Source organism: Haemaphysalis longicornis, unplaced genomic scaffold (assembly GCF_048455015.1).
Source record: "Haemaphysalis longicornis isolate Haplotype H1 unplaced genomic scaffold, Haemaphysalis longicornis Haplotype H1 scaffold_5, whole genome shotgun sequence".
In the NCBI taxonomy this organism is placed as follows: Eukaryota; Metazoa; Arthropoda; class Arachnida; order Ixodida; family Ixodidae; genus Haemaphysalis; species Haemaphysalis longicornis.
In genome coordinates this window covers 163726276-163849124 of record NW_027526385.1, presented here as the reverse complement: position 1 = coordinate 163849124, position 122849 = coordinate 163726276, and the positions used below count along the sequence as shown (strand labels likewise).

At 47.2% G+C, this 122849-nt stretch overlaps 1 protein-coding gene across 1 annotated transcript; it reads right to left on the bottom strand.

The window, feature by feature from the left end:
- Positions 1 to 6750: 6750 nt before the first annotated feature.
- LOC144139987 (transmembrane channel-like protein 1) lies at positions 6751 to 112273 on the bottom strand. The gene is made up of 24 exons (XM_077672203.1): positions 112077 to 112273; positions 81031 to 81174; positions 77960 to 78056; positions 76417 to 76498; positions 71511 to 71617; positions 69286 to 69384; positions 66309 to 66448; positions 63633 to 63780; positions 62811 to 62854; positions 62585 to 62723; positions 61427 to 61536; positions 58945 to 59014; positions 56121 to 57107; positions 55489 to 55617; positions 53814 to 53881; positions 51254 to 51490; positions 49219 to 49344; positions 47033 to 47111; positions 44235 to 44346; positions 38626 to 38814; positions 17643 to 17775; positions 8540 to 8619; positions 8060 to 8291; positions 6751 to 6964 (listed from the first exon to the last, which is right to left on the bottom strand). Exons 1-24 carry the CDS (start codon positions 112265 to 112267, stop codon positions 6925 to 6927), a joined length of 3783 nt encoding a protein of 1260 aa, XP_077528329.1. The 5' UTR covers positions 112268 to 112273; the 3' UTR covers positions 6751 to 6924.
- Positions 112274 to 122849: the final 10576 nt, after the last annotated feature.

Here is a 122849-nt window from a genome sequence, read left to right as displayed (position 1 = left end):
AACGTGGTCCGAGTGGTAGTGTGTAGTTAAACACACACAACTGTTTTTTTTTTAAAGACGATAGTCTTTCTTGGGCTGCTTAAACCCAGAAATTTTGGTCTGTCTGTCTGTGACTCGATTCAGCCACCCGGCCAAAGTAATGCATGGCCTGCGCAATAGTCGTATATATAGTCACAGCTAAATCTACCCGTCTATGTCCGGTGTAATGTTCATACTTGTCAACATTGTTGAAGAAGAAAAGACGTTACGCAAATATAAGACAACAAATTAATACAGAAGTGTTATTTGCAGTGTTCCTTTATAAAAAAATCCTACATGCTTCACTTTTGCGAAATTGAATACTCCATCAACTGCAGAAAAAAATTCACTCCATCGTCGCCTGCTGTCGCCCGCGCCACTACAGCTTCTGGCGCCATTTTAAGAAATCAACCGGCAACAGTTACGAAAGGTTCCACTAAATAGGTTCCACGTTCAGCTTGCAACGCATGTGGAGTAGGGAAACGCGGTTCTATAAACGTTGAAGTAGGGCCCCTCGATTCACGCGCGTCTTCGCCGTACGGCAGCGTTGGCACCGAGACACCCGGTTTGGAGCCGTGGAACGCGGGAAATTTAAAGGATTACTGACACGAAATTTCAAAGCTGAGATAACTATGTGAAACGCTTCCTCTTTAGCAGGAGATATCTCCCAGCAAGTTACAACAGCAAGCGTTCAGCGAAACATATTTAAAATCCATTTTAATCTTCGCCTTCAAGAGAAAGCCCAGAGCGGACCGGCATCACATCATCTGCTACTTGCCCCAAACTGCCGACGTCGGGGCTCCCGTGACGAAGCCGACGCGCTGGCTGTGGTTGACGCGCGCTGCTCGGGCGTGTGTACACGTCATGGTTTTGGGACTGACGCCATGCTGCCCGGGCCTGTGGGGACGGCAAAGATCTCGGCCGCTCTGGGCGCGCGCGTGCGCTCGCTCGCGCGCGCTTCCAGAGCGGCAGCGATACGGCAAGAATGGTGACGTCACGTGATACCTGCTGTCATGGCGACCGCTCGGCGTTCGTTTTGTCGAAAGCGAAACTGACACGAATAAACGACGCCGTAAATGAATGTTTACGCTGCCCTCGACCGTCTAATATGTCATTCTATGATTAGTGGGCTGGTAGGCACGCATAGCAGCGAAAAAACGTAACACGAAACTTTCGTGTCAGTACTCTTTTAAAATGATTTAAGTAAACATTTGGCGTCTTTACCTTGAGAGGAGCGCGACGCGAGAGGAACAACATGAGAGGTGAGCGGGAAAGCGAAGCATTTACTTGGCAAAGGTCGATAAAGACTATCGTATTGCTACAAAAGGAGCAGATACGCGGCCAATTTTTAGTCTTGCCTTTATTATATCAACTGTGATGTGTAGCGTGAAATTGAAGTTTTCCCATATTTTGGTTAAACAAAACGTCCTTCGGTGATAGAATAACGTTGGGGGTATTAGGGGGTCATGAATACAAAAAGTAATTTATTCAGCTTATATGAACTAGCCTTGATAGCTTCATTGGCCTCATGCCAGCCACGAAAGAGGATTTTTAATCAAAAAGAAAAGACCAGAAATATTGAAAATTTTTCAAATTTTGCACTGCATAACGTCAGCAGTGATGCAACAGAGTTATCAATGTGTTAACAGGACGTTAGCATTCAAGTGATACAGTCAAACGGAACCAGCAGCCCCACTATACAATTGCCAAGACGTTTTCTTGGAGCTGAACTTGGTTAGTAGCCACCAATCGCAAAATTCTGGGATGTCTTAGAGCAGAGGTAGGCAGCCCGCGACCCTCGGGACACAATTATGTGCACCCCTGCGCGACCTCAGAACACCCCCCCCCCCCCCCCCCCTTCCCATTGTGCCTTCCTATATATATCTTAAGGCCGCCATAACAGGTTTGTCCTAAAATTGGGTTTTGGTGGCAGTTCTGGCCACGAATAAAATTACGCCCATCTTCCCGCGAGGGAACCCTGATGTGATGCGACGCATCAGGGGAGATCCGTTTGGACTGACGCTGGTATTGGATTGCGTCAGTCCACTCGCTGAAGGGACTGTCGCTTCCATCACGTCTTCATCGCCCAGGCGAAAAAAACAATTGGAGGACCATTTGGACTAGCCGAAAACACGATTGGGCCAAATGGAACCATTTGTGTTTTCAAATGGTTCCATTTGGCCCAATCGTGTTTTCGACAGGTCCAATTGGACCTCCAATTGTTTTTTTCACCTGGGCGGAAGAATCAAGCCAAGCAGGAAGTCGTCAAGCAAGTCACGCGGAGTCGAACGAGAGCGAGTGCTGACTGAACCGCCGCAGCGCGCTACCCGCTTTATATTCACAGCGCCTGAAGGAGAGGAAACAGCGCAGGAGAGTCGCGCATGCGCGCACTTGCGCGACGGGAGCGGAGCGAAGCGCGCGCACGCAGCTGTTGTTTATGATTTTTTATTTATTTATTTACAATACTGCCACTCTCATTCGAGAGCATAGCAGGAGGGCGTACAAAATGTGCGTACATGAAACATGTGAATCGGCGGCTTGCTTCATGAGAAAGAAGAAAAAAGAACATATGCACTCAAAGACAGAAATAATTACACAACTTTACGCATACACACGCCTATATTACAAGCTGTAGTAACAAGAAGAAAAATCAACCAAGAAACAAGTCCATCAAAAAGGTAAGAATAGTGCCACTACAAAGCTGGAGCAACAAAATACACAAGAAATTAAAAGATTTGAAAGCTGGAAATGCTGCACGTGTTTTGTTTGGTTCGCGCAACAATAAGTGTTATTTCTGCACTGAATAATCTAGCATTTCGACGAACTTGCATTTCGACGATAATGAGGCGGAGTGAGAGTGTTGCGCAGCACAGCTGTCGGAGAGAAGAGCGGAGGAGAGTCGCGCATGCGCAGGTGGCGTGCAGGCGCCGCCGACGCCGACGCAGGAGGGACATGCCTCAGAGCAAGAGATGCGTCGCATCTAAAAATAACCACGACTTCTATTCCAATTTCGATTCGCTGAATATTTTTGCTTTGCTGTTGTTGATGATTGCTATTGGTCTCCCCTTTGCAGCGGGGTGATGACGTGTCACCTTTCCAGAAAAAAACTAATATGCCTGTTTTATACTCTTCGTTTGATACTAGCACTGCTTAGGGCAGGCACAAAAAGCTTATTAGGCACAAAATACTTTTTTTCCTGTTAAAGGTGGTAACTGTCCTAAGTAATATTCCCCTTTCTGATTTTCGTCCACCAGCATTATAATCTTCTTTTCGTCGCCTCGACAGCCTCGAAGTTAACTTCCTCTGTGCTACACTTAAATCCCAGGGCTTCTGGAAGCCCAGTATTTCCCCCGTGTAGATTTGGATGGATACCCTCGCACTCTAACGCTATGTGCCGCATAGTTTCTGTTTCTTAGCCGCAGACCACGCATACCCCATCACTTTGTGAATACTTCCCCCAAAGCTCTTAGTTTGCAAGCAACCTGCTCTGCCTAAAAAGCCCCCCCCCCCTTGCTTCATTATGCCTTCCGGCCCTCGCTGTGTGGCCTTCCTGCACCTCGGCCATCTGCCTCAAAAGGTTTCCGGCCCCTGTCTTTAGAAATCACAGGAAAGTGGTCACTGCTCCACTTATTTTTGTTAATACTTAAATTATCTGTTCGAAGTTTGCAATGAAACTAGCACCAGTTATTGGGACAAGGCAGGCTTTTAAACGAACCAAACGGACATTTTGTCTTTGTGGCCCGCTGAAAAACGATGCGGCAGAATATGGCTGAGCGATCGAGGCGCTCCAGTGCTTAGCCACGTGTTTCATTCCCAGCTATGCTGGCCACCTTACAAATAGTGGTGTAAAGTTTAAACAGCTGTATTTCCAAAACTTCGGGGCATTCTAAGTAGCTTTCCTTGATGGTCCGGACTGGTACATAGCCATCCACTACAGCACGCCTTATATCGCCCTTTGGCACATAAAACCCCCATTTTCTTTTGGGGTCTAACAAGTGGATAATTGCGGTGTGCTTTGCAGCTGGCTGTGCCATTGAGGTATGATTTGAAGTTGTCTTTTTGCCATGCACAGTGCATTGTACTGTGAGGATGACATACTGATTGCATCCACAACGCAACTTGGAATGCTGCAAGACTGAAGATGCGCTCTTCAGAGCCCAGTTTCGACCAGTGAAAGAAAAGAAAAAATGTTCCGTGAATTCTCGCTGCAGCGTTAGACCAGCCATGCCTACCACTGCACAGTGCTGCTTTTGCTGAAGCAAGGTGTTTGTGATTGACGCCACGTAAATGTGCATTTTTATTTTGTTCTGCTCAACTTTTACGGCACGCAAGTGTGAGTGGTAGCTGGGAGCTTGTGTCATCAAACGGAACACGAAGAAGATCTTGTACATCTTCACACCATTCACTGGATAAAATTCCGTTGCAGTATGCACGGTGGGCAGTTTGCGATGGCACAAATTTTATGGCAGTTTAGAGGGGCGGAACGGGGGAGGGGGCACAAGCACAGCTTAAATTAGTATATTGAAGCTTAAAAATGGAATAATCGTGAAAGGGGTAGAACAATGTTAGCGAAATTTGTATCTTCAAAGAAAGGAAGAGATAAAAAATCGTTTTTCATCTCCATGCTTGAGTAAATATGCAAACGCAATATGCTGAAAAATACTGTTTGCAGCCTTACTCCGATGTCAAACCACAAAAAGAAGAAAATAAGTTGCACCTCCTGTAGTGCTTCGGGTTGCCTTCGTTTTTTTAGTGTAGCCTAAAACAAGTTATTAACACTAAAATTAAGGAATTGTGCGTGCTTTTTTTCCCCTAATGCTATTCAGTTCTGTGGCATGCAGAGAGGCTTCAAAACACAAACCTTTTCTTGGCCAGCTGTCTTCAGCTGACATTTGGGCATTGGCAGTGGGAGCACATCTTGCTGTGCAATGTGTGTGCTCTATTGTGGCTACGAAGAAACGGCGAACGACAGAAGACTTTATGGTAGAGCAAAATACAAAAATTTGAGGGCAAGAAAAGCACTCAAGGAAACCAACGACAGTAATGTTGGAAATCTTTTGGAAAGTCTTCGTCCTGCAGTACTGAACATGAAAGGGCTGTAAATGATGTATGCGTGTGTTGATAGTAATTTGTAAAATTTTAGTGAAACAAAGTTGGCGTTAAGAGAAGCAGGCCAATTAGTGCTAGCCTGCCCTTAGTAATTAAAGTATAAAAAGGGAGTACGTGTAGAGCTCTCACAAAAGCGATTGATTTCTTTAGCTGTTCATTTAACCATTTTCAATTTGGACCACTCCAGCCTTCGGGCAGACTGGTAAGCTACACTAGCAGGGATTTATACACACCCCCTAACAACCCCCCCTCCCCACCCCCAGAAGGACTTCGACACCCCCCCCCCAAAAGATTCCACAACCACAAGCACCTTGCCTAGGGATTTATACAACACCCCCCCCCTCCCCAAAATCGAAATTCTGCATAAACCCCTGTACACTAGGACGCTTCCTGTGGAAGTGATCAAGTTCAAGCAGATACGTCACCGCACGGCAACGGTGAGCCTTCAGTTGGTGTCACATCAGCAAAAAGCTTTCCACGCTAATCTCGCGGTGAGGTGTAGAGATCCAGCTTCTACTAGAGCCTGTGGATGCAGAAATTGAATGCTGCGTGCATATGAATATTGGCTGTGCGTAGCTAAGCGCCGGCAAGAAAGCATAAAATATCTAAGACAAAATACAAGTTTGCTTCATTAAAAAGACTGCTTTATCTATATTACATGGTACTACCAACTTCATCGCAAACTTGAAACAGGTGATTGAGATATGCAAGGAAAACGTATGAAGTAATGGGGACACCCACCTCCCTTTTCTAGCAACTTCTGTGTGACATGGCGGAATAGTGTTTGTTGGCGGCCCCCGACCACAGCGCCATCGCCAAGAGACATGTCTGGGTTATTGCAGTGGGGCCTTTAGTTGCCTTTGGTCGTGCCACTCGAATGCACATGTTCTGTTAAAACAGAGTTTTTAGTGCTCACCCATATTGCGTATATCACGTCACTGTAGCGCGAGATTTGAAAGTTCATCGGCATTTCTTGTGGTTTTTTTTTGGTTAAAAAGTATCTCGTGTCTGGAAATGAGTGGTCACTAAAGGCTAGTTTTTCGAATTAAACAAAGTTGTAATTTTTAATCGTGGCCCCTCTAACCGCTATAGCGTGCTTTGTGACGCTGTAGTAGAAAACTATCCTCAAAGGCAAGTTGTAAGGGATACCAAAACCTCATATGATGCCAAGGCATCAAATATCGTCATAACTCATAAATATCCTTAGGATATCCTTGGGATATTTATCCTCCTAAATAGCCTCATAACCTCATAAACTATCCTCAAAGGAAAGTTGTAAGGGATGCCAAGCCCTGATATGATGCCAAGGCATCAAATATCGTCATAACTCATAAATATCCGTAGGATATCCTTAGGATATCCTCTTAAATAGTCTCATAACCTCATAAACTATCCTCAAAAGCAAGTTGTAAGGGATGCCAAGCCCTGATATGATGCCAAGGCATCAAATATCGTCATAACTCATAAATATCCGTAGGATATCCTTAGAATATTTATCCTCTTAAATAGCCTCATAACCTCGTAAACTATCCTCAAAGGCAAGTTGTAAGGGATGCCAAGGCCTCAATGATGATAAATAAATATCATGCAAGACCACAGTAAATACAAGCAGCACCTTGTTTTATTGGCACGCATTGTAAGGTTCAACAGCCCCTGTGCGTAGTTCCGCTGGGGGCATCATCGTCTTGAAAGTGGTGGAACAATGATAGCGAAATTGGGGAGCGCACTCGATAAAAACACCAAAATTGGCCTCGACAGCCTGACGACACATTGAGGTTATGATAGGGTTGGTCTCCTTCATAGCGAATCCGTGTCCTCGCGTTCAACGTGGAATTTCCTGGAAAAAGAAATGTATGAAAATGCGTTCACAGTTTCTTCGGAAAAATCATTCGTCAGGTTTTGTTTGTTAAACAGCAGACACTATTCGCTGTCAGCTTTCAGCTGCATAGCTGGCTACCACTCTCCAATTCTGGGGAATCACAATTTACAAGATTTTTAACAGCGCATGTCTGGGTCTACATAGAAAAGGGTGCATTTAGTCACTATAATAGTATTGTTACGGTGCAGAGGGTTTATTTACAGCCGTAAATAGGAATAAGAGGGTTGAAGGAGGCGGCCACCGATCCTGCGGTCAGTGCGAGTGCAGTTCGTCCTCCACTTCCTCTTCTGCTCCACCCTTTGACGCATACCCCGCTTGGGGATTGGTTGCGACCAGTTTAACGCTGTACAGTTTCGAGCGTGACAGTATTGTAAATTAAGGTTTTTGATAAAGTGTTTAGCAAAAAGCGAGGTACATGATGTTTCAATATTAATAACCGCAAAAAAATAAACGCCCCCCCCCCCTTTTTTCCCCCTAACATAACATTAAAAAGGTGTTTTAGAAACTAATTGGGGAATAAGCCTTGGCACTCACGTTCCGGCTTAAGCCATGTATTGAGGCTTTGCCGTCGCATTTTAATTTGGTAACGTCGAGGGCCTAGTGCTGCGAGTTGTCAGGAAAACCTACCAAAGCAGCGGATTTCTACGAGTTCACTCGAGCCCCTCATACTGCAGAATGGGAGAAGCCTTCTGTTGGCATTCTTAAGGTCGCTCCTTAGAGGGGCGGCACAAACTGAGGGCTAGGAAAATAACCAACAAATTTTGCCAAGCATATTATTATTCCAGAAAAAGCTGTCAGCGAACAGGCTAAATTAATACTACTTTATATTTTATATAAAGTAGTATTTTATAGCATTCTCCGCTCCATTCCTGCTTCGACCACCTGGCGATCTTTAAACGTGCACGGAAACCTCGACTCACGGGCGTTTTAGTTTTTTGCCTCCATCAGAAAAGCAGCCACCGTGGGCGAGATCGAACCCGCGTCCTCGGGCTCAGCAGCATTTGGAAGCACGCCACGCGGAAGAGTAAAGTGCTCGCGCAGTGTCCCGCCTACCGCTCTTCGTGCTCCGTGTGCAGGGGCGTCGGGGGACAGACGTTGACGCGGGGCGGCTCGGAGTGCTGTCGGCTGAACTCGCGCACCAGCGCCGGCCGGGGCACCACGGGGTAGGGCAGCGCCACGTCCAGCAGCGGAAGGTTCTCACGCGGGCACCGGTCGTCCGTCTCCTCCGCGCCGCCCGCACGACCGCCTTCCGTCCGCGCCTCATCGCCGGCCTCTTTCTTCTCCCCTGGGAAACAACACAGATGGGACGTTCACACGTGTCGCTAATTTTATTTTCTGCAGAGGTGCCGTGTAATGAAACTTCACTTATCTCCCCGAGATGCTAAAGGTGTAAGCCGACAGGCTGCGTGAATTCTTGCACTGACTCAAAGTACTATTTGCTAATGACTGCTGCCGCCATCTTGTTCTTGACCTCAGGATTTTTATCTGCGGAGATCTTTTCACTTAAAGCACCGTGGCCAACAGTTCTTTTACCGTTTTCTCTTCTCTTCTTGGTGCCCTGCGCCTCCACGTGGCGTAGCTTCTCGACGGACTTCAGGAGAGGCTTTGGCGTCCTGCAGCGGAAGGCAAATGAACGCGGCTAAAATGAAAAGTACTTGCCTCCTACGCGGCTTATGCGCGGCAAAAGTGATGCGAGAGATTTGCTCCCAGTAGAATTCCTTCATTCCGTTTTTTAGAGTTCAGAAGACCAAGGGACGTAGCCCATGTGGTAAAACGCGAACAGGGCAAGACAAACCATGCAGCCCTCGGTCTAACGGTGACGATGGTCGAACGCTAAGCGTTCTCCCAAGCAGCAGAAATTGCCAAGCCCAAGCATGGCAAAACATCAGTGGCCAATGTGTCCGAGCTTGGCAATACCTCGGCCGCCAATATTGGCTGGTGTTTGGGAAAGGTGACAAGCCAACAATTGGCCAAGCCCTGGAAGGCCAATATTGGACAACGCTTGGCAAAGTACCTTGCCATGATAATGCCAATTGGTGGACCCCACGCTATTTTCATGCACATTTTTGGCTTTGTGGCCAGTCCTTATGGCCAATGCTTATTTTACGAGTTGCCTCGCGGCCCGATTTCTGCTTTATACATGCCAGTATGGGCCTCGTGCACTGCAGTTTCAAATAAACATGTGGCGCCACCTGGGAGCGGCGGCGGAATTTTTTCTTAAGAAAAAAATAAACATATACAGCAGTTCGCTACGCGGCTTAGTTTAAGCAACAACCGTAAAATAAGTATACAACAATTACCACGTTTTTTTTAAATTCACAATTGTTATAATAATAGAAATATTACGCTGACGAGTTGTGCGGGAATACAAGCCGAAATAATTTAGAAAGCGCCCCTTCTCCAATAAAATCAGACGACAGTACACGGATCAGCTGCCTGCGACGCCGACGTTCCCGAAGCACATGGTACCCGAAAAGAAATAAAAAGAACAGATCCATAAATGCATTTGCGTATGTGCACGCTACTGGCCGTAAGACCGCTGCAAAAAAAAAATGCCGTGTATCCAGTGCATATTTTTGTAGCGCCTCAATTAGCCTTTGGTGTGCACGCATCAGAAAATACATGGAGCAACCCACGGATATGCATGCTTGAATTGTACGTAGTCATACCAGCAAAATATGAAGCTTTAAAATGAAAACAGAAACGTAAATATTCACGCTACACTGCGACACAACCATAAACAGATGGACACACACCAGCCACAATTCGGAGACTCGCATCTACACTTTTATTTAAAGGACTCTCAAATATCTCAAACATGTACAACTTGTAGTTTGCGTTTGAAAAACGAGTTGAAGTGGGGCTTGTTGCGCAAAATATTTTTGCTGACAAAGATAACTTGCAGCGTAGTCACACAAACATCACGTACAACTGTCAGCTTTGAAACAATCTCCATTATTCAAAATGGTCTTATTTTATCAAGGTCACTCCGAATGCGAGAGGAATCATTCGTGCACAATTAAAGCTCCTGTTGTGCGATCTACCATATCTGTGCCTGTGTCTATGTCGAGCGATAAACAAGGTAAATAAACGTTCAGAGGCTTTCATGAAAGCCTCGTCTCGCGCATCTACGTCCAAAATTATTCGCATATTAAGTATGCATATATAAACCTATGAAAGCACTTCAAAAAGCATTGTAATATTTTTATGAGCGCATCCAACGAACTCATCGTAGTTTCAGCAGTTTGAGGTAGAGTTTACTCAATCAGTTGGCATTTTCAAATACCTGCCTCTACAAACCTGAATCTTCGGGCTCTTGAAGCCGCTTATCCTTGGTGTCGCAATTTATACACACAAACCTTTCGCCGCGATTTCACACACACAACACATCAAATCACTTCCTGACATGTACAAGGCACAGGGGAGTGTACACACGGGAGAAATTCGCTTCTGCAAGCACCATGAAGTCGCGTAGTCGGTCTTCTCCTCACAATAAGCTTTCCGCCAACTGCTTGGTTATGCCAGCAGTTCTAACCCAGCCGTTCTGATCTACGGCTAAATAAATCAAATCCACCAAAGCCACCAAAGCGACCACAGCAACGAAGGCGTTGCTGGCGTCGTTTGGACGTTATGCCGTTATTTCATGCTGTTCGGGGGCCGGCGGCCCCACAAAAAATTTTCCACTGGTGGAGCCAGCGATCACACCCTCCCTCACACATACATTATCGCTTCCGGGAGGCGATGCACACACAGACGCACACTCCTGCACTCCTCTCGTTCTCTTGGCAACATCGCGGGCTCCCGTCTTTTTATTTTTATCTTTTATTTGGGCGGCGCTGCTGGTGTTCAGTGGAAGCCGTTGCGAAATGACAGCGTGACCGCGCGCTGCGCGGAGACAAAACCGCGCTTGTTTAAAACTTTTTTTTTTTTTGTGTGATGCATCGCTTTCCTGTCGCCTTTGCGAACCATATACCATATTCTATTTAATAAAGTACCGTTTGGCTGTTCGTATCGCATGGCAACAGAATAGCGGTCATTCCTTCTTTCTCTTCTAATAATCGTACTGCGCGGAATACTATCCTCCGGACGTCGTTTGCTCACGGACTTCAGAAATTATGCCTCCGTTGTCCGCAAGATGGCGCTGAACACAGCGCATCAGTGGCGCCACCATACAAGCGCACGAGGCCCATACAGGAAATTATTAAACGGGTGCGCATTATTTATTTAATGCGCACTCGTTAAATAATTTCCTGTACAATGGCATGTATAAAACAGAAATGGGACCGCGAGGCACAATAAGCAAACTGCATCAACTTTGCGAACCAATTATACATACGTGACTTGCCAAAAACAATGAAGCAACACACCGGGTCTCTCTGAGTAGCTTTTTTATTATTCTCATCAAATATACGAGAAACCTCGCTTAACAGTGGCAAGAATACGAACACAAACATGAAAGCAAACACAAATAACAGTCGAGAAAAAATTTTAAAAAGCGCTGCTCATGAAGCGCGAACCGATTATCATTCGTTTAACTGCTTGAGATGCCTACAAAACAGAAGCATTCAGGTAAATGAAAACAGGACCCTCATTCCCGGTAATTCGCCGACCTGCCAAGACGACAATTGTTTTTGAACAGCACTATTGTAGAATAGCCCAGCTTGGAAAGCTTGTCACTGCTGCATCCGCCACTTGTCCACGGGAAACACCTGTGCGTCGTAGCGCCTGTAATAAGTAAAAAAAAAAAAATAGTTCACTATAATGCTAAATTCACGCTGGTTACTAAATACAGCACCTATACAAGCCTTACCACATATCCGTGTGAAAATATTCAGCCTAACGTTCTAGCTTGTTAACACTCGCTATGAAACATAAAACGTACTGCACTATTCATTTTTCAATACTGCGTTTTACGGTGGCAGTTACTTGGCTCGTTCTTGAGAAAACAGTCCGGAATTTCACCGAAAATGGGCTTCACTCTTATTGCAGTAGCGCAAAGTAATATAAAAAGTCCAATAGACAAAGCGACACGCCAGCGGTTCCGTGAAATTTTGTTGTGCCTTCGCTCACTTCTGCCCCGTCAGACGCGGAATTCAGACGCGAAAGGAACCGACGGAGAAGCCCAGCGGTAGTGTAATTACTTTGTCGCTCGACAATACCTTTACGTTGCTCAAGAAAATAATGAAACGAAAGCTTCATTAATAGGTAGAGTTTAATTAAGCCAGCGTAATACATCCGCAACTCTTATACTGCACACGAGTCTTGCTTCAACGCATGCTGAACGTCGTGAACCTGCAGTGGGAGCACGGCTGCTTATTCGGAAAACACAAAGCCGGAAAAAGGATAGCTAGAACTGGCGTCACACAATTGGAAGCACATGTATGTGACCACTTTTTTCTTCGCAAGAACCAACAACACTAAGCAGCACTCGCGAGCGCCAGTTATAAACGACAGCTGAAGTTTTGGCGGGAACGAGCGCGAGCACTCCCGCACCGCGAAAAAATGAAATGGTGACTTACGTTTTCAGCGGCGGCCGTAGCAGGCAAACGATGTTATTACACCAGTCAGGTATACTTCACACAGCCACCGAAACCAAAACGCACCCCACAGACACGTACAGGATTACTACCCCAGTTTCAATGCCACAAAAGAGACGGAGCCGTCGGTGCAACGCGCCCGTGCACCGGCCCCGCCGCGGGTTCAAAGAACGCGCAAAGGCACAACGCTGAAGTAGATCGACGTTCACCGTTGCGTTAGGACACACAAATGACCAATTCCTACTGAACGTTTAACACTCTCTCTCACGCTGTTTTGAATAAGCTGCACTTTAGTTTAAGTACGCTTTGTTTCGTGGCACGGTGCTGTGGCTCTTTAGGTAACTACTTTTTGCTGCGTTTTGGCCTGTGCACCGCGCTCTAACCGTTTGGGGAACCGCCGCACTCTACCGCGGGCAACGACCGCAGTGCTGCCCTCGAGTGGTGCTGCTTGCGCGCCGGGTGCGCATGTACACACGCAAAATAACGCACACGAGTGCTCTACAGTGAGACTTCATGTAACAATATGCAAAAACAGGCAAGGCTGTCGGCATTTACACCTGCCAATACTTTTTATTTAAATGTGCTACTTGACACAAGCTTGAAAATGATTTGGAACTACTTTTTTTGTTGTGCGCTGCGCGTGAAAACAAATTCAAAAACACGCAAACTTCAGTAATATTTTGAGTGAACTTGAGTGGTCATTCAACTAACAAGAACATGCCAAGACGTGCGGAAAGGCACTCATAAATACCTGCGTCACATATAGGCTACTACTCTTCATAAAATTTAATGATAAAAAATTACGTCTGAATGAGCGCGCTGTCCAGTGTGATTTTTTGCGCACCGGCCAATACGTGTCCTCAAGGCCGGTCGTATAGCGCTCGTTGTCCACGAATGGCTTTTGCGTACAGGCCGGCGTCTGGCCAAGCTATCGGCTGTCCAGTGTGTTTTTTTGCGCACCGGCCAATGTGTGTCCTCAAGGCCGGTCGTATAGCGCTCGTTGTCCACGAATGGCTTTTGCGTACAGGCCGGCGTCTGGCCAAGCTATCGGAAGCCAAAGGGAAGCCAAGAGGCGTCCAATGATTGGCTATCGGCCAATGCTGCTTGGGCTCGTGTTGTGTTGTCCAATCCCACACTGCGGCAGGTGCTACTCTGGAGCATGGGCGTCGACAGGGGGGTGTAAAAGGGGCACTTGCCCCAACACCCGCACCCCGAGCCACATCGGCCTAATTGCCCCTTCCCCTTCAATACAATGGGTTTTGCTCCCTCAAGACAAAATCCTGACGACGCTCATGCTCCGAATGTATGCACAAAATTTCTAGAATAACCGCAGAACCTGTTTGGGTTCGCAGCACCTGCACGCTTAACGTTTGGGTTTGGGGTGTACACGGCGTGAATCGGTTCCTGCTGCTTGGTGAGTACACAATGAGTACACTTTCGAGTGAGTACACAGTGGGTACAGTATACGTACACTTTCGAGTTGGTCCCTGTTCAAGGTTTTAAACCTCAAAATGGGACGTTAGGCCTACGTCCTGAACCTCAGAATACGACGTTAGGTATAGCATCATGCGGCTAACAGCCTCACGGCATGCAAGGTAACGTCATCGTACGTCGACCTGTGGGTAACGGCTGTCGACGTCCACATTACAGCATGAAGTTAGGCCTATATACGTCGGGACGTCGTACGCCTGCCTGATCCTCCCTCTGTTCCACACCAACCTTTAGCGGGGGGGTCTAACGGAGCTCTCACAGAGCCTCGCAGGGAAGCGTTTTAATTTTTCTATACTCCCCCCGATCATCATTATCGTCAGAGAAAGTTGGCTTTTCCGCAGTGCGTTTTTGCGTACCGACACCATCAGTAGCCCCGGACACATGAACTCGACGAGGGAAGGTCGAGTCGACTCGCGGGTTTACCTTTCCTCGACCCCTCCAGCGTTTATGTGAACTACAACCGGAGGGGTTCCTAGAAAAAGGAGCTGTTCAGCTCCTCAGGGCCCACCGATTCAGCCCGACGAGAGGGTCAACATACCCCCTGCCTTCGGGTCAAACGAATTCGCCCCGACGGCCTTTCTACTCGGGTGTAGGGCAATATGGTCCCAAGAGGAAACGCGGACAAAGTGGTCCCTTGTCAATCCTTCGACTTCGTGAAAAGTCGTCGATATCTGTAGCGATTACTTTAAGTGATGAAAATAGCGGGGTCTTGCGAATGTTTTAGCGTTATTTTTGAAGATTCAAGGCGTAATATGAAGCTGCAGCAAGATAGGAAGACATTCATCATGCACATACTGCGTGTCCTCAAACGGGTGTAGGTCACATGGCGTTTCGTCATCGGCCAATTTATTACAGGTCATTTGGTCACATGGGATCGTTTACATAGAGTGTACGCATAACCCTGACCTCCCACCCTTTCCTTCCCCCCTCCCCCTCCATGAGCTGTGGGAGAACCTGATCACCAGCGACCACCTGGACGTCCAGCAACTACTGGCATCTAGGGCGTCGGTCGCCCGGTCGTCACTTGGATTCCCGGACTAGGGAACCACTCCTACTTTATAAGGCTCATTAAAGTTTCATACTACTACTACTACTACTACCATAGAAAACTTAGTCATGGGAAGCGAAAACAAATTAGGTTCTTATTTGCTGTTTATTTTTATTTGCTATGTTTTCAGAAGTCAGGATATACCCATCAGTGACCAATGAGCCGCGATCCGACGTCGCACGTATTCGGTTACGCCCTGCTGGCATGTACTATTGCCGTGGAAATTTTTTTTCTTCTTTTAATAGCCGCTATCGCAGTCTTGTTAATGCGAACACCTATCATAAATGAAACGAACGCGGAATGCCTCATGATTGCACTTCGAGACACCTTTATTAGTCAAAATTGTAACTTCCGTCTAGCGAACTTCTCTTTGCCTGCAACCTCAATTCAGCGTCTATTTGTTAACGTTGATGCAACTGTTGGAATATCCGTTGTGCAAAAGCGCAGCACCACCTATGTTGGTGACTAATAAGTCGAAGTCAGAATCAAGAGCAAAATCGTGCACAAAAATGGCCCCTTTTTTATACAACGCAGACCTTTGTCACGCTAAAGTAAAATGAGCTTTCCTTCAAACGAGGATGAAAGAAATCGCCCGGCACTAAACAGGGCGGCAGGGGGATTAATCCATATTCCTCTTCCAGGACGCTTACTCTGAAAATATAATTTTTTCTATCTGGATTATTGAACCAAAAATTTCTTCTAGCTAGAAATAGGTAGAATTTCTAGCTATAAATTCAGTTAACAGCTCATTTCTAGCTGGCTTGAGATTTTGTTCCGGCTGACAGCTATTACTTCCAGCTTGCATTTGCCAGTCCAGCTGGAATGAAAAAAATCCTGCAAGCTGGAAATAATCATCTCTAACTAGACTAAAAAAATTTCTAGTTAGAAGCTGTTGATTCCTGCTAGAATCTGTAAATCTAAACAGGAATGAAGCTCGAATTTATGATTTCTTGCTAGAAATGCTCTTTCCATTTTCACGGGGTACTAGCTAGCACCCCCCTCTGCGACCTCACCTGCCTCGCTTCCCCCTACCCTCTCTTGCTGGGGCCCGGCCTAGACCCGCAGTGTTCGAACAAGGCCTTCAAGGCAGTGGAGGCTTCCTTCCCCTTTCAGCCTCCCTCACACAGAGTAACAGGCCAGGACCCATACAATCAGGCCGACCTCTCTGTGTTTTCGCCCCACTCAGTCTCTCTCTCTCTCTCTCTCTCTTGCTGGACCTTTCTTCGCTCCCGTCTTCACATCAACAAGCCTATGGCAAAACGCCATGCGACGAACGGGCCGCATCCCAGCAAGTCGGCTATAGCACGAAAAAATAAAACGAATAAAAGAATAAATACAAGGAAACATGCCATTATTTCCCAGCTAATTTGGGCGGACTGATTAACCGCGATAATTGCACCACAACATGTCTCCCATGCTTCCAACTGGCTTGGCACCATATTGTCACGTGGATACCGGTCTAGCCGCGGTCCCCTGCTTGCGGTGTGTGCGATCGCCGTGCAGTGTGCAATGCCCAGTGAGGGATACGTGCCGTGCTTCTTGGCCAGCCAGTTGTTGGAAGACGACGGCGTAAATGTGTGGGTCCTGCACTCGCGTGCCAGACAGGTTCAGCCATCTTCGCCGAGGCTCGCCGTCAGAACACCCTTGGTGCCTGTACTCTTCGGTGTAGCGCTACGCCTAATAAATACGTATATCGCCATCATGCTGTCTACACCTCTGTCTACTAAGACGCAACAATATTGTCCGGGTTTCCACGGGACCAAATTGTCCGGGACCATATTGTCCGGATCCCTTTCGATTCACCCTGCCCGCTTATACAAGGATATGAGTCGGGTCGAAGAAAGCCGTTTTTCTCTGCTCAACTCTCCCACGTGAAGTCGATCTATACGAGTCTAGTGAGGGGCTGAAAGCTTCGCTTTAACAACAACAAACGTTACCAGGACACCTAAGCATTTCTGATGCGGTGATTGCGAAAGCATGAGTGTCCAATTTGCAGATAACGCGCACATGTCATCCCATTATCGCCACCGTCGTTTACCTTTCGTGTCTTTTTCTTCATTCGCTAACAATTGTTCAGCCCACAATTGGCATCGTCAATCAAAGATGACATTCGCCGGGGACATACTTAGCTACTCGCCCGTTCCTAATTGCGCAACTATGTAGCAAGCTCGTGTGATTTTACGCCACGTGGCATGCCGCACCCTGTCCATTTCATCCACAAGCCACGCACAGGGCCTTCGAATGTCGCTAAGCGCGCAAAGCGTATTTATAAGCGTATTAAGTCCGAAAAATCGCGGTAACGACTCGTGTCACGTTCACAATACCAGCAGTACAGGACACCTTATTGCGCCTCGCGTAGCAGCGGCCGGCTGCGGTAATGCGGCGCATGGGGGGGAACTTCCGTTGTCATTCTGAAGTTGTACAAGAGTATAGTGCTTTAGCACTAAAACCACCAAAGAACGCCCCCAAGAAGGCCTGGGAGGGAAGCGTGCGAGGTTCGCCATATTTCAAGGGTGCGTGTGTGTAGGGTATACGTGGGGGGGCGGTCAGCGTAACTTGCCTCGGGGAGCCGTGCTTTCTTCGTTCCGCTTGCGGAGTCCGGGTCCCCGATGGTGCGTCCAAGCCGGCCCCTTCAACCAAGGGCTCTTCGTCGGAACTCTGCACCTTGTACTGTATTTTTCGGCCCCGTGCTTCTGCGTACACAGGGTCGTTGAAAGCGCACGAAATTAGACTCTCTCAAAGGCTACCATCAATAACTAAATGCAACTTTGTTCAATCTACAAGAAGTATACCTCTCGTAACTAGCTCAACGCCATTCCTGTTGTGCAAGAAGTTTTTTAAACTGAAAAACAGGAGAAATATTTAAAATCTTTCAAATTTCGGGCTGCAGTGATGCAATATGGATAAGCATTAAAAGCACGGCTATCGGCGTGTTAAACTTCACGTTGGAATGAAGTGATACGATCAAACGGGAACCAGATGTCCCTTATTGTTTAGGTCGGTAGTCGCCAATCACACAAATAAGATTTTGTGACGTCACAAAGAAATTGCCGGAAAGTGACTGGGGAGTCGCCACTGCATCGTCTGCTTCCCTTAAAGGGACACTGAAGTGAATTTGTCAAGCTCCCGTTTTTGCTTGCACTGCGTAGACTGGCTCAAATTAGCGCACTTTTCATCGTTTATCCGGTTGACAAATCGGTAATTATTTTACAAAGCGCGAAAGAAGAAAAACTACCATGCGCGGTTTGCGGCGGCCGCACCAACTAAAGCTGTGACGTTGGGAGGAGGGAGCACCGTGATTGGACGTTGCCCAAGGTTAGCAATCAAACAAGTTTCGGTTTCGGTTCCGTAAAACACAACCGATGGCGTTGTTGGATGGGCATTCTCAATATCTCAGTAATCATCGTACCGCGCTTCTGCCATGTTGTCGGCTGTAAAATGCGTAAGATAGGCCTCCCAGGACAGCTTGGAATCGTAGCATTCACTAGCCGAGGCCTACGCAGGGCATGAACGCCCTCCGCGTCCCCGCGGACGCTCAAATGCCATGCGCTTTCCCCCTATATTTGGAGCTTGCCTCACTCATGCCTGTATCGTAAAAAGCGTGTTCGCACCAGGCCAAGGGTCTGTTGATTCTGGCCTGTGCCCACTGCCCGCAAGCAGTCGGTGCTTATGGCAACAGCACGCCAACGAGAACTCGCTAGCGCGCCGGTGCCAGCCTGCGCGTGTTCTGTGAACTACTTCGTGGAGCAATGAACGTTGCGGTCCAAAAAAAGGTGAACTCAGTATAGAAAACATCGGCGGAAAACGAAAAAGTTAACTTATAAAAAATAAAAGCACGCACCTGCGGGGATTGGAACTCGCGACTTGCCAAACACTTGCAATAATTACCCAGCGATCTAAACCACTCGTCCACAGGGCGGGCTCTGCGAACCTTGGTAATATAAGGTATATATTGTATAACCAGTTTACACTTTTATTTAGTTTTGGCATTTCAAGCCGCTTAGGTGACTATTTGTTGTTTTGCGCTCGTGCAGTAAGCATCCCCCAAGTTTCCACAATATGTCACGTCTAGCAATTGCATTTCTTAGACAGAAAAGCGTTCGCAGATGCGTAGTCGAGCTGCTGACCGCTGTGCTTGTTCGCCCAGCGCAAAAAAGTGCTTCGCGCACCCTAGTTTTAAGCTGTACGGTAAAAATATCAGTTGATTTTATTTCCTTAGTACCTATATTGACTTCGCTGACTCTTCTCCCGCCTTCAAGAGGCCTTATATTTTCCTACTGGCGTACCAGTCAGCGAAGCGTCGCATGTGCGCTTGTGCAGCGCATGTGTGAAGCGACCTTGACTTGGAGCTAGATACAGTGTACAAACTAACCAAGTAAAGAAAGGCACATTCTTCCATTCACAAACGTGTCCCGGCTTCGTTTCAACTGAGCGAACGAATTGCGACGACCCTTCGGCGGCCGGCGGACGAAACGCTGGGCCGACTGAAGCCCGTACTACATGGAGCGATTTCGCCTGCGAATTTGCTGATGCGGCGCCGCTCGTGCGGCAAAACCACCTTTTTTCGTTGCTGCGGCAAAGTGCCAAACATTGGAAGCGGTCGAGCAAACGCCGCTCGTGCGGCGTGTGTGGCGTAGAGGGGCCTTGGGCCGGACCTGCGGCCAATAGGAGCACAGCTCGGCACCACTTGCACGCTTGGAAACCAGATGGCGTTGCTTGTATGAGCGCGACAAAAGCACGGGCACACCAAAACGTTTGTCTTCTCTGCTGTGTGTGCGTATATTAATAAAGAATTGGCGATTCTTATATAAAACTGCAAATAAACTTATATTTACCGCAAACCAGGCAGAAACAACTTGCCAAGAGAGTAAAATAAAACCACCCTTGTTAAAATCACAACAACCTTTGCTGGTGGCAAACTTAAAGGGACACTGAAGTGATATGTAAACATTGCGGGATTACTAGCGCTAATTGTAGTCCGGAGTCCCCAGGCCATGTTTCGACCACTCTAGGCGCGTTTACGCGATTTTATTTAGTAGAAAAACTAATTCGAAAACGCTGTCCTCCTCTCTTTACGCTCGCCCATTTTCTGTGGCGTTGTCGTGTGACGTCAGGAGGGGATGAGCTGGCAATTGGCTGCGCCACGGCTGCGCTACTGCACGGCTCCCCGGCCGACAGAGCCAGTCGGCCCAGCGTTTCGTCCGCCGGCCGCCGGCGGGTCGTCGCAATCAAGGAGGTTAAAAAAAATTGCTTGGTCGCAATTCGTTCGCTTAGTTGAAACGAAGCCAGGACACGTTTGTGAATGGAAGAATGTGCCTTTCTTTACTTGGTTTGTTTGTACACTGTATCTAGCTCCAAGTCAAGGTCGCTTCACACAAGCGCTGCACATGCGACGCTTCGCTGACTGGTACGCCAGTAGGAAAATATAAGGCCTCTTGAAGGCGGGAGAAGAGTCAGCGAAGTCAATATAGGTACTAAGCAAATAAAATGAACTGATATTTTTACCGTACAGCGTAAAACTAGGGCGCGGGAAGCACTTTTTTGCGCTGGGCGAACAAGCACAGCGGTCAGCAGCACGACTACGCATCTGCGAACGCTTTTCCGTCTACGAAATGCAATTGCTAGACGTGAGCTACTGTGGAAACTCGGGCGACGCCTACTGCACGATCGCAGTACAACAAATAGTCACCTAAGCGGCTTGAAATGCCAAAACTAAATAAAAGTGTAAACCGGTTGTACAATAAATACTCTATATTAGCAAGGCAATGGCGTCCCGCGCCGTGGCCTAGCGGTCTGGGGCGCTAGGAATTCACCGCAAATGTTTTGCGAGTCACGAGTTCCAATCCCCGCGGGTACGTGCTTTTTTTTTTTTTTTTTGTAAGTTAACTTTTTTGTTTTCCGCCGATGTTTTCTATATTGAGTTCACCTTTTTTTGGGCCGCAACGTTCATGGCTACACGAACTAGTTCACAAAACGCGCGCAGGCTGACACTGGCGCGCTAGCGAGTTCTCGTTGGCGTGCTGTTGCCATAAGCACTGACTGCTTGCAGGCAGTGGGCACAGGCCAGAATGAACAGACCCTTGGCCTGGTGCGAACACGCTTTTTACGATACAGGCATGAGGGAGGCAAGCTCCAAATATGGGGGAAAAGCGCATGGCATTTGGGCGTCTGCGGGTACGCGGAGGGCGTTCATGCACTGCGTAGGTCTCGGCTAGTGAATGCTACGACTACAAGCCGTCCTGGGAGGCTTATCTTGTGCATTTTACAGCCGACAACATGGCAGAAGCGCGGTACGATGATTACTGAGATATTGAGAATGCCCATCCAACAAAGCCATTGGTTATGTTTTGCAGAACCGAAACCGAAACTTGTTTGATTGCTAACCTTGGGCATCGTCCAATCACGGCGCCCCTCCTCCCAACGTCACAGCCTTAGTTGGTGCGGCCGCCGCAAACCGCGCATGGTAGTTTTTCTTCTTTCGCGCTTTGTAAAATAATTACCGATTTGTCAACCGGATAAACGATGAAAGGTGTGCTAATTTGAGCCAGTCTACGCAGTGCAAGCAAAAACGGGAGCTTGACAAATTCACTTCAGTGTCCCTTTAATTCAGTCTGCAAACAAGGCGCATCTGAAATGCGAAAATCGCGGCGTTCGCAGGCCCCATGTAGACGACAATTCCAGGCATTGCGAACTTCGCTAGTGCGAATGTTCGTTCCAGCGGATTCGCAGGCGGAATTCGCACCATGTAGAACGGGCTTGACTTGGCCTGAAGGCCGGGGAGCCGTGCAGTAGCGCAGCCAATTGCGAGCTCGGCTCCTCCCGACGTCACACGAAAACGCCACAGAAAATGGGCGAGCGTAAAGAGAGGAGGACAGCATTTTCGGATTAATTTTTCTACTAAATAAAATCGCGTAAACGCGCCCAGAGTGGTCGAAACATGGCCTGGGGACTTCGGACTACAATTTGCGCTAGTAATCCCGCAATGTTTACATATCACTTCAGTGTCCCTTTAATACCTCAATTATTTGTTCGAAGTTTGCGATAAAACTGCCGTCATTTTTATAGGGACAACGCAGTCTTTCAGTTTGCCATAATGATATTTTTGTCTTCAGGCCCCCTAAAAATTTCCAGTTATCAGGGGCGTCGTGTAACGGAGGCCTATGAGTTAATTTGAACTGGTCTCTTAACGTGCGCCAGAAACACTCGCTCGTGGACGTTATTACATTCCCCTTACACCAGTTGATTTTAAAGAACCTTCCCAGGGTTAATGCACCGACACTTTCCATCCCCGCCCCCACGCTAATCACGCCCTTCACCCACGAGTCTGCGTGCTTTCTGGAACAGCGAATTGAAAATAAAAATGTGAAGGACGCTCACACCAACGCGTAAGTGTTGAAGGTAGCGCAACGTCTACGACCATCACGAAGGTTTAAGTCCACGATTGCAGCCGATTTGCTCCTTCTTCGCTGCCACAACGACCTATACTCCACCATTGTTGCTATACGTGTGCACCTCATTCATTTTTTTGGTTCATTTTTTTTAACTTACAAAGAAAACACTAGCGCCAAAGAAGCAGTGAGTGAAGTGACGTGCACATGCAGTGTCGGCGGAAGCGAATGCCGCACCGTTTGCCCTGCGAGAATTTATCTCTTGGCGCCATTTTTTCTGGAGTCATCAAATCACATCGGGAACACTGCAGCGATCAGACGAACATCTCAGTCTAGCGATGAAAGGGCAAAACACACTATCAAATGAGAGACTGTGCGGCGTACAAAGGAAAGAAAAAAAATTTCACCATCTTCCCGTAGGGGAACCCTGCGTAGTATACGAAGCAACCATGGGGTCGACTCAAGTTCCCATTAGTTTTCAGTTCGATCGCGGCGTTGCGGGAGGAGAATGAGGGGAGCGGAGTGCGCGCGCGCGTCATTTATACCGCGGAGCTACAGCGGCGCCCCCAGCGGAGTATGCAGCGGCTACCGTCGCTCCTCTAACCCTAAGCTTCTTCGCATTATCGCGCGCGGAGCCGCAGGTGTTGCCATTCGTTGCGCTATCCCCGAGAAAGAGAAGATTCGGAGAGGAGAGGAGGAATGCCGGAGAGGAGAGGAGGAATGCCTCGCATACTACTCAGGGTTCCCCTTCGGGAAGATGACGACGGTGGTTGAACGCGAAGCTATCTCGTGATGGATTGTTTGGTTGGCCAAACCCTAAGGGCATCCTGCCACAATCATTACCAGCGGTGCCCGGCCAGGCATGCGCAGTGGGGGTGTGGACGCCGCACAACGGCGCCCACACAACGGCGGAGGGAACAGGCTCGACCATAAGCTGCTTCGCATCTAAAAAAAAATTCCCCGCATTTCCCCGAGGGGAAGAATGTGAAAGTGCGAATGCACGAGTTAATTTTCGCGGTTCGGTAATGTTCGCGAAAGAGAGATCACACACACACACACACACAACTACAAAGAAAGAAAGATGCATTTATTCACAGACACCTATTTGTGTTGTCGTTGTACTTGATTGCTAGAGCGGATCTCAGCTTTGAAATTTCGTGTCAGTACTCCTTTAAGCGGGTGCATTAGCCCTTCTCACGCCCGATTCCTGGCCAATCTCCCACGTGGGTATGTGCCCTGTCAGCGGCCAGGCAGCGCGCGCCCATCTCCCCCCGTTGCCAAGGAAGACGAGGAGCGCGCGCACCCGCTGCTGTTGCTATGTGGACAGCGGCGGACGCTTCAGGCACTTAAAACAAGCCCTTCGTTTCTAACGTAGATAAACCAGCCGGGAGCGACCAGACGCTGACAAAAACAAAACAAAACAAAAAAACAAAACACAGGAGTAAACAAAACAGGCATTGTTCGCGGCATGGTTACAATCTTTCCTGCACCCGTCCACCGCATCCGGCCTCGACCAGGACGGTCGGACTGTGCCACGTGAAAGTGAAAGAAGCAGGGTGTCGGAACGGAACCAAAAACCGGAACCAAAAAACGAAAAAAAAAAACGGTATTTTTGGCCGCAACGAAAACATAACCGAAACGATTTCGTTCCGGAAATAAACCGAAAAAATTACATTTCAGTTTTTGGTTCGAGTGGAAAGTTCAGGTATTTCAGCATTCATTCCAACTTACATGCAGCGAGGTAAGAGATTGGCGCCGGTTCCCTGGTATAGAAAGCCGCCTTCTGTTAGCTGACTGGCGCCACCTTTGCTTCGGCAGGCTTGCTGCCTGCTTCCCTACTCTCCCCGTCCGTTACCGTGTTTTGGAACTCTCTAGAACGCTCTCTCACTATCCCCCCTCCTCTCTTCCGTTCGGTCGGTTGAGGTGTCGGCGTAACGCCAGACAGTTACCGGCCTCAATCTCCTCTTCCCCCCACCCCCCACAATCACTTTCTTCTTCTTTAGTAGGTCTCGACGGCTATTGCCTAGCTCTCCGCGAGATCGCTGCCCACAGTGGACTGCGAAGCAGACGTCGGACCGTGTTTATTTATTATGAAATTTCTTTAAACTTTACTTGTTTATTTGTTCGTTCGTTCGTTCATTCATTCATTCATTCATTCATTCATTCATTCATTCATTCATTCATTCATTCATTCATTATTTATGTATTTATTGACATACCCGCATTGTCCTCAGGCATTGTTTTACGGAGGGGGCTATAAATGGATATAAACACGAAAATTAAGAAACACGGCACAATAATAACGAAAGAAAAAGAAAATGCAATGCTTGGCGTGAAAACAGCAGCATAGACAGATTGCAGCCAAAATGGCAGATTGGAGCGACACACTCAATGAAAGCAGCTACAAGACATGATACGCCTGTACGCCAGTGGTTCCAGGGCTCAGCGAAACTTAATTCTCAATTTTTCCGCTACCACGAACCGTTACGAACCATATATGTACCGTTATGAACCATTATTTTTTTTCGTTCCGCAGCTGAATCGCAACGGAACGTTTACTTATGGAATGAAACATACACCGAAACGGAAGACAGTTTTGACACCCTGGAAAGAACACGGGCGCAGCACCAGATGGGATCCTCAACGAACACGACGCAGTGCGTCGCACGTATAGCGGGCGCCGGTGCTGCAATGCTGTGGCCGACATAATCTGAGTGGGACACCGCACTATCACCCATAGTTCGTCTCATTTGTCCTGCCGCTACGCAACAATCACCATCGTCATCAGTATATCTACGCCCTCTGCAGGGCAAAGGCCTCTCCCATGGATCTCCACTTATTACGGTCCTGTGCTAACTGCGACAAATCTATCCCAGCCAACCTTTTGGTCTTATCAGCCCAAACTCCCCTGCCACGCTTGCCTTCTCTATAGGAATCCACTCTGTTACCCTTAATGGCCAACGCTTATCTTGCCTTCGCATTACATGCCCTGCCCACGTCCATTTCTTCTTTTTAATTTCTACTAATATGCATGTCCTTGAAACGCGTTTGTTCCCTGACCCACTCCGCTCTCTTCTTGTCCCTTAATGTTGCACCTATAGTTTTCCGCTCCATTGCCCGCTGAGTCGTCCTCAATTTTAGTTGAACCTGTTTGGTGAGCCTCCAAGTTTCTGCCCCGTAGGTGAGTACCAGTAAGATGCAGCTGTCATACATTTTCTTCTTCAGGGACAATGGTAGGCTAAGTTCATTACCTGAGAAGGCCAGCCGAATGCACTTTACCCTATTCTTGTCCTTCTAATTATCTCTGCCTCACGTTTCGGATCCGGGGTCACAACTTGGCCTAAAGTTGACATATCCGCTTACCACTTCCACTGGCTCGCCACCTATTTCAAACCGCTGTGCTGTCCCGAGGTTATTGATCATTACTTTGGTTTTCCGCATATTAACTTTAAGGCCCACGGTTCTACTCTGTTTGTCCAGTGCGGAAAGCGTGCTTTGCAATTGGTCCCCCGAGTTACTTAGCAAGGCAACGTCATCAGCAAATCTGAGGTTACTGAGGTATTCTCCATTAACCCTTACTCCCACCTGTTCCCAATCCAACGTTCTGAATACTTCTTGCAAACGTAACACTATTCTTTCATTAACGTCTCGATTATTTGTGTGAAGTTCACGATAAAACTGGCGTCATTGCTATCCTCTTCGGGAGACGTACGAGTTTCCTTTTGCCACGCCTCGTGGTCACAACTACATCTATGTATTTGTGTCCGAAATAAATTGAAATCGAAAACTGAAATTGAAATTTTTAGTAAACCATACGTGCACTATTTGTCTTCATGGCACCTCTAAACAAGAGTGCGCGGCAAACGCGCACAGCACGAACAACGTATTACTGGGGTGCGTCTCCAAAAGACGCGGAATGCGTGGAGTTTCATACTATAGTGATGCCACTCTCTAGGGGAGCAGCGCTTGAGCGAGCGTGTTGCCATACACGGAGCCGGTAGATGTAATGGCTCATGAACAGGCTAAAAAGTTGCTTATGGCTGCGAAGAAACGGCAAAAATAATACTGTGAAAGAATATTTAACGTTGTTTTACTTATAGAAGAGTGGAGCTTTGACAGAGTTGCTTGTCAGGAAATATTTAGAAGCTTTTTGCAAGACGAATAAAAGAAAACCCCATTTTGTTGATTTTTGCTTTACGAGGGAAAAGCATCCATGCAACAAGTCGAGCCAGCCAGGCGAAAAACCTTCCTAGCTGCTATGGCATCGTGACTACGATGACACAAGGTTGGAGCGACATATTTCCATTAGTATGAAGCTCCATGGCGCAACGCCCTAAATATGCGCAGACACGTCAAACTTATGGGAAGCTGGACTTCGATCCCGGTGTGATATACGGGGGCTAGGCAAAACAGCGGAAAACATGGGTGTAAGCCGCGAAAAATATTAAAAAATGGGAGAAGCTTGCACTCAGTTGCGCAAGGCAAGCCATAGCGGATTTGGGTGATTTCTTTCTATGTAAGTATTAAAGGACACACCCGCATGCATTCCATTAGGTCTGAACTTGTTTATTTACACGTTCCGTCGTCGCGTTTTACTGTGCTAGTAGTAGTCATCGTCATATCCATCTCTATCGTCGTCTTCCTTATCCATGACTGGCGGGCCCGGATCGTTCTGTCCGCAGGCTTTCACACTTCTCCCATAGTTGACCGCGTCAACACGCGCTACAACCGGCGGCAACTGGCTTCGCAAACTGGGCGTCTGTAGCGCGAGCTGTCTTGCGCTCCCCCATTGAGGCGCGGACGCACGTGAACTGTTTTCTTGGTATTTTTTACGAGGGTTATGCGCAAGCCTGGACTACTCCTGGCGCTCCTCGTAAGGCGCGTGCTCAAGTGCACGATAAACGGCGGGGGTAACTATGACCCGGTATTTTCTGATGACCTCGCAAACATTACGGCCAGCAACAACAGCTCCGCTGTTAAAGACTTCACCATTCCTTCCGAAGGAAAGCAGAGAAAATCGCGAAAGCTTTCTCATACCGAAACTGCGTCAAAAGGGCGTCAAAACCTTCCCTTAAAGTGCGCCCAACTGATCGTCAAACTTTCAAAGAACGAAATTCGCAAACGAACAAAGAACCCATTCGACAATTTCTGTGCACTAGGTAAACGCACCGCGGCATGAGCCGCTTCATTGCCGGGTATGGCGGCGTGTCCAGGAGGCCAGACGATGCAGATATCGGGTATTGTCGAGCAGTTTTGGAGGATTAGTAGGGCTGATAATGAAATGCGGCCAATCTGGTAGTTTCGGCAGGCTGTCTGTGAATCGGTGAGGATAGTAACTGGTTGAGAGCGGGAAGTGGCGGCCAGGGCAATGGCTATTTCTTCATCGACATCGATTGAGGTTGCTCGAGTAGTAGCGGCATTGATGCATTGGCCAGTATGGGTCACTACACAGGCTACGTGGCCGGCGCGCGAAGGGTAGGGGGTAGCTTCGGTGTACATGGCGCTGGGGTCGTTCCCGTATCGCGCAGTAAGGGCTCGAGCCCGAGAAGCCCGGCGGCCAATTTGGTACACCGAGCTATTGCCGACGGTGGCCAATGTCTACCCACTCAAGATAAACCCCACCCACTGAGCTGCTACACAGAGATTCTCTCACATTACAAGCAAACTCGCCGCAGTCTCCCACCACCGCACTGGCGCGTTTCCAGAGAGGAAGCTACGACTTGGCGGCGTCTCCAGAGAAATACCTACCCACATCCCACCCGCCTCCACCTCATCTTCCCCACCCAACAAGCTTCCCTCTGCGCTTACTGTCCCCAGCCTGGCACCCTCTACCACGTCATATGGGAGTGCCAACGAACTCCAGACTTTCCCCCCCTTTCCAACCCAACCTTCGAGCAGTGGAGGGCTTCCCTGGCCAGCCCGGACCCGGATATCCAGGGGGTTCAGCAGTGCCGGCCTCCCGTAGACAATACATGGTCACTTTCAGAAGCCATAGCGCGCCTAATATTTGGCTTAACCCTATGGGGTTAGTGTCAACTTTTTTCGCTTTCTAAAACGGGGGGAATGTTGCGGACAGATTTTTAAACTGGGATCTCGTTTTTTTACAAAAGAGTGAGAAATATGAGCAAAAACATGGGTTTTCGGGGTGCTTGTGTTTCTGCACGCCGTATTGAAAAAAATCTCCCAATATCTAAATTCTGTTCGCAACATTCCCTCCCTTTGGCTCTTCTGATTGCATACATGCCGGTAGAATTCTTCTGAGGCGAATAGTTTTAGCGCTAGGCTTTCTGAAAGTTCCGCATCTCGAGGCTGAAGAGATGCGGAAATCAAATTTCCCACTCTTGTTGGTGGCTCCGTCTTTCGTAATCAGGAGGAAACATTGTTAGGCTCTACCACTCACCGCGTATACGCTGCGGTCTTGCTATGTTACTGCGCGGATAGCCGGACTTTTGGGCTTATGCGGCATGCGTGCGGAAGAGCGAAGAAAAGTTTGCCGTCACTCATGCGAGTGGCACCACCGCTTTGATTGCAACCATGCATTGCAGCGTCATCTCTTCCGAGCCGGGTTCCACGCTTATCAGCGCGCGGGGAAGAGCACGGTTAGACCGATAACGTTGGTCGAAGCGGTGAATATTTTGCTTTTTCACCGAACGACGGCTGGATTCCGCAGTAATGCTTTTTAGTTTTTTATTATTAAACTCTGAGCCGTAGCAAAGTCGCGAAGCGCTTGCTCGAAGTGACGCGACCTCAAATCTTGCCGGTAAAGCTGTTGCTTGTGTCAATTGCATAACGGCGGTGTCACGGTGAAAAAATGCAAGAATATTATTTTTCTTGTAGGCTCGGATGGGGGAAGAGGGCAAGGGGGTGGTTTCGCACTTAAGCGGCTAAAAAAACTTTAGTGGGGCTTCCTGAACGGAAAACGCCACCTGACTTCTTTATTTTTCTGTTTGCTCATTAAAACGTTTTGCCTCTCTCTCTCTCTCTCTCTCTCTCTCTCTCTCTCTCTCTCTCTCTCTCTCTCTCTCTCTCTCTCTCTCTCTCTCCTTCGCGTGGCATGAGCATTAGACATTCAGGAGCACCCCCGTTATTGAGATTACAGGGACAGCTTCTTTTTAATCTTCAACTTCGGCATTCCTGCGAACGGAGACTTAGCTGACGCAGCTACTTGCATCTGCGTACGCGTGCGTAAATCCGCTAACTCGTGCGCTAATATGAAGCAGGTGTACCACATTATTGTATTGTTCAATTAGCGTAGCAATCTTGCTAAATGTCAGGGTGCCTTTATAAAAATCGTAAAATGCAACGTTTTTATTACTTGATTCCTTGTTTATATCCATTCAAGGCGGAAATTGCTGAAAGTTGCAGACGGAGGTAACTGTGCGAGCGCACAGAATGTTCACGTTACTTGAAATTAAGTATATTGAATCAAAAGTATCACTCTCCTTGTACTGCAATTAATGGAAATTCTTCAGGATGACCAATGAGTTACTTTTACTGTCGGTATGAAGGCTAATTTTTCTGCAGTTTAAACATGCCCTTTCAAAATTGCTTCCAAAATCCTCCTTCACACCGTTCGATTTTCCGTCCCCAAGGCAAAGAAATGCACGGTGTGCTGTAAGATGCACTGATACAGCGTAGAGGTAAGAAAGCCACGCTCGGAAGCTTAGCTTAGTCTTTGAAAGAACGAAATTTGATTTTTCTGTTTTTTCCCCCGTTTGTTTCTTTCAACTTCTTTTCTATCCCTGCGAGCGCGGTCTTTGTTTAATAGTGAGTGTTTTTATTTCCGTTCTTTTTATTATGTTTAGGGTTCATCGCTCATTTTGAACCCTTTAAAGCATGGATAAACGATTGGTCGTCAATAACCGTTCACCGGTGTTCGCCTTCCTTTATTTTGTTTTATTTTTTTGTGTCAGTCCACGCACATACATCTTTTATTTATTCTCGCAGTCTGGTCAGTTTGTGTAATGAGACACGAACGTTGCACTGTGTTTTCTAGTATCAGCGCATAATACGCATTTTAAAGCGAAGGTGCCACTTGTATGTAATTGTAACTTGTATCAACCTGTTGAAGCGCAGCACAAGACGAGGGACAAAAACGCAGAAGACGCAGATCGCACAGTGTGTCTTCTCGTGTGTTCTTTTCCCTCGTCTTGTGCTGCGCTTCCACATGTCGTTATGTACCAACTCGTCAAAACCACTACTCTGCTGTAACTCGTATGCATTCATATGTCTAGTGGGTTGGCTACAACAGCACTTGCCTTGTTTATGCGGCCCTTTTGTCGTCAAACCGATCAACGGCTTTGTGATTTTAACCGCCCCTCCACCCCCCCCCCCAACATCCAGAATTCCTGTTGTTGATGCTGAATTAAAGATTTGAATGAATCGTATTTGTTAAAATGCTCTTTGGCGGGTACTTGGTTCATTTGCTTTCATTTATATTCTATTGGAGCATGCTCGGCGCATTTTTGTTACAGACGACCGATCCAGACCAACCACCGGCAGGCCACGACGGTGACTTGCTTGATCTTGTCCCCTCCATCATGCTGGCGCCATGGCTTCTAATAACTCAGCGAGGTTCTGTCATTTTATAGCTACATAAATGATACCATCGTGGTCTTAACACTTTTAGCAGAAAAATCCTTAAATTGTATTTTTGATGAAACAGGTTGGAGCTATTCCATATTATATTTCCCTTTTTTCCTTTTTTTCAATCTATTTCTGGTCGCACACATGGAGGTGTAATTTACGCTGTATGTTAACCTAGGGATTTGGGAAGCCAGACATGTCCTGCTCAGAGAGATGATTTCGCCTTCACACGCACTTATTAGTGGACTTGTTTGTTTCTTTTCGAGATATCACACATTGCTTCTTATTTTGTGTATGCCCCCATGCACAGCTCTTTGATGTTTTTTTTTATCGCTTACTCTCCGCCTTTCATCCGCACTTGGGGCGGCGAGATTCAGTGCCCATAATCATTCAGATTTTTTAGCCCATTTCAATAACTCCGCCCACAGGAAATACATTTGTAAGTACCACACGTGAATCTGACAACACCCAGTCTACAGGGCGGGCATGTACCTGATACTGCTAAGATGACGCATCCTCATTCCGGTGGCACGCTTCACAATTACCGCTCTCACACACACGCACAAACAGGGAGACACACACACGCACGCGCACACGCACACGCACAGAAACGCGCATCCACGCACATGCGCGCACACGCATGCACACACGCACGCGAACGCACAAAAGCGCGCACCCACCCACCCACCCCTACACACACACACACACATGCACGCACGCACGCACGCACGCGCGCGCACGCACTCACGCACGCACGCACGCACTCACTCACGCACGCACGCACGCACGCACGCACGCACGCACACACACGCACGCACACACGCACACACACACACACACACACACACACACACACACACGCGCGCACGCACGCACGCACCCGCGCACATGCACAGACGCACCCACAAACACACGCAGGCACGGACATGCACACACGTACGGATACACTCGCTCACACGCAAGCACATGAACACGAAGGCACACGTAGGTGCAAGGCAGAGCTCTTTGATGTTTCTTGATGTTCTCTGAGTCACTTTGATACAAAGTGACTTGGGGTGCAAGCATGCCAGGAAAATTTGACGCCAAAGAAGCATCGCGATTTCATGCAATTAATTGTCTTGCATTGTATTTTCTGCAGATTCTTCACACTTTTCTTTTAGAATTGCGAAATCAGTTTACCACGTCCATATAACTCACGAATAACCGTGGCTGTCCGGAATAAATCAGAGTGCTACTCAAAGATTCTTGATCATTTCGATAGCAAATTCCGTGCCTTGCCTGTACCTTGCAATACTTCATAGAAAGATATGCAGCACGCCCGTCCCACGTCGGGGAACTATACGAATACAGTGTGGCTAAGGCGCACCACCCGTGTGTACAGGAATAGCGACGTCCCTTGCTCAGTGGAACACCGCCGTGATTTCAGGGTTGCGGGCAACAAAAACACAACTACCCAGGCTACAGTCATCACACAACGGCAACGCAAAATTTAGCAATTTACCCGCCGCGGTGGCTCAGTGGCTAAGGCGTTGCGCTGCTGAGCACGAGGACGCGGGTTCGATTCCCGGCGGCGGCGGCCGCTTTTCTGATGGAGGCAAAAAGCAAAAACGCCCGTGTGTACGAGATTTCGGCGCACGTTAAAGATCCCCAGGCGATCAAAATTAATCCGGAGCCCTCCACTGCAGCGCGCCTCACCGCCTGCGTTGCGTCGGCGCGATAAAACCCTACAATCAATCAAAATTTAGCGATTTAGAGAAGCGAAAAGCAAGCACTCGGGAAGGTTCCCATAGCAACCCTGCAGTACCCGTGCACAACCGGACAGCCTAAACCAATATGTCCAGGTACCCGTCACTGCGTGGCTGCGACAAAAGCGCCGCGAGGATGCGGGTGCCGTCCCGGCCGTTCTTCAGATGGAGGCGAGAAGGAACAACGTCCTCGTGTCGAGATTTCGCAGAACGATCTGCAGGAGGTTGTAATTCATCCGGAGCCCCCCACTATCGCGCGCTTATATCCCAGGTGTGGCTGCAGCATGTTACAGTCACGAAATTTCAATTTTTTTAAAGCGCACGAGCGCAGTCCAGGCCGCGTTGACCTCATGCCCGTAAATGGTACACCACGTTCGGAAGTCGCCTTGTAGTCACAGCGTCAGCAGGCGCATATGCGTTATCTCGCCGCTGCCTTAGCTGGCTGTGGCGCGCGTCTGTCGCAGCCACGTGAACGCTGCGACTATTGATAACGCTGGGTCATGTAGTCTTGGACAATGCGTGAGACTGCCCAGTTGGCGTTATCTGTTACAGTAAACGGTCTATTTTTTTTTAAACATTGTTAACGGAACGTTGAAAGGTAGTTTCAGGAAGTGACAGAAATCTTGCGTTCGTGGCAGGCATTCAATTAATCTGCATGGGTCTTTCCATGGTTCGAAAGAAAGCAAGAACGCATCACACAGGACGGAAAGAGAAGTATAAAAAACACTTGCGAAAGTGTTTGTCAAGTTCTCTTCGTGTTCCGCCTGATGCGCTGGTTTCTTTCAAACTTATGTATTGATCAGCCGAACGTTTCACTCTTGTTTTTGACGTTATTTTCTGATAATTACTGGGGTCATTGCTGGACATTAATTTTTACCAATTGCTTTAAAAGTTTTTCGGGCGTGTCGATTTCGAATAGTGCACAATTGAATATTCATTGTTCTTTACGTTGTCTGTACATATTAGCATTGAACCTTCTCTTTCACAGCAAAAAAAGTGCCCAAAAATATTCATAAATGATCATACATACGTGCAAAATCTTCTTTGTTAGCTGAATTTTTCCGTTTTCTGGAATGTTTGGTTTATTTAGGAAGATGGCTACGTTTACGGCCGCCAAGGCGTGCAACCACGCACTGTTTTATTTATTTATTTGAAGCGCTCACGAACAGTGGTGTGCCTTCTCGGGTGAGGCACTGGGTAAATGAGGAATATAAGACATACAGAGACAACACATAAGCAAGGGTAGTCAATCAAGAATGGGTAAAAGAAATGTGTGAGTACACGGGAACGGGGTGTTTCATCGAGACTAATTAAGTTTTTTTTTAAATAGGATTTTGGAAGTAAAGCTGTTTTTTTTTTCGCTAAGTGATCAGGGGCCGTGGCAGGTGGCAAGTGCTATTTATGGAAATAAGTAACTTGACTTGGTTAATCACCGTTTGAATTATACTAAGTTAGGTGCTTGATTGTAACGATTACCTTGTAGAGGATCATGAGTCCATCTCGTATCGATTATTGCAATTTTGCGCTGCTGAGCACGAGGTCGCGGGTTCGATTCCCGGCCGCGGCGGTCGCTTTTCTGATGGAGGCGAAAAGCAAAAACGCCCGTGTGTACGAGATTTCGGCGCACGATAAAGATCCCCAGGTGGTCAAAATTAATCCGGAGCCCTCCACTACGGCGCGCCTCATCGCCTGCGTTGCGTCGGCGCGTTAAACCCTACAATCAATCAATTATTGCAATTCCGAAATTGTAACTGCGTGTAGAGGTACAGCGCTCAGAACCTAAGCTCACCAGATGTGCGTAAAGGGCTCCGGGCGGAAGCTGAGCGCCGCGCAGCTCATGTCACTCGGAGCTGTACTTGTCACACTCACGCCGGGCTTTATCTTCAGCCCGAACAGAGGCAAGGGGCACCTGAACAGCCGAAAAGCATCTGATAGCCGGATTTCTAGGTTACAAAGTTCCTAGTCAGGGCGTTATTACGCCAAAACAATCTTCGGTCGGCCCATGTGGCCACCGAAACAATAATGATAAAAAAGCGATCCGACATTGGGAATGAGCGTCTTGGGTTACTTTGGGAGGGAGAGGGGATATACCACTGAAAGTGAACTAAGGGAGGGCATGTTTTGGCCCAAACGGATAACCGTTGGACCACCGTGTTAACGGAATGACTACCCTGAAATGAGAACAGAAAGAGCAGAAGACCGCTAGTGCTATGAAAGAATGAAATAAAGAAATTAAGTGTAAATGAGTTATTCGGACAGAGCAATATAAAAGCAGTTGTACTTCCACGGGAAACGCCCTTGATAGGATGATCATTCATTCATTCATTCATTCATTCATTCATTCATTCATTCATTCATTCATTCATTCATACATACATACATACATAAATACATACATACATACATACATACATACATACATACATACATACATACATACCTGCGTATGCACATACGTACATACGTACACTACTCAATTTACGCAGTGTGGACGTATTATGAAAAATTGAGAAAAAAAAATCCACAGCATATCCACGGGGTGAATGATGATGAGTGGGCGAAGCTCCTGAGGGGAAATCATCGGTAGAACCGTGACTCTTCAGTGAAAGTTCGCTCACTACATCTGTGTCCGAACGTAACGTCTAGAAAGTCTCGCTTAAACCGCGCGTCGGCACCTTGGGGCTGAGCTCGCCTGATGCGTTTTGCAGACGCCTCACGAGCTCTCACTGCATCGGGGTCTGCCTGCCGATACGCGCGCTTTCTCGCCGCTTCCCGTTCTCTGACGTTTTGGAGATCCTCTTCGCGCCGCAGCCGTGCCGCTTCGCGTACGGCAGGGTCCTCGCGCCGCTGCCGTGACGCTTGGGCCTCTCGTTCTCGAACGCTGGGATCTTGGCGGCGTCGTCGCGCAGCCAGACGACACGCTTCGGCCTCCCGCTCTCGTACGGCAGGATCTTGGCGGCGGCGTCGCGCAGCTTCACGGAGCGCTTCTGCCTCGCGGGCTCGCACATCTGCAGCCTTATCCATCGGGCGACTCCGAGCGCGCGCCAACAGCGAACGGATTTTATTACAACGCTCCCCGCCATCTAGTAAACAATCCAAGAACTAAACTAGAGGTAGCCACGCGATCTAGTAAACAATCCAAGCGCATCTTTTCATCATATACAAGTACCGCCATCTAGTAAACAATCCAAGAACTAAACTAGAGGTAGCCACGCCATCTAGTAAACAATCCAAGAACTAAACTAGAGGAGGCTACATACATACGTCGAGGATGGACAGACCCACGCCTTAAGGAGGTTCGCCCCTAAAACGTGCGATAATTTAAGTAAACCGGCATCACATTTCGTTAGTCACATTTAGCTCAATGTATAGCATATGACTTTAGCGTCACGGTAACGTTTACCTAAGCTGTGACCTACGCATTGCACTTGTTACACGCGCTTTCGTCGTTCCGTAATATTTATGGTCACAATAATTTTATTTCTTTACAAAAATAAACAATACAACAAAACACCTCAAATAAGTGCGCTGCGTAGGATTTAATGCCGTCTAAATAGAACCTCTTAGTACACCAAACACATTTCGCGGAAAAGAACAAAAAGAACGAGCTAAGAGAGAAATCACCATTGTTACGTAGAGCAAGAACAGGTCATAAAAGAGTGTTCTAAGCAGAGCCATGGATGGATACCATTCGCAACACCCCGTTTCCCGTTTCGCTTATCATGCTAAAAAAACCGGGCAGCTAGCCAAATTGAATTGTCCAAGAACTCACAAGTCGTCGCAGCAATGGCCACAATTACTACCCTTCGAACCACTATGTGTGTAGCTTAGATTGGGCTTAACCGCTTGCATAATAGTGTGATCGGGAAAGTGATAGTTCTTCTTGTCTGGTGATTTTTTATGACGAAATGTTATTTCGTCGATACTACGTACAGTCGTGTACTTTTACTTCAAATCCCATGTCGCATTGTACGAAACTTTTAAAAAGCAATACAGCGGTAATAAATTCCAACTAAGCTGTTTCACTATTCGGGAAATGTTATAAATGATGTTATCTCGACTGCGGAAAATATTAAGGAAGAAATTTGTTCAGAGTAGAAATATGTTTGCATGTTAAAAGCGGGGCGGGTGAAAACTTTAGGCACCCTTCTTCACCTAGAAGGGCTGATAAAGCTGTAGTTTTCGCTAGCACAACGCGGCGCAGCGTGATTTGCTCGCCCGCAAGAGATGTGTTTTCAGTTTCTGCTCTGATATTGGTGCGATTTTCTTCATGCGTAACACTCGCAATCGTCGCTGCAGTAATTTAACACGATTACGGTGCACGATAAAGATCCCCAGGTGGTCAAAATTAATCCGGAGCTCTCCACTACGGCGCGCCTCATCGCCTGCGTTGCGTCGGCGCGTCAAACCCCACAATCAATCAATCAATCAATCAATCAATCAATCAATCAATCAATCAATCAATCAATCAATCAATCAATCAATCAATCAATCAATCAATCAATCAATCAATCAATCAATCAATCAATCAATCAATCAATCAATCAATCAATCAATCAATCAATCAATCAATCAGTAATTTAACACGCATAAGTGGGATAGAATTCTCCTAGAAGAAGTCACGTTTCGAGGCTTCCGCAGAAGTGCAGCGAACCAAGCTTCTATCCCGCAAACGGCAGGATTGACAACGAATGCTGAGGGACGCCTGCAGCCCAGTAGGTCCACACGCACCCCTTGCCGCTTCCGTAGCTCGCTGCAATGCTCTTCTGTCGGTCGGAGCCATGTAACCGCCGCCGTTTATGCTGGCGCGAAAGTGAATTGTGTATACGCGCTGTCGTATTTCTGTGTTCTTACCTGTGCACGTAGATTGATACCAAAGGTTTAGAAAACCTCTAAATACATTTTCTGTCACCTTCGTAGACGCAGTGGCCTTATCTGGGGGTCGCAGGAAATGAATGTATCTTTTCATTCGCACCACGAGAAGCACCCTCCTCGCCCTCTTTGCAAGTCGCCGACTTCGTGTTCTCTAGAAAAAACAACAGCATGCAAAAACGCAAAAAGAACCATCTGGGCCAAGTCATGCCGGTATTCATTCCGTACTGATATCTGACATTCTTCGCCACGATCTTCGGTCGTATCAGGGAACGCTCGTGTCATCGCACGACCGATGCATGCCGTCATCGGAGCTATATTTTCTTTCGTGCGGCGGAATAAAGCGTGCTTCGGTGCCCTGGTTGTTTTTACACTGCTAGATTGCAACTACCTGACGCAGCTTTTTGGGGGCGGTACGTGACGCCATCTATGAAGCGAAAAAGAGCGAATCTGAGTTGGCGCCGAACTGCTGAACCCTCTTAAGTTGGTGACCCGAGCACGGACGGCCAGCCGAAGTCAAGGCATTCCGGACTAGGGACGCCTTCCAAGGAGCGAGGGCCGCACATCAGCCTCTGCTGGAGAAATAAAAATATTTCTCTGTCTCTCTCCCTCTGTCTCTAATCTACGAATGATCCAAATGAAAACTATGCTTTGTTTATGAGATGAAGAGATGAGACTATTGCACTCCTTCTTCACAGTCGATGCATACATTGTTGTCTCTAGAACCGTTCCTTTTTCGCGATTTTCATGTAACTGTGTCGACACAACGGAATCTCAGGTTCACACAGGCTCCGGGTGTCTAGACATATTGTCAAAGCCTAGGCTTTTGGTCGACCAACCGGTCTATGGGGAAATGCATTACAGTTTTTTGACAGAACGCCCCCGCTGTCCCACTAAGAAAGCTTTCGCTTTGATATTGATCCGAGAGCAGAAACTGGGCGACGTCACTTGCCGGTGGACGGCGTATCGGAGCCTCCGTGCTTTTTGGTTGGGCTGTCCTGGGCACGCTCCCGATCCGCAGCCGCGGAGAGCAACGCGGCGGCCTTCAGCTTCGACGGGAAGCTGGACGTCATCCGGCGAGCCGTGTTCCACTTGTTCAGGATCTCCGCCGTCCGCTCGATACTGGTGTCCACCTTGGGCGCTGTAAGCGCGGAAACAGAGTCCGTATACGTTAGCCTTAGCTGCAACGCCAGCATACCGAAAGAGCAATAGTAAAACGGGAACAATATATCAGAGCACAAAGTGGGCTGATGTTGCAGGTTATTTCTTGCGTTTTCTGTGCAATTCGCGCGCACCGCTGTTTATAAAAAAAGCTATGATATGGAATCAAAAGAGGGTTCGTGGTCTACGGTCATTTAGGAAGTAAACTGGATATGTATACACAACCGAAGTCTGTAAAGACCGCTCTCCTGGGTCAGCTAAAAAATAAAAGCCGATTTCGTAAAACAAAGATGGTTAAAACAAGAAGCTTTCTTGCACTCAACCTGACTGAAAGTCCAAAATCCAGACTGCTTCGACCTAAAGCCCCTCCATACTGCTCTCGTCCGCCGCCTAGGTGGCCCTGTCCTTGATGTAACGGCTTTACTTCGACCGTGCCGGAAAAAGCGCAATTTGCTAGACGTCGGCTTCATAATGCAAGGTATACCCTGGTTCGATTCGACCACGGGAAGTGTTGTTTTCTTTTGAGACGCCTGGTGTTCCTTTGCGCAGACGCATTGTGTAAGTTGGCTTTGTTGCAGTGCGTTCTGGACGTAACGATTTTGATTTCAGACTTTGGCTTTGGACTTTGAAGACAGGCTTTCTACCAGAGGAAGCTTCGCGTTTCAATTATCCTGAACTTAACCCGGGGCCATCGCTAGAGAAGCTTTTTTCAATGCGCGTGCAATTTGGCGGCCGCTACTAGAGTGATGGCGACGGCTTCGGCGTTGCGTACAACTGCGCGATCGAAGACAGTACGAAAACGGCGGAGGAAAGTGTGCCGATTGTGTGAGGGGGAGCGTGGCACGCGCTGCTATGGCGTCATCTCTCTCACTGCCTCATCCTTACACTCTCGGCAGAAGCTACTCCTCCGAGCGTGGCTCATCCGAACCACGTGACGTAGGCGGGGGAGGTTCAAACACGATTTGCCGCAACGTGCTCGCCGGCGGCGGCCATGCGCTGTGAAATATCAGCACAGTAGCGCACGCCGCCGTGAGTTCGGTGATCACGCGATCCCTTCCTGAGACACAACAGATCTGCTCCGTGACCAAGAAGACTGCAGTTCGCGCTGCGCATAAATTTTGCATTATGGAGCATAGTAATCGTCAGTTTATTTTTTAGACCGTTTATTTTACCTCAGGGCATAGATGAGGGGGTAAGAGTCGATGATAACGAAAGCTGACAATATGAACATGAAAATGCTCATATTATCAGCTTCCTGACCTGCACTTCGTACCGAAGTAAGGCCAGGAAGCTTCCCTACCGTTTTCGATATCCCCCTTGCTGTGTAGGTAGATTGGTCGCTTTCACAGCTCAACAATTTTATGCGTCGACGAGTCCTACGCTGGTTGTTGGTCCGATCGTCACTTGAAGTATCCTGTTCGTGCTCCAGCACGCACCGCTACATTCCACCAACGTGAAGCGAACGCGCGCACCACACAATGCGTCGGGAACAGTCTTGGTTGATGTTGCTGATACATTCCTTTCTTGCATGCCTTCTAAACGTCCAGGTCGTCACTTTTTAGAAAATGCACGCGACAGGCCAGTTTTTCTACATCGGAGCTCGATGTCTCGCTGCACGTCCACCGGGAGCAGCAACCATCTTGACGACTGCCCCCTCATTTGTGCCGAGATCTCGCGAGAGGCTCGCCCTTTAACTCCGCTCATACACGGAGCTTTTCCTGGCATGAATCTCCTCAGCTAGCGCTCTTTTTTGGAGGTTATGTGCTTAACTCCGTCCTCGGTGGGAGCAATGGCATGTTATGCCTTCGCATTTACCCCGTCACTTGCTTGATGGAGTGTTTAGGCGTATAGTACTTTATACACTCCGCAGTACGGAGTAAACTGTACTTCTGGAGGATTTAGCGGAATATACACCCAATGAAACCTCCCATATGGCTTGTTTTCATTTACTGTGTATTAATACGGTGTAAGCGGATCCGTCGTCTACGCGGAGGCCCTTCGCCGAAAAATGTCACATCGTCGTCAAAGGCGAGGCAGGACCACAGCAAGTGGTGGAGGTCGGCTACTGCATCGCTGCGGTGGCAAACTGGGCTACCCGGGGTTTGTAAAAGAACCTCCTGCAGTGCGTTTCGCCATGCGCCGGACACTCACTGAATCATAGAAAGCTTCGCTTTAAAGCATTTTCCCGATTAGCGTCAGCACCAGCCGGAGGTGCCTGGTGTGGCGATTTGTCACGAAACTGGCGACATTTCGGGAGTCGTGGCGACGGGAATTTCAGTGTGGCGACTCGGTTACTTTCTTGCTTCTTTGAGCATTGGTGATTTTATATGTTTGCGGGCCCTTCCCACGCTCCGCTTTCCACAAAATGGGCCTTAATATGACCGTTCGGTGCATTTCAATCGTCAAGGCAAACTGAACAAACAGCACAGAGCAAACTTTTAGTCAGATGACAGTGATCTGGCAAAGTCTAGACACAGTACCCAGCACTCTGCATGAAATCTCAAGTTCCCGTAAACTACTGAATCATTACTCTTTAAACCGACGGCGTTGCCTGAATGAATTGTATGCTATTCAAGCGACACTAGGTGCAAAATAGTATAAAGACTGCCAATTTATTTTTGTGCCGGTAAGTAGCGCCGTGTGATGGTGTGTTTGAGTGACTGATTCGTTGGGGCCTATTCTTTACTTTGCCAGATCACTAAAAGTTTTCTCTGTTCTGTTTGTTCAGTTTACCCGGGGTGATTGCAATGCACCGAACGGTCATATAAGGCCCATTTTGTGGAAAGTGGGGCGTCAGAAGGGCCCGCAAATATATGAAATCACCAATGGTTGAAGGAGCCAGAAAGTAGCCACAACGCCACACTGAGATTCCCGTCATCACGAGTCTAGAAAAGTCGCCAGTGTGGCGACAAATCGCCAGACCTGGAAACCCTGACGTTGGGTACCGAACCTGGAGTTCCACTTCGTGGGGTCATGCTGAGGGCGCTGCTGAGGGCTGGGTTGGCTCAAGGTGATAAAGAATGAGCTCGCAGGTGAAGTCACCAAATGCGCGTTAATTCTCAGTCCAGTGCAAAAACTGTACACAGGACGGCTGTGTACTCAGATTCGGTGCGATGCAGTCTCCACGCACCCTGTAAGCCCTAGGTGGCCGCTGTCTTAGTCCGTCGCCTAAAGAGGAATTCCCACGACGGACGCAGAGGGCGCCGCAGGCGGATAGATATGTGACGCTTTAAAACGTCGGCGGATGCTCCAGCCGGTTGACAGATCTACACCCGCCGAAAAAACTGCAGACAGCAGTGTGGAGGAACAAGGCGACTTTCAATTCCGCCGCCGCCCCGCAGCAGGCCACAGGCCGGCGGCGACGACGAGTGCCGTTGCGGGTAAGCTCTCGCTCCCTACTGGAACCTTGCAAGCGTCATTTTAAAATCCGCGGAGCTGCCTGGATATTACTCGAGATCAGCGAGGTGGGAACCCACATTGTGAAGCACAGACAGGCGCTTTTCCAGGTGGCGGCGGAATCGAGAATCGCCTCGCTCCCTCCGTGATGTCGTCCGTCAGTTTTCCCGCGGGTGTAGATGTGTTACCGGGCTGGACCATCCTCTGACGCTTTAAAACGTCACTATGCGTCCGCCACCGGCGCCCTCCTCGACCGTCGTGGGAATTCCGCTTCTCTCGTCTCGCCTCACGGCCGAAGGACCTGGCGCTGCTTGTTCCACTGGCGGGGTGCAAACGACCGAGGGCAGAGCTCCCGAGGATCATTCTGCTGCGAAGGGCAGGTCGGTATAGGGAGGCACTTTCACGCCAGCTGCGCTGATGCAAACGTAACGCTAGCATGCAGGGGTAGCGGGCTGTGCGCAACAGGATGGAAGTCTTGCCGTCGATGCGGCAGACGCAGCCGATGGCTCTGGGGCTACCCTCCCCATTGACGCGTGGAAGGCAAATCTTTGGGCACATGTGGAACGCACACGGCATACACGATGAGTACAAACTAATTTTAAAAAATCTCGGGTCATCTCCACTAACGTGAAACCTGGCGAGGGGCGAAGCATGCAGTGTATGAGTGTATTCTTGGCGCCTTTGCGTTTTTTCCAACGGAGATGGAACCGTTGGGGGTTAGAGGTATACAGCTTTGTTGCAAAGGACTCGTCTTTGAAGCACGAAGCTCTCTAGCGATAGGCGTAAACGAGTGTCCCGGTGTTTTTTTAGTAAGCGTTACGTTCTAGAGCGCGCGGCGTAATCGACTTTCCCGGTGTTTTAGTACCGTGACTACATGAGACGACGATTACGACGACGACGATAAGGACGACGACTACAGGAGACGCCAATGGCCCCAGCCCTTGAGGGGCTTCGCCCCTAATAGTGAAGGGGCTTCGCTTTTAGCATATTGCGGTATAAAAGTGAGTCATGCAGGTCTCTAACTTACGAGGACAAGGCGCGTTAGCCTAGCCAGCACCAGATGTAGATCTGCTGTCAGAGCGCGAATCATATCGTTCGTGTGCACGAACTTCCTCTGCTCGTAAATTGGCTGCTACAGAACTCACGTTTTGGTGCCGTTGATTTTGTTCAACAAGTATGTCCAGTTTCTTGCTACTTTGCACAGGTACTTTCTTATACAAGCAGCACGCGTGAACTGCGCTGCATCGGATCGCGACATATCTATCTATGCGTACAATGGAGGTGTAAAGCTGGCAACTCTGTGCTATGCGAACAGCTCAATCATTTCACGCCATGCACGCTCGTGTATCCCACCGCGATTTCAAATCGCGCGCCTCTCCTCCAAGTGACACACCTAGCAGGTTCTCATCATTTGATGGGTTCATTGCTGGAGGCCATGGAGGCACCGGCAGGCGTCGTGGATTTCTTAGGGGCTGAAGCTGTTGGCGTCTCCTGTCGTCGTCGTAATCGTCGCCTCATTATAGTCACGGTACTAAAACACAGGGAAAGCCGTTTACGCCTCGCGCTAGAACGTGACGGGTACTAAAAGAACACCGGTACACTCGAGCTAGAGAGCTTCGTGCTTCAAAGACAAGAGACTTTTACAGTAAAGCTTTACCCGCCAACGGTTTCCTCTCCGTTGGCAAAAACGCCAAGGCGCCATGAATACACTTCATGCTCCGCCCCTCCCCAGGTTTCACGTTAGTGGAGACGCGGCCCGGGATTTTTCGTGGACACAGTCGAATCAGTCCACACAACGCGACCTTCTGACACCGTTCGCTTACCACCTGCGTTATAAAGCCGGCCAATTATTTACGTAACAGCTGGAAACTACCCCTTTTGCGCAGCAGAGTGTTGTAACCACAATACTTATAACGGCTGCTTTCATTTGCGTGCGCCGACGCTATCAAGTTGCGAATTGTCGGCGCACAAGTTTGTGACCACAGCCATGTGCGGAGCGTATACCTTCGGATTCGGTAGGGGGCACCTCTGTCACCGTAACAGTGGTGATCGGGGCGGGTAACGTTTTCTCCTCCTTCTGCTCTTTCTTCTCGGGCTTCGTTTCCGTGTCCTTTTCCTGCAAGTCAGCAAGAAGATCACTCGCACAATCCATGATGATGCACTGGTAGCCATATTTAATGACGAAGCAGGACTGCTGCTCCTACGCAGGCACATTTCGTGCAACACGAAGTGTGCCACCAGTCGCCATATTTACCTAATGACTAATCAGCCATAGTTTCTTACTAGTATATACTAAAGGGAAATCTGCCACTGCAATCGCGGGCGGTCATGGGCGCCACCATTGCAGCTAGCGACGTTCCTCGTCTACTTGGCTTAGCTAGCCTTGTGACTTCTTTTTTGTATCGATGCCAAAATCAACAACAAAGTGCGACTTTTTTTCTTGTTCATCTAGCATGAAGCTTGTAAATAATCACTGAAAACTAAACCTTTTTGGAACATCAATTTTATAACAACAAAACAAATTTCAATAATGTTTTACGGTAATATTGTTGCTTTTATGAAGCCAGAGGCAACTTTTGAGCCTGTTTATGAGCCATGCCAAAGACAAGTGGAACGGGTCTACCCGCGGTACTTGACTGAAATAACGCTCGCTGAAGCGCGGCTCCTCTAGAGAGTGACGCCAGTTTTTCCTCTAGTCATATTAGTATGAAACTGTATGAATCAGCCTACTTTTTGCCTTACATGTCATTGCGCAATATTAATGACCAATCAAAAGCACCGGCCTCTATCTTTGTGTTGACGTTTCTAGGAAATTTGAGATAATGAGGAGATGAGTTGGTGACACTTGGTAATAGCGCTACCAAAGCAGCCTTCGAAGTGTACCAGTCTCCCTCTCACTGCAGTCACATGCGCATGCGCACGCACGCAAGCCAACGCAAACACATCGTTCTCCTCACCAACAGACAACAGCTCTGCTTTAAGCGCACATTTTTCTTTCACGTTACTGAAGACACGTGCTGCAACGGGAATACTTAAACGACAAATATACCAATTTAGAGGCCGTCTCCCGCATCAATTACTCACATGTCTCAAAGGAGCCATGAAGACAAAATACAACTTTTGTTCAGATTGAAAGAACTAGGTATGAATAACTCAGCCAGCTTCATCTCAGCCACGAAAGTCGTTTTTTTTTAACAAAAATAGTGCAACAAATATTGCAACTTTTTAAAAATTGGCGCTACAGTAAAGTGGTATGGACAGGAGTGACGTAATATATGCTAGCACTAAAATGGCTGTCAGTGTGTTCACTGCACGTTAGCATTCAATTGATACGATCAACGAAAACTACAATTGCTCAGTCATGTTTCTTGGCGGTGGTTTAGCTCGGCGTCCGCCTATCGCACAAACAAGGTTCTGTGACGTCATCGAGATATCGCCGGGAAGTAGGCGGGAGTCGCTACTGTTGCATCTATTTCCGCTAATACCTCGATTACTTCAACAAGGTAAACATTTGGGCTGGTTGGTACATATTCAAGAACAGCAAAAACATCGCGAAGGATGGGACAGCAATAGTCGAATTAGTGTTCCATCATGGCCGCCATGGGAGCACCCTAATCGGCCGGACGGCTTCCGGTCACTGACAAGCCAGAGTCACTGTTAGTTATTGATAGCGACGCTGGCTAGTCAGTGAGTGGAAACGGTTTTGCCGGTTGTGTTAAAATCAAGACAGATTCCCATCCAGTACAGCAATCCTCGCTGGTGTCGTTTCGCAACTGCAAGTGATCAGTCTGTCTTGATTTTACCCACCCGGACCAACCGCTTCCGCTCACTGACTACCCAGCGTAACTATCAATAATTAACAGTGTAGTCATTGAGCGGAAGCAGTTCATCCGGTTGTGTGAAATCGACTGCTCCCATGGCGGCCATGATGAAGCACTAATTAGGCCATTGCCGAAAGGGACTAGGACGAACAGCAGGACGAAGCGCTGACTAACAACCAAATGCTTTATTTCCGTGAACGGTTTTATTAAGACATGAAGAAAGGAGGGAGGTGGGAGCACGAACAAGCAAAAGCTTGCAAACTTTAGCGAGGGGATCGGACAGATATCTCATTTCTTTTGATGGTAGGGCAAATGACAGAGCGCTCACGCACGTGTCACCGCGTTCATGAATGCGGTGCGCCTCGTAAATTTCGTGAGTACGTTGGTCCCTGTATCTCTTGAAAATTTCACAGTTCTTGAACACAGGTTTGCATGCGCATTTTTTACAGTGAGCGGAAAGATGACTGTTACGGACGCCCTTTCGTGTGTTCGCATGCTCGTGCAAGCGATCATCAATACATCGCCTTACGTGAGCGCTCCGTCATTGGCCGTACTATCAAAAGAAATAAGATATCTGTCCGATCCCCTCGCTAAAGTTTGCAAGCTTTCGCTTGTTCGTGCTCCTACCTCCTCCCTTTCTTCATGCCTCAATAAAACCGTTTACGGAAATAAAGCATTCGGTTGTTAGTCAGCGCTTCGTCCTGCTGTTCATCCTTGACCAGTCCTCTGCGCTGTTTTTCCTATTCTCGATTGCCTTGTTGAAGTTTGCAAAAAAGCTGGAATCATTGCTTTCAAGACAAAGCAGCCTTTTTAATGAACCAAAGTTGTATTTTGTTTTCACGGCTCCTTGAAGGAGACTATTGAAGGATTCACGCAACGTCAGGAACAAGCACGTTGGGCGAAATCATTCCACAATGCAGGTTATATGCTTTTGGCGCGAAAGAAGCAACAAGCTGCATTCAATTTTTTTTTTACACGTACCCTTCGGAGCTGCAGTTTCAGGTCATTGTTTGATTCTCTGAGGGACCCCGTCAGCGAGACCAGGTAGTATATAATGAGTCTAGGGGTAAAACAGAGGCACACATTTGGGCAACGTTTTACAAGCACTGCAGAGTTGCAGTCTTCAGTAAGCATGTTTAAGCTTCGGGCAGCTCAAACGACCAGGGTATAACTGTGGCCTTGTTAGCTAGGTCGAGCTACTAGGCGCATTGCTATTGCTCCAGTTGAGGCTGCAAGTCGAGCTCCAGCTCCAGCACGCACTTTTAGAACGCACAGGTGCAGTCATAAGCAATTGGAACAACGATTTATGAATATCACAATATATTTGTCTAACTGACTTTATGACAGCCATTACCGGTTTACAGGAAGCTTTTCCTATTAGGGAGGACTTCTTTAAACGTCCTCGTCTCCCGCTCTGTGAACCCTTTTTCCAAAATGAATTAGCAACACGCCCAAGCTTCCACTGTACTCCTTTAAAAGCACACCAATGCAGCCAGGCAGTTTCAGGAAGAAGAAATTCCTCTAAATTTACTAGACCGTGTTCCAATTACTTTTGACGGCACCTGTATATTGAAGTACAATAGATGATGTTTAGGAATCCAGCCTGAATACTATTTTTTTGTGAGCAATTGACTGAGATTCATTTGCAGTATTTACGCACTTTGAAATCGGAGAGAGTTCCTGACCATGGTGGTGCCCACCCATTCAGTCTTAAAGTGACACACCCGCACGCGGACACTGTGACCCGACTCACACACTGCCAATCCATTGTAGCGAAGGCGCTAACACTTTACCCGCCTGCACCCAATCCGCCCAGAAGCAAGCCCCATCCCCGAACTGCACCATTTGCCCTGCCCCAGCCACCTTATCCCACATAATGTGGGCGTGCCGTCCAAATCCACATCCGTTAATTACCACGGCTGAGCAGGAAACAACTGACCTCCCGTATCGCAATAGCTGTCTCGGTCGTCGCTGAACTAATATCAACGACAGCCAGGTTTGCACATTGAAGGAAATCTGAATTAAATAAATCTTATTCTCTCTCTCTCTCTCTCTCTCTCTCTCTCTCTCTCTCTCTCTGTCTCTCTCTCTCTCTCTCTCTCTCTGCATGCGCGCAATGAGACGCCGGCATTCGAGGCCTGCTGCTTGCTCAAGCGTTCTTTCTGGTCTACCAGTCTCGTCTACCGCACGTCGCTCGCAACACGTAAATATGGAAGGGCGAAGGCGGTTCAAGAAGAGAAAAGAGGGCGGCAAGCGGCTGTGCACGACACCCTGATGGTGTGCCCCAGCGTTTGGGGAAGGAAAAGGAAGTGAGGTGGCTGGTTGGGCACGTTGGTACGTGTTAATGCTGTAAGTACAGCGAGCAGGACAAGACCCAAAAGGAAGATAAACAACACGGCGCCACGCACTGTAGTTATACCATGAAAGGAAGAGGCCTGTGTGCGGCCTTCTATTGGTAGCTCATTCTGGTAGCTGTTGTAATCTATTTAATTAAGAAAGCAACCAATTGAAACACGCAGTTTGACTACTGGCGAGACATTTATCATTCTCTGCACAGGCGTTTAAGCAAATCGAATCAGCGTTGAACTGTGGCAACGTATAGAACGGGACATACTCTATTCGGGAAAAATTTCTAGGCCATGCCAAAAGTGCGCAGGTCACACACACAAAAAAAAAACTACAGACCTACCTACCCTCTGGAGCAAGGCCGAAGCGTTTTATGTCAGAAAGCTAAAGGAGACATTTTCGTTTCTTATTGTCGTAAAATATTTTGGTGGTGTACACTTCAAAGTTTTTCCTGTGATTTATTTCGGACCGGAAACCTTTGGCGTGGCTTCAGAAATTTTGGCAAAGACTGTACATGCCACATGATGGACACGTGCGTTGTTTGGGTTCAACCTTGCTAGGCCTATCTAGCAACATTGATGCGCCCCCACTGACGCTCTTTTCGTTGCCGAAAGGAGGGTACGGGAGCACCAGTGAAGCTACCCACTCTTTGTATTTCTTGCTCACATACAGGCCACATCGGCACGCGCGCGCGCACGCGCACTAGTAAAATAGTTACCTCAAGGAAACCAGGCCAACTGATCCGTTAACAGGAACACATGACAAAAAATGTATGAACCCACGATACACAAACTACCACCTGGAGACAGAGAATAACTTACATCAGCAGGAGTATAAGGGGAATCACAACGGCCGTTGACGTCAGATACTCAATGATGACGTTCATCCAGGATGGTAAGGTGTTTGTCAAGTATAAGGTGAAAACCTGGTACGCACGTTCGTAAGTGCTGAAAAGTACAAAATAAAAAAAGCGTGAAGGTCATGGGCTTATAAAGTTTGGTCCAGTACGTGAAGCCCGGATGTGCGTACATGGCTGTCACAGGGTCTCACGAAGAGGCACCAAGACTGACACGCGAAGGCGGAAAATTTCACACTAAACCACTGTAATTTAAACTGCACTTTTGAAAACCAAAGAAACATAGCATTGCCACAGTTCTCATTTTAACAGCGGGGCCGCTGTAGGACGAGCCTGTTTGTCCGTCTGCTGTAGGTCCTGCGTCACGCAGGAATAGAAGGAAGTCACCATACCCACCGGCGGCCGCGCAGAAACCGGTTCCCAGACCCACCGATAGAGGGCGCAGTGATGATAATAAATGGAGAGAAGAAATGGAAGCTACTCGTTAGAGATGTACAGGGCTGAGAAATTGGACATCAGAAAGGACAATTTCTATGATAATTGACAGGGCAGTGCTTTGCTTTGCTTTTTGAGGCTAGAGCAAATTGCTTGCGAACTAAGAGCTTCGTGGGGTAATATTCACAAAAGGATGGGGTCTGCGTGGACTGCGGAAAAGAAACAGAAACTATGCGGCACATATAGTGTTGGAATGCGAGGGTATCCATCCAAATGTACGCGAGGGAAATATTCGGCTTCCAGAAGCCCTAGGATTTAAGGGTAGCACAGAGGAAGTTAACTTCAAGGCTGTCGAGGCGACGAAAAGAAGATTAGAATGCTGGGGGACGAAAAGCAGAGAGGGGAATATTGCCTAGGACAGTTACCACCTTTAACATGAAAAAAAGTACTTTGTGCCTAATAAGCTTCTTGTGCCTCCCCTAAGCAGTGTTAGTATCAAACGAAGAGTATAAAACATAGGCATATTAGTTTTTTTCTGGAAAGGTGACACGTCATCACTCCGATTCAAAGGGGAAACCAATGTCAATCATCATCATCATAATCAGCGGGCTCCTCTGCCTCTTGATGGGAGAGGAAGCCTCCATCCGCTGACGTTTATCTCCCGACTCGTTTGCGCGAACCGTAGAGTTTGCGCGCCGGCGGCGCTGCCGTTCTAGGACAAGTGCCCGTTGACGTTCGAGCCGACCCAAGAGAACCCCAGCTTCGCTATTTCAGCAGACTTCACACTGGGGGAAAGTGGGTTTAATTGTTTGCTTGGTGACACATTCCGTCATTTGTCGGAGGAAATGCGCGTTTAGTCTCGTTTTACGTCCCTGTGCACTGATTACCACAAGACTGCCGGAACTGCTCGGAAAGTGGCCGCACCACATTATTAGTCGTACAACAGTACTTCCTGCTTATTTGTTGCAATGAAGGGAGCAAACCTGGCGTGTGTTTTGCGATACTACAGCCGTTAGAGCCGTTTTCATCGTGCGAAATTTCTGCTTTCTAAATTAGGACTGTGGCACGTTTTTTTTTTTAAATATACACCTGCCGTTATGAGACTACCATAGTCACACGGGGCAGTTTCGTAGCGCACTTTCGCAATTAAAGCTGCGATACGTCTCTCTTGGTGTGTACGCACATGTAACTTCAGCAGCAGACAGCGACCACACCAGGATGCGAGATTCCCTCCCCTTGTGGGTACAAACGAGCCGACATTTCCTGTGTGCACCCATCGCCATCTAGTGCTTCGCTTGGGACACTATTGCCGTACTTTCACACAACTGCTGAAAGAGCACCGCTATTCTGCCTCAATAGCCTAGGCAAATAAAAAAAAATGTGCTTGATTCTTCTGTCCTAGGAATCAGTAAAACACGAAATAATGGTGCATACTCTCCCGACGGCGTGCGCGACTGTTAGGGGTGAGTCATTATTTAGTCGGCCGTTCCAGCCGGACAAAAAATGCAGAGCCTTCCGCACCGCTATAGGAGGTCGTCGCCCGTCGCCTTTTCCTGCTCGCCCACCTGAAAGGGCCGCAGTGCCAGGAGGGCTCTAGCCACACCATGGCGTAGCCGACGGGCAGCGTGCACACGAAGAGCATGATGAGGAGCAGCATGAAGTAGAAGTTGTTGGAGGACGTCTTGAAGACCGTCTCGTGCGGGATGTTGCACGTGAGCACGGCCCAGCTGCGCACGTACATCATGATGCACAGCTTCACCATGTTGATGGCCGGCAGGCCGGGAGAGAAGAACATGCCCATCCTGCGTCGGGAAAGGGGCGACAGAGCAGGACGCACTTCAAGGTGAGCGACCTCCACGTGAAGGAAACAAAGAGTTTGGATAAGGGGGGCTCAGCTGATCGCGTTCCAATGGGACTTTATGGTTCATAACCCACGGGTTTAAAAACCATTCTGCTCTGATAGGAAAAGTTTTACAGGTACATGAAGTTGTACCTAACGTCCTATAGTTTGCTTATTTTAGAAATTTCACCTCTGTGCTTAAATACAAAAACGAAAAAAAAAACAAGAAACACATTTTAGTTCAGCTAGTTTGCACAGATTGCACTCCTTGTCTACCAAGCGGGAGTTCCATTTTTTTTTCGTTTGAGTAGCAGAAGTAGTACATTTCCAAAGGAAGCAACCGAGAGGAACATTTCATACTGGAGAAGGATGGTGAGTAAACCATTGGGTCATGACTTAGTCAGTCCCATAGGAATCCGATCAGCTGAGTTCCCCTTAATGCCGCCCCCATTACAGTGGCGGTACATTACGGTTTGGTTGCACACAGGGATAATAGAGAGTTTTAGCAGTCGGTATGCTCCGCCGTTTCCGTTAGTACCGCGTTGACCGAGACCCGCCTGCGCACTTTCGCATTCGCTCCGGTAGGGTGGATTAGTTCCGCGGGCCGGCCCTCGCCATGAGCACGCATTCGTTATGTTGGGGTTTTTCACCTCGCCCCGCCTGTTCGCGCAGCCGTAGTCAGGTCCCGATCAACACGGTGCGAACGGAACGAACGGAGCATACGGAGGGCTAAAACTCTCTAATAACGCTGGGCGTAACGCGTGTGGGTTTGCTAGCGTCACCGTAAAGCAGATTATTGGAAAACCTCGGAATCGGACAGAAACCCGAAAGCGATGGTAACGCAATTTTACTAAACCTGGAAAGCAAAAGAGCCCAGTATGGCTGATGACTTGTTTCCTTCCCGTGAGAGGTAGGAGTACAACTCGAACAATGTGCTCAGTCTTACGTATTACAAGCCAAATTCGGTTACTCCAAATTACCTCAAGGTAAGAAGGATAGTTTTTTGTATCACCTGAACAGGCACTTGCTTCATAATTGCCTTTTAAGCCATTTGATATCTTGCACGCGGCGTTAGCGTTTATATAAAGTTTTATGAAACTATGCCCAAGACTTGAGGTCTCGTGTTACGTTGTCCTAGTTACTACTTTTTATTCTGGGAATTCGATGTAACTGTGTGTGTGCGCGAACGTGTGTGCGTGCGTGTGTGTGTGTGTGTGTGTGTGTGTGTGCGTGTACGTGCGGGGGTGTGTGTGCGTGCGGGGGTGAGTGTGCGTGCATGCGTGTGTGCATGTATATGTGCGCATGCGTGTGCGTGCTTAGGTGACTGTGTGTGTGCGTGCATGTGTTTGTGAGTGGGTGCGTGTGCGTAGGTGCGTGTGTGTGTGTGTGTGTGTGTGTGTGTGTGTGTGTGTGTGTGTGTGTGTGTGTGTGTGTGTGTGTGTGTGTGTGTGTGTGTGTGTGTGTGGAAGGTGCGCAGTTTAAACAGAAAGTTGGCTGGTTGGTGCGGGGCATAATTAAAGGCTACAAGGACCGTGATCATAAATCTGTATGCTGTGGAGCATGTCAAGCGTTAATCATGATAATTGTTTTTTCGTTAAAGTGCGAACTTCGAAGGAGTCGTTAAACTGCATAACGCACAGTGCTGCCTGTTGCCGTCTCCTACCCTGCGGATTTCTCGGTACCCCAGGCCATGATTTGATTGAGGCACATGCCACCAGATGAACTAAAACAGTATATTTTCCAGAATACAAGAACAAACGAACGGTGAAGATATCTTGCCAGGTTCAATGCTCGGAGAAACCAATTCCCGCATTATAGTCCTGATACCTATAATTGCGCACGAATACAAAAAGGGACTGGAAATGTAGGGTCGAGGTATCTGTCTGCAATGCAACCGGATGTACGCTAACAGGAGATAGCTTATGTCTGAGCTTCTTGACTATTATTTACAGCTTAGTGTTGTGCCACAAATACGAGTAACACACTAAATCACTTCAGCCCCCGCACTTCAGGGATTTCCGAGTGCTTCATCTCTCCTCAAAGGGAGTCAGTCCACTGTAGCGGAACGTCACTATACTTAACTACAAAGTGGCAGAAGTGCTGGGAGCGAAATAACGTCGCTAAAGTGTGTTTTTGTTTTGTGCAAGCCGACTAGATTCGAATACATAATCTCGAATATGCTTTAACCGCCCCAGTAAGCAGAAGCATTCATGGACGCTTCCTTGAACACCAAACGAGCGTCAGCATGCAGTGGATGTTTGTGCATCGTCGGTAGTTTATCTCACCACACCATGCCTTGGTTGTAGACCAAGTGAAGGATGTTTTCTGCGATCTTGAAGTCACCGTAGCCAGGCTGAAATGGAAAACATGACGCGATCAACCGACAAGGTAAGGGGTAGTTAGTATTTTACGTGGCTTACAGAAAAATCAGGGGAAGTATCTTCTGTTCAAGCAAAACAAGCGCCTCGGAGTTGCTTCATTTTGCAAACACTAGCTATCAACATCAATCACCTAAAGTTAGTGAAACTGAGGATAGAACTTATTTACGTTGCGGTACATTTACGGAAAATGAAGTGCGCTTGAATTGGGAATGTCCTGATTTGTTATCGGCATTGTGGATAGTCATTCAGTTGATCACGTTTTTTCGAGCTCATTTTTCGCCTTAATGTTCATGGCACTGATAAAAATGTCGATGACACATAGGCAAAATGGCGTCCAATAAAATCACACAAATCCTCATTGAAGAGCCACCGTGCGTATTCACGTCCGTTGAGCGGATACAAAAAAAAAATTAGTGCGGCTGCACTACATTGCAAAATAGTAAAAATTAAGAAAATGGGCAATGCACGTAAAATCATGATATAGGTTTACAAAAAAATTAGTGCAGCTGCACTACATTGCAAAAGAGTAAAAATAAAAATGCGCAATGCATGTAAAACCCTAATATAGTGTTCTTCCTAGAATCGTATTGACCAGTACATTGTCCGGTCAGTCCGGATTGCGTTGCAGCCGCTGGGGCCAGCCGTGGACCGGTACAAAAGTTCCCACAAAAGTTTGGAGACCGTTGATTTAAGCGGATACCGGAAGATACAGGATCACATATGAAATAGAAGTTACAATAAGGGTAATTTCTTATTTCAAATTTTCACTGTTTTTCTTTCTTCTACCTTACTATTTTTATTGTGTCCTCTCAGGGTCGTTCAGCAAATTTGGTTGCGACGTAAGGTAGAATTGCGTCCACTCTATGATGCACTATGCTGTTAGAAATACGCAATCTATCTTATTTATGGTTAAACGATAAAGACAACGGTGTTCGTCTTTCCCATGACTTGACAATATTGAGCTCCAAGTCCTTATTTTTTCCGAGTGATTCAATAGCCAGACAGCTGTATTCGGAGCTACCCTTTAGAGAATACTTTCAGCATGTTGTTACCAGGATTACCTTTTCTCAGGCGATTATGCGACGCAGCGAAAGAAAAAGCCTGAAGTCTATCTTGAACAGACCTGAAGCCCTTGGTCTCAGCTTTCACGTTGCTTTTCTACTACGAGAGCAGCGACTCCAAAATACATGGCCTTGTTCGAGTTAGGAATTAAGTGATACCAGTACTGACGTGCTACTATGCCTGATTCGTTCAGGTCCGGATCGCGTTGCAAACGCAGGGGCCAGCCGTGGACAGGTACAAAAGTATCCACAACAGCTTGGACACCATAGATTTAAGCTCATTCCGGAAGATACGGGATCACATATGAAATAGAGGTTAGAAAGGGCCATAATGCATCTATGCGGTGGTGTTATATCTTCAGAAAAGTAGTAGTTCCAGAAGTTAGGCCGTTGACCATGGCACTAGCTTTGTATGCAGACGGAAGCGACGCTGGCTGCAGTTGGTCGCTTACTTAGGCGGTACGTTTTGATTCCTTGGATACTAATAATGCGCTTGAGCATTCAATCAAGGTACTCACGAATCCTTGTTCCAGATCCCAGCACCAACAGTCGTTCAGGTATCGAACAACCAGTGCTCGAATGAAGTCGGTGAGGAGGGTTGAGCCTATCGTCATCACAAGGTCCATCACCGTTATCTTAACGATCTCCTGAAACATGACAGCAAGCATTGTTTAGGCACCAAGGTGACAAGCTACAGCTCTCAGCTCTATCTTTCTTACTTCATTAAAGGCCAGTTTTTACCCAGGACATAAAATCACTTTCTCCTTTACGCAATTTTACAAATCTGAAATCAAAATTAAATTGTACGAAACAGCAACCATCCGAAATTAAAATGAAAATTCTGCAGCAAAATTTGCAAGTGCGATCTATTTTTCACAGACAGTGTAACAACAGCTCCATTAGCCTTCACTAATTATGTGGTCACGGAGTCATCTGGTTACCTTGAGTGGATAGTGCGATTGTGATAATTGCAATTGAACGTGTTTATGTACATCACTTCATGTACAGATACTAATAGAACTCTCTCACACTATGCGATACTCTTCTTAGAGGTCCACTGAGGTTATTCTGTCTTAAATAATAAAAAGAGTACTAAGAACAACTACAATGGTTTTCCAACTAGAGCGGCAGATGCGAAAACTGGCCTTACTTGACCGAACATCGTCTCCCAACACATCTTCCTCAATTTTTCCTTCGTGGGTTCGTCTACCTTGCGAAGATCTTCCGGTCTCAGGGGACTACCCGGTTTTCGCGTGCTGGGCCCTGGAGTCGTCGACGTCGAGCGCGCCGTCTCGGACGGCGTCCACGACGGGATGTCAAACGGCCCGTCAGTGATGCCGTTGCACACGGGCACGTAGACGATCGTGCAGTTCTCGGGGTCCAGGAACGTGGTGGTGAAATCTGTCCACGTGGGCACTGTCGTGTCGTTCGGGTCCCTCGGGGTTCCCGTCGTGCCTTTCCACAGAGGCGGCCACTTGTCGAGCACCGAACCGTCCTTCTCTTCGTCGGTAACGTTGACTGTCTTGGAGTAGTTGTCCACGTAGATGACCGGCATTGTAATATTGCCGTCGGGGCCAGACGGAAATCGGTACGTCCAGTTGGCCACGCCGATCACCGTGAAGTTCGCGATGCGCAGGAATATGGCGTCGTAGCCTTCGAAGAGCCTTGAAGGCGGCGCCTGGGTGGTTGTCGGCTCTCCGGTTGGCGGCGCCGTCGACGTCGTTTCGTTGATGAACGACAACAACGTTGTGGTCATTTCTTCCAGGAACGTGCCGTTGGTGACGACCAAGCTGTCCGACTGAAGAAGCGGCATCAGTCCGGCTCTGGTGAAGTTGAGACCTAGTTGGAGGAGGAGGGTGCAGTTGACGGGAACCATGGTGCAGTTGTTGTTGCTGGACGGTGAGAAGGCTGGAGCCGGGGCGAAAGACTGCCCCAACAGGGCCTCCGCAATCGACGCGATGAGGGGCTCGATTGTGGTGGTGGATACAAACGTATCGCCGGACAGCGTGGTCGGGACATACGCCATGGTTGCGTTACTGTCAAAAATTGTGGTGTTCAGCGTGGGTGGCCCAATTTCAAGGAGACCCATGTCCAGTAGATAGGTGATGTTCTCCTTCATACTCACCAGAGCAGTCGTCTGCAAAAAAAGAGAGTATGAACATGACTTGTTTAAAGGACAAAATCTTGCAAAATGGAGAATATAAATCAATGAGAAAAGAATTGGGGATGAAAAAGCGTTCAGAAAAATAATGGTGCTTGTGTGTATAGTTATGATCTTGGCTCGTGATAAGCTTTGGTCAAGCCGTAATGTGTAGCAAGAAGACCCCGTCTAATTTTTACTCCTTTTTTATAGTGAAGTCCTGCTTGCCGTAAGTATCGATCTTCCTCTACGGCAGAAGCTTGGCTCTTACGCCGTTTATCTCTTAATTGCTCTATGTTTCTCTGCGTTCTCTCGCACAGCAACGACCACTCCTCCTTCCGCTTCTACCACCAGCCGCTTTTTTTATTTTATTTACTTGGAAGCTTCACGCCAACCACACTCAGCCGCCCTACGGCTAAGGCATGGCGGCCCTCGACGCCTTCCATCGTCATAAGGACTAGGTCCCTAAGCTCCAACCTTAAAGGGAACGTTCAAGCCTGTACTGCAGACTTAATTTCCACTTTTTACCTATCAGAATCCTGTATCCTCCACGCGAACGGCGTTAACACTGGTACCTTGGAATTAACCAAAGCCTACTAGTTTTTTCTTGGTGTAGGTCAACTTTGGCATTAACCAAAGGCTACTATACATGTACCTTTGGTTACTGCGAAGATTGACCTAAGCCGATAGGAATAAAAAATTCGTGCTTTGCTCAAAAATTCGCTTCTCACAAGTTTCTAAAACATTTTTTCAGAAAATTCTGCGCGAATGTAAAAGAAGTGTTATGCACATCATTAAATTAACATTACGTTGAAAGTGCGTAAGGGCTTGCAAACCTTACGGTTTTCATGGAAGTTCCAGCTATAGCGGCGTCCAAATTTACAGGAATAATGTTCGTTCTAGTCTGTAGAAACGGTGTTTTCTAAGACTCGCCGTGTCACAATGACAGTACGCGCCTAAGAAAACTTGATAAATAAGACATTCTGCACAAAAATCAGTGTACAGCAGCTTTTTCCGTATGTGGCAGTGGATAACTGTCGCGGATTCCGACGAATTTCAAGATGCAGGGTATAGCGGTATAATGTCTTTGCTCCGTTCAATTTAGAATTTACGTCAAAGATTTCGGAATGTTATGTTACCAACAACTTTCTTGACACAGTAGCTTTGCAAGCTTAGATAGCTGTCGCATACTTGGAGCTTGCATGTTTGAAAACAGGTTTTTTCATATGTTCCTTGTTCACTGTTTGCGCGCAGAATTTCAGTTCTCATATTTTAACTGTGAAGACAGTACTTCCCTCTTTAGGTCGTCACCTGCATTTGTGATTAGAGCAAATCCTCAGTTACCAACAACAAAAAGGCTGAGAAATACGGAACTAGATTTTTTCCCCACAGAATTCAAATTCTGGCCCTCCCCTTCGACAAATCTTTTTAAAATACCAGAGCTACAATGTGCTTACGGGGAACGCCATGGTGGAGTACAATGGATGACTTTTAGGGAGCTGCTGCACACTAAGGAGCTTTTGTAAAACCAGTGCAACAAACACAGGCACCGCCAGTGGTTACTAAGTAACTTAGTAAGGCATTTTGCGCATTGCATAGAAAATTATGCCAGTACGTGTTACCTACTATGCCACCACTATGTACTATGCCAAACTGCGAAATGATACCCCTTAGCAGGCTCTTTATAGTTTTGTGCGGAGGCTTTGGCATTCTATTTTTGTTTCTTGTTTTCTGCCATGTATCCCAGAGTACTATGGCCCCATGTTAGAATCAACAGTATTGCTATAGAATAAATAATACGCTTCTATAAAAAGCAAGTTCAAAAATGGCTCACCATGGTCTTGACTTTTCTAAATTGAGCAAAAATTAGCGTGTACAAATTTAGCAAGTACAGTATCAGAATTCTGAAAAGAGAATCCAAAGCACTCACATGAACACCGGGTAATTCCAAAGCAATATTTTACAGTGGTAGCTCGTAATAAAGCAGTACATGAATAAAGTTTTGTTTCGTGGAATATATATAGCCCACTTTTTGAAGCTTTTGAAATCACAATCGCTTGCTGTTAGGAAGTGTCATCAAAGCCATGCGTACTCAAAAAGACACGTTTTGCCTACACTGATCTGTTAAAAAATAAATAATCAGTGTTTACCTCTGCTACTTCATTTATAAAGTTTCAGCTGTTGGCAGGTTCACGTTTTCTATTGTACTGCAACAGTTAAAAAAAAAACAACACATTGGTAATAGTTTGCGCTAGTTTTTCGCAGGCATGTCATTTCGCAGGCCCAGGTCATTTCAATTTCAGGAAAAGGTCAACGCTAGTCATTCATTTTCCACCTCGGCTCGCTACACCCCTCAAGATTCCCCTGAGCGTGATTAAATAAACACACGCAAATTAGCAATAATTTAAATTAAAAGCGGAGAGCATGTCAATGAAGTAGCTCAGCATACCGCGTCAAATCATACTTTTCTTTCGGTTCGTTAATATTTTGTTGCCAGCGCGGGGCTGCGCATGGCCATTTTATGCTGTGTTTCAGGCGGAGCAGTTGATTGTTTCGTCTGGTTTTAGATCGCGTACGGCAATGGTTTTGGTACCAGTTCGTCCGACCAGTTCGTCCTTCACCCAGGCCTTTTGGTGTGGTCGGCAGTGTTCTCGAACTGATGGAATATTTATGGAAGTACTGTGCTCCAAAACAATGCATGCCGACAAAATGCTGCTGCGTTCGATTGGCCGACTTTCAACAGTGCACGTCACGCTGTTTGAATAATTCTTTGACGTTTATTTTTTTTATTTTAGTCTGTTTGTAGGCACAAAATCTCTCTATCAAGCTTCATTAGGCATGGAAGTATTCAATATTCCTAACCACATGCGTCGTTCTTAACATAATGGCAAAATGTGGCATATGTAGCGACGTCAGGCAATGCAAGCATTGCGTTTTGCTCTGCCTGATGTCCCACCGTGGGTAAATATATTGAGCCAAATCGCGCGTCTTGCGTCTTGTTGGTCCAATTTACCTGGCCCCCTCAGGCGCAGCAATTGGTCGTTCAGGTGCCCTGTGCCAAGGCCGACCCACTTTGTATTATTATTTTCGGAAGTGTGTACGTAATTCTATTTTTAATCTCAGGTCATCATCAGCGTATATTTGTCTACAGCAGGGTAAGGCTTCTCCCATCGACTCCCAATCGCTCCGTTTCTGCGACGGCCACATCCATTTTTTTTTTGCAACCGAATTTTAGGAGCGTAGCTGTGTAATGGCTGGTCTTGAACGACATACTCTGCTGGTATCACGTCACGCTCCTTCCGGAGCAGGTTTCTCCGTACTGCAAAAACCGGTTTCTAATAAGAAAAAAAAAGATTAAATAATGAAAATAGGCCCCAGGATCTCCATATTTTGATATATGACGGCCTATACTGTCCTACAAAGTGTCTTTCTAGCAATGCATATATGCTTTGAAATGAAGCCGACTTTTAAAAGCCATGTAATCGTGGTTTATGTAATATGGCTTTCCCACCTTGCCTGTCGCGCAGTGAAGTATGACCATCTACGAAGGGTGTATGGTTACAGAAATCTAATCTAACTCTTTTGTTACCGAAAGTATCTCAAAACAAACTATATGAAAATTAGCCGCTAAGACGCCTGTAACATTACACTGAGTTTCACTTACAGTGAAGTTGTGAACGGTACAGAAAAACTGCCTGCTATCAATGGCTTCTACGGAGGCAGTACTCCCTCGTGGAACAAGCCGGGAACAAAATGTACGGCGATTAGCCGCTAAGACGACTCTAACATTACGCACAGTAACGAAGCCGAAGCTAAAGAGAATCTTCCTAAAGAACACCCACAGCTACGCTGTTTCAGCAGATTTCACACAGGGTGGAACTGGGTTCAATGTTTCTTGTTTTATCCCACCATCGAGTCAGTTGTCTTCCCCTGTACTTCTAGTTCTGTTGAGCGATAGCCTCCTTCCACCTAATCGCCTTTGCATTTCCAGCCCGGCGCCAATCGACTTCGTTCTCTTTGTTTAAGGTATGGTGCCTGGCTCCCACGTATGCTGCCTAGTCCCAAACGCGCGTTTCAAATCCCTAAGCGTCACTCTAATGGTCCCGTTTTTGTCAGCCTAAGCTAGCTAGAATTATCTATTTTACCTTTTTTGCGTTTTCGTATGCATGGTTGACCCCCTCTCTCTAACAGTTGTTACTGGTTGTTGTGTGGCTACAATAACTTGCAAATATTCTATTAGCGTCTGAATTGGCACGCGAAAGGTTCTAAGCCCCTGCTTTCTTATAAAATAAGGTCTGTGGTGGAAAATAACCTACCTTGCCAACTGCCAGCGCAGCTGTATCCGTGGGTGATAGTTCTCCATCATACCGATGACGTCAAACAGATTCGGGTAAACGATGGATATCATCGACACTACTAAGGTCACCTGAAAACACGAACCACAGTTAGGCGTTTAAGGACTTGTAACAAAGTCGCATTGTCTCAATGCTCAGCCCGTGAAAAACAAAGTGAACAAAAGATAACCCAAGGCTAAAGGAATTGATCGTTTAAACGAAAAAAAATTCCCGCGCCTTCCCGCGAGGGGAACATGAGTAAATGCAGAGCATTGGGGCCTCAGTACTGATTGAAGGCAGTGTTGCTTCCATCGCTTCTTCCGTGATGCTGGAGTAGCAGACACGAGTAAACGTGGGCACGAGCGTCAACCAAGGAAGGAAGGAGCAACGCAGTGACTGAAACACGAGCGACCGCTAGCCGCTATATTTGCAGCGCGCGCAGTAGAGGGAGAGCAGTACTGGGGGGGGGGGAGGGAGGGAGAGCGCGCATGCGCAAGCAGCGCGCGCCCTTCCACGACCCACCGCGCTGCTATCACGCACCTGTTAGGCCGAGACCGCGACGGAGCGAACGGGCTGACTACGATGCATGCGCGCGCCAGCTGCTGTTGAGAGAGAGGAGGGAAGGAGAGGCGCACCTGCTGCGGACGCGAAACTGTTGACACCGTCCGACGCAGGAACAGGCGAGGCTAAGAAATGCTCTGCATTTAAAACTGGGGTTGATTCCTTTCCCATAGGAATACGTAAAACATGAAAGTGAAATGTGCAGCGAAATCTGCAGCTGAGCATGATTTGCGAGTCGGCGGCAGTCTTGTGGGTGTGCTTGGCGAGCAACGTCCTGCTGGCGGTCACTTCGGCAAAGATGTACTGGCGTCATATCCGGGACGGATATTACGAGAGGAAAATTTTGGTCTATCCCGGCATAAAAAACTTTCGAGTTTAATATAAAACCCGAAAACGAGCGTCCTCCGATAACGCCCTCTTTAGTACTAAAGGTTGCTTCCCCGCAAGAAGACCATGTGCGCAGGGGCGCACCCTTTACAGGCCGCTTTCTTCGTTGTAGTGGCGTCATTTCCGTGACGGATATGACGTCAGTGAAATCTGTGTGTCCCGGAATAAAACACTTTCGTGTTAAAAACTCACTTCGTTTTGCCGGTACCAATTCTTTTCCGCCTCGGGTTCTTGCGAGCGTTCCACGACCAACACGACAGCGTAGGCGCTCGAGGCGAGCAAAATCAACACTATGAAATTTGCCAGCGCCCTTAAGAACATGATTTTAAAGCTGTAAGAAAACGGGTATGACCACGAGTGAGTGTTTTGTGTTTTTGCAGTTCCGATTTCTCGGAACAGGTGAACATTTACAACTGACCTCCGTTCCTCTTTCTTTCTTTCCTTCTCTTCTAGAATCGCTTCCTGCAAACAAACATCCAAATTATTGCTTGAGTAAATGAGAACGTTCTAGGCTTTTCATCTCTATATATAGATGTATAGCCATCTAAAAAATATCTGGAGAAAATCCAGTTATCTCAAAGACTCGTGAAACCCAAGTACGCATTGTTGATAGGCAAAGACAACGTTTTGCAAACATCCCATGCGTTGTAAAAACAAGGATTAGTGCAGTAACGACACGGTCGGTGAACGCTCTATACGGTCGCTAACTCCCAACTGGTTTTGTTTGAAATCGGCGCTTAGACATGCAGTAAGCATAAACGCACACGTGGTCGCAAAATTATGGCATGCATCCGGTCCCAGAACAAATAAAAAACGGCAACATTTTGATATTTTTTTGTGAGTGCCTCGACCGGATGACTGAGGTAGAAAGCTGGGCCAGTTGGTTAATAGTTTTTGAATTGGAAACCAGTGTAAAGACACTACACAAAATGAAAAGACAGACACGGACGGCACCCTCTCTTCTTGTGTAGCGTCTTTACACTGGTTGCCAATTCAAAAACTATTGACCGGATGCTTGTCATAGTTTTGTGTTCATGTGTGTGTTTGGGCTTACTATATATTTATGGGTGGTGATTTCAAATAAAATGAATTCCGAGTTAACGCCCGTACAGACCTTTCAGTGTTACTGTGCAAATCCTTGATTTTGTAATCACTAACCAACCCGCCCAAAAACACTTTGCATGGACTGCATGCATGCAACCCGCATCCCCCATGCGTTACACGGAGCTGGGTCACTGACCTTGAAGCTCATAACGAGCGATGCCACTTTGTTGTGTGCCGTCTCCGAGTTGCCGATCATGTAGTCCCAACCGGAGAAAAGTTTCCAGGTGAACGTGCACTCGTCCTCTTTCTCCGTCATCTTGCTCTGGCGAGAGTTTTCCGCCATCCTGGCCAAGTGAAAAGGTTTGAAGGCGCCATTGACGGAGCACACACATCCACTGTTACGCTGGCTTGTGTACAGTCTAGGCTAAACAGGTGAATACCCAGCCGAAAAAAAACAAAAACAAATGGAGGTCCATTTGGACCTGCCGAAAACACAATTGGTTCAATTGGAACCAAATGGGAATGCAAACGGTTCCAATTGGTCAAATTGTGTTTCCGGCAGGTCCAAATGGACCTCCAATTGTTTTTTCCGGATCGGTAGTGGAGAGGAGGAGAGGCTATGTAGAGTCAACAATAAAACTGTCGGGGTGAGGGGCACGTTCAACGTCACTCAAGTAAGGGTTCAAAACCGTGCAGCCAGCTGATTCGTAATGCTCTTCAACGAGCCTAGAATTTTTCGTCTGTGGCCACCGATTATAGAAGTTGTCGTTTTGGCGAATGGTTTCCTCGCTGATCCTTAGGAGCGGTAATATATCCACCGAAAATCCATGAACAAAATCCTCAGATTCTCTCCTGTATACGCTGGGACATTCTTATGCAGTATTAGCTGGTGCTGCTACATTAAACCGCTTGTTCTCTGGTTTAAAAAAATCTGGTTTTCGCATTTGCTGCAGTGTATAACATACGTAAACATTAGGTATTTGTAAGGAAAACAATATGAGGGATAGCTTTGTCGGACGGGCGTGCGATTTGACTAAAATTTGATCTGTGCGATGACACCACGCAGTGCGCACCTCATGCTTCTTTTGCGTAATGTCACGGTGTAGACCAAACTTTTTGGGGAAGATTGCATGCTCCGCCTTCTTATAGATCTACTTCGTTTCTTCACTCGCAATTATGAACCACTGAGAAGCAGTGTAGAGAAGCAGGGCCACTGGTGCTTTCAACAGTGCAGCGACCAAAGGTTTCTGAATTTGAACAAGTTTTTTTTCGATTTCACCTCGGCTTTCACATTGAGGGTGAGGGGGAGAAGAGAAATTTTATTGAAATGAAAAAAAAAAAAACACAGAAAGGTCGGCCTGATGGTAGTATATCTGGCCAGCTATGCTGTGTGTGGGAAGGGAAAGGGGAGGAAAGAGCGTGGATAGAGGACGAGAGAGATGAAGATGGCGTAGAAATGAATAAATGGTTATGTACAGAAGATGCCTATACTTGCTTATACAGTGCATGTGTTAAAGTTCAGCCGTACGGGCCTCAACTACTATATCGCTGAGAGGCCTCTGCTGCGCAGAAATGTCTTCACAGCTTTAAATGCCTAGTGGGAACGCTGGGCGTCTGCCCAAGGGCCCAGCAGTACTTCCTCCGACACCACACAACAGTCCAAACGGGCCAATGATCTCGCTAATTGTTCTCGAGGATGCGCGTAGCGTGGACAGTGGCAAAGGTTCACTTAGAAAACCTAACCGAATTTTGGCTCAGCATCACCCACTTCCCTTCAACCTCTAGCCCTGAAATCTGTTTCCTGGTAACAAGATAACGCACAGCTTACACTGACAACGCAAAGCAGTTCCTCCTTGAAAAGTAGGCGCATTTTAACAGATACGACACTGTTAGCAGCAGCCAGCTAATTGCCTCGCCACACGAATCTGGTTAAACTGTTTAGCTCGGCTACTCAGCTAGACATGCGAAAGCGTTGTTTACTTAGGCACAGTCATTTCAAAGTGACAACCGGACAGTGGCAAGGTGACATTAGGAAGTTTAAAAAAAGTATAAACACGCTGCGACGTTCGGCGCCTGTTTATATACATATTTAAGTAAATGGCTAATTAAAAATGCCGTGGGGAAGTATGCAAAGCCGTTTTACGCAGATGCAGAGTGTGTTTGCTTGAAAGAAGACGTTGAATATTGTTATGAGCAATATAAATGCCAAAGACAAATGACCACTTAGAGATATAAGTGCGCTGAAATCGGAACTCACGCTCCAACCTTAATCTTCGTTAACTTCAAACTTGTCGGGTGATGCTGAGATCGAGACCTCTGAAGCCACTCATTCAGCAGGTAACCACCTGTCTCCTCACCTGAACGTCGCCTCATAGATAATGCGATGGAGATGTATTTCAATTTCAAGCACAATCCTGAGGTTTTACACCTCAGGCAGCAGCTTCATCGTAAATGCTATTATTTTGAGTCTTCGGAAAAATTTTAGATCACTAGAGCGTTCAACTTGCAATGATAAAACGAGTCATCATCGTTACTACCCTGTTCGTGTCTACTGCAGGATGAAGGCCTCTTCCTAAGATTTCGAGCCGCCACTGTCGTGAGTTAGTCGCGTTTATTCATTATCCCGAATTTTGTTAGTTCATCTCTCCGTCAAGTCCTTGGTCCTCCCCTTGTTTTGTAGCCGTTTTTTGGTAACCGTTCGGTTCAACGAACAATCGACAAGTTGTCTGTCACCTGCATTACATATCTTGCTCAACCAAACAAAATATGCTTCAATCTCTCAATAAATTCCCGAAATTTCTCAAATCTAACGAGTTTCCTCTCAGAACAGCAGGCTTCCCGGAATCGCAAGACATGAAGTACAGCCACTTACTTCCTGAGGATTACAAAAAAGCTGAAGATGTACATGGTGAGTGAGGAGAGGAGGTACGCCAGCGGCAGGCGATATCCTTCCTCGGTCTTTTCGCGGTCGCTGTAGTAGCCGTAGAAAATGGGGCTGTACTTTAGGTATCCCTGCAAGAAAAAGACACGAGAAACAGAAAATGGAACATACATTACGCTAACGCAGCAATGAAGTCCATCATCCTGCGCTTTCATTTACCCGAACAGACACGTGGATGCAGGTATGATTTCTTTGTAATTTAGCGCCCATGAAATATTCCGAGGATCAAAGCAAACTGGGAATTGAAGCTATCTGGGTCGTAATTAAGGGCCTTAACAAAGTGCACATTTGTTCAGTTTGAGAAAACTAGCCTTTGGTAACTCTATCAGCTCCATTACAGTCTCAAAAATGCTTTTTGAACAAATGAAAACGCAACAAATATCGAAAAACTTCCAAATTTCGCGCTACAGTGCTGCAGCATGGGTAGGAGTGACGTAACATGTGTGAACACTAAAAACGTAGTCATCAGTGTGTTAAGTACGCGTTACAATTCAAGTGATAATGTCAAATGAAACTTGAGGCCTTAGCACACCTTAGCACAATCGCTCAGCCACGTCTTTTGGCGGTGGCTTAGGGTGTGGGTCGCCAATAGGTGACCGGTAAAAAGCGCAAAGGCTCATGGGTGCATTGTTTTCTCCCGCGGAGAGCCGCCACTTCCGGTTCGGGAGCTCTCCTGGCCTCCCATACGCCGTCGGCTTTCCCGCGCGTGTGTGCTTGTTGTTTATCTGTTTCTACCGAAAAAAAAACGCTCATACATCGGGAATTCCATAAATAACGACGATTGACCTTACTAGGGGTTTATCTGACAGGTAAGCACCCCGTGACAAATAAACAACACGCACACACACGCGCTTGACAGCCGCCGGCGCACGCAGGCGTACGGGAGGGCAGGAGAGATCTCGAACCGGAAGTGGCGGTAGCAGACGACGTACCCATGAGCCTTTGCGCTTTTTACCGGTCACCTATTGCACAAACAAGATTCTGTGACGTCATAGAGAAATTGCCGGAATGTCCATGGAGAATCGTCACTGGTTCAGCTGTTCTCAACCCTTTCAGCCTGATTTTTTTTGTTTAAAGCAAAACAGTGTTTTCTGTGTGTTTTCCCAAATTTCAGGGTGTTATAAGCCCACAAACAAAAATAGAGCTGGAAGAAAAAGTATTAAGAGATTTATTAATGAGGACATTTTTTGTAACATCTGGCAATCAAATTTCATGTTGAGCAAAGACATCACTTTTGCACAATTTCCTAAACGTTATGGCTACATGAACCTACAAACAAAGAATGAGCTTCGTACTGCACGTATTCATAGATTTACAAGCTTGGGAATAAAACTGAGTCCGCCATTTTTTTCAGCCTCAATGTCGCAATTTTGACTTCATCGGAGCTTCCGCGGAAAAATTGGTATTATTGTTATCGCGGCAAAACAGTGTCATTAACGAACCAAAGTTGTATTTTCATTTTTTGGCCCCTTTAATGAGACCGCAATAATGCGACATGGCCGCCTGCGAGACATACGATATCGGGCTACCGGTCGAAAGGGCCTTTGAGCAAACCAGTATACAGTAGGCCTTCTGCTCGTGAACGTTGCATCGAAGCAGAGCTTGGATGCCCGTTTCCGGACAAAATGTAACTGTCGCCGTAAAGAAACTACTTCCCATTGCTAGAAACGTAAATGAACGAGAGAAGTCGGCCATTGTCACTGACGGTGGGTTTGACGCTGGCGGAGCAAGGTCTTATGATGAACGGTCTGTTCACATCGGTGTTAAATAAGACTCTTACGTATTTACGTAGCGTATGCAGCATTTGTTTTTACGCGGCAATAGCTTACGAGGGTGTTTTAAGAAATTTATTTTTATAAATAGGTGCCCCTCGTGGTCTATACCACTCAAAAACGTTTTATATCTTACGGGCAAGGCTGGGTCGGTTCTGTGAAATTTCTCGTGTGCAGCTTTCCCGCTCAGGGCAGTCCTTGCAACAGTGATTACTCTGCAATTTTTTAGCGAAAGGAAATGCTCTTTTGCACAGCTAATATTTGGGGTGACAACGTGCTTTGTGCACAGTTTCAAGTCGCGCACGTTGCCCGACTAGGTTCCTGAGCCATGGAAACTATCCCATAGAAATGCATGGGCAGTAAGATTTGACAGCGAATTACGCAAAAATTGTTCAGAATCCTGGAAAGTTCTTTTCGAGTTTTCATCTTCACGTTGACGTCTGGCTTTATGCGGAATATCACTTTCCTAAAGTGATTTTGCTAGGTTCCTGAGAGGTTGGAATTTTGAGCGAGAAAGCTGGGTATGTACGAACAGATGACTTACCAAGATATGAACTAACATTGCAAACTATGCGGTTGACGATATTATAAAGAAACATCAGTAAACTAAGCAGCGCTTGATATGCCTAAGTGAATTACCGGCGTGCTGTACGAGGAGATGCTTTATTGAAGAGTTATAGCAGAGCGCCGAACCGGTCTTGCTACGGTACCCGGTACACTTGAGGAATCCGACAGCCAGTTTTTCCACCTCTGCTCACGCTTGTTAGCTCCGGTCGCCTACCATGTACCGTACCTGGACCGGTTCTCCGTTCTGCTATAACTCTCTATTGGGGGCTAACGGGTGGGTTCTCTCACAAAGCGTGCAGTTAAAAACGTCAACTACATGTGACTCATCTACGAGAGTTGAAGGTAGACAGGTTAAAACAGCAATCTATAAGATGTGGTTCGTCTACGAGATTTCAACGTGGGCGGGTGAATACTTGTTTCTGAACTTTTTATTTTTACTGCAAGCGACGTTAACAGAACAGCGCTATTCGAGGCCAGTTAGCAGCATTCGTACAATTCATTTTTCAGATACGACTGCGGTACAACGGTAAAGGTAACTATGTTTGCGGTGCGTTTACGCACCCACGTACCTCAAACTCCCAGATGGCTTGCAAATTGAGGGCGCTCTTCATTTCTTCACTTTCGAGCTGCTTGCGCATCCCGCTAGGATCATCGTCACCCCGTAACACCTTACGGAGCAAACAGCGGGACAAGGAAGGGAAAGAAAGCACAATTAATGCCATAGCAATGAATGCTCCCCTAAACAAAACTTTTGCGTCAGCGTCCCCGAGCAATGATCTCAAGAATGGCCGTCGGTGCAAAGATAACAAGGATAAAAGAAATAAAACTGCGTGAATTTGTGTCTGCGATTTCAACCCAAGACCGACGGAATCCGAGTCCAACACACATCCCCTACCGCACGACCTTTCTTTTTTTTGGCCCTAGCTGACCAAGGCAGAACCTTGTGATTGCGTTTTGGCCTGGGACTTAAAAACGTGGGTTAGAAACAAGGAATTTGAGTGGGGTAATTACCGAAGTGGCAAAGCTGGCTTACGCTAACAGCGTATTTGCAGGGTTTAAAAGGGCGAATAAAACGAAAAACGAGAAAAGTAGTAAACGACGCGAAGGAAAAAGATCGTGACTATGGTAATGAGAAAGCCCAATCGCATCACTCCAGGCCTGCAGGAGGGATTTGAGCACGCTGTATAATCACACAAAAATAGCAAATAACGCTTCCGCTGATAGCGGTCACGCAGGGCTGGCAATGGCAATTGACGAAGCCTCTGAGTCGTGGTAACAGAGAAAAGAAATGACGCAATCGGAAAAAGTGTCATGACGATGGTAATGACCGGACGCAATCCGCACCACCGAACACGTTTCTGGTGTGCGTTCTGATGCACTACGACGTGTTCTGAAGCCTGTATGCATCAGCGGCAGCTGTGAAACGTGGTCGTCCAGGGGATTACGCCTCACAAGAAGATGCAAGTGCATACAAAAATGCCACACGGCGAGGACAGAGGCAAGCGCTCGATGCAGCCAAACCCCCCAGCAGCCACCATTGCGGCAGCCGTTATGACGCGAAGAGTACATGTCATACGTACAACCGTCTGAAGACAAAGGCATTGTCGCAAGATAATATGACACAATCACGAAAGATGTCACACCAGACATAAAAAATTTCGTGGATTGAAATCAAATGCTTTCGCATTACCACACGTGAGCCGTCTTGCGTGGGTGTGGATTTTTAGCTGTATGAAACTCCATTTCACGAAAGCGAAGTTCTAAATTATATTCAAAGACAATTTTAGGCCTCCTCAACTTCTCCAATCTCAGCGATCAAAACTGCGGATAGTTCATTGTGGCAATATATCAGACCGTATGGTTTGGTGCGCGTGTGTACAAAAAAATTAGCCGCGTATCTGCTCACTTCGTTGCAAATGTCGACGAAAGACGATAGTCGTCTGGCGCCCCAGCCAAGTAAACGCCTCCCTTCTCTTTTCCGCTCACCGCTCATGCTGTTCGTCTCCCGTCTCGCTCCTCCCAAGATAAACACGGTAGCGGTTTGCTCAAGTCAACTTAAATTTACCGCGTTTCACTGCTTCAAGTAGGGTGCCTCGGTACCAGAGCTACCGTACAGCGGATACGCGCGGGAATCGAGGCACCGTACATAGGGTTTCTCACTAGCTTACCACTGCAAGTACGTTCGAAGCGGAGCGTGAAAAATATCTAGTGGAACATTTCTTTACTGTTGCCGTTTGGTCCCTTAAAATGCCGCTAGAGAAACCGCGGGCGACGGCTTTTGTAATTTTCTGGACGCATACTTTATTAAATCAACCATCTGTATATTTTAATAAAGAACACACTGCTAATATAACTGATGTCTAGCCCCAAATAAGCGTAATATTTTGTTTTGGCTCAACAATGCTGACAAGTATGAACATTGCCACCGGCCTTAATCGTTTCGATTTGGCTATGGGTATATAAATTATATACCTATTGTGCAGCATCTGTTTCACTTTGGCCGTGTGGCTCAATCGAGAGACACACAGGTGGACATTAATGTAGAGATCCTCCGGTGCGGTGGACCTCGTTTTTTGTGAACTTGTGTGCTGTTCCCTTTGTTTTCTCTGCAGCACATTGCGTATATCCTGTGCCCTGTTGACCCGTGTACCCGTGTAGTGGCTAACTGCAGCGGGTCCGAGCTGTAACGAGTTTTAATAACTTCTATTTTCAACAGACAGACAGACCAAGGTTTTCACGTCCAAGCAGCCGAATAAAGACTGTCGCCTTTAAAAAGAATACGGAGACATCTCACCTCTGGCACCATAAGAAAACAGCAAACGAAAAGGGCGATGAAGCAGTTGACCCAGAAGACCCACCGTAGAAAAATGAAGTAGCTAGACACGACCGACCCGAAATGGCCTGATAGAGAGAGAGAGAGAGAGAGAGAGAGAGAGAGAGAGAGAGAGAGAGAGAGAGAGAGAGAGAGAGAGAGAGAGAGAGAGAGAGAGAGAGAGAGAGAGAGAGAGAGAGAGAGAGAGATTTAGGTTTTGGTCAGCTTCAGCGCAACACGTGAATGGCAATCACACAGGCAGACGCTCACTCTCAGACTCACAGTTACACACACACACACACACACACACACACACACACACACACACACACACACACACACACACACACACACACACACACACACACACACACACACACACACACACACACGCACGCCCACGCCCACAAGCACACACACGACGCACACGCGCACACAAGCACACGCGGACACGTACGCGGCACACGCACGCACACGCACACATACGCACACGGGCGCACGCACGCACACGCACGCGCAAGCGCACGCGCACACGTACACATACGCGTACACGTACACGAAAACAACGAAGCTGCACATGCACTGCAGCTAGCTACGTGCAGGGGTACGCGCAAATTTAAAAAGTCCGGGGTTGTTTTCTTGGCCTACACCGAAAATGAATGAACCGGAAATGAACTTGTCAGTTTCTATTTGTACCACATCTTTGCATAAGCTGGATGTACCAAAAGAACCGTCCTGAAATATTACTTCAAAGGTGCACCCTACATGAAACGTTCACAACACGCGCGCCAAATAATACACACTCTGCGGGGACGCGAATACGACGAAGAAGCTGATAAACATCGCGGGGAATATATGTTCGGCGAAGTTTTCCAGAGGGGAAGATTTTACGAGACGAATCAGTTTTTCTGTCTAGCACGGTAACACTAACAGTAACACTGGCTAACACTAACAATAATGCTGTGACCAGCTAAACTGCTTTTACGAGCATTTCCTATCTATTTCTTGTTTCTGTTTCATATGTATACCTACTACTAATTGGTAGCTCGAACCATTACAACGCGTAATGATTTCAAGAGGGCCTTAAACCATTAAATAAAGGGCTAACGGCACGAAGATCAGTGTTGAAGCCCCATATTTGATAATGCGTATATCCTGTATGAATGTAGGCCGTAGTTACTGATGCGACGACGGCCGCTTTTGTTCACTGCTGTTTCCCCTAGTATTGAGACCGCGACCACTTACAGGTGGAAGATGTTGCTGAGAGTCCCGTTAGAGTATTCAACTATGGGACGCTCGTCTGTATAATGTTGTTACTGTATTACTTTTTTGGGGCCACTGATAAACTGAAAATGAGAGACGTACACATGCAGGCGTGCAATCATGTACAGTACAAACATCTGCACAAGTGCCTAAGATGCCTGGATCTGTACGTAATCTCCGGTGCAGGCATAAAGAAATATTATAAAAACAGAAAGGCGCTAAAGAGATATTCTTCAGGTTTTGGTATTTGAATCTTGCACATTATGTTCACCCAAAATCTCCATTATGTAGGTAGGAAACAGAAATGAAACAGCAACACTCAACATTAAATATACACATGATGATTTATTGTGGCTTAACTCGCCGAAGTAACATATGGGCTATGAGGCACGCCGTAGTGGAAGGCTCCGGATTAATTTTCACCACCTGGGGATCTTTAACGGGCACCAAAATCTCGAAAACATGGGCGCTGTCGCTTTTCGCCTCCACCAAAAAACAGTCACCTCTGCCGGGGTCGAACTCGTGTCCTTAAAGGAGCCATGAAGACAAGATACAAGTTGGGCTTATTAGAAAGACTGCGTAGTCCCGATAACAATGATACGAATATCATCGCAATCTTCAAACAAATAACGGAGATATTAAAGAAAACGTGTGAAGCAGTCGCGACCCCCTAGCCGATTTCCCGCAACTTTTCTATGACGTCACGGAACCTTGTTTGCGCGATTGGCGGCCGCCTAACTGACCTGTCGCGATGACACATGACTGGACGTCTGTAATGGGGCCTCTAGTTTCATTTGACCGCATCACTTGAATGCTAACGGGCAGTTAACGCACTGAAAATTATGTTTTATTGTTGGCCCGTATGACGTCATGCTTGCTCATAACACGTCACTGTGGCGCAAAATTTGAAAATTTTTAAATACTTCTTGCTTTTTTTTCGTTAAAAAACACTTTTTGGGGCTGTAATGGAGCTGAGTGAGATATTGAATCCTAGTTCTTTCAAATTAAACCAAGTTGTATTTTCTCTTCATGGCTCCTTTAAGCTGAGCTTAGCAGCACAAAGGTTTAGCCATTGAGCCACCGCAGCGGGTTTTAAATATACCCATCACGGTTCAAAGATGGGGCGATGCACAACTTTATGTATATTTTAAGTGCTCTGAGATCGCTGAGGTACTACGATGATGTGAAAGGTAACCTTTATTAACACCTTTTACTGCAGGTGGCACATGAAATGCCGGGTCCGCCTCCCCAGGAAGGCCGTTATATGAAGTGCGCTAACCTTGGTGGCTCAGCAGCTAAGGCGTAGTGCTGCTGGGCACTCTCTCTCTCTTAGTGGTTCGGGTGAAAAGGAAAAGAAATGAAATGGACTGGGGATAGTTTTGAGCCCACCTGGGGGCTCACCGGCATACAACCCAGTCCGGGGGGTAGGGAATATAGAAGGGGGTGAATAGGAGAGGGTAGAGAAAAGGAGATAGGTAAAGATAGAAAAAGTTAAGGCACCGCGAAGAAAAGAAGCGTTGCCACAGTCACTGAGGGCCACCGAGCAGAGAACACATCACGAACACAGGTCCTGGCGTCATGCTGCGTCTGGGAGAAGTTCTAGACAGGAGCGGTGAAGCGTAGAGGCGAGGCTGGGCTGCGATGAGTCGTGCACGGCGGTCCGAAGTGAGGGGAGCTTGCTGGGTGAAAATCCAGGCACACGAGCGGTCACTGGCGATCGGGAGCAGGCGCTCGACGGCCCCACGCAGCAGAGCGCGCGCCGCCCGAAACAATCACCCAAGGCTCGCGACGCGTGGCCGACATAATCGAGATACCGGCCCGGCCGCGCAGGAGCGAACGAAAAACACGTCCGCACCCCACGACGACCGAGGCCAAAAACCCTGCTGAGCACGAGGACGCGGCTTCGATTCCCGGCCGCGGCAGCCGCTATTCTGATGGAGGCGAAAAGCAAAAACGCCCGTGTCTACGAGATTTCGGCGCACGTTAAAGATCCCCAGGTGGTCAATATTAGTCCGCAGCCCCCCACTACGGTGCGTCTGATCGCCTGCGTTGCATCGACGCGTTAAACCCTACAATCAATCAGTCAATCAACCTAGGTGGCTTGCTACGCAATGGCCAGCAAGGCGATAGCACTGCATCTCACTCATGTAGTCTACGAGGCGTAAACAAAGTAAACCTGCTTGGTTGCGTCACTGTACCAGCTTACAGGGATCATAATGACGTTACACTCTTTGTGATAAGCGCGCACCACATGGAAGCGAGGAAGAGTTCACTTGCGTCCGTCGTCTAATTTGCGTAGGGTACCACAGACAACATGGCTGACGGATGGGGAATCCGTTTAAGGTGAATCAGAGAGCGGTGATGCAGTTCCTGACACCTGGAGGTGTCGTACAGTTCGAATTTTTCACAAATATAAGATATATATGGTGACAAAGGGGCTGACGATACCATCAACGCAAGCTGGTAAAAAGCACACGCTGAACGTACTGCTCAAGACCATTAAAAATTTTCAAAAATTTACTGTGCTTACGCGCTTTGAACGAGGAAGCCTGGTGTGCTGTTGTGACGGGTGCCGTTCATACACAGGTCCACCGTCGACACAGCAGCCACGCTATTTTACCGTCCTTCATCCATCTTAGTCAACCTTAATGTACCTTAACTCCTTTAATCTTTTCTAATCCATCTCAACCCATCCTAAACTAAGCTTACTAAGCATCATTATCAATCAGTAACTAGCCATGATTCAATCTAAATGCGCCCATTCGTCTTAATCCACCTTAATCTCATACTAATAATCATTACAATCAATTCCTAAGAATCAAGGAGGGAAAGTTGGGCTAGTTGGTTAGATGATACTGGGTGCATTTTAGTAGCGCAAAAGACGGACCAGAAGAGTAGTAAAATCACAGGACGAACGCTAGACATCTAGCTTTCGTCCTGTGATTTTCTTACTCTTGTGGTTCGTCTTTTGCGCTACTAAAATGCACCCAGTCTCCTAAGAATCATTAAACCATCTTATTCACTTTAGTCCAGCCTATTCATCCCCACTCAGCTTAATAAACACTTTATTACATCTCATAAATAATTACTACCAATCACTAATCATCCCTAATTAACTTTGGCAATCAATAATATGCTCTTATACACGGCAGGCATGCTTCGGTTGGTTTCTCGCCTTCCCAGGGTTTTCGCGCCATTCCAGTTGACGCAGGAGTCACTCAAGGTGAAGCTCCGAGTGGGACATGCAAGGCTTTATTATACAAGGACAAACAGCACTGCAGGCTGTTCTTTCGTGTTATTCTCTTTGGAGGACATGGGTGGTCCACGTGTTGCTACTACTGCGCAGGATGCGGGAGCGCAGAACGGGTGGCAGGTTCGCCACCACCCACCTTACGGTTCTGATTAAACGACACGTGATTTTCACTTGGCGGAACCGCTACAGAAATATTAAAGGGGAAACGATTTTACCCGTATGGATCCTGTAACCAAGTGCATCAGGGCGCAACTATCGCCTTCTTGTGCGCACGGCGCCCGCCGCGGCCTTCCAAAGCAGCAGGACGCACGTCTGAATGCATTCGAAAAATTCTAAGAATGCCTGTTGAGTTATTTCAGAGTCGCCACTCACTTTCAATTCTCTTTATCCGCATCTCCCACGGGGTCAGCGTCACAACCAATTCTGCGACTTCTCGTTTCAGCCGCTGCCATGACTGGAAAGAAGAAAGAAAAGAGCAAAGATAGTGAGCAAGAATGGACAGAAAGTAATGCTTAGGCAAGTCTGACATGAATTCAGAGGCTAGAGAAGATTTTCTTCATTAGTATACCTTTCTGTCTATACTCTGCTCGCCCTTCAAAGGTATCGCGAGAAATTGCAGTGGCTACGAGCCAAATAAAAAAAATTGAGGCGGTTCCCAGCAGCCCGATAGCTTTGCAAGTTCGGAACTTCCGACGCCAGGTCGTCGGTTTACAATGACGCCATGCGTGGGGAATCCCTGTCACTGGAATATAGAACTCCAAAACATTAACATTACAATTTCACCTGAGGAGAGATTACTTGATTAGAATCCAGAGCCATGGTAGCGTGTCTCACATGCACTCGTCAGACTTTTAATCTGGATTGAATGACATTCTGAAACAGAATTTTATAATAGACATCTGAAATAATAGGCGACAGCTGAAAAGTCCCGCGCCGGGCTTTCAAGGTGTCATGAGATAAACGTTCTTACTTGATCTCGGCACCGGAAACCTGTCAATGTAAGTTCTATTCTGATACGCACAAGTATAATTATTTGCGATTAGTTTTGCTACCTAATGGTTTTGAAGTAATCCAAAATAGCGATGCGTTGTGGTTGTTTCTTACGGCTGCGTTAAGACAGAATGTCCTCTAGTGAATTCTACAAAGCTGGTCTTTTCCGGCTTCCTTGGTCTCCGCAGTTCTCAGAGCATACAGAAATTATTTGTGTTTTCAGAGCCATCCTATATTGACGCAATAGTTTCAAATATTCTTAACGTTAGTTTGTATACAATATTGCTTCATACCTGTTCTTCCTCTATTTTGCAAATGCACTATTTTATTTTTGATCCAAGGAGTGTTTGCTAACTCTACGTCCGGGCGGGACGATATCTAGCGCGTGAGTTACCTCCAGGCGTAACCAGAGCCACATAAGTTAATTAGAAAGCTCCATCGAACACCCTTGACGCAATAATCCAATACACCCCGAGGTCACTGCGATAAATTGATTTCTTAATCTAACCCAATCTAAGGGAGCCCATTAAACGAAAGGGTGGTATTACCTTGTCACCGAATGCTACCTCACAGGACATAAAAATGAGGAATATCATTTGATATCATCTACTCTAACCCATCTCAATCTAACCAACCCCGATAGAAGCAATGGGAAAATGTGACGCTGTTACTGATTGCGACCAAGTGCAAACCAGTTGTTGGTCAACAAACGAACAAATGTTGAAATCTTCTGATAAATAACAAATAAATAATAAAAATGGTAGCTGTAAACGCCCCTTTGGGATGCGCCCTTTTGAGAGGTCTTTCGCGGTTTTTTTATTTCTTGTGGCCATATTGCTGATGTTCTCGTCGTTGCCGCTATCGTCAATGGTACCTCTCTTTCTCTCGTACGTACACAAAGGCGTGGCCTTGCGCGGATACTTACATTGTTCAGCAGTATTTTGTACTTTGCAAAAATGTCCTTGGCCTGCTTGCTTTGCGCTAGCTCGCCTTCGTGTCTCTTGACGTAGGCCTTGGCACGCCTATGGGAGGAACAGGGCGTTAGTCCCGCAGCACAGTCACCGCCCAAACAACGTCCATTTGGCTGATTCGTTCCGGTAGGTATCTCCAGTCAGGGCCACGAATGTGACGCCATCGTACGCAAACAGGATAAGTATCCGCAGCGCCACCCGCTACGGCCAGTAACTAATTTCAGAGTGACAACTGGGAAATATTATAACAAGTTATGAACATCGCATTATCCGCATAAACGTACACAACGTCGACGAAGAGTGTCAGCTCGAACTGTGTGAACAATTACCAGCTCTTCAATTAAAGTCTCTAAGCATCGGCTTGATAACGATCACCCCTGAATACGCACGGGCCTATTTGAAAAGTGCGGACCCTGATTGCCGCTTTCAAAGACCTTCAATGCCCCCTCAAGATTGGCGCACAATTTCGTGGATGCCAGCCCGTACGGGCATAGACGAGACGACAATGCTGGGTTGTAATATTGTAATCGACTTTATAGCGACATCTGCTTGAAATGACCAACGAGCACTATGACCCCGTCGAGCACTTGGTTACCACCCGTGGAAGACAAGTGGACCAAATATTTCAGGCATACCCACACCCGTAAACAATATACAATACCAATTTTTTTTCAGATATCTCGTTGAGTGAATGCTTATGATTTTTTTGCAAGCGAACGGTTCAGGGCTTTTTATAATAATTAAGGTGTGGCTCCTCAGCTGGCTATATATTGCTGCGATCCATGCATTGGGTTTGTTTGTTTATGTTTTGTTTTTGCTGCCCGGCAGCGCCCGGCTGTGTTATCTGTGTCCCAAGCGAAGCGCGTGTGCCATTCTTTATTTTATGCCGCACGGGTTATCTCATTCTGATACGGAGAACGTTTCGCCCTAACGTCACTAGCCTCGAATAATGTTCTTTGATCTACAATGTTCTGCATGTAAATCGACGGTTCCAGAAAAACTCGCGCCGAAAGATAAAAGCCTGCGGAGCCGACGTTGCGGTATTCGACTCGCCGACGCTCGTTTGCACACGTCACTTTGCTGACTGCTGCTTCGCCGCCTGTGTATTCTTTGAATTGTTAGGGGAGCACAAGTTCGCTCGAATAAACTTGTTTTCCTTGAAGACAACTGCGTCGTCTTTGGCTTCGTGACAATATTTGCGGTGTCCGATGGCAAAAGTCACGTATACAGTTAAAGTCGTTAACAAATACTTAAACACTCCTCTAGAGTTATGATGCCATGCCGAGTGCTATCTCCCACATTTTTTGTTCATCGATTTGGTAATACATCGATTGATTTAATAAATACTGCAAGCCATCTGTTTGCAAGGAAATCAGGAGGGGACAGCAGGTACCACAATTTCATCAAATGCACAAATACACGCAAAATTAACGATGCCTTTACGATAATAACAGCTTTCTTAAAACAACAGGGATAATGAAACAGTGAACGAACTATTTTGCTTGTGTAGGAAGGGTACTGATTAAAATCAAGACAGCTATTCCGTCACACCGTTAATTTAAGACATAACAAAGGTTGAGACGAAACGGAAAATAAACATACACTGCAGCATAGAGTTTGTACAGCTTAAAAAACATGGAGTCAAGATAAAGCAATGTTCGTGCATGTAAAGAAATCTAAAGGGATAAACAGGTTTTGCTGGTTACAAGCAGGTGATTACCGCCGATGAAAAAATGGCTGGTAAAGACATGTTCGCCACTTTTTCAGATTGTGAAAGCCACTCACTTCTTGTTCACGTTCACAACGTCAGTAAACATATGTATGAGCAAATGGCTGGCCGCATGAACCAGTCCGGCAAATGGTGACACATACGCTCAACACCTGCCCAATCAGCATGACTCTTAGAATTGGTGTTGCCAACCTGTCGTCAGCCAACAAAGGCCATAAATGCTTCTTTACCTAAGCTTTATACCACTCATTCCACTTCATAGATCAACTAACGCTGAGATAAGTTAGCCAGGCGGAGCCTGCTGTTTAAATTTCTTAATATTGCACTCTTACGCTGCTAGAGGTCAAAATTACCGTTTAGGATGCTGCTTCGTCCAGTGTATATGGTGTGAAACGCTTTTATTTACCCCATAGTTGCATCTCTACTCCGAAAATGTCCGCAAATCAAGGCACATTCATTTCAATGTGCCGCCACAAATTTCCTTTTTTCGTTTCGTAATATTTCTCCGGCGTGCTTCGGCCAAACCCGGATGCGCCACAAGGTTGCCGTTTTGTCCGTTGACAAGGCACGGCATCGCGGAGTCTAAGACAGTATATTCAGAAATTAAAAAAAAGAAACCCCGAGTAAGCAATACATGTCTATGAAATTTGTGCATGACACGACAATGTCTCAGCATTTTATGATCTTCTCGTATATTTTGAATAACTTCTTTATTCAGGTATGGGAGATAGCGCTGACGTGCCAGCACTGTTTCCACTGTTAGATTTCTCGTTGGTATCCTTCACCATCGCGCACCTGAAGAAATATTACCAGTTATTTCAACGCCACAGTGGGCCAATTTTGGAGTGCAGCCCACGATTTGACTCGGGAAAATTGTGGACTGCGCAGTGGCATCACCCGTGCAAGCCTGACTTTTTGTATGGCTTTGTTTCACAGGGCAGATGGCCATTTTTAGTGCATTTCTATGTCAGTCGTGGATACTTATTAGATTTGCCCGCTGGATGGCAACGATTATGCACTGACGCGCATGGCGACCAAGCAGGCACACACTAGTATATCCCGGTGCAAACGCTGCAACAAACCCCTGTGGTCTGTAATTTTCGTTTACCTGTTCAGTTGTGCGAAAGGAGCCCAACAAGCGAATATTATTCACGGATCATTATACAGCAGTCACTATGTCCTCTGTTCTGTTAAACAAGTAAAACGTATCTTTACTATCGTGTTCAAATGATAATAAGTTATTTGACGCATAAAAGAGTACCGTTCATAATTTTCCCTTTTAGTGCAGGTACTCACCTGAGCATCTTGTACTTTTTATTCATTGGCCATGGCTGGTGCTTGCACGTTTCTATTATACTCTTGTTCATACGCACATTTTCCTTGACCTCTTCGTCCGTCTGGTCCAGATCGTCCACATCGATGGCGAACTCACTGCCGAAGCTGCGAAAACATGATGATCTTTTGCAGAAGTGAGGTGGCTAACGTAAATTTGTTAGCACCCTACCCGCATTCAAACATACGCTGTGCACTACACTCGAGTAGGCGCAGCTTAGACACCGATATGGACCTCACGCAGTTTGGACTCTCAACATACATTTCAAATTTACCATTTGAAGTTGGAAAAATTATTGCTTTATTCCGGCCCTGCAAATGTGGACGACCTGTGAAGTTTTAAGCACACGACATGTCGGTGGCACAGAGTTTAGGCGAAAGGTACGAGAGAATTCCATTTCTCTTGAGCCCTAACGTGACCATCCCTATGAAAGACACATGCATAAAAGCACATCCTTTTATTATCGCTTAACTGATCTTAGAAATAGTGCCTATTTACAATACACTCCAATCGCTTGTGTAAGTGATGAGAATCATAAGCCTAATGTCCCGATCTGGTTTTGAACGGCGTGCGACTTTGCCGGTGACCTCGTTATTATAACGCACACACCGGCACATATGTGGTCTTGGAACTCGGGGGTCATGCAGACCAATAAAAATGTCGTCCGCTTAGTCGTTTTATCAGGCGCAAACTACGTCGCGCTCTACGTCATAAATTCACAGACACATAGCTCCGACGCGAGCAAGGATATGCGTTTGCTTTCGTTATTGGCTCTTTTATTGTCACTTTTAACAGCGGCTGTTGAGCAAATCGTTTGTGCATGGTGTCCGCAGTTTTAAAAATACCAAGAAAATGCCGAGCGCTCGTGCAAGCGTGCTTCGAGCGCGCGTTCGTCACGCTAAGCATACCCGCTTAGGAAGATTGGTCAAAATTGGCAAAAAAACAAAAAAAGAAAACCCTTCAGCGTTTGCTGTATACTTGCTCGGCACGAGAAAAACACGTCATAGCGTACGCCCCTCCTTCGTTCGTCCTAGTGTCGTCGTGCGCATGCGCCCTGTACCGCAGAAGAGCCGCGACTTCAGTGTCGAAGCTGCTTAAGTGATCATTGAATCCACATGGCCCGGCCGCGGATAGTTCACACGGCGAGGAAGAGGCCGCACATCGAGAGGCTCGGCGTGCAAAGCATCCGATGGAGACGATAAGTTGCGCTTGCGGAGTGGCGTACGAAAACGTCGACCGAAACGACGAGATCATTTTGGCTTTGCTCAACATAAGGTCATTAAATTCCATGCCGCCAACGTCAACCACGACACCACAACGACAATGAAGCTCAACTTTGCGTCCGTCAATGATCACCCACAACGGCATTCAACTCTTTACGCGTGAGTGCAGGCTTCCCTGATTTCCTTTTTTAGCAGAGTGTCTCCGCTCCGACGCGAGCGGCGATGTGCATTTGAGTTTGTGATATGTATTTGAGTTTGCGACGGATACTGCAAGGTTCTTCTTCTGCATGAAAAAGTTTTAAAGGAGCGTTGATGAATAAAGATGGATACATTTACATGACGCTCAATTGTGAAGTTGAAGCCCATTGGTGAATAATCTTTTCTGTAACTAAGATGAGTGCACCTAAGGTAAGACGCAGTTAATAGCAGCCCTTGTACGCGTGCCGTGGTGTGCGCGTGTATGAATGTATGCGTGCGTGTGTGCGTGACACACAGAGAGATAGCCATGATCAATTTGCCAGTATAGTCTATACTGCAGTATCGCTCAATTCCGAAGGCACCTCCACACAACTGACCTTTGCCTTAGTGGTTGTATTTGGATTTAAGTTTTCCGGCTTATATATTGGCATAATGCATGCTTCGACAGTGTTCGGGCTTCTAAGTTGAATAATAAGGTCTGGCCACTACATTTTAAGGTATGTCCACTGCAATGTCCACACTGGCTCCGGGACAATTGCCCTAGCTGTCGAGTCGTACGCCTGAAAATGACCTTCGTTCGCTCGATCTGCGCTCTCGATTGGATCTATAGATCCAATGAGATCTACAGATCCAATCCAATCAAATCCTATCATAGTGTCTCGGTTGGTGGTATACTACCAACCGAGACACCTTGTTAGGAATAGGGCATACACCGCCTCACCGTTCGTGCGACGCGTGTGTTGTAATATTGCCTCCATTTCCTTCATGAACAAAACAAAAGAGTTCTGTGCAAGCAGGGCGTGCCTAAGCCACAGGGCGGCGTGAGTGAAGAGTTGCAGTCTGCTTGCGCAATCGCCACGCAGGCAGCAGCAGCTTGTTCCCTGCCGCCTTCTCTTCATATGGAGGACACTACGCGGTTCAGGTGGGGCCCCCCTGCGTTACGCCTACACGCTTGGGCCCTCTACCATTCATTATAAAAGATTCTTGCAGCCAGGCGTGCTGCCCGACATTCCGGACGGTTTTTTTGTGTGCTCTTATGTGTTTTTACACAGAGGAAACGCTGTGGCCGACTCGCAGCTTTCCGCGCGCTTTCAGTGGTGACAACCGGTAAAGGAGGCCTGAAACACGTGTATAGCGTGGTAAATACACTGGTCGTGTGGTGATGCTGTGTGTTGAAATATTTCTGCGCCAAAAATTACTTTATCACGAAAAGCGGAACACTCGCAGTTGGGATAAAAAGTTTGCCACCAATTTTCTGTGATTCCTTCGAATCCCGCCATCTTTCACAGCGCTTACGCGTGATGAAGCAAGGGACGCTGGCATCAGTCAACTTTTTCTTAAGCGCACTTCGTTGATTTGATTGATTGATTGATTGATTATGAGGTTTAACACGCCGACGCTTCAGAGCCGTAGTGGAGGGCCCCGGATTAATTTCAACCACGTGGTTTTTGCGCTGTCATTCATTTTCTCGGCAATGCCATAGCATTACGTACACGCGTAAGCCGAAAATCTTGCGTATAGGGGCCGAGAGATGGCAGACGGAATTACGGACGGCGCAAAGACAATGTTAAGGGAGTTGAAAAGAAGAGGGCGAAAATTTCTGACTGGGCAGGAATCAAACGCGGGGCCTGCGAAATGCGAGAGGTCAAGGTATCTGCAACGCCACAATAACTTAATAACTATATAGGTGAGTAAGGGGGGGGGGTGGGTGGAGTGATTTATTGAGGGGTGTAACGTAACGTGCCACGGCTACAGTTAGGCGATGGGGGGCACCGTAGTGAAAGGCTCCGGATTAATTCTGAGCACCTGGGGATCTTTAACATGCGCCGAAATCTCTACACACGTGGGTTGGCCCTTTTCATCATGCCCCATCCGAAAAGCAGCCCCGCGGGCGGGAATCGAACCCGCAACCTCGTGCTCAGCAGCACAACGCCTCCGTTATTGAGCCACCGCGGTGGGTGGGGCACTTGCGCAGAGCTTCTTGTGGTCTTACACTTAAAAATGTGTTGGAAAGGTCTACATGAGTAATTTGAGCACGCTAACGACCGAAGGGGCAATTAGGCGAGTATAGAAAGGTATGTCTTCGCTACATGCCTTATTTGACTGGAGAGCAACACTAGGGCCACCATGCCGCTTCTAATGAAACCTTGCGGAATCCCGGCAGTGGCGAATGGTGAGGCGAACGCCGGTGTGTTCACCTCACCATTAAGCCTAACGTAGGTCTGGTAGGCAAACGTTAAGCCAAACTTGGCCTGGTGTCAGGCCTAACGTAGTGTTTTGAGCTCAACGCCGTTAATCGGTACCGGCAGCTTGACCAACAATGAGTTGATGCTACTTGGCACGTCCCAATGATAGAATATACGGCAACTTAACGCAAAGGCTTCATATATGCCTAACAAGGGCTACCATTCACGACTGTAGGCTATTGTAAAGGGGAGAAAAAGAAGAGGATACGAAGGAAAAAGAATGGTGATGACGCTGAGACGACACGTGATTTCAGCTCTCGCCGTGCCGGTCTTTGCACTCCCGATGCTGCCTCACAAGGCGGCGCACCAGTCACTGGCCGCGAGGATTCTTTAAATAGTGCTCAGTTAGAAAATCAAGTATCCCTCCGTCGAAACGACTACGATGTGAGAACGCCAAGCTTTTCAAAAAAGAAAAAAAAACTGTGGTTGATTCCTCTGTCATGGGAATCGCTAAAACACGAAAGTGAAATGTACAGCGAAATCTACAGCTGAGCATGATTTGCGGGTCGGCGGCTGTCTTGTGGGTGTGCTTGGCGAGCGACGTCCTGCTGGCAGGTCGCTTCGGTAAAGGTGTACTGGCGTCATTTCCATGACGGATATGGCGTCAGTGAAACCTTGGTGTATCACGGCATAAAACACTTACGTGTTAAAATATAAAACCCGAAAACAAACAACCCGAAATATAATGTGCTGATGATGATGATTTCTATTGGTTTCCCCTTTGTATCGGGGTGATGACATGTCATCTTACCAAAAAAGACTAATATACCTATGTTTTACACTTTTGGTTCAATACTAGCGCTGCTTAGGGCAGGCACAAAAAGCTTATTAGGCACAAAATACTTTTTTTTTTTCTGTTACAAGTGGTAACTGTCCTAGGCAATATTCCCCTCTCTGCTTTTCGTCCACCAGCATTCTAATCTTCTTTTCGTCCCCTCGACAGCCTTGAAGTTAACTTCCCCTGTGATACCTTTAAATCCTAGGGCTTCTGACAGCCCAATATTCCCTTCATGTAGATTTGGATGGATACCCTCACATTCTAGCACGATGTGCCGCATAGTTTGTTTCTTTTCCGCAGACCACGCATACCCCATCATTTTGTGAATACTTCCCCACAAAACTCTTAGTTCGCAGGCAACCTGCTCTAGCCTCAAAAAGCAAAGCACTTCCCTGGGAATTATCGTAGAAATTTTCCTTTCTGATGTTCATCTTCTCAGCCCTGTACATCTCTAACGACGTTTTGGCTTCCATTTTTTCCCTCCATTTATTCGTTTCAATCTGCCTTGCCTCTTTTTTGGTTACCTTGGCTGTTTTGGATTCCCCACTGTTCTTTCCGTATTTCATCGTTAGCCTTCTAGTCTTTCTTAACCACTGCGTGTCTACGCTTTTCAAGTATAGGTACCTAAAAACCTTAGCTGCCCACCTTCGTTGGTCCATTGCCCTCAACCTCATCTCAAAGCATATTTTACTCTGAGCTTCTCTAACTTCAAATGACGCCCAGCCCATATCTCCCTGAACTGCTTCGTTAGTTGTTTTTCCATGCGCGCCTAAGGCCAGACGTCCTACCGTTCTCTGGTTTACATCAAGGCGTGATAGAACGTCTGATTTTAAGCAGAGTACAGCATTCGCAAACGTGAGACCCGGAACCATTACTCCTTTCCACATTCCTCTTACTACTTCATATTTGTTATACCCCCACAGAGCTCTATGCTTCATTATAGCTGCGTTTCGCTTTCCCTTAACCTTAAGTTGCTCCTCGTGAGTACTTAAGTAGCTATCCCCTTCGTTTATCCACACTCCCAAATATTTATATTCCTTGACTCTAGGTAATTCGCCTTGCTGGATATACACTACGTCAGTGGTAGCGTCATTGAAAACCATTATTCCTGATTTTTCTGCACCGAAATTTAACCCGAGGTCAGTGGCTTCCTGGCCGCAAATATTTATTAGCCGCTGCATATCGGTTTGGTTATCAGCTAAAAGAACAATGTCGTCTGCGTATAACATTCCCGGAATATGCTGTTGTACCACTTCGCCTTGCAGCATATGGGTTAGGCTAAACCCTACTTGACTTTCTTCCAGTTTCTTTTCTAACCCTGCCATGTAAAACATGAACAGTATTGGGCTCAAAGGGCATCCCTGTTTCAGTCCCCGATGGATGTTGACCTGCCGGGCGCATTTCTGCCCTTCCCAAGTAAGGTGCACTCTGTTGTCTTTATAGATTGCTATAAGGAACTGTACTAACTCGTCATCTAATCCCTGGAGTTTCAACATTCTCCACAGCCGTTCTCTGTTTACGTTGTCATATGCCCCTTTAATGTCCAAGAACGTAATCCATAGTGGTCTATTCTGTGCTTTCGCAATTTCAATGCATTGCGTTATCACGAACAGATTGTCATCCAGTCGCCTGTCTTGTCTAAATCCATTCTGCAGTTCCCCAAGTATTTCATTTTCTTCCATCCATGCTTGAATTTCTGATTTTATCGCCTGCATTACGAATCTATACACCACTAACGTTACTGTGAGTGGTCTGTATGACTCAATACTGGCTTTGTCTCCTCTGCCTTTATATATTAAATTCATCCTACTTTCTAACCAGTCCTCTGGTACTTGTTTGGTTTCTATTACCTTATCTATTGCCCTCATAAACGATTCCTTACTTTTAGGTCCAAGTAGGTTTATCAGTTGCATTGGTATTCCGTCCGGGCCCACTGCTGTCTGAGGGGAAACCTTTTGCTCTGCTTTTTTCCAATCAAGGTTGCTCAAACTTATTTCCCTTTCCGCAGTCTTTTGTGGCGCTGATGTTATCGGTGCAGGTTTCCCTACCACTATTATCCTAAACTTCTCACTAATCACTCGATGAATATGCGCCAACGCGTGCTGTTTAGTACTAAAGGTTGCTTCCCAGCAAGAAGACTCTGTGTGCAGGGGTGCACACTTTACAGGCCGCTTCCCTCGTTGTGCTGGCGTCACTTCCGTGACGAATATGACGTAAGTGATACCTTCGGGAATCCCAAAATAAAACACTTTTGTGCTAATGAAGTAGAACACCAAAGGAACCAACCCAGAAGCGAGGGGACCCACTTCCCACCACGTTACCATGCAGGTAATGTATTTCTTATCGGGACGATTTACTGCACTGCAATTGTGCTTTCTAGTGCTTTGTTGATATTGGCTTCCCATGGCTTTCCCTAGCAATCAACCATCGCCGTCGTTGACGGAGGGGCGCATTTTCTGTATAAATTTGCACTTCCGTGCCACCCTTCCCAAATCCATACTGCCCCGACCATTCACGAATGGCGATAGACTACAGACGACATCATGGAAAGGCTGAAAGCTTCCCTTAATAATTTTGCATTTCGTGGAAAACTATCGTACACCTTGTCGCAACCTAGCGCCCGGCGCGATGGCTCAGTGCCTAAGGCGTTGTGCTGACGTTGAGTCTAGGGACATTGCGGGTTCGATCCGGCAGCGGAGGCCGCTTTTCCGATGGAGCTCAAAAGGCTAAACGCTCGTGTGTCGAGATTTTGGCGTGCGTTAAAATCCGCAGGTAGTGAAAAATTATCCGGAGCGCGCGCCTGATAGCCCACGTGCTGCTTCGGAAGGTTTAAAACGCACAGCGTGAATTTGAATTTGTCGCAACCTATAACACACATTGTCGCAAAATAAGCGCGCAATTTGCGGAAAGTAATTATGTACGGCGCCAAGGTCAGCAGCTTCTTTTCGGGTTGCAGAGGTGTTCGGAAACGTCTCACCGATCGGTCTGCCCCGAAGCGTTCAGTGCAACCGACCTATGCCGTAGCCAGAAATTCTTTACAGGGGGGGGGGGGGGGGGGGGGGGTTATTCCCTAGGCGTAAAAATACTCTGCACACAAACAATATCTCATTTTCTTTTTTTTTTATCATAGTCTCGTTTTTAACAGCGGAGCTGTTGTGCAAGCCGTAAGTTCGGTGTTGCAGGAAAAGGGCCATCTCCCCGCGAGGGGGACTCGAGTAAATGCGTCGCATAGGGGGTGGGTGTATTGCGTAAACGTTTAGTGTTTGGGGAGTTGGCGGTAGTGAATGCGTTGTATCAGCAGCTTCTTGACGTAGTTTGAATGAGTCAAGGATATAAGGCGCGTTTGTAGCCTTTCATTCTGTGTCGGTTTTGTGGCGCAGTGGGAAGAGTCCCATGTACCTCGCGTTCCGCCCGCAGGTAGTGAATGCGTTGTATCAGCAGCTTCTTGATGTAGTTTGAATGAGTCAAGGATATAAGGCGCGTTCGTAGCCTTCCATTCTGTGTCGGCTTTGTGGCGCAGTGGGTAGAGCACCATGTACCTTGCGTTCCGCCCACAGGGTCGTGGGATCGAAACCAGGCGGCGGTAAGTATTATTTTTTTATATAGTGTAGGGGGAGGGGTGCAGACCTGTTGTTGAGAGCGAGGAGGGTAGCGTGATGCGGGAGAGGAGGAGTGGGGGAGAGGGCACACCTGGAACGGCTGTTGCGGACGCCGAGGCACGCCAACGCCGACAACGCCGTGTGACATCGTGAGTTAAAGAAATGCTCTGCATTTAAAAAATACCGAAAAAATGTGGAGCGCTCGAGAGCGTTTGCCTCGCGGCGTCCGCCGAGCTTCCGCGGCACGCGCAATAGCTTTAGCAAAAAGAAAGAAAGAGAAATTTCTAGCGCTGTCGTCAAGCGCTACCGCGCATGTAATGCTTGGCTTGAAGAGCACGATGATATCGATGAATATGACGATACTTTTTACTAGCACAGTGAAAAGCGATGACGGGGCACATAAATAAACAATTTGAAACTTGTACAAATGCGTTGTGATGTGTCCTTCAGAGCTTACGTATAGAGAAATCTGCCAGCTGCGCTATGGTTGAAGCTTTGCGCGACTTAGTGCAAGCTTCGGCAGTTGAGCTGGTTAAAAGAATGGTCAAGAATGCTGAGGACGACTTTGCATACCCCACTGGCCGCGAAGAAGACGACGACCTCTTCGATGCATATGACGGCGATTTCTGGCACCGCAACCATGCAATATAAGCAATGATGCTGAAACTAGACTATATATGTGTCCGGCAATGCTCACCTACAACAGCTTCGACATTTCAATCTTGCGCGTGAATGCAAGCTTCCCTGAATTTTTTACTCCAGTGTCGATAATTGATGCGAACAGCGTTTGGTATGGGAGGGAAGAAAACCGAAATAGGGAAGTTTACATTTAAATCTATTACTGAAGTGTAAAAAGCATGGGCGGGAAAATGTGGCAAGTGTGTGTGTGTGTGTGTGTGTGTGAGGGGGGAGGGTTCCCCACTTATAAAATTTTGAGGTGTGTTCTGACACCGAACCTCCCCACCTTCCCGCCCCCACCCCTGGCTACCCCCATGCAACCGACTTTTCTTCGCTTCATAATTGCGCTTCACCATGAGGGCAAAGTATCTAAAGTACAACGGAATATTTCAGAAAGTACGAACTGCTACAGGCCGCTCCCGTCCGTTTTTTTGTCTGTGTGACCACGATGCGGTTCAGAAACTTGAAACGTTGTCACCGTTAAAAGGGGGGGGGGGGGGGGCTTCAATTGCTACAGCCATGTCATGTGGTACTTAGCGCATAGATACGATCACAGAAATTTCGTCGAGGGGTCATAGCATTAGATCGCTGGTTTTGCTTTTAGAGAAATATTGGTCGGCAGGACGTTCGTATCATTTGAACATTTTATCTACACTAAAGTTTAACAGACAAGATTTTGTGAAAATCCCCAAGGTGAAGTAAGTTTTTTGCGAAGGAAAATGTGACATCCACCTAACTGCTACAAAGGAGAGCTACACAGCTTTCTCTGTTACTTCTAACTGCATTAGAGGCTCTCTCTCTGTCTCTCTCTGTCTGTCTGTCTGTCTGTCTGTCTGTCTGTCTGTCTGTCTGTCTGTCTGTCTCTCTCTCTCTCTCTCTCTCTCTCTCTCTCTCTCTCTCTCTCTCTCTCTCTCTCTCTCTCTCTCTCTCAACCTCTGTCTCTTAACCTCTGTCGCTTCGAGTTGTTGGTCGATTCGCTCTCGCGCTACAAATGGCTAGCTTCCTAGTTAGCTCGGTTTACAAAGCGACTGGCCTAGATAGGCGGTGGTCCCGGGTTCCAATGCAAAATCAGGGCGAATTTTTCCTGAACTGCGAAGTTTCAGAGAAAGCTGTATAGCTATCTTTTGTAGCATCTCTGCTGGATGTAAAATGTTCATTTGCAGAAAGGGGATTTCCCCTAAATCTGGGCTATTAACAAATGTCCCCCTCTTCGAGCTGTTGATCAATACGCTGTCGTGCTACAATCTGCTAGCATTATTATAAGCTCGGTTGTTGCAATGACTTTAACTGATAGATGGTGGTCCTGGGTTCGATTACTGGACCAGGGCGAATTTTTTTTTCAACTGCGAAGTTTCAGAGAAAGCTGTATAGCTATCCTTCGTAGCCATATGGCTGCATTTTAGGTGGATGTCGGATGTTCTTTCGCGTAAACTGAAGTTTGTCTTCTCACTATGATATGTGCACTGCAAAAGCAGGCTTTACATATGTTGCGACAAAGTGCAGCTGCCACAGGAATGCCGTGAGAGGTTTTACAGAAGGATTGTCTGGCGTATGAATTCCGTGGTATAACTTCTGGCCGCATAACTGGTGGCTATTTTTGCGATTGAGATACGCAGGAGATCGTCCCCCCGCTCTCCTACCCACTTGTGGGCAATAAACGTGTATACTACACTACTTACAGATACAAACCGAAAATGTGTCGCCGTATCTAATATTACGAATTTGGGTTATACCGATAGCGCTGATAGGTGGCCGCAGCTGCGCAGATGGCAGCAGACACGACCACAACGCGCGGATTTTCTGACAACAGCTGTTGTCAATATGAAAAACTATAAAACAGAGCTGCGTGAGGACATCGTCTCAAATTGCTGGCTTTTTCTCGCAATGTCGCGCGAGAACACGGGGCACTAAAATAGCTGTGACCTGGTAAGCGAAATTGAGCTTTTTTTTTCGAAAAAAATTCCCCCGCATTTCCCCGAGGGGGAGAATGTGAAAGTGCGAATGCACGGTTGTCGGCCCGCTTGCGGCGCTTGCGCTCGGCCCCCGCAGCCCACCGCCTCGCCGCCTTCTCTTCCATCTCTTCCATCGGGTTTGTAGTATCACGTGTACACCACGCAGTTATCAAGCCGCTATAACGCCGCTGAGTCGCCAACGCACGCCGCTGACGACGTAGTTTGAATGCGTTAAAGATATAAGGCGCGTCACTAACACTGATATCAGCGTCGCGTCCGTGGGTTGGTCGGTAGAGCGTCGCGCTGCGGCCGCAAAGTCCTCGGATCGAAACCTGGCGCCGGATGCTGTTTCTTTCTTAAATATAGAGGAGCACTGCGGACGCCGCCATCGCCGCCGCCGGCGGTGGATGGTTTGGGGTCGCTTATAAAGTGCATTCGCACTTAAAACCATTTGTGGTGTTGGATGAAAACGTTTCCAGGATGCAGCACGTAAGTTGCTTTCTTCCAATGCGCAGAGGTAATGCGGAGCTTTGCATACTTGGTATGCAGATAAAACTTTAAAAGACCAGTGCCATTGTACGCATATTTCTGTGCGTATTACGCGCTCACTCAACGGGAAATAGTTTTTTAGTCTAATTCTGTGGTACTGAAGCGTTTGAAATCCCAGGTGTTTCCTTCCCACTGTCCATAATTTTGTAATGGTAGTTTCGTGTGAAGCAGGCAGCCTTACTGGGTTTTCTTATTGCAGTTAAAAAAATTGGTATAATCAGTAGGCTTGGCGCACGCAATTGAAGTTTTAGCCACATATCTCATGAGACAGTCTGTACGCTTTATATTTTAGAGCGAAAGCTCCACTACGCTACAGCTTTCAACGTCATTCACCCCGATGCGAGTGAAATTCAGCCACCAGCGCGCTAATCGCACCTTTATTATCGGTTCGCTTGCTCGCAGCTTCGCCGCTGCGGTGCCACGTGACCAGGAGAAGTTGAAATCGCTGCTTCGCCGGCGCTTGATCACTCAGCGCTGGCTGAGCTATCGTGCGGTTAATGGCGAGCGAACCACGCGACTAGGCGAAGCTTAACGGCTGGTTCGCTGCTGCTTGGTTCCTCCAGTCTCGTCATCGACAGCGCTTCCGCAGCGCTGTCTGCGAATGCCCTTCAGCGCAAGCGCAAGGATGAATCGTCCTCTAGTAGCTATAGCTAGGATGCGAACTCTCAAGCAAAGGCGAACCTCCACGAAACATTGGGTGCACAGTCTTTGCTTTCCCTGGGGTTAACTAGGTTTAGAAGGGTTAAATGTGAGACATTCGTGAGAAAAAGAATATTCTACATAAAGCGTGGACTTTTCTTCAGTTTGAACACCCAACTAGGGATAAACTGTACTTTGTCTGGCAAATACTTCATGAGTTATCTCGGTAGTGACGTGGTGGATGCAGCCTAGGCTGTTGTGATTCCAGCTCCAAATATGGTTTCTCTCGTGTGCTTATTAATTAACGTGTTAGCTTGTGATTGACATGACTGTCGCAACTTGGTCATTTATTTATTACTGACGCTTGCACAAGCCAGCGGCAATTTACACTGAAACCAGAAACGAAGGTCTAAGCCCACGACCTCCGATGGTGTGTTTCGTTTCTCGTTGCGTAGCAAATTTCTCTTCAGTAATACCAGCGACAACACCACGACCTCGGGCCAGCTCACTCTGTAATTACGTCCCAGCGAAGCTTGTGGTAAAACCCCGCCCAGTCGGAAAGGAAATTCGATACCCACGGACCGGACTGACCCGACAGACAGCCAAACGATCATATATCTTCGTACCATCCTTCAGCTTTTGTTCCGCACAAATCTCGTACAGTTTCCACCAGCTGTTTCAGTCTTTCCCGCGTGCATACTGCGCCCTTTTTGCTCTCCCGCTCGTGCCTGCGCAGGGTACAGCGGATGACCGACAATACGGCACAGAGCTGGAGGGATCAAGAGCCAAAACAAAGAGGGAAATAGGTTGGTAGGAAGGAGCGAACGTAGTAACGAAGTCACGACGGCCGGAGTCCGGCAAGAGCGGCAGAAAATCCCAGCCGCCAGGCAGGGAGGGCCCGTCGCCGGCGCCGGCTCCGAGGGGCGTGGCCTTTGGGCGGGTCCGTCCTTTGTCCCACTTCATCATGGCCCGGCCGGAGAGCATCAATAACGCAGCAGCCCGAATAACAACGCTGCAGCCGCACTCCGGTGTTGCGTCCCCATCCGAGTGGGCAGAGCAGCGACGGTTCCAAAGATAGCTCCACATTCCCGATGACGTGGTAGTATCTCTTCGCACGGCCACCTTATCGGCGGCCCACGCTGGTATGTCATGCGAACGATGCCGCGTTGTGGAAAGGAAATTAACCGCGAGCTGCACCCCCGGCCATTCATGAATTTTGATACGCTATAATTGGGACGTGAGCGAGTGAATATTTCATCGAAGAGAGCCACAGCATATAGCGAGCGTTCACCACCATAGACTGATTAACTAAAAAAATGCAACTACAAAACACAAAATATCACGAGATTTCATTTTGTTTAGTTGCACTAATTCCAAATTTACAGGTCTGTTCTTCTGAAGTGGTACTTATTTAATTTTCTCAGCTGCCTACCATTGAGGGGGTGCGCTCTAGTGGTGTACAAGTTTACTTTTCCATCCTGTTATTGGCCCTTGAAGGCTAACAGTATAAATGAAAAAATAAATAAATACTGGGACACACCGCGCACTGACGTAACAAATACTCAGCTCATATGTGAATTGCTTAGCCTGCGTATAATTAGGATTTCAAGGAACAATTATTGCACTTACGCAGATGTGACGTCCGTAAATTGATACGGGCAGCCAACGGCGTACACCGAAGCCAGGAAGGGCCGACACGCGTCCCGCTCCGCCTTCGACAAATGACCGCCCTTGGGAAACGTACATCACCATGCTGACCCCTGCTGCGATTCTTCGCGCCGCAACCATGTTCGCACGTCATTCACGAGTGCAAGCCTGCCTCGGAGAGATCCCAACGTGCCTCAGCGCGGCCGGCGCAGGGGTGCCTCGCTGTCGGCGTGCTTCAAACTTTGGCAGCTGCAGACGTGCAGCGACTTGTCCGAAGGACGCGGACGCCGTTGCGGAGACCTCCTCTCTCTCTCCTCGCTCTGCCTCAGCGGGCGCAGCTACTATCGACCCCTACAAACTCTGGAAAGATTGCTGTGTGTGTCTGTACTATGTTCGCGTCACGTGCAAAAAGTAGGGGAAAAACTTGTTTGACCGTTAGCGCTTTGGGCATAAATAGGGGGCCACAAGCGCAGAAGAGCATTCGTTTTGGAGCAGCGAATCGACGCTGTCCCTCTGCTGGAATCCTGTGCTGTAACCTCGCCCGTAAAAGCATTGTTCCTGTCTTGCTTCCGCTCATCTCTCGCCATGCGGCAAACCAGTTAAGCTTGCCTTCGGCTTCTTGTCGTCGTCACCAAGGCGGCAAATTTTGCTGGCCGCTCTTCACCATGCTACCTCACATGACGGAGGCGACCGAGCTCGGTGCTTGGATGCCTTCCCGTACGTAACACTCCCCGGGCCCGGTGGAGGCGTCGCCTATTCACGTGGAGCGCGCTACGACCGGCCAGCCACCAGTTCTCCGAACCAGCACCCAGCTCTGCTTTTCCTCCACGCACCGGCGGAGGGCATAAGTAGGCCCGCACGGCCCTCGATCGCTCTCTCGCCACCCGCCGTCGTCGGAGACGCCGTAGGAGACATCCGAAAGCGCTTTCGAATCCTGGCCGAGATCGAGACGGCGATCATCCCTCGTACCCACCTATACAGACCAGCCAGTTCGCAGCAGCACTTCGAGTTCGCTCCACAGCTCTGCAGCATGCGTGGACATCACCGTGCTCCGGAAAGAGAGTCCCGACCTTTCCGGGCCAACGGAACATGCGCACCCCGTGCACCCCGACCACAGAGTGTGAGGCCACGTCCCCGAGGTCCAGCGCCAGCGCCCTTCCTGACCTGCTCCTACGAGTCACATCATCTCGCCCGGCAAGAGCGTCCGCACCAGCCTATCTTCACTGCTTATTATAGACCTTTTCAACTTCTTCGTCCTGGGCGCTGCCATTTTATCAGTGGGCTGGGCTAGCGGCCTTATAATTGGCGCAATCGACAGGGAGATGTCACTGCGCATGCGTAGTACAGCCCAGACCCAGTCCTGATCTTATTATAGATTAACGGGTGAAAAGGTGTATAAACCTGTGTTGCCTCTTTTCCCCTGAACTCCGTGTGGACCCAACTAGTTGGTAGCGTGGCGTTTTTTCCTTATCAAGGCCGTCACAGAAATTTGCATTCTTCGGGCTTTGTAGAAGCACTAAGCGGATTCTATGCGTGGAGGTTAACACGTTTGCTTACATTTTCTATAATGACTAATGTGAAGACAGTATTCCAAGTAAAAGAAAACTACCTGACAGGGCAGATAACGATCAGGTAAAAAAAAAATAAGTGCCCTTCCATTCAGTGAAGATGGAGAACCTGCGAGGCTGGACGCAGTACACCGAGTGCTCGAAAGAAAAAACGCGCTTGTTTGTAATTCGCGATTGAGCGTATTTCCTAGCCGTTTATCTGAATGAAACTCGAAAGGACTCGAGATTTATTCTAGCGAACAAACGTGGGGCTGTCTGTTTCCCTCCCGCATTGTAGGCCTCTTACTGTCTGGGTAACACGCCACCCAATCCGCTCGACCAGTGAAGACACCAGACAAGTCGCATTCGGCTGTTTAATGTCCACGTGTGAGTTTCCCGACAGCACAACCGACGTTTCATCAGGGAAAGCATGAAACCTACAGCTTCGAGTGCACACCTCCACTCCCCCTCCTCCAGCTTTTACCCCCGCACGTGCTCGTATAAACCAGCAACCGCTTATGTGAGCGTGCTTAAACGTGAAAGACATGGGCGAAAAGGAACGCAGGATTGATTGATTGATTGAGCAACTTTTTATTTGCCCAGATTTGTCGCTTAGCCCTCGGTCAGGAGTCCTTGGTCCCTGGCGGCGGTCGTGGACGAGCCGGGTCTGGATACCCGGGTCGGAGCTGAGTAGCGCGGTCTCCCACTGCTCCTTCGAACTTATGCTGAGTGCAGGCTGCCCTGCCTTACTGCTTTGCGAGTCTTTTCTCCGGAGAGGGCTAGGACAATACCATGTGATGTAGGTCAGCCCTCTCACCGCACGCCTTGCATTTATCTGAATAGAGCCCTGGATGACATCGGCTGTAAGCCACTGGATTGGGGAAACAATCTGTCTGCAGCTGTCGCCACGCTACTGACTGCCATTTGCTCAGTGTCTTGTCTGGGGCTAGGTATTTGGCCCTTTCCGGTCTATAATGGTCAACTATGTCTCAGTAGGACATCAGCCTGTCCCTTCCTGACCGTCGTATCGAGTGCGCGTCCGTGTCAGTAGTTTCGACATCGGCTCGGTCAATGAAACCTCGAGCCGCGTCATGCGCACACTCATTCCCGGCCAGGCCAGAGTGGGCCGGTGCCCATATCAGTGTATTTTGCCGCCCCGCTCATAGTCAAGCCGGATTTTAGAATACGAAACGCCTCGGGTGAGATGCAGCCCCTCGCATAGTTTAGTATTGCCGACTTGGAGTCGCTTACTATAACTTTGGTCTTGGAGGACGCGACCATTGCCAGGGCAATGGCCGCCTCCTCTCCAACCTCCGGGTCCGTCGTCCAGACCGAGCCGGAGGCGATGAAATCGTCCTGTCGATTCACTACCGCTAACGCGATAGCGTCGCGGCTGGTATATTCGGCGGCGTCCACGTACACAACGTCCTCGGATTTCGCGTATCTTTTGTGCAGAGCCCTGGCTCTGGCCTGTCGTCGCTCCTAGTTATGTACTGGATGCAGGTTCTTAGGGAGTGGAGGGATATGTATGTGGCTCCCTATCTCCGCTGGTATTTCGACTTTCGCGCCTTGCGCTCCTCTGTGGTTTATGTTGACAGAATCTAGTATTTTCCTCCCTGTTTGACTCTTAGAAAGCCGTTCGTTTTGGGCGGTTAGCTGGGCTTCTATGAGCTCACTAAGGTTGTTATGGAGGACGAGCGCTTCAAAGCGTGCGTTCGATGCAGTTACAGGTATACAGAGGGCTTGTTTGTGCGCTCCCCTTATCATAGCGTTTATTTTGTTCTCCTCATCCCTCTTTAGGTTCAGGTAAGGGGTAACCTACGTGATTCTACTTAAAACGAAAGCCTGCACCAATCTTGTTAGGTTATGCTCTTTCATTCCGTGGTGCCTGTTGGCGATGCGCGAGATGAGCCGAATTGTTCGATGGACGCTTTTTTCCAGCGCGCGTATGGTTTCTATGTTGCGCCCAAATGGCCTGAATTCTGAGGCCCAGAACCCTGATACTCTGAACTGTAGGGATACGCTGAGTACCACCTGCAAAAAGGTGAATGTTTGGAGTGGTCGAGTCGATTTTGCGCCCTCTGCTGGTCGGACGGTATATGAGCAGCTCCGATTTTTCTGGGGAGCAACTCAAGCCTCTCCGTCCTACATACCTCTACAGCCTCAATCGCCCGTTCTAGAGTGTCCTGTACATACCCGTCGCTACCCCCGGCCACCCAGAGCGTGACATCATCGGCGTACAGGCTTACAGGCTGTGATATAGTCCCTCTATGTCGTTTAGGATTTATGGAAGACCCATCATGGCCACGTTAAAAAGGAAGGGCGAGAGGACAGACCCCTGAGGCGTACCTCTGCTCCCGAGCTCCAAAGTGGCCGATCGGAGCCCCCCTATGGTAAGTGTAGCCTTCGATCCGTAAGGAAGTTCCTGACGTATTCATACGTCCTGCGGCCTATTCCTAGTTTGTTCATGTTCTCTAATATAGCCGAGTGTTTTACGTTGTTGAAGGCCTTGGTTAGGTCGAGCCCCACAATTGACCTAGTATCTAAAGGGGAACAGTTATCTCCGTCAATGATATCGTGCTAAAGCCTGAGCATGACGTCTTGCGTTGACAATTTTTGGCGAAAACCTATCATCGTATCGGGAAAAAGCCCTTCCTCTTCTGCGTATCTATTAAGCCTTTTCAATATGACATGTTCCATTAGTTTACCTGCGCATGGCGTAAGTGATATGGGTCTGAGGTTCTCTATTTGCAACTTTTTACCGGGCTTCGGGATCATCACCACCTTGGCTGTTTTACACTGTCCCGGAATTTCACCTCGTTCCCAGCAGACGTTCATGTACCGGGTCAAGGTCCCGACAGAGGCGTCGTCTAGGTTGCGCAGCATCTTGTTCGTTATGCCGTCTGGGCCCGGGGAAGATCTGGTGTGGAGGTCCTGAATGGCACCTCGACCCGGGCCCTGCCTCGAATGTGGTCGAAATTATGAACTGGTCGCTGCCTAAATTTTTCATGTGTATTTAGCCATGTGGCGTCTGTTCTTGTACCTTTCGTGAATGTGAGGTCCGGTGATGTGTCTCCACTTACACTGTTTCCTGTCCGCGTAGGGTGCGCGGGGCTTGTCATCAGGGTAAGGCCCTCCTGCTGCGCCTCAAGCCAGAGGTTCCTTCCCCTTATCGTTTCACGCTTGTATCCCCACGAAGGATGATGGAGCGGCGCCGAGTAAAGAAGCTTCGTCGGAATGATAACTGGAAGGGGTTAGACATAGCCCTTTGCCACACGCATAAGGATGTAGCCGTCAGAAAAATTTGAAACCGCCTGTGTATGTTTTTGATAACCAAAATTTAACTTAAAAGCCATAAACAACACGACCAAATAAGTAGTTAATAAATTAGGTCATGTCCTATATCGTAAACGCGCTATCGTAAACGTGACCACCATTTCCTAACACAAAACGTATACACATTATTGTGATTTGTAGCGATTATATATATAGGTAACAGTTTTAGTTTTGCTTTAATAAACGTTTCAACTAGAATAAAACGTAAAACCAAGAACACCTATTTGACGCGCCGAGCATTTGGCGTGTCAAGTAGGTGTTCTTGAAGCTCACTTGAACCGCTCAGCCAGCATTCGCATTTCCGCTGCTGAGTGGGAAGTACGAATGCTGTCTGAGCGATTCAAGTGGGGATCACGACGATTGTAACTCACAAAAATGCTCGTAAAAGTCGCGTGTACAATTGCACACGCCCTGTCGCAAGGGGATAGACTGCTTCGCCGTAAAAATACCTCACGTTTTCAAGGAAAAGGGAACACGGGCTTGGGCAGTGCCGAGGGTGAAAAATATAGCCCTCCTGGCAGGACTAGCTGTCTAATAACGCCGGAAATGCGGAAAACTTGAAACGATGAGTCGCCGCAAGGTACCTACTTCCTCACTTAGTGACGTCAGAAATTCATCATCTTCAACACCATAATCGTCGTCGTCGTCATAATTTGCCTATTTATGTTAAGTTCACTGGACGACGAAGGCCTTTCCATTGGTCCCCCAAAGTGTGAATGTTCAATGGGTTGGCCGCAGCCATCTCAAATGAACTATGGGGTAAAAATTCAACCTTGTTTTGCATAAAACAACTAGCCTTGACGAATCAGTCAGCTCCGTTCCGGCCCCAAATTTTGTTGTTTTCTCCAAAAATAAGATCACAAATTGAAAAAAAAAAAACGTTTTAGCGCCTCACAACGTCAACAACGACGTAATAGAGATAAGCGTGTTATGAGGGCGTGAACTCCATCGTAGCATTGAAGTAATGCAATGAAACGAAACTAGAGGCCACACTACGACCATACATACAGTCATGTTCCTTGTGTGCTGCCATGGCTGCTTTCGTCGGAGGCTTGTGTAGAAAGACTGGACCAGAAGATGACTAGTGAATCAGCACTATTATACCGGCTTTCCTTGTTAACTACAATGAATGTCTGAAGACTGCAATAATATTTGCGTCATTGTTATTGGGATGAACCAGTCTTTTTTTTTAGCCAAAGTTACAATATGTTTATGACAAAAAGAAACACAAAGGAAAACACGCATACATGTAAATAAATGTTTTTGTCAACGTTTGTTGAACGCATGTTTTCATGAAGCCACAAACCACAAAATGAAACAAACAATATAGCACAACTTGGCTCGGTATACCATCCACAGGACGAAGTTTTGCTTCAGTTTCGATTTTGCTCCAATGTACTACGTACATGGTTCACAAATGTAGTCAAATTGTTTATGTGGGTAGCAACAAGATTTATCTGCTGTTTTAGCTGCCCTCATATATATACGTATGGATGACAGCCAGGCGCACAAAAGGGAATTTATTAGCGGACGTGGTGAGGTGACCAAAGCAGCGGTAGGCTTTACTGCCCATAATTTCTGCATCTTTTTTACATGGTTTTACCATGCCGACGAGGCCCCTTGTTTGCTTGGAGCTCGATAGCAGATCGTTTGGTGCTGCTCGGCCCATTAATTAACGTCTTTTTTCACCTAAATAATGAGCCATAAACGGCAGAGAAAAAAGCCAGCTGGAGTGATTTATTTCCAAGCAAACGTAGGTTCGCTTGTCGTCGCATAGAAGCCAATACGGCCACAATTGGTGTAGCCTTCTGGTTAAAGACAAAAGTAGTTCGGACTTTAGAGTAAATTTAAGGTTTTTTTTTGTATTTTGTCAGGATTTTTGAACCTCAGATGGTTTCGGCCGGGTTATGTAAATTTGAACTCCCAATTTAACCATGCGCCTCATCATATGACGAAGTGAGGTTTCAGTAATGCCGGACTCAGTGTCGTTTTCTCAGTACGAGAAATTGTTGAACTTGATCCCAAGCTAATTTGACGAGTTTGAAGCATCCGCCGAAGATACCTATTTTTAATTCTGCTTTGCTTTGGTGTGGTGTTCTTGAAGGCGCCCAGGAAATGCTTTTATTTCTGCAGCTGAAATTGAGCTGGTCAAAATCAGAGATACGGCTCGTGTGAGGTCACATAAACACAAAAAGTATTCCCGGACTTTGAAGGACGTCGATTTCACTGAGGAATGCTGACTTCTGGTTTAGTGGGCACTGCATGACTGACGTGTAAAGCGCAATGAATTACACGAACGACGAGGGGAGATAACAGAAACAAGGGCTACTTCCAACTGACGTTTATTCTTAAAAATGCCCCTATACATATGTACACAAAACGTGCGCACATCAGCACGAAATTACACCATACAGCGCATGTAACAATTTCTCGTGTGATTTCGTGCTGGTTTTTAAATATGTTTAGTTCAAAACGGTTTTGAACTTAGTCGCTGAGGCACTCCTCAAAACAGTTAAAGGAGTCACCTCTACACGAACGCCTGAGCAAAAAATGGCCAAACCCGAAGTGGTGCCGTATGTACACAAAGTCACCCATCGTCCTAAAAAGGTGGCCAACAGGTATGGGATTCCGATCCTGTTCTCGGCGCCGCGCAAGGTGGCCCAACTTTGCGCACGCACTTCTTCCAACGGTCGCAAAGAGCAAGGATGCGACAAGAAGCATGCTAGGCCCTTTGTGGACTGCGCTATAGGTTTCGTGTATCGGATTCCACTTAAATGCGGGAAAGTATATGTTGGAAAAACCGGCCGGTGTATCAAAGACCGAGCATGGGAATATGAATTGTCGATAAAAATAAAGGAAATGAGCATTTTCGCGCCCATTGCGATGCCTGCGAGTGCATGTGAGCCACTTCTGGGGAGATTAAGATTCTAGGAGCAGAGATGCGACAGCACGGGAACTGTTGGAAGCTTTTTATATCAAGAAAAAAGGCGATAATTGTATCAGTGATACGTCGGTGGTCCTAACTCGGAGAAATCTTTTTTGCAGCGTTTCGATCGGTTGACACGTATGCGTACAAGTGATACCCTCACTGGCGCATGCTGCGCATGCTGCATTTGTTTCTATATTTGCCGGCTTTGGCCGTGAATAAAGTTCAGTTCAAAGTTAGCGCTTGTCTCCTCTCCTTTCTTGTGTACCGTCTTTGGTCTTTACGCTAAACACGTTTAAGAATCATGATCCAAGCCCCCCAACAAATTTTAAATTATCGTGCTGATATCGGGCTGTTAGTGTAATTTCGTGCTCATGTGCGCACGTTTTGTGTATACATAAGGGCGTTTTTAAGAATAAATGTCAATTGGAAGTAGCGCTTGCCTGTGTTATCCGAGTCCCTTTGTCCTTCGTGTAATTTTTGCGCTTTACTCGTCAATTATTGAGGAAAACGTTTCGAGAGAGTTACGAAGCTTCTGATGTGCGCAGAGCAATAATTCTTGCTTCAAGTATTTTGTGACCAGTTATTGGAAGCGAAAGACGAGCTAATAGACCATGATCTCAATGCGCTCCAGTCTAGAAGAAAATACGAATAAAATGCTTTAGCAGCGCATTAATCAAGCTTCCTTATCACTCTCTTTATTACGAGCATGCGTATGCTGTCGCGACTTTTAACCTGTTTCAGGCATTGGCCCTTTGCGTTCAAGAGCCACAGCAAAAATGGTGGTATGGGCCGGCGTGATTCCTCCTATCCGTACGTTGGTTTATACTTAGCGCAGCATGATTCAGAGGCTACTATCACGCCGTTATCTTTTCGCGCTATCTGTTACAGTGCGTAAAGCTTCCATGGAAGATAACATCGCACACACCGATTTCAATTTTGTCACCGCTCACTCGCGTGATGCGTAAATTGCGATACTCGAGGCCTCGACATCGCGAAGCTCAGAGGCTTGCTATAGCCGGTATTCAATGGTGTGGAATGCATGCAGGCAACCGTGCGAGTGCGCCGCCATATCTGTGGCCAAGCGTCAGTTGCCAAGGCGACGTTGTGCGCACGGCCCGCAGATCAGGCACCCCTCTTCTCCTCCATGCCTTCAATTGGCAGCCAGGCTGGCCTCGAGCCGCGACGTGATCTTGTGTTTCCGTGCAAGGCGGGTTCGAGTGATTCGATAGTCAGTTCTACCGCGATAGCGTTGTTTACACGAATAGTCATTAGAGAGTTTAAGCATAGCGTTACCGTGTTTACGTTACCGTGTACCGTGTTTGCGTGAGTCGACTGCGCATGCGCGAGAGTTACCGTGAACGGTAACTTACCGGCGAAGGCTTTACCGTCACCAGCGAGCTTCCTGAGCAGACGAAGTGTACCGTCGCGTATTGATTACACCAAATGCAGTGCGCTCGGCGCTTTATACTTGCTACAGCCGATAAAAGTAATGTTACTTGAAGCCGTTTATTACGTGTTTCTTCTTAAGTAGTGCTCAGGAAAGCGACAAACGACCACTTTTCTCAGATGCGCGAGAGACAAAATGGCCGTCCCTACTCGTGCTAAGCCTTGCCCGCCTCAAATGGTTCCGATAATTTTCTGAGCTCGCAACGTGGTTTTAGGCCTCCAAAATTGTGCTGGGCAAGGTAGTGTAGGTTTTTGAGTAATTACTAGAACATATTTTACTAATTTCTTGCCTAGATATTTATCGCGGTGCAAATTCTATTTTACCTTGATTCTAACTTTACGCAGTAGATGGCGCCACCAACACGTTTTCTTTTTAAAGCTCTACAGGGGATGGCTACCGTATTCTCAAAACAACTACAGTTACTGTGAACGCTTCACCCCAAAAGTGAAATATTCAAGTTACTTTAAACGAATGCAAATAGATATGAGCAACAAAATTATGTGTTTTACCGGTTAACGTGTTTTACCGTTTTCAGCGGTAAACGGAAACTCCGGATTCCGGTAACATGGTAAACGGTAACGCAAACACGGTAACGATATGCTAAAACTCTGTATTATTCCGCTCATGAGTGTGACAACCTTATCTGCAACTCAACCCTAGCCTCCGCGCACACCTACGAGTGAGTGCGAGTCGGTCGTAGCACAAAGGTTTGAACATGAGCGCAGTGGTCAGTTTGACAGCAGGAACTGTATCATTTCCAAACTGTTGCCCAGTGAACGCAAAGTAATACCTCGACGCCAAGTGCTGTTGATTGCAGTACAGTACGATCTACCCATCGCCAGGCGCGTATGAAGTAGCCGCCGCAGATCAGCTGATTGCCAGCTTCCGCGCTCTAACGTCAGACGTGAGTTATTTTGCTGAGTGTGCAAAATTTAGCGCACGAGAAAGCCAGCGCTAAATCGGTGTACGCATGAACCATTTCTCCAAAGAAACTCTTCGGTTTTTGTACTCAACCACGTATTAGAGGGCACATACCAGACAACGTCGTGGAAGCGGTGCGGGTGCACTTGCGTCGACTGCCGCGGCGGCAGCCAACTGCAGCGTCGGACTTACGCTGCTTATACGCGCCGTTTGCAGCCGCGATTTCATCCTCCGTGGATTCGAAGTGCTCGAGGGTAGGTAGAGCACCACCACTTAATGTGAGTGCGATTAATATTATATATGTTGACGCCACTACCGATAATCGGGCTGAAACGCAGCAGACGATGTACCCTGGTGTTTTTTTTCCCTTCGAGATGCGGGCGCAAAGCGCATGCGCAAACACGGTGGCCACCGACATGGCGGTTTTCAGTGTTGCCAGGCGGAGAAATCGCCCGCTAAACTTTTCATTGAATACAACCTGTTTGCGGCTAATTATTGATTGATTGATTGATTGATTGATTGATTGATTCAATAAGGTTCAACGCACCGACGCAACGTAGGCTATGAGGCGCGCCGTATATGTTGAGGGCTCCGGATCAATCTTGATCACCTGGGGATCTTTAACGTGCGCCAAATTCCCGTGCACACGGACGTTTTTGCTTTTCGTCTCCACCAGAAAAGCGACCGCCGCGGCCGGGAATCGGAACCGCGTCCTCGTGCTCAGCAGCGCAACGCCTTAGCCACATGAGCCACCGCGGCGGGTTGCAGCTAATTCTGAAAAATATTGGAGACGGACGAGGTGGGTGGGAGGGGGTGGTGACGGATAGCTCGCTATAGTGTTCGTGCGGTCATCTGCGTTCCGTCACCTTGTAGCAGTATTGCAGTGTCTTCTTCACATGTATCCGCACGCAGAGTTTATGTCATGTCGTGGCTAATAAAACGGCGAACCTTGCAACTGTTTGACATGAAATTACATTTCCTGATAGGTACAGAAGCGACTCTTCCCGTATTCGCACTTTCCAGCACCGGTGGCGCCGCCGCGCGCCTTTTTTCCGAAGCTGTTTGTAGACGATCGGCGTCCCGAGCGAAGGCAGCTGGAGCGTTCGGAAACGTGGGGATTGAGAACGCAAAACCAAAAACCAATGAAATGTGGTGTGCACCGCAGTTTAGAAATCGCTCAGTGCCGGGAAAAGCCACCGTTCATACCTTTCCCAGCGATAAAAAAGCCCCAAAGGTTTGGATAACTATGCTCCGCATTGGAAAAGGTGTCAGCAACACAATGGGGTTTGCAGTATTCACGAAAGCTGACTTCTTCTGGAGCAATATCCGTAAGTTTAGTTCGCTCTCACCTTATTGATGGTGAGTTTTTCGTGCAAGTTGAGTGTGTCGTTTATTAATAGATGGTCTGCAGCCACTGAAACCGCGGTTGAAGAAAGGCGCCGTGCCGCCACATAATATTCCTATGCGCACGCATGAGAAGAAAGTAAACCCAAGAACCAACAGGAAAACGTCATTGTTCTTTCATTAACGAGCTGGTTTGTTAATAAATGCTGCATTCCAGTCGCATTTTGTGCTTTGTTGGGTTGTTTGTGCTTCGTTCTCTTTTTAGCATTATATGTGGGATTACTATTTTGAACATGCTGCTTTTTTGTTTCTCTAACCCCCAAAGGAATGCGCGATGTAGGTAGTTGTAATAAATAAATAAACTTGTTACTGCGGCATCGTCGTTTCCGACAGCGCGCTGAAAGCACAGCACAGCTGATGTAACAGGCCCTGCCGTAGGTGCGTCAGCGTTGGATATTTAGTTTCGGTATTTCTAATATTACCTGTAACCTGCATAAATGCCGTTGGATCTTTCCTTGTAAAAATAGCCCACAAAATTATAATTTACTCGCATTATTCCCACTTAACACAATTGCGCAAGTGGCAATAACAAAACGCTGTGCTAGGGTGCGTCTACCGAGCTCTGCTTGGTGCGTAATAAATATTCGTAAAGTGTGCTTGAACAATTTTACGAGCATGGATGGAAGTGTAGCGCCCTTTATAGAAACTGAAGTGCCAACAAACGTTCACACAGCGCGGTTGGCTGGTGATGCCATTCGGTTGCAGGCACAATCCATCAATGCTCAGCATGTCATCGGTGGCCCCCCTGATGCCGCAAAACAGCGTGTGACTGGCGTTATAAATGCTTTGCCCTCGACAAAGTACCTTCGCGTCTCATGGGCAAGGGAAAAGATGGTCTGAAGAGACACTAATGGGCCCGGATCAGGTTTTCCCCCCAGATGCGCGCGCTTACACGACGGCCCGATCATCGTCCCGTCCTCCATTTTAGATACCCCGTCGCGCCACCTATATTCGCTGGAAAGTGCGAATACAACCAGTGATGTCTATATAGTGGCTTGCCAAGAAAAGTTCTCCCTATCTCTTGATCGACTGCCATCACGCAGATAGCTGCGTGATGTCCGTGGCCTAGCGGTGGAATCTGGCTCTGACGCTGGCGGAACGATTTCATGTCCTCATAATTGTAAGTTCTCTAGCCTTAATGTCGTAAGTGTGCTATGTCGAAATGTTCTTTCGAGAAATCTCACAAAATATTCCCATAAATAAGGGCAGCTCGCTACACTTTTGGTTGGGTCACGTGCTGGGAGAGGCCTATCAACAGGTCCAATTAACGCTCTGCACAGCACATGGATTTGAAGGTATCGGGGAGCAAAATCCACTGTTCTGAGTAATGGGACTGCGTAGGGTTGGAACCACAGGGTTTCAAAGTGCAGAAAGGGGCCGTACGGTTTACGAATAAAGCAGACCTAGTATGCACTTCTAAGCTATTAGTTTAACACCACCTGGCTCGCATCACCCAAGTAGTGACGAATATACCAAATTTGAGCACACACGCACCAACGGTTTTTATCAGACGGCAGAAAAAAAGTCCCACTCCTCTTGCTGCGTGTCTGGGCGGCGTGGGTTAATTTACTGTGTACTTTGGTGAAGTCGCAGACTAGGACCATACTGAGATCATAGCTCGGTGCATGGTCGCTGATCACCAGCGCATGATGAGCAACACCTTCGGTGGATATCTAAATGTCCTCAAAAGCGCTAGCGCCGTATGTAGCCAATCCCGTGTAACATGGTGCGCTTGGTTTAAAGTGGGCGGGAACGTAAAACGCTAGTTTGATTTATCAAAAAAAAGCTTTGGCCCAACACAAATGACGCCAATTTGTTTGCAAACTTTAAACAAGTGATGAATATATGAGGGAAGCCGGTAAAGGAGGGGAGACTCCCCAGTCACTTTCCGACAGTTTTCGATGACGTCACAGAATCTTGTTTGTGCGATTGGAGGCCGCTGACATAGACTACGGCCAAGAAATATGACTAGATGAGTGCAGTGGGGCTTCCAGTTCCATTTGATCCACGTGCGTGCGAACGTGCAGTTAAAGCACCGATAAAATGTTAATAGTTCTGGTCCGCATTACGTCACTGTGACGCAAAATTTAAAAGTTCTTTAATATTTCTTGCACTTTTTCGGTCAAAAAAGCGTCTCTCGGGACTGGAATGGGGATGAGTGCGTTACCAAAGGGTATTTCTTTCAAAGTGAACTGAATATAATTTTGTCTTCAAAGGGTATTTCTTTCAAAGTGAACTGAATATAATTTTGTCTTCATCAAGATCATCATCATCAAGATGTTGCCTCAGATCACCAAGAAATTGCGTTCCAAGATAAACTTCAATGAGTTCTTTACTCCGACTGAACTGTTCCACGACACACGCAATTTGAAGACCCCCGAGGAACAAGCGATATTTCCAGAAACCTCGCCTCCGTCAGACTGATCACCCCAAGACGAATGTGAAAATAAGACCCCCTTTTTGGCGACACCTGACCTCCGATCGAAGCATTCGTTATTATCGTGTTCAATTAAAGAATTTCCCCCGATGACCGAGAAAAAATGTAAAAAAAGAGGACCGATGGCCGAGGCGGCCTGGTGATGCGATGGTGCTTCTATTTACAAAAAAAATAGCGAATGAGCAAAAGATGAAGCACCTCGTGCTATCGCTGCTCACGCGAATACGGGCACCGATGAAGGTGATCTCATCGGTGCAGCCAGCTCTAGGTGCAGCGATGATGACACCTATGAAGTTCCTAAACCACCTTTAACACGCACGGAGTACGACTGTGCAAGCTGGGGAAGAAGTGTCTTTGACAGAAAGGTTCGCTGAAAAAAAAAAAAAAAAATTCAGGGAATCTTCCACTCGCGCGCAAGACTTGAATGGCGAAGCTTTTGTAAGTGACCATTGACCGACACAAAGTTGAAATTTTGTATCGTTGTGGTGTCGGATTGACGTCGGCCGCATGGCCTTTCGATGACCTCATGTTGAGCAAGGCTAGAGGGAGGTCGTCGTTTTGGTCGATGCTTCCGTACGACACTCTGCAAGCGCGACCTGTCGTCTCTAGCGTATGCTTTGCACGCCGAGCCTCTCGAAGCACGGACTCCTCCTCGGCCATGCGAACTATCCGCGGCCGGGCCGCGCATTCCCAAACCATATCCCGTAGGGGCCCAGGCCGACCACACCACCTAAGCAGGGGCGCAGCCAAAGAGATTAAAAAAATCGCATTTTTTTAACCTCCTTGGACGCAGCACCGTGACGTCTCTACCTATATGTGCGCGACTTAATGCGAGGTGGATTTTTTTCTTTTTTCCCCCTCCCCTCGTTTCGACTGCTTGGCAGGCGGCCGATGGTTTCGCTCCGTGGGCGGGGTTGGCCTGCGGCGCTGGGGAAGCTGACGCACATGTGGTAGGAAGCTGACGCACATGTGGTAGAAGCTAACTTTTTGTACCTGAGCCCCTGATCTCTCCGCTCTCTTCTTGCGCACCTGCAAGTTGACGCTGACCTCCGATCGTGTTCCTAAATAAGCGCTCGACTCGGTGCTCGAAGTGCGCGCGCGCGGATGGACGCTTTCACGCATACGCGGTCCGGAAAGCAAACACCCTCATTGAAAGCTCATTCTACAGCACACAGAAGGGTATACAATTGAGTTGGGTGCTCTTTCACTATATGCACAGCTCAAAACACGATTCGGTGCTGCAGGTAAGGATTACAAGAAAGGCAGCCAATTACCCATGACTACATTTACAAACTGTCCTACTCTTGCGAAATATTACAGCTGCATGAGCTGCTACATTTTGGCACTTTCATAAGCACTATTACATTGAATTTCGTTAACATTAATTTCATTGCATTATTATATATCAAGAACAGTGCCACTAAGGAAAACATTGACATTTTGTTAACAGCAATGGAAGGTGTGAATCGTTCTTGCAAGGGTGATACATTGATAAGAAAGACACCAGCTCAAACGTACACGTTTTGCATAATTTGCATAATTTGCACTGCTGGTCATAACAATTTAGGGAAACAATATGGAAAATATATACAAACCAAGGGCTAAGTAATAGTTGGATTGTACAGCAACGAAGTACTCGAGGAGTTTGATATATGTCTTCTGTACAGGGCTATTGACCACAGTCTCTTCACTGAAGCCATCAGGCCGAGTTTGATATCAGTAAACATGCGTGCTACCACTCACACTGTTGCCAATGTCGATTAGTTATTTTTAACAATTTGTGCTTCATGCACACAGAGATTTTGCTGCAAGAGATACGTTATTTATAAATAGACAGCTCCAGCAGGATCCGAATGGCGCTGATGCCCCCCTGTAATCGGGAAGGCACACCAAATCGTTACCACTTAATTTGGCTCTGTCCATTATTCGACCGTAATCGCCACCAGCTTTTAACTCTAGGTCCCGCCCCTGCGACTGAACATGAACATGTTAGTCGGATTCGTGACGATCCCACCGCACTAGAAACAATTACCGAGTACGCCCTTGAAAACAGACTCTACAAATTGGTGTAGCAGCCTGGACGACATTCCCCGTTCGGTATACAATGTGAACTGTCTGCAGCGTGCACTGTTTTCAGTGTGAACCGCATTGTCCACAGTGTGAACTGTACATTTAAGTGTGAACTGTGCGTTTTGCTGCCACTGACTGACTTTAATGTGTTCATTTTGCGATTAGGACCCCAAGACTGCAACTGTGTTCATTGTGCGAGTTGTGACCTTCCCCTTTTCTCCTCATCCTTGCTCCCCCACGGCCCCATGGCCTCTCATTTAATGCAGTATTACACTCACTCAGATACGTATATTCTTTTCGCTGGGACTGATGAGTAGTTACCCGTGAGCTTGAAGTCACGGTAGTCGCAGCAGGGATAAAACTAAGTAAAAAAGTTATCTCATTGGCGCACTATTTTTGCGATAGTGATCTCGGAGTCCAAATAGCGGCAAAGAATTGTCACTTTTAGAGATCCACTGATGGGTATAGATGAGCAGTTTGTGTCTGTTTCCTGCGACGCATTTTTAGATACCACACATATATATATTTCTGTAGTGTCTGGCCTTTTAATTCGCCAGCATTGTGTCACAGCTCGTGCCTCAACTGTAAGCCACACACACGCAAAAAAGTATACAAATGTATAAACAAGAAATAGCGGGAATAAAAATATAAATAGTACCGGGCCATGTGGGGTCAATGATCACCTAAAGCAGCTTCAACATTCAAGGCGAGGCTCCCCTACGCTACAGAGCGCATGCGCACGACGTCACGAGGACTGATGAACTAGCGGTGTACGCTATGACGTGTCTTTATCGTTCCGAGCACGTTTTGCCACGATACGTACGGCGAACGCTGGAGTTCCTTTGTGGCCAACGTTGACCAATCTCCCGATGTTGGTATGCTTGCTTGAACGTGCGCTCCAGGCACGCGTGCGCGAGCGCTCCAAATTCCCGCATGGCCTTTCCTAGCAGATTCCCGCATAGTGCGCACTACCACAAATTCCTATATCTGTTGTGCGATTATTCCAAAAAACTTTTTTTTGTAAATCTTATTTTCCTAAATCGGGCACATTAGCCCCAATAAAGCTCCCGATCCTGGCCAATCCCACAAGTGGATATGGTTCACAAACCAAGGAACAACAACAACAACCACAACAACAACAAGAACAAGAACAAGAACAAGAACAAGAACAAGAACAACAACAACAACAACAACAACAACCACAACAACAACAACAACAACAACAGCAAGAACAAGAACAAGAACAAGAACAAGAACAAGAACAACAACAACAACAACAACAACAATAGGAACAACAACAAGTTCAGACCCCATACACAAGCGATTTGCTCAACAACTTCGCTGTTAAAAGAGTCCGGAAAAGTGCAGCGCACCATCTGCATGTGGGAGTGGCGAACGAGGGCACTTACTCTGAGGACAGCGTGTAGGACGACAGCCGCCTTCGGCCGGCGGCGGTTTCCCATGGGAAGGGCGACGATCCACGTCTGGAAGAGGACTGGCGGCTGAAGCGGCGGCTCTGCCGCCTTTCGGCTCCCTTGTGTCGGAGGTACATCTCCAGGTACATGTCCTCCTCACCCATGTCCTCCGTGATTGACGCCATGACGGCGGCGCGCCTCCCTGCGACGACGTCCGAACATCGGCAACGCACGTCAATACCTCTTTAGGCACACAGTGGGTGTACGTCTATGACTTTCGATTTTGTGTTCGTTTATGACGAGGACCTCAGTAGACCTCACCCAACAGATCGGCCCTCAGAACGGTCGATTCTTACGAATGGTCGATGTGCCTCGTGAACCGTACTCAAGAGACCTCGGCACTTCTATGGAAGTTTGTTTGTGAGGCCACCACGCGGGGGAATTACAAGTGCTTCCCTGTAGTTTCCTCTTTTCTTTTCCCATGCGGCCTAGCACCATCCCGTCGCATGAATGATACTTCTGGCGTTCTGTTTAGGATGGAAGTAGGCACTTCGTCTCATTTTATCTTTTTTTTTCTGTGCAGGTGGAAGCATCCGTCTTGTATTTTAAAGACCGAACCCCAGGAAAAAAGGTTGAAGTGAAGTAAAATATATGACTACTTCAATCCGGGCCCCTACGTCTGCCTTACGTTTATCTTATTCCACCTAGCCCGATCGTCCTATCTTGCAATACCTCTCTACCATTGCACGCCTCGACACGATCGGCTGCTTTATCAAGTCCAAGAGGAAAGCCAAGAGCTAAAAAAGCAAACAGAGAGGTGGAGGAAGAGTAGAATACTGTGTTTTGCCTACAAACGGTGACAGGATAATTACTATACGTCGTAGAAATGACCAAGATGGCACCACATGGGCGTTAGCTATCGTTTAGCGGGGGGTTGGGTGGGGGTGTGATGTAATCGATAAATGCGTAATAATAAATTCTGCAGGCTAGTAAAAGCTGGACGTCGTTTTTTTTTTCTGTACAGTCAACTCCCCATACCGGAAACAGATTCGTACGTGACGCCCTCCTTCACTGTTAATTCCGTCTACCCCACAGTTTTTTAAAGGAAGCATCTGGCGGGTTTTTGTTCTATTTACGTTGAACGCGCTGTAAGCGCTGCACCTCCCAACCAGAACTTCTGGTCCGTATAGTTTTCACCGAAGTCATCTAAGACCAACTGTCGCCGAGTAATATTCATGATCATCCCAAAAATTGTGCAGCCTCTGCTGTTTCGCAATAGTATTGAAGATATTCAATAATGTAATTCTAACCAAAATGTCTACCCGTACGTACGCATTACGCAGGTCACGAAATCCCTCTCCACAATCAGAACGGAACGCACCCACCGCTGTAATGCGTAGGCCGTTTGTTGTCAGGCAACACTGTAGACTGGTTATCAGTTTTCACGCTACGTACACATGGGGACAAAGGTTTCCTGGAAGCGATTTTGACAATCAAAGATAATTTCGTTGCTGCCTGGTGGCTAAGCTCCTTCTCCGCGTGGGGTGATGGTACTCCGAAGCTGGTGCTTCAGTTACAAATACAGAGGAAACTGCTGAGCAGCAGACAAATTTGCTTTGAGAGTCCATATCGCGTCATGGCAACTTAACCTGGCAATGTTGAACGCAAAATCACACAGGGAGAACAAAATGGCAAGACGTAAGGGCGCTACTAGAACTGAAATATATTATTCAAATACGATTGGTAGTTAAAACCACTCAAAAAAAATAAAACCAGAAAAAAAGTAGCCCAGATTCACCGATTTAACGTCGCGAACGTTGATGTTGAATCGCAAGGATAAGCTTTATAGAACTACTCAAAACCAGCAGGTTCACTCCCGTTCGCATCAATTCATTTTTTCCGTGTTCCACTGTTCGCGCTATCTACTCGAACCTTCTGTTACTTTTGAACTTGGAATACTGCCACGAGATGGCGCCGCGAGTGTTTTTCTTGCGGTGCATTTTCTTATTTGCTATCGCAGAAATAAAGCAGCCATGTATTTTTCATTACAAATCATGCACCCCTCCGTCTAACAATCACGATAGTAGAACGCGAAGCTTTCTCACAAGGATTCCTTGGTTGTTGCCTGAGTTGGGACTTTGACTCGCAGACGGTTTGGACTTTTGATGGCTGCGGCTTTGACTTTGACCCTTCGCCAATTGATTTCACACGAAGAAAGCTTCGCGTTCAACCGTCGTGGTCGTAATTTTGTTGCCAATTTTGCACGTTCATGCACCCCTATCCATGCCCTTGCTGCTTCGACGGTGCCGCAATGGCGTGATCGGACAGACGTCGTATTCATAACGCGAGGGACACAGGTTCAATTTCGACCATGGGAAGCGTTTTTTCTTTAATTTCACCCACGATCATCGGCGTCAGGGAAAACCTGGCTTTCCTGCAGTGCGTTTTCGACGCGACATACGCCGACAGTGAGACTGAGAGAGCTTGGCTTCAAAGAGACCATGAAAATATCACTTAAATATCGATGTTTTGCCTCAAGTATGCTTAATGTGTTCTTTTCGCTCAACAACGTTAACAAGTATAAATATTGCCACCAGAGTTGGTAGTTTAGAAAAGTTTCGACCATATAAATATCTTGTTCAAGCATTCTTTTCACTTGCTGCATGCGTGCTTGGCGCTTGCTCTCCTCTGCATGAAACTATGCCTTCTGCACATCGCTGTGACCGCGTTACCACACATCGTCCCATTAAAGCCTCTACCAATAACAGCGTCGCTGTTAAAATATGGTAGAATGTAATCACAGGCATTAGACTGTGAGTTCAATAACCATCATTGTCGGCAAGTATGACAGGAGGCCAGGGAAATCAATATCTCATGCCGATAAAAATCAGGACGGCACACCGAGGCAGTTGCCATGCATAAACTGATTGCTACTTCCACTACCTCACTGCAGCGCTGATAAAGGCACCTGAAACTTCACAGTTATCAAATTTTGGTGGGAAGTGGTAGGTGACATTGTGCATTACAAAATTAAAACAGTTATTACGCCAAGTGTGTTTACGACGGAGTGTTTACGCATTAAAAAAAGCTTCCATTAGGCCGTAGCTACACCTGGAAGATAAAAAAGGTTAATGTTGGAGGGCTGCTTATAAACTTGGTCCTACCGGAGGTGTCTGACACACGGCCAAATCTCGCACGCACGGATGTTTTTGTTTTTTGAATTCATGCAAAAGATCGCCGCCAATTCACGGAATGGTATTCTACAACTTGTCCTTTGCAAAATTCATTGGCCGCTTCAGCGAATACGCGCTTTCGTTGAAACCTTCGTTCGTCGAGGCTTCCTCACGAGCACGAAGCTTCTCGAAGCTCATAAGGGAAACGAACGCAAGCAAACTAAAGCCACGACGGAGGTGGACACAAAAGACCTGCGCCGGTCCATGTGCGTGCAGCTTCGCCTTAGTGCTTCGCTTGTGTTGACAGTCCTATAAAATACTGACTAACTTGCCAAACTGACCATTCTCAACCGCATAGTTTTCTGGTTAACCTCTCTGGCTTTAGTGTACTGTCCCTTGCTTCCTTCTTGCTTCATTTTTTTCAATGTCGCAGGAAGTCGCCAGGTGAAGGCTAAATTTTCATCTCATTGCAAATCTTTGAAGGCATCCCATGGGTTTTACTTGATCCAGTGAAAAGTAAGTAAATAAATTTATGGTACTTTGTTTGGGTGAAGTTCAGTGGTGTCACAATAGTAGTAATGAATATCTCAGAGAGAAGTAACCCATTAGTACCGAAATTAATAATGGGAGCGCGTTGGGGCTGTTCTCCCATAATACAAATATTTGGAGACTCATGCTGACCTCCTGAATGGGCCTTGAAAAAATAATTTCATGGTTGAAAGAACATGCTGGAAGGCGATGTCATGGAAGGCATGCCTGTATGAGGGGAGAGGGGGTAAATTTCAAGCTTGTAGAATTTTATGCTTTAACGCAACCTTCACAGACAGTCTGCGGGTTAACGCCGCTCGTTTCCGCTCAACGGTAAGTTCTAAGGTGGGCTGAGTTTCTTTCCTTGTCCTTATTTTATAACATAAAACATTTTATTTTATAACATGAAACTGTAAAAAAACTATTGGACGATTTGTCAGTGGATTTTTAAGAATCAACTTCTCCTCTCCTTTGTGGCAACGCACTGGTTGCTCATCCCGGTGAAAAACAAGAAATCTGTGCGCGTACTCTGACGCCTTGCATGGTGTAACGTACCCACAGAGCTGAAAATATGTATAGAGGGGTGTATTGGGCAACGCTTAATACAACGGCTAGTAAACTCCGTCATTTCAGTCGCCTAACAAGTTTAATCAAGAAACTAGTCAGTCAACACACTTGGGCACATACAGTATAGAATGGTTGACCACTAGAAGTCTGTGCGGGTACCCTGAAGCCTGTTCGCGTAGCGATATTCCGCTCCGAGATAGGTACAAGTCAGGGAATTCCGATGCGGCGCAGTATACTGCATCACATCGGAATTTTCTGATATACCTTAATCAAACGCATTGGTATGCCGTGCTCCACCCCTCATCCACCTTAAATATAACCAACCACCCTTATCTGCGACCGGAATACGTGCAACTGAGTGAAAATAACACTGTGCTGTAGACAAAAAACAAGCCTTTTCGGGAAAAAATATTTCATTGCTAGGGCTCCAGCCCCAAACAGTTCGCTTCAAAACCCGCGATTATACGCCTTCGCTTTTTATGCTGAACAGCGGGGTTCTTTTAGCAGTTGATGAAAAAAAAAAAGAACGGAAAGACTGTCCAAGCGAACTGGTAGATGGCGATTTAAAAAGAAAAAAAAATGCAAGAAAAATTTGCACCCCATTAGTGACGCAAATGGACAAAATGAGGCTTTCTGGTGCACCTAGAATGAGTCTGCGCTGTATCGTCGCATTGCTTTTCTTAAATCGGGCCGAAGTTTCCGACACGAAGCTAAAACGTCATTTCCTATCTCTCTGCATTAAAGAGCTATGCGGGTTACAGATTGGGAATACCGTGGGCTTCTTTTAACGTGCCCAACCAGTGTAGTAGAAGAAAAGCAATGTGATTACATTGCAAAAGCTATTGTAATTGCGAGGCAAATATTTCTGTGGCCATTACTCCGGATAAAGAAGTAACTTTTGAGCAGTTACAAAATGCAATAATGTAATCTAATTACTTCCTAATAATTTTCTCATATGTGGAGATTACTATTTCCATGAAAATCTTCCCCTTGCTGGTAGTGTTGCAAATGCACAGAATAGCGTTATTTTAAAGGCGGAGGGGCGAGCAGCAAAGTGTGAAGCGGTACACTAAAAAGTCCGAGGACCCTCACAACGCTTTTATATATAAAAAGCAACCGGAAACATGTTCTCTACATTTATTCTTCACTTTCGTTTATCCGCCGATACCTCCGCTGCGATTAAATGTGCGTGTGCTAGTCGATGCAGTACAAACATTGACGTGACGTTACGGTGAGACGTACCGCAAGCCGGCAAGACCACTACAGGCGACGTACAAAAGCAAAACGACAGCGCAATGGCGACCATATGCGTTCAAAAATTATGAGGGGCCAGAGAGCCATATCATGTTCGTCAGTTCTGCGATCGCCTAAAAATACTGTAATTTCTTATCTATAAGATCAAAAATCGTAGTAGCGCAGTGCGCATGATAGTGATTCGATTTGTAACATGCTTTTGTGGCCGCAAAACACGTAACGCATCTGGTTAAGGCTGCTTTCTCGACGCTATTTCTAAAGTTGTTGGCGGGCGCAACATTATGAGAACGCCTTGTTTGACTTCGCGTATTACAAGTTGTAGATACGCAATTTTGTTTTATGCATAAAACCATATAGAACAGGGCGGTGTGCTCAGCAGGCTAAAAGCTGCTGCGTAGGTGAGTGCGACCTGTTTTTGTGCGGGTCGCACCATGTGTCTTCGTGCGGGTGAATTAACCGCTCATGAGGCAGCAGGCTCCGTATGAGAGCAAAAATTGTATTCTACACTGCGATTTTCCTTCGTCTTTCTTCTGCTGAGAAGCTTCCGAGTTCACGAACGGACATTTGGAAGGAAATGCGTCGCTTGTATTGCTTCCTTTCGTTAAAGAGATGAGCGACACCTACGCATTTAAATACGAGTTTTGCTTGATAACCACCATTCTACCGTGCCTTAAGCATGAATATTTATAATACAGCATGTCACAGAACGTTCAGCCGGACTTAATAACCCTAATTATTTCCGTAATCCCGCCGCATCATCGAATCTGAAACCGCCCCTTCCAGAAAGAAAGCCCCGCTATGAGGTTGCTGGAGCGGCGGCATGTAGCGCATCCGCAATGAGCTATTTTATACGCAACGGTCCTAAACGTTTTCCCGGGGCTGCTTCTCTGAGCTAAGACAATGGAAATAATGAGCAGGTTCACCTTTGCGGGAGCATCATGGCGCTTTTTTTCCCAAGCAGGTAGTATGAGTCTGAGACAATACTTTTAAACTTCCGGTGCAGACCTCGGCTCAACCGTGGGCAGCGCAGTGCCAACGGCTCTGTCGCGAACGTACTGACCAACCCGCGCGCTACTCAGGGAATGACAGCGGGTACGGAGTCAGAGAGGAAATTTCGTTGAAAGGGCTCCCGAACGTAGCAGCAAAGTGCTTCCGTCCAGGAAGGGGCGAGGTCGCCGAACCCTTCACATTTTCCCAGACTTCTAATCCCCACCGGGTATCGATTTTTTGGAAGGGGCTCGGGGAGCTCGCAAACACCTGCTCAAAGCGGGTGGCTGTGAGCTGTAAGGGCACGACGACGGAGAGGCGCCGACGGTGCCTCCAAGGCCGATCCCGCCCACTAACGAAGTTCCGCAGGCGAGGCATGGTAGGCTTGAGCACTTCGATTGGGCTGACAACACTGCCAGCTGCGGAGTTAGTTGGAAAGTGTTCCTCAGGGAATCGTATGACTCACGGTGCGTAAAAGCAAAACAGGTCAGTAAGATGCAGCCACTTAACACAAGGAACCGAATGTGTCACGTTTTCGTGAATACTCGAAGGTCTGTCTGTCTGTCTGTCTGTCTGTCTGTCTGTCTGTCTGTCTGTCTGTCTGTCTGTCTGTCTGTCTGTCTAACACCATTCAACCGCATGGTCAAAAATACATGTGCGAGAATGTGTGAAGACAAAGCAAATACCGCCAAGATCGTTCCAGTATACCAAAACTACTTCGATAGCTCGTGCATGTCTACATTATTCCTCGCGAGAGATAACGGCTAGCATATCTGAGACAAAGCACACAACCTAGAGTACTAGGGTTCAAGAATGCACGTTGGGTAGGTTTTTACGACAATAAATAAAGAAAAGCAAAAACAAACAACGCTTTAAAAACGGGGTCAAATAGAGGGAAAGCACCCAAACAAAACATGTCGGCTATAATTTCTCGAAACACCACTTATACAAAAGGTCCGACCGAACAGATCGTCTCAAGAAAAAGGAATTAAACATTGCCGCGAGACACGCCTTCTTTATTATTTACTTATGTGTTTTGATTTTGAGTCTGGACGTGCCCGGCTGTGTTATCGGTGTTCGAAGCGAGACGCGTGTTGCCTTTCCTTTCTTTTGCATGCGGCGAAGGCTATCGAAGATAGGAAAAGTGTATCGCCCTGTTGTCAGTAGGCTAGGATATGCTTCAGTGTTCGCGATCTGATTCAATAGTTTCACAGACGATAGACGGAGATGAATGCTCTCAGGGCAAACGCCGCAGCATTCGATTCGCCTACCCCCGTATTCGCACGGTCGATGGTGACTGTTCCGTCGCCGCTTGTGTATTCTTTGGAGTTCTTAGCTTCCCGGATTCGCTCCAATAAACTTTTGTTCCTTTGAAGAAACCCGAGTCGTCTTTGGCTACGTGGCACTATAGCAACCTCTCGAGCCACGTGTGTGAATTCAAGTGACGTCACATGGGCAATTGTTGTGGGTCTCGCTTAAAGCTTTGCTTTCCAACCACCTTCACAGCGTGGATTGGAGCCGACTTTTCATGTTTCAAAGTGCGGTGATAAAGCTACAGCGCTTAATATTACCTATCAACTGACTGTTACAGTTGGCACCGGGAGCCTTGTGTAAATGTTCGGCGTCATTAGCTGTTCCGTTTGCCTGTGGTAAAAACATCTGGTCACGTAAACATACGCGCTGAAACTGCCATATGGCACCTGCTGTGACAAAAAATCGAACACCCAAGGCAATAAGTTAATCCGCCCCCTAGGCGCATTAGTGCGAAATCGCGAAATAACGCTCAGCGTCACACTAGCGGTGCTACACGCTTAAAGAGATAATAGTTTGGTATCGCGTGCAAATTTTTTGTGGAGGAGTGATGTGAATTAAAAAAAAATTGTACTCTGCATTGAAGAACAAATCTTCAGCATTTTTGACAAGGGGACCTCTTGTCTTCTTATTTTAGATGCGACTGCATCTAATTCACTCGCCTTGTCCCTCCATACCAACGTTTATAGAACCAAGGTTCTATAAACGTTGCTCCATACGGCGTTGTCCGTCCACACCCCTCCCCCTACACTATAAAAAATAATAGTTAGCGGCGCCCGGTTTCGATCCCACGACCCTGTGGGCGGAACGCGAGGTACATGGTGCTCTTCCCACTGCGCCACAAAACCGAGACAGAATCGAATGCTACGAACGCGCCTTATATCCTTGTTTAATTCAAACTACATCAAGATGCTACTGATACAACGCATGAATGGGCAATGATTAAGACTTGCAATAAAAGAAAAGAAGCTCCCACTTACAGCAACAATGCTGGAGTAAAGGTCGTTGCGACAGCGAAGCCCCAAACACCACTCAGAGAGATTGACCAAGATTGGCCAATAAAACATAATAATAATAACCATAAAACATAGTAATCATACGCGTTCCCGACACGTTTCACGCGATTTCAGAATCAATCCAACGGAAACACCAAGTGAACCCCACGATGCGTCGCATCTGCACAGGGTTCCCTTCGCGGGGAGGTGGGCGCAATTTTTTGCTTACCTACTTGTGCAGTCATTTTCACCAGACTTGCGGCTACATGTAAAAATTATTCCCGGATTCATGTCTTCTGATATACGTGCATTGCGTCGGTTGGAACATCGGATTATGTTACTGAATGTTGAGGTGCAGACTTCAACTTTGTTGCAGCGACATGAAAGCTATCTATGAGTGACATAGAAGCTACAGAGTACGTGCAACAGGAGGCGAACAGAATGTTTAACTTGGCTTTCACATACACATTTTGGGACAATTTTAAGTATGCCCTGGAATTTCCATGCGATGACCTTGTCACTGGTGCCGAAACCATAGCAGAGGCGGCCAAGTTGTGTTTCGAAGCACGCAAAAGCATGCAGGCCGCAGTCCCGGCGGTAGAAAATGAAGCACCAAGTAATACAAGTTTATGCATGAACTGGGCCGTGCACAGCACGCAGCCAGCGAGGAAATGGTAGCACTTCCAGAATCCGCAGTGAAAGTGCTTGAAATGAGCAAGTATCCCTGCAAGAGATGTGTTTTGGTTCCCGATGTCCAATCGTTTTTTATCTAGAAAAATTAAAGAAAAAACTGACTCAACCTGATTCGTCCTGTGAGAACCTTTAAGAATATTTGATACAAGAAATTCCATAGGTTCATAAAGCATGGCAGCATGGCTACTGCTTTAAAATTCATTAGCCTGTAGCTTAGGCAGAAAGGAGTACTTTGCCTTGAATCTATTTAAAAAAAATGGAATCAGTTGGTACTCGAGAAGCTCAGCTTGCAAGTCATTGCAGTTCCCCGAGGAGTCATCAGACAGGACAAGCGACTGTTGCGAATACACTTGGGCTCTACGATTTCCAGTCTCGGACTCACCGCGGACTCACCGAGAAGCAGTCCGGCGTTCGATTTTCCCATGTATCCCTATGGCTTCGGGGAATCCTCGGACTACCCGCGGACTATCCGCGCTGAGTCCGAGACTGTATACCGAAGAGACCCACTGTGTCGGTGCACGTGCTGACTAAAATGTAAGTATGAAGCTTTTAGGGGCGCGAAAAAACGGGTTCTTTTCACGTTTTGTAGAAAATGTAAAAAAAATTAAAAAAAGACGATTTCGCCAAGATCTATAGAAAACTCGACATATTCCCCAATGCGAAATCCTTAGATGTCTCGTCAAACGCGAAACGTGACAGTAGTTACTGGCCACTACACGAATATAAGTAAACAACATTTACATAGAAACTTACATGTGTTCGAAAAGGATTTGAATGCAGGTCGCCAGAGCCATAACCAAGTGTGGTAGCTACAGTGCTAACCCGGTTCCGCGCCAGGGTGGAACATGAATTACCAGGATGCGTGCCGCATGACAGGTGAACGTGATGGCACCGCGAACATCATGCAGCAGTGAAGAAGTCTTCAATAATCGCTGGCTTTCGCCTTCTAATCCCTTAACAGGCTTAAGTGCCCGTTGAATTTTTCCGTGAACACTGAAAAGAATACAATTTTTACATGCCGCATCACAAAACTCCCAGCAGAACTTCCGCTCTCAAAATCTGCGCACATTTTCACGTCAAGGCATTGATTTCAGAAAGCATGCCCTCATTGCAAATTGGTCGTATCATAACGAACTTCCCTGGGGAAGCCTTGAGCACTTTGTTTTTGATGTCATCCTGGTTAAAAAACAACGAAAAAATTAGTTTTTTCTTCGAAGTTCTTAACGTTTTTTTTTTAACCACTAACATGTCAAGTAGTG

Bases quoted from the DNA above. Each gene is read 5' to 3' on its own strand.
- LOC144139987 (XM_077672203.1), bottom strand. From the start codon at position 112,267: ATGGCGTCAATCACGGAGGACATGGGTGAGGAGGACATGTACCTGGAG. The intron at 55,618-56,120 runs GTAAGGCCAGTT...GTCATGTTTCAG, and splicing joins GGGAGACGATGTTCGGTCAA to GAGATCGTTAAGATAACGGT. The intron at 17,776-38,625 runs GCAAGTGACGTC...CTGTGTACGCAG, and splicing joins CTCCGATACGCCGTCCACCG to AAGCACGGGGCCGAAAAATA.